General features: G+C 45.1%; 1 protein-coding gene across 10 annotated transcripts; it reads left to right on the top strand.

Moving 5' to 3' along the window:
- Nucleotides 1-6,673: 6,673 nt before the first annotated feature.
- On the top strand, nt 6,674-111,957 carry LOC147902337 (uncharacterized). Of its 10 annotated transcripts, none has more exons than XM_087374257.1 (15): nt 6,674-7,308; nt 8,437-8,667; nt 8,764-8,805; nt 9,012-9,103; nt 9,197-9,286; nt 9,537-9,583; nt 28,653-28,710; nt 29,841-29,954; nt 31,094-31,237; nt 31,505-31,622; nt 52,014-52,108; nt 75,927-76,052; nt 76,241-76,476; nt 110,930-111,164; nt 111,282-111,956. In XM_087374257.1, coding segments are annotated over exons 3-15 (1,419 nt in total). In that variant the 5' UTR covers nt 6,674-7,308; nt 8,437-8,667; nt 8,764-8,803; the 3' UTR covers nt 111,344-111,956. The 10 variants fall into 10 exon arrangements, with proteins under 10 accessions (XP_087230383.1, XP_087230382.1, XP_087230380.1 ...); XM_087374256.1 differs by having other exon boundaries at nt 8,437-8,638; XM_087374254.1 differs by having other exon boundaries at nt 8,437-8,777; nt 9,200-9,286; nt 111,282-111,957.
- The last annotated feature ends 32,222 nt before the right edge of the window (nt 111,958-144,179 follow it).

The following is a 144,179-nucleotide window of genomic DNA, read 5'->3' on the forward strand; positions in this document are numbered from 1 at the left end:
GAATATTTGAGTTCTAAATTGCGCTTGATTGGATAATGTGGCTCCTTGTATTGCCAATTGTACCTGATTGGATGGATTGGGCGGTACAAGCAATGGTAGATGTGGCCTTTGTTGATACATGGGTTGCAGAATGACCCTAGGATAACGACATTAAGATGTATCATGATTTCCCGAACAAACACAATGGGCACAATAGCATGTTGGCCTTGCCCTAAGATGAGGGCACTCCTTAGTGGGATGATTTCCATGGCATACCCTACACCATATGTTCTCTCATTGTGGAAATATATGGGGGTTGCTATGAGCCTCTATCTTCCATTGTTGGCTCAACTCATTTAATAGATTGGTGGCCAACTCTTCCATGTTTAGCACCTTGGGCATCATGCTTGTATCTTTAGTTGCTTCCGAGGTTGAATCCTTTGTCCTTTGGTACATATGAGAGGAAGCTAAGGATTTATCCTTTTTGGGCTTCTCCCTCGTGTTATCCCCTAGGCGTATCGTCATCTTGCTACATAGCTCGAATAAGGTGGGATTCATAGCAACAAATAGATGATCATGCACCTTAGCATCCCTTAGCCCTATAAGGAAGCATGGTAAGAGCTAAGCATCGCTGATACTCTCGTGGGGTTCACATCATGAGTTTAGATGTTTAAACTTAGTCTCCTTTTTCCTCACCTCATAAAGCGGGTTAATCGAGCTCCACTTGGGACCAGTGGGGGTGAACTGTACAATGAAATATTTATGCAATGTGTCCCAATTTATTTTCTCCTCGGGTTTTAAGGTCTGAACCATTGTCCATGCCATCAAGGCTTAAGCCAAAAACATTGGTCTTGTCTAGATCACCGATATCACCAAATGTCTCACAAATTCATTCAAATCTCTCAACATGGGAGACTAGGTCTCCTTCTCCTACAAACTTTGTGATTAGCTTGGAGATTGTAACAGTCTTGCTCCTCTAGGGGTTGGTGTCCCTTCTTGGAAAAGCTAGAGGTGGCGTTACGGCCCCCTTCCTAGTGCTTGCACTAGGATTCTCATAGCTTCATCCATAAGGACCGTTTGTGATACAGTGGGAGGTTGTGGAATAGTGGGCAATGTCCCATACTTTGGTGGTCCTGATGAAGGGTTCCATGGATTCGATGGCATGAGGTTGGGAGGGGAGAATCTAGGCCCACTACACATTTGCATTGTGACTTGGGTTTGGTTGGGCCTAACAGGATGGAATGGAGGTCCTCTAGGGAGTGGTATGTTCCATGTAGAGATAGGCCTATAAGGGGCAATAGTTGGGTAGGGAATATATCCCATGTTTTGTTGCCAAGGAGGAATCATAGGGGCTTCCGCGGTGGAGGATCTTAATTGTGGGCCTTCGAGGTTACCCCTTTGCCTCCTTTGTTCTAGCATTTGGGACCCTTGTGAGAATCTGAGTCTCACTTCATCCCTATAGGATTGTCTATCATCAAGGAATTGGTATGATGGGGGTTGATTTCTAGTAGGTATTGTGGGACTTGGTTCCCTAAGTATCGGTTATGAGAACGGTGGTTGGGCTGCCCTTTGAGGCTCTATTGTTGCCCTAGTTTGCCCAACAAATGGGTTGACCATTTTTGCGGGTGGGTCACTGAGCCCAAACCTTCCTAGCATGTTTACAGATGATGCATGTATTTGAGATGCTATGGAAGGAGTAGGTGATTGAGGGCGTACTGAACTAGAGTTTGGAGCTACAGGTGCTCTAAGGTTGGGATTTTCACCCATCTCTCCGTCAAAGCTCATTGAATCTTCAGAGCTGCACAACATGGTCCGTGCATTGAGTGGGCACTAAGTATTGAGGATCCTGACTGAATAGTTGTGAAACTAGGCACGTAGCTAGACAGGATGTTGTTTGAGGCACAATCTTTGTGCTCTAGGTCAATTCCTAGGATTCTTCTTGATCTCAAGTGCATGTGTTAGTATGCGCAGTTGATGCCCCAATTCTTGGTTGAGTCCACCTTGATGTGGGGTCAAGGGGCAGCAATCCCTTGTGGCTTCCCTATGGGGTTTATTTCAATGTAACTTGCAAGCATTTCCCGATGCTCGGGGTCCCTACTTTCAAGTGCTAGATTGCACTTATATCCCTAATTTTTTCTTCTTTTTTTTTTGTTTCTAGAGCTATGGTACCAACCCGGCGAGATAGAGCTAAGGCAACAACCGACGGGATAGAGCTAAGGCAACGACCCATGGGGATAGAGCTAAAGCAATGACCAGTGGGATAGAGCTAAGGCAATGACCCATGGGGATAGAGCTAAAGCAATGACCCATGGGGATAGAGCTAAAGCAACGAACCGATAAGATAGCACGAAGGCAATGACCAGCGGGATAGAGTTAAGGCAATGACCTGATGGGATAGCATTATGGCACTAGGTTAACACATGTTTGACCGGCGGGATAGCCAACTAATAGTAATTAATTAGGGCGATGGGTTAGGTACTGACATGTGTTAGTTCGACGGGATATCGTTATGGCATTGGGGGTCAATGCATGTCTGACTGACAGGATGAAGGCCTAAGGCGACGGGTCATGGGGATAGTGAGCTATGGTGCGATGAGTCATGGGGATAGGAACTTGCAGTTTCACCGACTGCTTTTTGATTATTTTGAAGTTTCTGTTCAAATTCATTTTGTGATAGGGGGTGCTAAACTACATAGTCTTCCTACGCAATGCAAAAAACAAGAAAGAAAAACAACATTTGAATGCAAAATGAGAGATTTCTTAAAGAGGTGACTGTCAACACTCAAAACCACTTCGATTTTCAGCATGATTCCTCATTCTTGGTTGTTTTTTGTGAGTTTTGACACCATACACTCCTTAGTAATCTTCAAACTATCTTTCTACCAACTCAAAACACTAGAAAACATAAAAAGCAAGCTTCAAATGATCCAAAATGCTTTCCCAAAATAAAATGACAGCTGCTTCTTTTCTCTTCCTAAACACACACTTCTCCACTCCACTAACAAAGCTCCATGTTAAGCTTGAAACAATGAGCAATGGGTAGATGACGAGAGAAGGCAAGTGATCTTGAAAGAATATCGATGGAGTCTCCACTCCAAGCTACTCCTTGTGAGAGTAATGCAAAGCACGAGCCGTCTGCAAGTGTCACTCAAGCAGCTCCCAGATTGTTGCAATGTGTTTCCATGAGAGAAAGAGGGAAAGGGGAGCAAGGACAAGAGAGGGAGAAGTGGAGGAGAATGAATGGGGATGGAGTGGTAGACACAAAGGCACTACAAAGGAAACAAGAGGATACCCAAAAACACTCTTGGGAGAGAAGAGGGAGCTTGTATACAAAACTTGTGCATCCAACAATGAAGACCAAAGTCAACCACTTGGCCTTTCATACATGTCACCTTTTGAAGGGAGGGCCAACCCTATTCCCTTAGGGAGTCATTTGGGCCTCAATATGTAGGAGAGTCTCTTCAGAATGAGGAGCCATGGATGGTTGTTGGCAAGAGAGGTAAAGCAAGGGTTTGGAAGGACACCAGAGATGCGCATGCAACTGCTTGGAAGGGTTTCATGTGCATAAATACGCCTTAGTATGATGGTGTACACGTTGAGGGTACATGCTGTCAAGCTATGGTGAATGTATGCTTTATCAAAAGGGCTGATGAGGATATGTTGCAGTCAAAGTCTAAGGCCAAGGCTGGTTTGGGCTCTTGGTTGCATGCATAAGGAAGGTAGTGCTGGCACTGATCATAGGGTAGAGGGGGTTGATATTCAAGCACGGTCTCAACAAGAAGTTAGCTCGAATGTATTCCCTATCATGCAATAGGAGGAGTGGGTTGATTTGAGTCCGCCAAAACTCGTAGGTGTCATAAGGAAGAGGGTAGAGGAAGCAAGAGTGCGTCAAATGAGGATATGCCTAACACGAACCCAAAAAAGAGGGTCCATGAAGAGAAGAGAGGTAGTGGGAAGGTGGTAAGCAAGGTGTAACAAGGTTGTCACAATGAGGAGCATCTCCAAACGCATTAAAGATGTTGCTAAAAGTGATGGGGTGGGTCATGAGAATAGATTCAATTACATCAAAGATGCTTGCTAAGCACTCTCTCAATAATCAAAAAGTCAATGTTGGGAATGGGTCGAGACTGGCTAGATCATCGTTGGTCTCGTGGAATGTTAGGTTATGCTGCCATCCAAGTAAACAGAGAGTGTGTTTTGAGGTAGTGATGAGGCTTTGTATGCCTTCAAGAAATCAAGTTTGGGATAGATGACCAGTTTTGGTTTAGATGGAAGAAAGGTGAGTTCGACATCTTTGTTAATTGCCCAAATAGAGGAAGGGGAGGTGCTGTCGTGTTGGTGCATAGATGCCTAAGGTCCTCGAAAATCTTCATAGATGAAGCAGGTAGCATGGTGGCAACGATTGTGGAGAAAGATAATTTTCACGTAAATGTGACTAGCGTGTATGTGCCTAATTCCTCACAGGATAAGGCGGATTGTTGGGACCTCTTGCATTCTAAGTTGACAGATGCCCATTGGGTATTAGCTGGAGATTGGAATTTTACAGAGTTAGAATTTGACAAATTGCATGCCAACAACTCTTTGTCCCTGGTAGAACACAACATATGGGATGATTTGGTGGTTAATAAGGATCTCGTGGACTGCATTGAGCTTGACAAGGAGGGCTTATCTGGGTTTACATGGTGTAACCATCGGACAGGTGAAGCCAGACTTGATCGCGTTTATTTCTCTAATGGTGGCTAGTGGGCAAGAGGCCTGTTCAAGGGCGAACGAGTGGTAAGCTCAGAGGTTCCCTACAAGCTCAACAAATGGTTGCTCCAATAAGTTATGCTATAGAATCAGAGAGTTATGGAGGATGGCAGGTGGAGCGATAGGATATCCATGTGTGAAGTGCGATGTGATAATAAGGACAATACACACTAGACTGAAAGATATGGATTGTGAGCACAGAGCTGAGGACGGCTATTTTGATGTTGGCTCAAATCAAAAAATCTATTATGATGGTGCTAGAGATTTCAAGGCGGATTGGTGTGGCCTTGAATTGATTGCCAACTTTCGTCTTAATCAAGGGGAGACAAATTTGAGGTAGGGTGATGGAGAGAGTGCCAGGATCCTGGCTCGTGAATTGTATCATGTATGTGAACTAGCCTTAAAAAATTTTCGACCAAGGTGGTTATACCTGTCTGGTAAGCGACGGGTCCCTGGTTCCTCAATTGAATAAGAAATGGTTTCTTAGAAGAGGAGTGGGCTGTTAGAAGAGGATCTTGCAAAGAGTTTGGAAATTGAATCTGTCGGGCAAGGCAGGGTTTCTCCAATGAAAGTCCTTGCAACAGTGGTTGCCAACCAAATCTCGATTTGCGCTTGTGTCACCAGGTCTGCCCTCTTTGTGGGATGACAATGGAAATGTTAAGACATCTTACTTGGAGTTGTGTGGTGTCGTGGGCCATATGGCGAAAGGTGGAAAGGACGGATCACGGTGTGGGGTTCATGAAGCATTTCATGCTACTCAGGAATTGGCGGATCATGCTACTTGGTGAGGTGATAGCCTTGCCATCTACCTTGGCTAGTGCCTGGCCGCTTGTTAGGATGGAGACCTTGCTAGCCATTTGGGAGACGCATAATTGATGCATCTTTAGCAACTGTGTGCAGACAGACGCCCTTGGGGTCAAGGCTAACCCGAGGGATTTTGGAGGCCTTATCGAAGATAGACTACCTGTACTGCGTGGTGGCTATTGTTGTTAGTATCTCTCCTTAGTATTCCTTTTGCTTTCAATGTTGATAGCCCATACTTTGGTGTTTTTTGTATGGTCTTATGTTAGGGCTTGATCAACCCATTACTAATATAATCGGCAAGTTTGGTTTATTAAAAAAAAGGTTAAACGTGTTGTGGTTAAATATGAATGAATCAGTGCGATTTCTTATTTGCTTTGATTTATTTGTATTTGACACGATGATTTTGAATGATTAGATGATTAGGAAAGATTCGTGGTAATGCATGGATTTGTCTTTATCAAAGTCTTGGAAGGTAGTAAATCTGGGAGGACAATAGGTATGTTCAAGTTCTAGGGAAGTGAAATCAATCTCACTATCAATATCATGGGTCAACCTCAGTATCATATAAGGATGCCTAAAAAATGGCTTGACCCAGTGGGCAAGGATGATTGTTCATTGTCCCATCAACTTATCTAGCCTGGTATTTTTCTCGTCAACGACTTTGAGTTGAGATCCATAACCCTACCATAATGTGTACACTTAGAGAACCCAACACATTTGAGCGATAGGTGAGATGGAGCAACAAATTCTAACCTATCACATCCAAACACAATCAATTATAAAGGGGGTTGAGAACGACAAACTTGTGCACATCAAAGATATTAGATGACGTCTATCGAGTGTCTGGGTTGTACAAATTATTATGGTGGACCAGCCATGGGTAAACTATTGTGATCATGATTATTTGTTATTGTGGAAGATCGCTTAATGAGAGTGGTAACAATAGCGGGGTCACTTGACCTCCGATAAGGTAAAAGGCCAAAACATGGATGATGTTGTTAAGCCAAATCCTAGGAGGTATAAATAGATTTGATGTGGCTATCTATTTTGCCCACTTGTTTGGAAGTGTGTTGGAAATCCGAATGTGTTGGAGGTATTGCAAAAGCATTAAAATTTCGAGAGGTTTTTATAAAAGGGTGAATTGCTGTGTGTCATGTTCTTCTCCACAACACACAAGTTCACAACACAAAAGCACCACCACAACCAGCATTGCCTGTTTGCCCCTCCACATGTCTTTGCCTGGCGATCGTTGCAATCCCCTCCAAGTTGATAACATGCCCAGCTCCTAATTTCCTCTCGCTTGCTTCCGATCCTTCCGCTCTTCCCACACTTTCAAAGCATCGCCTTGTGGATTATCATCACACAAGGTCCCCAATTGGTTACCCTTTCTCGAACGATTTGCCTGCGACTTTCACTGTGCGAACGAAGCATCAGACCAATTGCGGATTCGATCGCGCCTGCGGAGGATATTTTTAAGGCAACGTGCCAGACGTAAAGAATCTCAATGAGGACAGTAGAGGAAACAGGGCAGCAGGAGTTTTTCCATACAAAGAATGGGTTTTTGAAAAAGGGCGAGAACAAACAAATGCTGATTTCTATGGGTAAGAAGGTCAATAGCTAGACAAGGGAATCGGAACGCAGGGTGACTAGGAAAGAGAGTTGATAATGGCGGCTTAAGAAGGAATGAGGAGGGAGCAAGTCTCGTTGAGCAGATCGCAATGAGAGAACGGGAGCAAGTCTCGTTGAGCAGATCGCAATGAGAGAACGGGCAAGAAGGTACCCACGTACACTTGTGCGTGCTTTTGCCCTCGCGTTTCCTTAGTCTGTTCTAGCGCCGTATATGATATCAGATTCCTTCTTGTTTGCTCGTCTCACTGTCTCTACATCTCGTGTATTTGACGCCCGTTAAGGTACTTTATTCCAAATCATGGCATTTCAGCAGTAGCTTAGCCAGACCTACACTTTGTGAAACGTAATAAACCTCTGAAGACAGAGTTTAAAATTTCAATTCTAGATTTTGCATACATGGTGCACTCGTGAAATTCTCGTAGATTAGTGTCACTCTTTTATTCTTAATCCTTTTACGTGTCCTTAAATTAATTTATATCAGTGTTCCCCGTCGTACGGAAGATTCTGCTTTCTTTTTCTTGAGGTCTCTTATGCTCCAAACTCAAATTTCAACCAGAATAGGGCTTCGATTGTCTTTTTCAACGTCATGTGTGGGCGTGAGTGTGTGTGTGTGACATAATCTACACCAAGCATGGGGTCTCTTATGCTCGAACCTCAAGTTTCAAACCCAAAACAATTGTCTTTTTGAACAAAACCGAGTCTCACTTGTGCATGTGTGCGTCTGTGTGTTTCTTTGAAATAATCTACATCAACTGCGGCTCCCCCCTCCCCCTCCCCGTCCCCAACCCACAAACCTCTTTCCTAAATCAACATAATCCTTTGTTAAGGGCGATATCTAGGGTATAAACATTGGCAGATTAATGCTAAGTCCTGGGTGGTCATCCAGCATGGGTAGTTGGAAGCAAACAACTGCACTTTTCGTTTTGCTCTTATATGGTGAACTTGAGTTCATTCTGGATTCATCTAGATATATGTTGTCCTTTTAATGCCTTGCCTTCTATTGTCTGTTTACTAAGAAAACAGTAATCTAGACAAGTTTCAATTTTTCTTCAAGAATCACTGCATGTTATTGTGGGTACTGATGAGAACGTAAGCATAGCTTACTTATTTTCTTATCCTATTTAAGTGCCCTGCCCTGCGCCCTGTCTCCACTTCTCTTGCCGCTTCTTTTATTTCACGCCTTTGTTTTCAAAATGTATTATCAATTTGTAAGATACTAGTCTTATGAAGGTATATATATATGTGTGTGTGTGTTGTTATTGTGTGTTCCTGCAGACCCTTCTGTCAGTTTGATTGCTGGTGGTTAGTGCCATGCTCTGCCCATATTACACATTCTTGTCAGTTTGGCAAACACACCTCTCTTCCAGTGGGTGCCGAAAAAAGAAACATATCGCTATGCCAATGGAGATGTCTCAGTTTGTAGGAAGAGCTTTACTAGATTGGATTAAGAAAGGGATGCTCTTGAGGACAAGGGGAGGTGAGGAGCGGACAACTGATTTTTGCTCAGTGAGCACTTAGTTTGAGCAGCTCTCATTTTTACCCAGGCACCAGTATTTTCAATGTTACCTATCTGAATTGACATCGGAAGCTTTTGACATGCAGCCGGATTTGCTAAGGTCAAGGGCTAAAATCTTAGCTGCCAATGTATGCCTGTCTAACTCTTCATCTTTGGCAATGCTATCAGTTAGCCTGCAATATTTCTACTTGTTCGGCTGTGTGAAGAATAGCTTACATGGAGCGGGTCTTTTTCCCCTTGTAATATCACCTACAACAGTCTGGATTTTGCCCAAGTGCAAGTGCATTCAGACGCTGGTATTGTTAGACTGTAATGGGTGATCTGCTAAATCTAGGTTGCCTACAGCAGCTCATATACTAGGACGAGGGCAGATGACTGTGATGGAAAGACTTTTTGCCTCTGGCAGTGCAGTTGAATTTTCAGCAGGTAAAAACTATTTTCATTTCAAATGATCAACCAAAGCACGCTTTGCCTGCATCAGACTGCGTTATTTCACAGTCATGTTTGTGCTGCTTTTAGTAGAAGATGCTGCTCGTGAGAAGCAGATACTAAGGATGGTGCAAAGGGAACTCGCTGAAGCAGATGAGGCCAATCTTTTGGAGGAAGAAGGTCCAAATCTGTAGTATTCTTTTCTTTAGTTGCAATTGTAAGTTCGTGTATTGCATTATTCTTAATGGCAGATAGGTACGCCCCTTGCGACATTTTGTGGAAACTTTGCACTTTACAGAAAGAACCAGATCGATGATCATGCATGTGTGCTTGGCTTTTTCATCTTATTATTTGACAAAGCTTTTTTTAAAGTGGCTCTTTGGTACATCCTGACTAGTATATTTGTGACGTATACTTTTCTCTTTTGCAGACATGCATGTCTTTGATCGGGAGCCATTGGCAGACCGTTTGCTGCTGGTAATGCCTGTATAGAATGCTGAACTCTTTGGTGGTCTTCAGCCTCTTAGTTTCCCTTCAACACAAATTTCGAAGGGGTTATATTTGTGTGTGTTTCTTGTTTGTGTTGGTCTTGCGTATTATGTTTATGTGATGTTTTCTTGAGTTTATAGCTTTGCTATGCTTGTGTACTTCTAAATTGGTAGCTCCTCAGCTCCTCTGTTAGCCTGTTTTATGCAGGACACGTGTATACCTTGTTCATCTGTTAGCTATGTTTTTGCTTGTTTATGCATGGGCCATACAAATGGCAAAATGGATCCAGAGAGCAGGATCAACGAAAGGCATAACTTAATACAGCGATAATGAGAAATTGTACAAACCAAGGTTTGTGGTCCACAAGCCATGGTGCACCTAAGATGATGTTTGCTATTGGGTGACAATAAAGATATGCTTCTCTGCTATCCCATTAATGTGGAGCTCAACATCCTATGCTAGTGCTTTAGCACTGAGTGGTTGTGCAGGGTGCCCAAACAATACTGGAAAGTTTGAGCACCTTGGTTGACGGCTTATGGTCATCAAGCAAATCTTCTGAACTGACACCATTAAAAACAATAGTGACCTTGCGTTGTGCTACTTGTCCATAACACATGAGAACCTCTCCGGTTCGTTCACCTAGAGGGTCCCCCTTCTACTGAGTTTTTGCCACTTGTGGTATTGCTGGGATTGCTCCTGGGGCTGCGGCAATTCCTAACGGAAGGGAGGTGTTTGATGGCTGCATATGGGAACAATATCATAGCCTTGTGCACTGCAATGATAACAGTGATGCTTCTTGTTGTTCTTGTACTTCTTTATGTTGAGAAAATAGGCATCTCTATTTGATGCAGGCTTGCTATCTAGATGCTCAAGTATGTGCGGGTGTGTGGATTTGTATGTGTGAGAGCATACTTTTATACTATGGTCTACACCCACTGTTGGGCGCTGATGACGTCAGTGGGGATGTCATAGTAGCTAGTCCCTGCTATGCGTGATGGAGTTTATGGTTTTCAATCTTATGAGTGACTCTCGTGAGATTGAAACTGCACTATGTTGTGTTTTTAGAGGACGAGTTTGGGAATGTTCCTAGATTCATCTAGGTATATGCTTTTGCCGTATTAGCGGACATGCAAATTTTACATTGTGAAGTTTTCGTCCAAGTTGTGGCCTGCTGGTATTGCGATAATTCTTTCTACCTTAAATGATGCGTTGCCCTATCAGCTAGATTTAGATTTAGATGCTCGTTTGGGAGAGACCAAAATGAAATCGTTTAGACTTCACAAGCAGTTGTAGCTTGAATGAAGAGATTTGGACTGCTTTTTGATTAGCCTTCTCCTTCAGTGCTAGCCTTCATCATGGCTGAGCTTGCCCTTCACCTCCGGAGTGCCGACAGAAACTCAGTACGAAGACTTTGTATAAATGGATGCTCAAGTATGTGTGGGTGTGTGGGTTTGTATGTGTGAGAGCATACTTTTATACTATGGTCTATACCCACTGTTGGGCACTGATGACGTCAGTGGGGATGTCATAGTAGCTAGTCCCTGCTATGCATGATGGAGTTTATGGTTTTCAATCTTATGAGTGACTCTCGTGAGATTGAAACTGCACTATGTTGTGTTTTTAGAGGATGAGTTTGGGAATGTTCCTAGATTCATCTAGGTATATATCTCTATTTGATGCAGGCTTGCTATCTAGAGTGCTGTCGGTTTTTGAATCCCCTTGGCCTGATGTCTCCAAATACTTTCTGTTGAGGGGGCCTTTGGGTTTGCGATCCTTGCCCAAATTCCCCGGACGCTGAGAACTGGTGGCATATGTCTTCGGGTTGAAGCTTTGGACATACAATCAGATATCTGAATGGAGACCGTGAAGAGCCATATTGATCCCTGTCTGGTATTTGCACTGTAGCCATTGTTGGAAGTAATACGCGCATTGGTCGACGGACTCCATGGTTCCCTATGTCAGCTCAAAGAACAAGGCATGAAGATGCTCCATGTATGGTGGTGGAAAAAACGGGCTGGGAGTTCCTTGATGAACTCATCCATATCATATCTGCAATGGATAGCTCTTAGTAGTAATGCTTTGGTGTGGCACTTGTGCCTCCACGTGACGGCTGCCATTGTCAGTTCTGCTTTTCACTTTGCTTCTCTTTCTGCATGGGATGTTTTTCTTTGGCTTCCTGATCTGGTTGCTCTTATGTGGCATGGGCTTCTTGGAGCTGTAAGATTCTTTTGATAAGAGCCTCTGATTATTGGGTCTGCATCTGGATCTCCATTTGCATTGCTTGCATCATGGCTAGCAGTGAGTTTGGGTTAATGGGCGCTTGAGGATTAGGCCCCACCTGGGGGTGTGAACACCACCACCTCCTCATCTTGGTTGGAGCTTGGTTTTGGCATCTTTGCGTTCGTGGTGACCTTGCCAGAGCAGAGGTCATCACCATACAATTCTTGGTCCTCCTAAATCTGGAGATCTCCCATTGAGGCTGAAGGATGGAGGGTGGCATGCATACGGCTCATCATATCATGCACATAACTGTTGTACAGCAGAGACTGAGACCATACTAACTACTATCGTTATTCAAGTTGGCCATGGCTATCACCAATGAGTCAGTGAATAGAATTGAAGGCTTCCCTTGATGCAGGGCCTGAATAGAACGTATAGATCCTCAATGGAGAGGCTTGACTAATGATTGAAGAGGCTAGGGTTAGCTCATGATTGATCTTGGCTTTGGATGATGGCTGGAAACTGCTCCCATCTGAGCACTGAATATGGAGGCTGCAGGGCTCCTTGGTTAGGGATGAAGGCTGCTGAAATCTAGTGGCTGAGTTACTGACTACTGCTGGAAGAATGAGGCTTTGCCTTCCTTTTATAGGCGTCACCATTTTCACAGGCTGTAACTTTTATTTACTGAATCAGTCTGTCCACAAGGACAACCTAGTTTTGCGAGTGTACAGACTGTCTCTGGACAGTTGACTGGATTTAATCCTTGAAAGGCTCCTGCAGACCCCTGTTACTGTTCTGGGCCTGGGCCTGACCTCTTGCTGGGTAGCTGGTGTTCTGCCTTATGCTGGCTGACTGGCTGTATGACAGTGAGATCTGCCTTGTTTGCTGTTGCAGTATGTAAGGCTGCCCATGTGGCAGATCTTATCCATGGAGCTGCTTGTGTGGCTGTTTGGTTGGCCTATAGCTAGTGAGCCGTGTGACATAAGATAGTGGTCCTGGTGGTTGTGATTCTAACACCCCAGGTGGCTGCGATTAAAATGTAACGTTTAGATTTGTAAGATTGGATACATTCTAGTCTTATGAAGGTATATATTTGATCTTTCAGATTTGACTGCACCCTAAGGGTTTGGGCTCTTTACATGGGGGACGAACTGTCCTGCAATACACAATAGAGTTGGATCACCACAGGTCAACTTGGTAACACTGGCCAGGGATAACACCTGTTGAATTGATCGATTGGCTCATTTGGTATACTCCAAGCTGCCTATAGGTCCAAATCCTGGCTTTCATCGCTTCGATCTGCCCACTGCAATTTCACCTGGTTTAGGCAAGGAGCCTCGGGGTCGACTTGTGCGAGCTCCTGCATGTGCCCTTCATACAATCATCTCTAAGGTCCAAAATTGGTGCTCCATACTCTCATATGCTCGTGTTGCTGTGGGGACTATCTTGAAGAATTGATAGGAGACCACCTTGCTCGGACATGGGGTGCGCACATTCTTCGATGTAGGGGAGGATACATCTCTTCCTGTAGTTCCCGAATACCCAATCCGGGCATATGGCAACTTCGATGGCTGTCTCGTGTCAGCCCATTGAACAATCGCGATTCTTTTTTTTTTCCAGAGAAAAATACTTTCTATTAATGCTTGAAAAACCAACCATACAAATCAGCAATTCGAAAGGCGCAGATCATGGGAAATAAAGAGAAAATACTGGCTGTCAGAAGAAACCGGCCTTTTTCCACACAACCCAGCTCACTGCCTAGAGAATCTGTGGAATAGGGGCTAACAACCAGGGTGGATGACTATACATCCAGCGAAGATGTCTCTGTGTAAAAGCATAAATGATTCCTGCAGGCCAAGGTTTGGAGAAACAGTCCTGCCTTTCAGCGGTCATCCTAGATCCTGAAGTCCCACGCTCTTGAATGGCGCGCAAGGTGTAGCTGATACTCTGGAATAGGGGCTAACAACCAGGGTGGTTGTCGGGGGAACCTGACGGCCTCCCACCACAATCTTGTGGCGAGCAACCCAGATGTTCCAAGCAGTGATGCTGGACATCGTCTCTCATACACTATCCTCTGGCGATGCAAGGGCGTGGGCGGGAAGGAGGTGTCACATTTTGTGCCTCTATCCTGAAGACCCGGTGGCCTTGGATCCTATATGCCGGAGACTACAATCTCTGCATCTTGGCAACAATCCGGAGGGCACCCATCCAAATCCTTTGTGCTTTGAGGCAACCCCGAAGACAATGTGGGATTATCTCTAGACCTCTGTGTGCACAATGGAGGCATCTACCATCTACTCGCAGATGCTTAAGCCATGGGCCAATCGGCAAACCTCCATGTATCCCATCGACAAGGAGTAGGAGATCTTCTGTGACCTGCGGATGGGCCCAAAGTCAGGACTAGAAATGAGAGATAACCTCATGGGGAACCTGCTGCTTGACCAGATGCTGCTCTCTCAAGGAAGTCCAAGCTGTCGACTAATGTGTTGTGTACGAGAAGAAGGGCACCTCTTCAATCCTATCCAAGTGCCCCACTTGTACTGGCCAAAACTACTATCCCGTTTAATCTCTTGAAGAGGCCGGTCCTCCCATAACCAAAGATGCCACCATGCCCTCTCCTCCCTAGCCGAGCTTGGAACTGGGTCGATGGTCCAGTCCTTGCCCAATGCCCACTACCTTGATCCTCTGCCACTTGAGCAAGTCCATTGCCTCATCAACATCTGGGTCTCTTGCAGTCTTGGACTGAAGAAGGCCTCTAGGCCTCACCTTGTACAGTCTGGAGCAGAGATGCCCTAGATTTTAGCATGGTGATGCTTGCAATTGGAGCAAGCTAGGAACCTCCCAGAAGTACAGAGATCATCCATCCTTGTGTGTAATTATGTAGCTATGCTCCCTCTAGTGAGCTCTCACTCATTAAGCTCCATCTCTGGGTGTGCTCCTCCATTTTTGCAGGGGGTATTGGGCTGTTTTTGACATCATATGACTAAGCAACATTCTCCTATGACTTAAGCAAGATTCTCCATCCTCCACCATGGAGTCTGAATTTGCGCACAACTGTTTGATTTTTGCTATGAGCACCATCACCCCTCGGTCTGGATATTGTCTTAATGGGACATGATGTTGTCACTAAGAGGAGTTCCTTGGTTACCAGATTGGTAGAGGCTATGTCTAACTAGTCCCCCTTCCTTACTTGGTCAGCCTTCTTCGTCATACATTATTTAGCAAAATCCAGGCCTGTCGCAATAGAAGCACTTCCTATACTCCCTTTTGTTTTCTTGTTGTTACCATCATAAGCATCCCGATGGACCTAGCTTCTCAAATGTGAGGGGCCTCGTTTGTTCTCCAGCAGCGAGAGTCGTCACCAACCCTTTGTAGCTCTTTGGGAATTACTGACCAGAAACATGGCCAACTTGTTACTGTTCTCCTGTTAATGATACTTTGCATAAGATTTACACTACGTTAGTGTAGGACCTCTATAAATTATCATACCCAAATGATATCATTTAGTATATGGTTTGAAATGCATCTTTTGTGAGCTATTGCTGTGAGTTGGTCCCTGAGAATCTTTACCTTCACTAGGAACTTGTGGGTTGACTCTCTTTCATCCCTCTTCAAGTTGAATAGTTGGTTTTGAAGCGTTTTAGTCCTCCCTGTGTTCTTGGTCCGCCAGCTGGATGTGAGGTATTATTGAATCTACAGTTGTCCTCATGGATTCATCTAGGTATATGCTTTTGTTGTATTAGCGGACTTGCAAATTTCACCTTGTGAAGTTTTCATCCAAGTTGCAGCTTGCTGGTATTGCGATAATTCTTTCTATCTTAAATGGTGCGTTGCCCTATTAGCTAGATTTAGATGCTCGTTTGGGAGAGACTAAAATGAAATCGTTTAGACTTCACAAGCAGTTGTAGCTTGGATGAAGATATTTGGACTACTTTTTGATTAGCCTTCTCCTTTAGTGCTAGCCTTCGTCATGGCTGAGTTTGCCCTTCACCTCCGGAGTGCCGACAGAAACTTAGTACAAAGACTTTGTATAAATGGATGCTCAAGTATGTGTGGGTGTGTGGATTTGTATGTGTGAGAGCATATTTTTATACTATGGTCTACACCCACTGTTGGGCGCTGATGACGTCAGCAGGGATGTCATAGTAGCTAGTCCCTGTTATGCGTGATGGAGTTTATGGTTTTCAATCTTATAAGTGACTATCGTGAGATTGAAATTGCACTATGTTGTTTTTAGAAAGAAAGAAAGAAAGAAAGTCTATTAACGTCCACGGGAGACCAGAGGTCTATGGGACAATAGAGAAAACCATGCAGTACATCAGCTTAGGGAGGGCACATGGCAGCTCCCAAGGAGCGCAAAAGCAACTCCTTTCTTAAGTTCCACTCTTTCACCTGATTTGGGTCTACTGGAATTATGATCTTCCCTGAGGCGTCCAACACATCAACGGATTTGTCTCCGTGCCTTCCGTCATCTCCCAGGTCTCCCTGGCCACTAAATGGCTATGAAGCTTCACTTTCTAGATAGTTGGTTGCGTCCAGCTGTATAGTCTCTCCGAAGGTCGGAATGAGTGGGCTGGATCTGATGACTCGGTTAAGTCTGTTGACCTAATCTGCACTAACTGCAAAGCACACGAGCAATTCTGAATGCGAAAGCTCCTTCCTCCTCAGCAAGGACTTTACCCTTCAGTTTGAAGATGGTTTCTGGTCTTCAATCTCCTGGGCTTTGTGTCATGAGCAAGGCTATCCCTAGATGATAACCTTTGCCTCTGATACGATGTTAGAAAAGTAGAGATAGGTTGCTTGCTTAAGGCCAAGACTACTCCATAGAGGAAGATTCAACCCAAGATCACAAGAGAAAGCTCAAATACATGTGATTTACTTCAATGCGAGAGTGCGATTCAGATCTGAAAGAGTACTCACATGTATAGCCAAAACAGAAAGATATATATAGATGACCTACATATGCAGTAAAGTACCAAAACAAGGCTTTGTTTTGCTGCACCCTCTGTAGGAAACTCTTCTTCTCTGCCATGAGCCTTGGTGATAGGCTTCAGTAGCTAAACAAGGCTTTGTTTTGCTGCACCCTCTGTAGGAAACTCTTCTTCTCTGCCATGAGCCTTTGTGATAGGCTTCAGTAGCTGCTGAAGGCTGAGCCTTCTGCAAAAGTTCTGCTTCGTTGTTCTTTGTTGACAGACGCTTTCTCTGCAGATCCTAATACTCTCCTACTGAATGTAGGTCTGCAACATGTGCTGGCTGTCTGCTCCAACACGAACTGTTCCTGACCTCTTTGCTGCCCTGGAATGCAGCCCAAAGTGTGTGGTCCTTGAATGACTTTGGCCCCCTGCCTGGGGCCCTTTAAATAGGGGAAATCCCCAGCAAAATGGGCCGACTGGCCTTCTACAGACCAGCCAACCAGAACTGACAGGCTGGCCCTCCAGTCTGTGATGCAGCTCCTCTCTAGTCCATGGCCTGCACCAGCTTCTCTTTCTTGCTGCAGGTGCTGCGCACTGACAGCCCTTGTTTGCCCTTTGCTTCCCACAGTAGGCCCTGTGTGGTGCCCCTTTGGGCTGCCCCAAATGAGCCGTAATAGGGACTATGGTCTCCTGCCCATGTGGCAGCCATGTTGCTGCCCATATGGCAGTCTCACCCCTCCCCCTACAGGTTCATCTACCCCCAGGAGCTCTCCTCATTTGGGGGCTACAAGGTGGGGCATTGACCCTATTTCTCCAACAGTACTTCCAAATACAAGATGGAATCAGAATGGCTGAGGATCTATTTGAGGAGATTGCCCTGTTGGCAATGGTATTCTAATCCGGCGAGCAGACAAGGAAACACCATTGGACAGTTTGTGTCTTTTCAGAACGCTTCAACTGGGTTGTCATTTCGTCAGCAGCCCAATTTCGCAAAGTAGATTCTGTAGTTGACAGGAGCATGCATTGATTGCACCTGTCAACTCGGGACTGTCCTGAGTCACAGTTTCTATCACACATGATAGAATGAGAGGAAACAGAATAACTAAAGCATTCTGCCAAACATCAGCACTTCTGCCAGATGCATATCTTTGTGAGATTGCATTGAACACAGACCTATGCTTGTCTATAGCACAGCAAAGCTAAAACATCATGCAGATACATCAATTCCTTACAATCACCAGCTGAGAACACGACATCTAGTGTGGAAGATATGCAGAAGTGGAAGATATGCCATGGTACAACACCCCATCGTATGTCATTACAAGACATGTGCACACGCAAGAGGATAGAAAACACTTGCAGATCTGGGAGAGAGAACACTTAGATGTACAGGCCAATAGATCTCATAAATAGATGTAGAAATCCGTATGAAAAGGAGCTTCAAAAGTGTACCACCACCTGCAGCAAAACTCTGCTGAGGTATGTCACCTCCACGAGCCTTGTATGCTGCACCCTTCGTAGATATCTCCTCATAACTGCCGTGTGCCTCCTGTCAGGCTATAGTGGATTGAGTGAGCTCGCAGTCTGCGGACCCAGTCAATCTGCCAACCGACCAGAACAGGGCCAACTGGCCCTCCTGCAAATCCTCTCCACGGACTGCCAACTGTAATGAAGGGGAAAAAGAGGCCAATTTAGAGGCCCTTTAGGGGGAAAATGTGGAGGGACTATATAAGTCTCCATCCATCCCCTACTATGTACTTTTTGATGTGACATCTAATCCTATCTACTCTCCCTTCCTCCTTCCTGCCTATGCTCACTCACTCTCTCTCTTCCCTACTCCCTCTCAATCTCTCCCTCTCTTTCCTACCCCATTCTCTCTCTCCTACCCTTTCCTCTCCCTCTTCCCCTCTCTCTCTCTCTCCCTTCTGCTCCTCTATCCCCCTTTCTCCAAATCTGTCCCTACCTGTTCTCTACATTGGTATTAGAGCCCCGATCTCTGGCACCTTCACTTCCCCTTCATCCTTCATTCCAAATTCCAATACTACGCCGCCACCAACCGATAACACTCAGACAGGGCTGTAACAACGACCGACTTATGTGCAATAAAAGACTTGTGTGCTAAGCTAGCAAACGAGCAGCGCACACTCCAGTCGCACAAGGCCAGCAAGTTTCGACGCCAGCATCACCAAGGGGCTTCAGAATCATCAAGCTGTGGCAGGAGATAGCATTTGCCAAGCCATTGTACAACTGGGTCTCCCGAAAACAGCATCAAAATACATGCTTTCGTGAGCTCAAAAAGGGCTTCTTGTTCCCAAGACAGTACGCGACTGCCAAACATCTTGATTGTGAGCAGCCCGTCTGTTCAGGAGCTGCTTTGCAAGGGTCTACACAACGGTCTCGATCTGCAGCCCATGTAGAGAAGGGGTAGGGACAGATTTGGAGAAAGGGGGATAGAGGAGCAGAAGGGAGAGAGAGAGAGGGGAAGAGGGAGAGGAAAGGGTAGGAGAGAGAGAATGGGGTAGGAAAGAGAGGGAGAGATTGAGAGGGAGTAGGGAAGAGAGAGAAAGTGAGTGAGCGTAGGTAGGAAGGAGGAAGGGAGAGTAGATAGGATTAGATGTCACATCTAAAAGTACATAGTAGGGGATGGATGGAGGCTTATACAGTCCCTCCACATTTTCCCCCTAAAGGGCCTCTAACTTGGCCTCTTTTTCCCCTTCATTACAGCCATCCCTTCCGATAGAATTTTGCCCTCAAAATTTCATATGCGGGCTGTTAAATAGGTGCAGCAAACAGCAAATAATAATCAGCCCGGTAGGAGATAGGGGTTGTCTTGGACAATGCTCTCTGGCTGCCATGAGTTCTCATCCTAAGGGAGTCCTTGCCACTTGATAAGATACTCAGTGTAGACTTTGTTTCGGAGTACGTGATCCCTGAAACCCATGATGCGCTCCGGAACATAGAGTATGTGGCCCTCCTCATCCATAGGTGGTAGCTCAGGAAGGACTTGGACATGCTGTCTGACATGTGGCTTTAGCAAGGACACATGGAAAACATTATGAATCCTGGAGGTCCTAGGTAGCTCCAACTCATATGCCACCTCACCAACTTTAAGTGCACATAATCCCCTTCTTCAAAAGACAGATACCTCTTGCGTTCATCCGCATACTTCTCCTACTTGGCTTGGCATCCTGCATATTCTTTTTAGCGAATTGCAGAAGGGCATCCATACTCTCCAAGTCATTTCTTGCTTGCTGATTTTATACAGCCATGTCTGCAACTAAAGATGGCATTCCCACTGTGCATCCATACCTAGCTTCGAATGGGCTTATGCCAATAGAGATGTGCTTGGTACTGTTGTGACAAAATTCAGCAAGTGCCAACCACTTATCCCAAGACTTCTATGTGTCATGACAGAAATGCCTCAAATACTCCTCCAGCCATTTGTTCACCCTTTTTGACTAGCCATCCGTCTCAGGGTGGTAAGCAATGCTAGGTGTAAGAGAAGTACCCACCGCTGTAAATAATTCCTGCCAAAAGTGACCCATAAATTTTGCATCTCTGTCGCTGACAATCTCCTGAGGGAAACGATGATGCTTAAAAACATGCTCCACGAACTGCCAGGCAACCTGTGATACTGAATAACCGGTCTTAGTGGGTATGAAATGGGACTGCTTTGTCATTCTGTCAACCACCACAAAAATGCTATCCCATCCCCGCTCTGTGGAAGGCAACCTTGTGATGAAATCCATAGCAATGTGAGTCCATTTGCCTTTTGGAATAGGTAATGGCTGCAAGAGACCCGTGGGTAACCGGCTGTCCACTTTATTTTGCTGGCAGGGCAAACGTTCACTGACAAATTTAACTACATCCTGCCACAAGCCATCCTAGATAAAGCTTTGTTTGACCTTTTCATATGTCTTAGTAATACCCGCATGTCCTGCCATAGGAGATGAGTGCATTTCCTGTAAGAACAGCAGTCGGTACATTGAATTTGGCACCAAATAAATTCTGTTCTTGCACCACAACAGCCCATTATGCAGCTTAAATTCAGCATGCCCCTGGCTCGATGGCCTCTGTAACTCCACAAATATGGAAGCTGCCTTAGAATCCTGCATGTATTCTTCCTGAATACCATGAATCCACTCTTTATAGATGGTAGAAATGGCAGACAAATTGCAAGCCCACATACGGGATACGTTTTCTTTCCCTTTCTTGTACTCGATGTCAAAATCATAAGACTGAACCTTAGCCAGCCACCTGTTTTGCTTCATTGACAAGTTGGGCTGCGTAATTAAATACCTGAGTGTCCTATGATCTGTCTTAACCTTGATTTTGCTACCATACAAGTAGTGGTGCCATTTTTCGAAAGCATGGAGGATAGCCAACATTTCTTGATCATACACATGATAATCTAGTTCCTTGGCATCCAATTTCCTGCTTTCAAAAGCAATTACCCCGTGTTCTTGTCTTAGCACAGCCCCGAATCCTTTGCCACTGACATCTGCCTCCACAATGAAAGTACGTGAAAAATCAGGGCATAGCAACACAGGAGCATGAGTGAGGGCGAATTTCAGGTCTTTGAAGCTTTGCTGTGCATCTGTAGACCACATAAAAGCATCCTTCTTCAAAAGGTTTGTGAGAGGGGTTGCCCTTTTGGCAAACTTGCGAATAAAGCGCCTGTAGAAGGAAGCAAGACCTAGAAATCCCCTCAACTGAGTAGGGTTGCGTGGCTGCGGCAAATCCTCAATGCATTTCACCTTTGCAGGATCCACTCGATTGCCATCCTTGCTTACAATGTGACCAAGATACTCAACCTCTTGTGCCATAAAAGTGCATTTGTTGGCTTTAGCATAAAGTTGATGCAACCTCAAAATTTCCAGCACTTGCTTGACATGTCTGATGTGCTCCTGCTTATCCTTGCTGTAAATGAGGATGCCATCAAAAAATACCAGCACATATTTGAAAAGGAGAGGCTGCAAAATCTTGTTAATGAGTGCCTGGAAGGTAGCTGGTGCATTGGTCAAGCCAAAAGGCATCACCTTGAACTCATACAGTCCCCTCTCCGTGCGAAAGGCTGTCTTGTGCTCATCCCCAGTTTTCATTCTAATTGGATGATGCCAGACCTCAAATCAATCTTAGTGAAAAACTGAGCACCCTTGAGGTCATCCAATAGGTCATCTAGCCTGGGGATGGGAAACCTGTTTTTGATGGTGACCTTATTCAAGTCTTTGTAGTCAATGCACATACGGTAAGAACCATGCTTCTTTTTCACCAGGAGCACAGGGGATGCAAAAGGAGAAGTGCTATGAGTGACGAAACTCTTCTGAAGTAAGTCCCTCACTTGAGTTGCCACTTCTTCCCATTCTACCTTAGAGAGTCGGTATGGGGCCTTATTGATTGGCTTATTGCTAGGTTCTAGGACTATGGCATGATCTACATCTCTTCTCGGAGGCAATTGTGATGGGAAATCAGTAAACACATTTGCAAACTCTGAGAGCAATCTCTGCATATCACAATCATCAACACGGGGAGTGCCATCCTCTTTAGTTACTGACACATTTAATGCATATATGGCGCTGCCCCTCTTGAGCTCTCTGGCCAACTGCCTTGCTGAAATGACCTGCAATTTAGGAGCTGCATTACCATGGAATGTAACTGATCCATCTTGTGGACAAAGCTGAGTGTTAAGGCATTGAAATCCATGCTGATTTTGCCCAGTGATTGCAACCAATCACAGCCCAGGACAACATCTATTGGGCCCATCACCTGCAAATGTATAGTCATCAGAGAACTTAATCCTTGCATCTTGGCAACAAGATCTACTGATCATATGCTGTCCATTGGCCACTTCTACTCTGAGCCCATGGTCTATCTCAGTAGCAATCAGTGCCACCCTTTGTAAGGTCTTGCTGTTTTGTCTGCTCCACGTAGGGGTTTTATGGGAGATGCCCATCGTGCCTATGAGCATCAGTCTGCAAGACCATTGCATGTACCTCAGCTTGGGGATTATCTAGACATAGATGATGCATTTTCTGTGCCACATAGCACCTTCTTGCAGGATGTCAGGCCATCTTTTGGCTCTCAGCTTTCTGCATCTATGCAGGCTGAGCCGTCTCTTTTGGGCCGACCCGTTGGTGTGCATCAGGCTAGTGCTCCTTTCACTGCACTAGCGAGTATGCTTGGAGTTGGCTTGGGTTTATATGGCAGCCTACACCCTTGGGAGAGAGGTCAGTCCTCTTCTCAGCCCTTTGGTATGCCATCATTTCGGAGAGAGGCATTTGGCAGAGAGACCCAGCGTGAGTTCCTGCACCTATCGCTCCGCCAGCGAGCACAGATAGCCATACGCGAGGTTAGTCCTCTTCTCGGCCCTTTGGTATGCCATCATTCCGGAGAGATGCATTTGGCAAAGAAACCCAGCCTAGAGTTCATGCACCTATCGCTCCGCCAACGAGCACATATAGCCAAACGCAGCCAGTGCAACAGATGGCAGCAGCTTCTACGCAGCAGGGGGTTGGTGGTGGGCAGCAAGCCACTTTTGATGACATGTTGGTAGATTCTTTGCGTTCATACAGGGCCCTACCTGAGGCCATCAAACTTGAGATGCCCTTCTCCGATTATGTGAACCTCAAGTGTGATGATGCCCAGCCAACACTTTATACTATTTCCATGCATGCCCTGATGGGTGCCAAAAGTGTTGATACTATCAGATTAATAGGGATGATTAATGGCAGGATTGTGCATGTGTTGGTGGACAGCGGTAGCACCCACAGTTTTGTCAACAACAAGACCTTACAGAGGTTGGGATTGATTGCTACTGAGATAGACCATGGGCTGAGAGTAGAAGTGGCCAATGGACAGCATAGGATCAGTAGATCTTGTTGCCAAGATGCAAGGATTAAGTTCTCTAATGACTATACATATGCAGGTGATCTCTTGGCACTTGACATGGGCCCAATAGATGTTCTCTTGGGCTGTGATTGGTTGCAATCACTGGGCAAAATCAGCATGGATTTCAATGCCTTAACACTCAGCTTTGTCCACATGGATGGATCAGTTACATTGCATGGTATTGCAGCTCCTAAATTGCAGGTCATTTCAGCAAGGCAGTTGGCCAGAGAGCTCAAGAGGGGCAGCGCCATATATGCATTAAATGTGTCAGTAACTAAAGAGGATGGCACTCCCCCGTGTTGATGATTGTGATATGCAGAGATTGCTCTCAGAGTTTGCAGATATGTTTGCTGATTTGCCATCACAATTGCCTCCGAGAAGAGATGTAGATCATGCCATAGTACTGGAACCTGGCAGTAAGCCAATCAATAAGGCCCCATACTGACTCTCTAAGGTAGAACGGGAAGAAGTAGCAACTCAAGTGAGGGACTTCAGAAGAGTTTCATCACTCATAGCACTTCTCCTTTTGCATCCCCTGTGCTCTTGGTGAAAAAGAAGCACGGTTCTTACCTTATGTGCATTGACTACAGAGACTTGAATAAGGTCACCATCAAAAACAGGTTTCCCATCCCCAAGATAGATGACCTGTTGGATGAACTCAAGGGTGCTCAGTTTTTCACTAAGATTGATTTGAGGTCCGGCTATCATCCGATTAGAATGAAAACTGGGGATGAGCACAAGACAGCCTTTCGCACGGAGAGGGGACTGTATGAGTTCAAGGTGATGCCTTTTGGATTGACCAATGCATTAGGTACCTTCCAGGCACTCATGAACAAGATTTTGCAGCCTCTCCTTTTCAAATATGTGCTGGTATTTTTTGATGACATCCTCATTTACAGCAAGGATAAGCAGGAGCACATCAGCCATGTCAAGCAAGTGCTGGAAATTTTGAGGTTGCATCAGCTTTATGCTAAAGCCAGCAAATGCACTTTTATGGCACAAGAGGTTGAGTATCTTGGTCACATTGTGAGCAAGGATGGCATTCGAGTGGATCCTGCAAAGGTGAAATGCATTGAGGATTGGCCGCAGCCAAGCAATCCCACTCAGTTGAGGGGATTTCTAGGTCTTGCTTCCTTCTACAGGTGCTTTATTCGCAAGTTTGCCAAGAGGGCAGCCCCTCTGAGAGACCCTTTGAAGAAGGATGCTTTTATGTGGTCTACAGATACACAGCGTAGCTTTGAAGACCTGAAATTCGCCCTCCCTCATGGTATTGTGTTGGTATGTCCTGATTTTTCATGTACTTTCATTGTGGAGGCAGATGCCAGTGGCAAAGGATTAGGGGCTGTGCTAAGACAGGAACACGGGGTAATTGCTTTTGAAAGCAAGAAATTGGATGCCAAGGAACTAGAGTATCATGTGTATGATCAGGAAATGTTGGCTATCCTCCATGCTTTCGAAAAATGGCACCACTACCTGTATGGTAGCAAAATCAAGGTTAAGACAGATCATAGGACACTCAGGTATTTCCTTACGCAGCCCAACTTGTCAATGAAGCAGAAGAGGTGGCTGGCTAAGGTTCAGTCTTATGATTTCGACATCGAGTACAGGAAAGGGAAAGAAAACGTATCCCGTATGTGGGCTTGCAGTTTGTCTACCATTTCTACCATCTACCAGGAGTGGATTCATGGTATTCAGGAAGAATACATGCAGGATTCTAAGGCAGCTTCCATATTTGTGGAGTTACAGAGGCCATCGAGCCAAGGGCATGCTGAATTTACATCGAGCCAAGGGCATGCTGAATTTAAGCTGCATAATGGGCTGTTGTGGTGCAAGGACAAAATTTATTTGGTGCCAAATTCAAAGTACCGACTGCTGGTCTTACAGGAAATGCACTCATCTCCTATGGCAGGACATGCTGGTATTACTAAGACATATGAAAAGGTCAAACAGAGCTTTATCTGGGATGGCTTGTGGCGAGATGTAGTTAAATTTGTCAGTGAATGTTTGCCCTGCCAGCAAAATAAAGTGGACAGCCGGTTACCAGCCATTACCTATTCGAGAAGGCAAATGGACTCACATTGCTATGGATTACATCACAAGGCTGCCTTCCACAGAGCAGGGATGGGATAGCATTTTTGTGGTGGTTAACAAAATGACAAAGGAGGCCCATTTCATACCCACTAAGACCCGTTATTTAGCATCACAGGTTGCTTGGCAGTTCATCGAGCATGTTTTTAAGCATCATGGTTTCCCTCGGGAGATTGTGAGCGACAGAGATGCAAAATTTATGGGTCACTTTTGGCAGGAGTTATTTACAGCAGTGGGTACTTCTATCACACCTAGCACTGCTTACCACCCTGAGACGGATGGACAGTCAGAAAGGGTGAACAAATGGCTGGAGGAGTAATTGAGGCATTTCTGTCATGACACACATAAGTCTTGGGATAAGTGGTTGGCACTTGCTGAATTTTGTTACAATAGTACCAAGCACATCTCTATTGGCATGAGCCCGTTCGAGGCTATGTATGGATGCTTAGTGGGTATGCCATCTTTAGTTGCAGACATGGCTGTATAAAATCAGCAAGCAAGAAATGACTTGGAGAGTATGGATGCCCTGCTAGGCTCTTTGAGAGGAGCGACGGGCACTTCGATGAGATGTGGCTTTTATTGAGAGATCTGCCAGGTTCCTTATGGTTTGTAGACGAGCATGAGCGTAGTTACTGGCAACTGAGGCTAGATGAGCAGAGTACTCCTATCACCGTTAACGAGTCAGGTGGAAGCAGCATGGAGATAGGATGAGCAAGTAGTTTGACCATTTCTAGATGAACAGGGACATAGCTCCAGCATCTACACGATGATGAGGGCTAGTTGCAACCCCATACATCATTGGAGCTCTTGTGGACTTGACTCCTTCACATGCATACATAGACCACCATAGTGATACCAAGCTTCCGTCCTCTCCATGGGCTCAAACACTTTGTACTAGTGTTTTTATGTCCACGTGGTACTTGTCTTGGGTGGTGCAGGTGCTTGCCTCTGCCCATTCAGCTCATTGTATCTGGGTTTTTCAGTCTCATAGACCCTTCGGTCTTTCGAAGACTTTAGTAAACTTCCTTTCTATGGAGGCCAGGTCCTCCTCAAGGGTCTTTCTTTCTCTCTTTCTATGGAGGCTAGGTCCCACCTCAGGGGTCTCTCCTTGTCATCACATGTCTGGCTGGCATGCATGCCAGGGGGTCATCCTCCTACTGCCAAATCCTTGCTATGGCGTGTTGGACCTCCTCTTCTAGCAATGATAAAAAATACACACCCTCTTCTTAGGGAGTCCGCTCCAATTGAAGCACAATCGGGGAGTGCAAGCGTCCTCGGTTTGGTAGCACCTCCGTGGTCTCCTCCTTTGCTTGAAAGAGCTACTGGTAAAGGGATGTAGTCATCTCTCAGATATCTTGTTTGTTCGATTGCATTTGGTGGCTGGCCTCCCTCACCTCTCAACCACCAGAGTTGAGGCCCTGCCGACCTAGGGTTCATGTCTGAAAGAACAGTTGTAGGACAGTAGGCTGTCAACCCTGTTTCCAGTAGAACAAGGGCTGGTTCAGAGGTTCAGAAGGAGCACAATATGCTGATTCAGCATGGATGAGCACACTTAGTGATGTAGAAGAACCTGACAGTTTTGAGGATGCTCAAGACGATGAGCATTGGATGAGAGCCATGAAAGAGTTGGATTCAATAGCACAACATGGGATTTGGTGGATCTGCCCATTGACAAAAAGGCTATTGGGACTAATTGGGTATACAAACTTAAGAGGAAATTGGATTGTACATTGATGCATACGAGGCAAGGTTAGTCACCAAAGGATTATCCGCAGAAGGGGATAGATAATGATGAAACCTTTGCCCCCACTTATAGGGTGACCACTATCAGGTGTGTTGTTTCATTGGCTGCTCATCATGGCTGGAAACTGCATTAAATTGGATATCAAAGCAGCCTTTCTGAATGGGGACTTGCATGAGGAAGTCTATGTGAGTCAGCATATTGGTTTCAAGATGCTGAGGCAGGAATGCAAGTCGTGTAAGGCAATTTATGGGCTCAAAGAAGCTTCACATGCTTGGTATTGGAAGATTCATATGACACTCCCCAATGCAGAGAAAATTACAGAATTCAAGGAAGATCTTTGAGGGTCATTTGTAATGTCAGATTTCGGATTGTTGCATTATTATTTGGGAATACATTTATGGAGTCACAAGAGGGCATTGTCATGAAACAGTCTTAAGTATATACAAGGACTGTTACACAGATTCAACATGTAGAATTGTAAGCCAATTTCAATGTCTTTTGTACCAGGGCTTAAACTCCGTAAGTATGATGATGTTGAACGATCGGGCAATAAATTAGGACTCTGAGTGGATTGGGACAATATCCTTTGGTTATGATAAGGCTGTATATTACATACATACGCAAGACCTAGAACTCTCTGCCTTCTGCTTATAGCAGGATTGACTAAGGGTTGCCATCCTTGCGATGGAAGATGTTGTGCTTTGGTTTGTGTTCAGTATGGTTTTAGACCATAAGGTTGGTGGTGGCTTACTGCACTGCAGGGAGGTGGGTCTGCCAGCTCTTCCTTATGGAGTGAGGAGGCATTTTGTTTCATTGCCTGTGGAGCTTTAAGACATTGGAGGTCAATCTGAATTGTTAGTGTGGGATTAAGGAACGGTAACAATCTCAAATAGTTTTTAGTGTGGGACTTGGAAAAATAGAAACATTAGTGGAGATTTTCTAGGGATTGAATTGCTGGGTAGTAGTTTATGCACGTCTTCAGGAGCTATGACGGTGATCCTAGCGCACATATATGTATCTCTTGTCTATCAATAATAAAAGAACTGGCTTTTGAATATGTTATATTGTTTCTCACTCAGATTCACTTTCCCATGAGTTTCAATATAGATGTGAACAAATGTTTGCATGCATTATTTATTTGGCTCCTTGATTGCATGTTGTTTTGAAGAATCAGAAATACAATAAGAACTGAATCTCTTTGCAGGTTTCTTGCAACAGCTGTAAAAAGCCTATCAAGTCCAGCCAGTATATTGTGCACGCTGGTGAGTTTTTGCCTTTCATAGGTCAAACGCACAATGATTTGATTAGGAATCCCAAATATCTGTCCTGTATCAATTATACCCTAGTTCGTCATAGAAAGCAACCCTTTTCTTCTTCTTTTCCTTGCCTGAATGGGCTTGGTATCTTAAATCTTGTGCAATTTGTTGAAGTTGTAATGTGATCAAGCCAAGGGTTTCTATTTGTATGGTTCAGAATACCTTTTCCGTATCATATTCAAATTCTATCAATACCTGTTGCTTTGTCAGCAAGGGAGCCATGCCCCTTTCGATATGCGTGAAAAGTAAAAGACATTCATTTTAGCTCTGACTTGCGCTAGGTGTGGTCACTCAGTTTGGGGTAAATTCATGTGGCAACACTAGTTAAAATAGATTCTTTCACTTGGTTCACTGCAATAGATGTGCCCCATGCAATAATTTCAATAGTAGTCAAATAGAGTTAAAGTTTGAGAAGATCGTCAAAAGAATCAATGAACCTTTGAGCTTTCTGTTGAACTGTGTATGGCATACTATATTTTATGTTTCCTAACCAGAGGGATTTTATTTGACACTCTTCTGACGTGCTATCTGACTATTCCAAAAATTTGTTGCATGGGAGATCTCAATTATGGTGAAGATGGTGGCAGAGTTTCTTGGAAGTAGTGTTTCCACAAAGCTTTGACTTCTCTCCACACAAATAAGAGGGAGCTATAATGAATGTCTTGTGCTTCATTATCATATTCACTATGGACTTGCACCAATACAAAAGATTAGTACGTTGGTACACTGTATAGGAGAGGTAGAACTCATGTGCAAGTGATTGTAGGCCCTTATCACATGCCATAGGTGTCAGATGATCAGACAAATTTTGACAATAAGCATGCATATTTCAAGAGTATCTTGTGTTTTTTACATGCACTTTAATCTTAATGTGAAGAGAAAAATTGTTGAAGAGCCAGGATGATTATTAATGTTTATGTACAAAATGAGAAAGCTTCTATAATAAGACTGGCGATGCTTATTCACCTTAACATACTTAGGTCTTGTTTCTCTGCATTTGGGACACATTCATTATTTCAAGTCTGTCAAGATGGAATATTTTTGTTCGTCAACTTACGTGTGAAATCTCCTTGCAGAAAGATGCGGATCACTTTTGAATGTGGATGATGCTACCTTAGAACTTGATGGGGGTTCTGGCCACAGAAGGCCTCCTCGGAAGGCCCGGAAGAAACTGTTATCACCTCAAGACAGTATCCTGTGTCAAAATAGGTCCAGTAAGATTTAGAGCACCGAGAGAAGCTAAAGTATCTTGCTACCTTTGCTCAGCAGATCTCCTTAGAATACATTTTTTGGGGGAGGCCACAGTGAAACAATCAGAAGCAATAAAAAATGAGATGATGGGAATACAAACTGGTTTTGATCAGCCCTCTGGGTATGCTTGCCTATGAATAATCTGTCCTTTATTATCTTTATAGCTTAGAAACTGTCTGTATTCGTTTGCATTAATGCATGTTCAGTTGTGTGTATGAATATCTATGCATATATAAGAGCATGTGCCCTCTGTTTGGTGCTGATGGGGTTGGAAGGGATGCCGTATTGCTTGTCCGGATGTGTTGCGATGGAGTTGGTGGCTTGTACCCTTGCATGCAGATATCATAAGTCCAAACTCTTGGCTTTCTGGTCTGTTTCTACATGTTGATTTATGGCACCTTGTGGATTCATTGAGATAAAATTCAAATATTGTGCTTGGTCTAGCTTGTTTAAATGTAAAGCCTGAGTCTTTCTGTTCATTTGAACATGCTTTCCTGGGACCACCGATGCATTTTCTGCTGCCAATTTTGCAGCCATGCTCTTTATGTGTGCAATGTTTTGATTGAATCCACTCTTTATCTCTTAAAAGAAATCCACTAGTATGGCCTGTATGGCAGGTTATTCTCAGTCCTCTAAGGGAATCTGTGAGTTTCTATAGAAGGTTCATATCTACAAAATACAGTTCCATTTTAAGGCACAAATTTAGGTCCATGTTACAAGCGACTGGCTTTTGAAAATATCTTGCTGTTTGTGGGGCTGCCTGGAGCTTAACTTTGTTTCACATTTTTTGAGCCCTGGTAGGAGCTTGTGCTTGGGTATTGTCTGACGATTTGCTAACTAGACCTTCATCTTTGATTTGTTTTGACATGCTCCTCATGTAGGTTGAGGTTATCTGTTCATTTTGTTTGATAAATGCTCTGTAATTTGAATGTTTCTTTGGGGATACTCTGTATGGGTCATCTCCATAGAATCTGAATGGCGGCAGTAAAACTATCCTGCAAAAGGTGTGCATTTTTGAGATATTTCTCGAATATGATCCATCAGAGTGTTAATGTGAGAATCTCTTAGCTTCAAGCAGATCCCAATACCCTAAATGATACAGACAGATCACAGTCTCAAGAAGGTGATGATGTGACAACTGATTCGGCCATGGCTCCTGGAAACAATTTTGAGACGCAAACAGATGGGATTACTGGTTCTCGCACTAGCCAAACACCAAGAAGTATGGAAAACATGTTCCCACTTAAGCCGTGCCATTCTTTATTTCTCATGTGTTGGATCGCTCTAGATTCTTGATTTCGCAACACTCTACCCTCTCATATATTCTGTCAGGAGCTGTGGCCTGTGAATACTTTTCTAACAAACAGAAGACAGTAGAGGCTGGAGGCTAAAAAACATGGAAAATAAAGTTCGGGGAGGTAAAGAAAGGTACTTGCAAGTAATGGAGAATTATCATTTTGATCCTTGTTCTGTTGGTGGCTTCCTGCAGAGCTGGTGGTACGCATGCATGGAGATGGTTTGCCTGTTTCTGAAGAGTGTGATGGTGTTGGGCAAAGCAATGCTGGATATTCAGATATTCCTGCTTCTCCCTCGAAGCGAACCAAAATGTATGCATTACTTCTTGATTTTTAATATCTGATTTTGTGTTGATATGAGTGTCTATATAGGCTAGGAAAAGCTTTAACAAGCAGTTTTGTTTGCTTGATGAGTGCAAACTCATATCTTTTGTTTGGATGTTATATAGGTTTTCAGTCTATTTTATTCCATGTAATTGAAAGCTTGCCATTGCATTTTGTAAAATTTCAGATTGAAAATATTGTTTTCAGAGTGCTCAACTGCCTAAATACTTGGTTAGAAACACAGCTTTAAAATAAAGAACAACCAAATCTAGGTGTCCTTTCTTAGTGCACAAGCATGTGCCTTTGTTGGAGGAATCCTTTGGAAATGCTATGTTGCTCTTTGGATCTTCTGAACTTGAGAAATGTAAGACTTGTATAGTTTGTGTCCTGTTGTGCAATTGAATAAAAGCCCAATAAAAGGGAAAAAAGAGTGGTAGGGTAGACCTTAGGTCCTAAGATAGTACATCCATGATGTTATGTCATGGAGAGGGGTGGTAAAGGGCCACATGATGTGGCAAGCCTCCATATACGTCCATCATGCACTAAGAAGATGGTTGCCACAAAGCACCATGCTATTGGTCTATCTCATGTGGCCTTGCCACGTGTCACACAGACATTCACTCACCATCTCACTCACTCTAGGGCAGGCAATCAGATGCAATTATTGCATCTAGTGCATGTGTTTGGTGCATTTTGGGGTACACTGTGTTAGTGTGTCACATAGGATGGGGCTGACGCTTTGGCTTCTGTGAGAAGCCATTGGGAAGCTTCTCACTCCTTAGTGCGTTTTAATTGGGTACACGGTGTCAGTGTGCCACATAGGATGGGGCTGATGCCATTGGGAAGCTTCTCCCTCCTCACCTCCACTCCTCCACACCTCCTCAGTTGGTTTGGGGTTCATTGTGTGTATATTCCTACCTGGTGTGAAGGGCACGGCAGTCTAGCAGGCCTCCTGTTTTTGCTTTCTTTCATATCAGAGCCATCGTGCTAGGCCTATGAATCCCACCTTTGGGCAGTCTTCTAGCTGATGAGATCACACACAATCTGAGCCTGGGTATTGGAGGGCTCCCCTATAAGACTCAGGTCCAGAGGGAGAACCTTTGCAACGTGCAGAGAAGAATTCATTTGAGCCATCTTGAGGGATCCCCTATAAGCCTCAGATGAAGAGGGCGAACCTTTGCAACCTGTAGAGAAGAATTCATTTGAGCCATAGCTCCAATTTTCTGCATCAACGCAGAGAAGAGGATCTGTAAAAGAAGCAAAACCTTTGCGAGCTGAAATGGCAGGTCTTCAAAGAGGCTCTTTCTGCACAGAATCTCACAAAGCATTGGAACCAAACTCTCCTCCTTTTTCAGCCCGAACAGTCTTCACCTGCAGTCCAGATTCCTTTTCACCAAAGCACATAATTCCTTGAAATGAGAAAAGGCTTGGGCCAGAAAGTACACTCATATAAACCGGCTACAGTCATCCACAATTAGCATGAAATATAGGGTTCCGCCCATGGGAGGGGTCTGCATAGACCTACATAAATCAGTGTGAACCATCTCTAGTGGCTGTGAAGGCCACTTGGTAGCCTGCTCTGGAATGGACTCCCTATGCTGCTTCCGACGAATGCAGGAACTGCAATGTCCCTGCTTGGTGCCAACATCTGCCAAGCCATCCACCATCTGGTCCCCGGAAGCCCGCCACAGCGTATCCACATTCAAGTGGCCATAATGGAAATGCCACAAATCACCAAGCTGAGAACTCATACGAGAAGAGAGTGGTGAGAGATTGTAAGTGTTGTTATCCACTGCTCCTTCCGTGATTTCTCCGGATAGCAACTGAAACTCCACCCGCATGCTAGTCTTGCAAACCTCATGCACGTGTAAGAGAAGAGATTGCTGAGAGTTTGTAGATCTTGTATTCCACTACGTCCTAGCTTTCTCCCGGATAGGAAGTGAATGCTCATGAAACTACACCTGCATGCTAGTCTTGCAAACCTCATGCACTGACCAAAGATGGAAGGCAAGGGATGGGACATAAGGAATGCTTCTGCACTCTGCCATCATGAATGATCTCCGACCTGCTGTTTGCCTCCGAAGGTCTTGGAACGTACCTCGTGCCCTCTGTGGTGAGACAATTGCCTCCTTGTTCAAAGAAGATGAAGCTTTGGTGTCCATGATCTCCAAGTGCATAAAAGATGGAGTCTTCACCACTACAGCTGAGGAATCTAACCCTTTTCATGGCTCTTCTGAGGACATTTCCTCCGGTAGTGACCCTTCTGGCCACAATGGTTACACGTCCGATCTGGCCTTTAGGGCATCACGATTTGAGTTGGACTTCTTCTTGGAAGACTTTTGGGAAGACTTCGATTTGCCTTTCTTGTTGTTGTTTGTGTTCTGCGTTTTTGACTGCGGGGTGGTCAAAGCCTCAGAATCTCTGCCTCGGCCTCACCCTCGTGTGTATGTAGAGTGGCTCGTGGAAAATGGTGAAGAGCCGTACGATTGACACGTGTACGAGTGAGGGTGGCATCCCATAAATCATTCCTACCTCAAGAGGACCTTGGATATATTAGCCTCTTCAGCCCTCCATAGTCATCCCCTCCCAGGGGCTTTTTGGGAGGTTGTGGAGCATTTACGCGTGGCTATGAGGCGGGTTTGGGGACCTCGTACCCGACGCGATTCTCAAGCCACGTGGCGCTTGGTGCATGGCCCAACAGTGGTATCGGAGCCTATCCGGCACTGTCGCTTGCGGTTGTGACACGTGGTATGCGGCTGCTAGTGTGGGACTTGTGCATGATACGAAGCTGTCATGATTCATGGCGGGCATTAAGTGCGACCTCGCCATGGGGGTGTTTTGATCTACGGCACGGTTTTCATTGCAACATGAATTTGGCGGGCGGCTGTTGGCACCGGAGGCTGTCTGTCGGCTGTGTGGTGTTTAAGGCACTTTGGGCAGGTTTGCTTTAGTGACCCCGTGTGATTTATCCACGTGGCCTTGTTTGGTACCAATCTTTGATTTGGTCAGTACATTTGATGGTGCTCCGGGGTTCGTCCATAGCGGGTGTTGGATGTGGTGGCCTCACCGTCGTGTGTATGTAGAGTGTCTCGTGGAATATGGTGAAGGCCACGCTATTGACACATGTAAGGGGGGGGGTGGCATCCCATAAATCATTCCTACCTCAAGAGGACCTTGGATATATTAGCCTCTTCAACCCCCCGTAGTCATCCCGTTCCAGGGCTTTTTGGGAGGCTATGGAGCATTTACGCATGGCTATGAGGCGGGCTTGGGGACCCCGTACCCGACATGATTCTGGACCATGTGGCCCAATAGTAAGGATACCAAGTCTCCTAGTGGTGATCAAGGATGAATAGAAATCTCCGTACTGAGAGGATAGATGAGACTGCAAGGTGACGATATCGCCCTTCCAGCTTGAAGGAGGAGTGTGCATCTTGTTGATGGGCTCCCGCATTGTTGAACTCTTTGCAAGATTCAACCCATGCATCTGCATTTCCAAGGAGACTTTCTTCATGGGTGATATCGTGTTGTACAGAGAGGCCGAATGCTCCCAAATCCCTTTGGCCAATGTCATGTGTTTTACATGATACTTCATTTGAGACCTATTTTGGTAAGAAACCAGATGTGTCCCATTTTTGTGTTTGTGGGATTGATGACTATGCATACATTCCAAAGATGCAGAGGGAGAAGCTTGACTCCAATCCCTTAGAAGCTTGTTTTGTGGGGATAACTCGCTTTCAAAAGGCTAGAAGTAACACGACCTGGAGAGGAGAGAGCTGGTTGTTTGCAGAGATGTCATCTTTGAAGAGCATGTTCCAGGTTCCACTGCAAAAGAGTTAGCTGATTCTGAGGATCAGTCCCGAACTTTTGTTCTAGACACCTACCCTTAGCTAGGAGCAGAGGATGCTTCTAATATTGGAGATGAGCTGCCATAGAAGGAAGAGGCTTTGCATTTTTGTTTGGGGTACCAAAGTTGTTGGTCGATACACTTCCTGATCTCGGAGTGGTAGAGTATCCTTTCGAGTAGACCATGGAGGAGGGACCTCGAAGATTACTCAGAGTTCGTGACAAAGCCCAGTCAGGGGAGCTCTTATAGGTGAACTATGAGACAAGGAGCCTACCTAAATAAAAGATCTCTTGATAGAGTATCCTTTTGAGTAGACCATGGAGGAGGGACCTCGAAGATTACTCAGAGTTCGTGACAAAGCCCAGTCAGGGGAGCTCTTATAGGTGAACTATGAGACAAGGAGCCTACCTAATAAAAGATCTCTCAAGAGATTTAGAGGAAAGCCATGCAAGTTAGAAGCAATGGTTGCCAGGAGACTTGTCTGTGTGTCTATTTGCATTACCCTACTCCAATGTCTGTCAAAGCGCCCTCTCTCACCTCTCAAGTAAAAGCTGCTATGCTGCTGATGTGTGTGTAAAGAAGAATGGGAATTGGGGGTTGGGTTTGAGGCCGTTGAAATGGTCGGTTATCGGCTAAATGACTCTGGATCTACACCTTACAGATCGGGTAGTTTGTCCCGTCCAGTTCCCCTGACTCTCCAAAGTTAGGGATAGTGAAAGAAAGAAATCTGGGGGAGGAGGAAGGGAGAGCAGAGGCTGAAGAGGTCGACATCTCTGTTGCTAAACCACATAGCAAAGTCAAACAATCTCAATCTTCAATAGACCAGAACTCTAAACGCACCTGATTGAACCTGAGTCACCCTCCTTCTTGCAAGGGCTCCTCCAGTCATGGAAGTCGATTCCCAAGAGCTTCTGAATCAAGGTCGTCCTTCAGCAAGGTCCCTGCCTTTAGGCTCCCACACTTGTGAGCCTTCTATGTTAGGAATGACCCAACAGAGGGTACGCACAGCGGAAGACTGATAGAATAGCCTAGGAGCTCACACAGTGTGGTGTGGGGTGTGGAATCGCAACCTTCTTAACTTGTTGTGTACTTGTTGTGCAAGCCAGTAAATAGACAATGCTCAGAGACAAATATAGAAGCAACACTTTATATTTCCATCCGTCCACAAAGTAGGACAGAATACAATACCAAAAGGTTCTCCTACTAGATGTCAAGCACTTCTAGATCTCTGAGCCTGCGTGCTCCACCTCGAGTGTACGTAGATTTTCTGTCCAGAGTGTTCTTCTCCATCTTACTGCCTGTGAATCAGCCTAGGTGGGCAGCGCCTTGCTGAGCTAGGTCTGCAGCCTTCCAACTCCCTTGGTCCTCCAGGATAGCCTCCAAGTGTGCTGGTGTCTGCTGCTCCTAGTGCTCCTGCTTTTGCTACTTCAGAAGATATCAAATGAGGGCTTGGAGGCCCTCCTTATATAGGGCACAATGCCCTTGAACCAACTGACCTGGTAGGGGTCAGATCTGGCCGACCAGACTGCCCCTACCCACCCGACCTTGTGGTCTGTAAACCGACCAGTGGGCAGCCCATTGGCTCCCCCTTTCTGGCCCGCCTTGCCACGTGGCGACCCACCACTGGCATAAGCCTTTTTGCTGCCCTGTCGCGGCCTTATTATGCAGCTCCTGCCTGCCCAATAGAGGCGCCTCTCAGCCTCTGTCCTGGTCCCTTCCAGACCCTAGAATAGCCTCGACCAGGTCTGTTCGTGCTGATGCGGACAGCCGTACCACTGCTGACATCACCCGTACCTGTTGCTGACATCAGCACCATCTCTTCACAGCCCATAGCTTCTGGAAACCCTGCGCAATCTGGCCTGCTCCAGTTGTGGACAGTCATATGATGATTCCGCCGTGGCAACCCCCTCTCCAAGCTTTTCCCTCTGGGCATGTCTTGCCCTAGGTCTCCCTCCCCCATGCTCTCCTCATATGGGGGCTAACAGATGGGGAGGTGACCTTTCCAACACCCCGTCTCACCGACACATCTCGGCCCAATGCCAACATGTTGATGACGATGCTCCAGTTATTCCCTGGTCGTAGTCCTCTGGAACATTTCAGTGTCGAAATCTTTTCCTGGCTTTTCATCTAGTGGCTCTTGCTCCACTAGGTTTGGTTCTGCTTCCGCACAGCATCTTAGTACACAGGTCCATCTTTGGTAGCACCTCTTGGCATCACCTCCTTCAGTCACGTTACTGCCTTCGAACTCGAGCAATCCAGCCGTCACGATCTTCTAGTTGTCCCCCTCATTATGAGTGAACATCCTGGAGTCTTCCAAGCACCATGCTCTGAGGGTCTGTTTCAACCGGTCCGTCCTTTGGCAAGGTCCGCAACCAACCTGGAACATGAACTCTCACTGAGCTCTCAAGCAGTTACTCTTCTGGCTTCATTACTTCTTGTCCATCACCTTCTAGCAATCTGCGTTCGAGATTTGAAGAAGTGCCCACACTTCCCCTTTTGCCTTCGAAGAAGGTCAATTCCTTCCTATCTCGCATTACCTGAGACAAATGAAGAGCAGAGTCTCTCCACAGCATGTTATAAAGGCTCAACTGAAGAACATCAAGTACATACCAAAGCGTTGTACTGCATGTGTGCTTCCTCTGAAAGCAAACCATGCACTTCATCGAGGCACCTACCAATAGCCTGTGTAATCCTATATTGTCCCCTTCTGAAGTACAACATCCATTGGAACATGAGACCCGAGGGCACTTCATGGAATCCACCCTCGTGTCAGTGTCAAGAGCCACGCACTTGGAAGATACCAAGCACTCCATGCTGTTCATCACCTTCACAAAGGTCTCTGACTCCTCGTCAACCCAGATCTCAATGTCAGACATCCTCACTGTGGTTTCTCGGTCAACATATATGATCTTAGCAACACACGGAGATGTCACCAGGAACAAATCTTCGATTACCGCATTTGCTTTGGCCTTTGTATCACCCTCTGAATCTGAGTCGGACTCCTTCCTTTTGTTTTTCTGATCCACTGCCTTCTTTCTGCAGTCCTTCGCAAAATGTCCTAGCGTGTCACAATTGAAGCACTTCTTCTTTTGCTTCCTCTTGGAAGTGTCCTCGTCATCAGAGTCGTCTTTCTTGGACTTGCCACCGTTAGGCTTGCCCTTTCCTTTGCCAGCGTAATCCTTTGCTAGCAGCGCCTTGTCGTCTTTGTCGTTGTTGTAGAGCTTCTCCCTAGCTTCCTCCTACAGCAGTAATGGACTCAACTCCTCAAACGTCAGAGGTTTGGTCCTTTGTTCTGCTGTCACAGTTGTAACAAAGCTTTCGAAAATCTGAGGTAGACTCCTCCATACCATCAAGGCATAGCTTTTGAGCCACTAAATGACTCCGGATCTTCACCTTCCAGATCGGGTAGTTTGTCCCATCCAGTTTCCCTGACTCTCCAAAGTTAGGGATAGTGAAAGAAAGCTGGGCATGTCTTGTCCTAGGTCTCCCTCCCCATGCTCTCCTCATACGGGGGCTTACAGATGGGGAGGTGACCTTTCCAACACCTTCCGTGCAGCCCGTACACAATAGCTAGCTTCTCCGTACAGCCTATAGTAGGAGGCCCAAACATGTCACACAACACCAGCCTGTACACAAATGTATGTCATCTGTTCATAGCAGCTGACTGCAACCGTACAAGGTTACGTTAGTGTGGAATAGAGTGCGTGACCAGACCGTACCAACTGCAATTCTCGCATTTGTACATCCCGTACACCGGTACGGACTGTTACGTACAGTATCGTACGCCTGTACGGACTGTTCCGTACAGTCCTGTACGGTGTTCTGCCTGCTAGCTGCCCGTACTGGCAGTCCGTACCACAGCACTCTCTCCTTCGCTTTTGTATGCGATTCTCTAGCTTGCCAAGCTCTCTTTTTCGGTGCCTTTTTCCCACCCTTACATGAAAGTCCTGTCGCCTTTTACTTTCTCCAAGGCCTTCCAAGCCTTCCTTACCAAGAGGGGCTGCATGGGCTTGCCACGTGGCAGTCCATGCCTTGTGTTGCCCCCAAGGGCCTTCATTTGTCCCTAGGCCCCCTCTGGTGGGGCCATTTTGAAGCCCACCAATGACCAACTTATGCCCCCAAGGCACATATGCTAGGGATTCTAGCACATCAAGCAACCCTTGACTTCGCTTTGTGTTTTCCCAGGGTCCTGCCCACATGTAGGCAACATGCATGTGTCTGAAATCACGCTCTCGTGACAGATCACTACATGACAGTGATGAGGTTGCTCAACATGAGCATGTGCCTACCACAGTGGGTGCACCCACTGGTGGTGCAAAAGTCCCTACAACTCAGCCTCTCTCTCTTGCATCTCGGGATGCTCGTGCACAAATTCGTAGAATCATTATCCTCCAAGCTCCATGACACATTTGTTCAGTTGGGGCAGCAGATTGGTGAGCAGATCTCTCAGCATATTGGTCATCTGACAAGGGCAAGCAGCCTATGCCCCAACATGGGGATCAGTGGGACAACGAGGATGCATTCTCCGCACCACGTGGCGGTTTTATGGCAGATGCGCGATGCTCAGCGGGATTTCATCCCTTTAGTCAGTCTTAGTTTGAGAAGCTAGCTCCTCAGTATGGGGATTATCAAGGCATTGAGGACACTGCAATAGCGACTTTGTTATCGGACTTGAGGCCATCCTTCAGTCTACAGCTCTCTGCACCTTTGCAGATGGAGCAATCTATTTTGGGCCAACCCATTGGTGTGCATTTGATGAGTGCTCCTACGAGCACAATTAGCCCTTTCACCACACCAATCAGCATGCTTGGATTTGTTTTGGGTTCACTTGGAAATCCACAGCAGTGGGAGAGAGGTCAATCCTCCTCTCAGCCTTTTGGTATGCAGCCCTTGTAGTAGCAAGATGCACTTTGCGGGTATACACAGCCAGGGATTCATGCTCCCAATTTACCACCGATGAGTATTTACAGCCATACACAGCCCATGCATTAGAGTTTTGGGTCTACATCTCATCAAAGTGTTGACTATGGACAACAGCCCGGGATTGATGATATGGTATTTGAGGCATTGCTCTCTTACCGTGCTCGACTTGTGTCCATCCGCGAGGAGATGCCATTTCATCATTATGTGAACCTTAAGCTTGGGAGTGGCGAGAGCAGAAACTATGCAGCAAAAGATGTCAAGGATAAGCTTACGGTGCACAAGTTCAAGGGTGACACATGCACTCCAAATGATGTTGAAAGAGTGGTTCACGAAGCTGGACGATTACTAAGTCTGACGAGGATCGCATCATTTTTGTTCGCATGCATATGCAGGATGATGCTCACACGTGGTGGCCGTATATGTGGGATTGACCAACCACATGGAAGGGATTCAAAGAACTCAGGGTCATAGTCTTCGTATCCTTGCTCATATTAGAGCAGTACTTGGCTGAGTTCTATGCATTATCACATACTGGAATGGTCCAAGATTATCTGCAGTGTTTTTGAAGGCTTTCTTTGGTAGTGCAGGACATATAGGAAAAGGGCAAATTGTTGTGTTTTATACACAGACTACACCGTCCTCTGGCTGCAGATGTGAGGGCACATAACCCTCAGACCATTGAGCGAGCTGCCCAACTCGTAGAGGTCTTTGAGCCTACGTATGCTAGAAGATATAAGGATGCAATGGGCAGCACTCATGGGACTGCGTATGATTCTGAAAAGAAGCCTAAATGGGCTGATTGGCATGACAAGAAATCTGCAGAGCACCATTCCCCAGATTTCCTATTGTATCGGGCAGCAAGATGTCATATGCCAAGCCCTATAGATATCTTGATGCCAAGCCAGGGGGCAAGATAAATGGTGGAAATGAAAAATCAGAAATCAAACAGCATATAAGGGCAATTATGGACAGCAGGAAGAAGGCAAATTTATGCTTCAAGTGTGGTGAGAAGTGGATCCTTGAGCATCGAGATGTTTGCAAGATGCATGTAGCCAAACTCAGCATGATCATTGAGCTATCTGACGATGAGGAATTGATAGCTGCTACAGACTCCTTGGATGCCTCTCATGATGAGATGGAGGGAGCATATGAGCCAGAAGAAGCCCTAGACAATGGAGCCACGAAGGGTGCTGAGTTTACTTTTGGTGGTGTGCTACTGAGTCTAACATGCACGCTAGTACACATTTGACAGTCAGCCATCCCATGGTAGACGACACCGTATGCCTAGAGCCTCTTTTGTGAAGCATCATGTTGCCATGCCATTCCATGGACGGGATGATGCGAGTATGCTCCTATGGTGGCTGAGGAGATTTATTGGGATGCTCAGTCAACACTATATGCTATCTCCCGCTTGGAGTGTTGAGACTATTAGATTAATGGGTGAGATCAAGGACCATACAGTTCACATGCTTGTGGACAGCGGGAGCACTCATAGCTTCTTTAATACCAAGACCTTGTAGAAGGTGGGGCTGATTGCTATGAGATAGACCATGTTTTGAGAGTGGAAGTGGTCAATGGACAACATAGACCATGGTCTGAGAGTGGAAGTGGCCAGGGACCGAGGATCAGGCTCACTGATGACTATGATTTTGCAGAAGATTTTTGTGCACTGGACATGGGTCCGATTGAGGTTGTCTTGGGCTGCGATTGGATGAAATCTCTGGGAGAATTCAGCATGGATTTGATTGCCTTGACACTCCACCTTGCACATAGGGGTAAGCAAGTGGTATTGCAGGGCATGACAGCCCCGAAAATGCAGGTCATTTCAGCAATACAATTGGCCAGAGAGCTCAAGAACAGGAATGCCATCTATGCCTTGAAGAATGTGTTTGTAGCTCAGAAGGGAAGCATTCCCCATGCGGATGACTTGGATATGCAGATATTGTTCTCTGAATTTGTGTTGATATGCCATCCCAATTGCCTCCCAAGAGGGATGTGGATCATGCCATTGTTTTGGAGCTTGGTAGTAAGCCCATAAACAAAGCTCCATACTGTCTTTCCAAAGTTGAGCGGGAGGAAGTGGCAGTACAAGTGTGGGAATTGCTTGAGAAGAACAACATTTCTCATAGCACTTCTCCTTTTGCCTCCCCAATGCTTTTGGTTGTCATGACAAGAGAAATCACTAATCCGTGATAAGTAGACATTAAAACGTTATCATCTTTTATACGCCAATGGTGTAACATGTATGTGTATTTATGATGGACACCGACCGATTTGTTATGGTGGTGGATCATCTGAGTAGATAGGACTAGTCGAGCTGGAGCCGCTGCTTCAGACGGCATCGAATTTGTACATGTGATACTTATTCTATTAATAAAAATGTGCACACACGTGTCTAGGTCCTAGGGGCAATAGGAAGGGAAGGATGCATTAAGGTGCATTGAATGGTAGATGCATGGGGTCATAGGCTAAGGGTAGGTGTAAATGGGAAGATGGCACTTGAGTGATTTCAAGGGACATTAATGAAAGGGTATCACCCTTTCATTGTGAATCTCACGTAGCATTCTTCATTCACCTTGCATTCATCCACCATCTCTCCTTTGCATGTAGGTCGAAAATAGAAACAAGTACTCTCACGAGGGCACTCTTTTCCATTGGAGGGCCAATTGGCATTCAAATTCTGCATGCATTGCACACATTTGCATTCTTGAGAAGGCTGGTTCTTCACATTTGGTATCAGAGCAGCGACAATCCACGAAAGGGGCAGTAGGAGAAAAGGAAGAGTGTAGCGTGACACTGCAACGCAGCGCAGTAAAGGGTCTGCATGCATTGCACACATTTGCATTCTTGAGAAGGCTGGTTCTTCACATTTGGTATCAGAGCAGCGACAATCCACGAAAGGGACAGTAGGAGAAAAGGAAGAGTGTAGCGTGACACTGCAGCGCAGCGCAGCAAAGGGTCTGTATGGGAAGGACGCACGACAGTAAGTGACAAAGCTCTGCACTACAGGCCACATGCAAGAAGGTGCGAGAGGTAGAATGGCGGACGGAAGACACGCAGTGGCCTGAAGGCAGCATACGATGAGGCCATGCCTTGAATAGCGGAATTCTGGGGGTTTGGTAGCAGAGCTGGACCGAAAGGACGGAAGACTGTCCGCACGTTGTATTCCTGATTTCTTGAGTAGCGGAGCAAGGGCTACTGAATTTTGGAGTCTCAGAGGTAAGTGTTTTCTCTGATTTTTTGGGTCTTTGGATGAGGAATGGGGTGTCCTAATGGGGTGACTCCCCCCCGTGCGAATAGACCCTTAAAACCCATAAACTGTGGGGAAAAGAGACCCCCCGGTTCTCCCCAACGGAAAGCCAGATTGGAACAAGATTTTAAGGGGGTGATCCACCCATCAAGTACCCCCTATAACGGTATCTAGAGCTCCAATCCACTCAAAATAAGTAGCCCAAACGGAGCTCAACAGTTTACAGCAAAAATACAAGAAGAAAAGCTTAAAAGAGGAGGAAGAAGAGGTCATTTCAAGTGTTTTCTCGACACAAACGAAGCGGGAGTCAGCTAAGTACCACCAACTCTACAACACTTGACTTTTGCTGTAAAATAAACCCCTTTTCTGAAATTACAGCAAGTCATTTTCCCTCTTGTATTACTAAAAGGAAAGAATGGAAGGGGAAGGGATATTTAATAATGAACTTGTCCTTTTTTCTCCACTACCAGAAGGAGATAGGGAGAGAACACCATGACCTCCTCCTGAAGAGGATGATGTAGATGAGAGTTTTAGACATATTGAGTATGATAACCCATATAGAATTACCTTCATCTCTCCTTCAAGAATCTCTTGATAGGGATTTTTCCTTCAGAAATGAAGGGAGAAATGAGTTCATCCAAGAGCAAGGCGTTGAGTTTACGCCTTTAACTCAAAATCCCGTACACATGAATTATAATCCAAGTGCAAGAGGGAGAGAGGAGTCTCCCGTTGATAAGCTGGTTTCTCAGCTTATCCATATGATTGAACATTCCATTATGACAAAATCAGCGACTAAGAGAGTGCTGAATTTTGGGGATGACGATTTAAGTACCCCCTCAAAGAGAGCTAAATTCCAACCTTGAGAGAGAATAGAGTTCCCAAAGTATGATGGAGCAAGAGAGGCGGATAAAATCCTCAATTGGCTTCGCCATTTTGAGCTATATTTTGCCCATCAAGATAAGACCGACCATGAGAAGCTTGCTCTTGCCACACTGCATCTACAAAAGGATGCTTTAATGTGGTGGTTCTTATCACAAACAGGAAAAGAGCCTATTCTTCAATGGTCCAAATTTGCAGAGCAGCTTAAGGCTACTTTCATGCCTCCGAGGCATGAAGAAGAATTGATATTCCGTTAAAGGTTGAGACAATTCGATAATGAGAGTAACGTTGAATTTACAGCTAGGTTCTGGAAACTCTCTTTAGAGTTACTTGAGAAGAGTGAGAATGATAAAAGGAAGAAGTATTTAGCAACCCTAATTCCGAAAGTGAGGTATGAGGTTGAAATGTTCAACCCAACCACCATGAAAGACCTCATTAAATTGGCTGAGATTGTGGAGACAGAAGCCTTTCAACAAAGGAAAAGAGAAAGCTATTGTACAAAATGTTAACAACCAATCACGTCTTGGATGGATACCATTTCCTTTCATGACTGACGATGAGAAGAAAAAGCTAATTAAGGAGGGTAGCCCTAACCCCGAAAGTGAGGTATGAGGGTGAAATGTTCAGCCCAACCACCTTGAAAGACCTCACTAAATTTGCTGAGATTGCGGAGAGGAAATTGAATCCTTAGAAGCCTTTGAACAAAGGAAAAAAGAAAGCTATTGTACAAAATGTTAACAACCAATCATGTCCTGGATGGATACCATTTCCTTCCATGACTGATGATGAGAAGAAAAAGCTAATCAAGGAGGGTAAATGTTTCGGATGTAAGAAACATAAGACAGGGCATCCATGGTATAAATGTCCTACTCTGTTAGCCAAAATTGTCAAAACGAATTCTGTAAAAGGAAAAGGCAAAGCATCTAAGCAGGAGGGTGAGGCTTCTACCTCCTCATCCCAAGACTCTACGGTGAACATAGAACCAAGAGTAAATGCTATCCGTTGAGCCAACACGGGTGTATGGATGTGTGAACTGAATAGAGAGTAGGCATATTTATTGTAGAGTATGGACATAGAATAAATATTTTTCTCTCTATCTAGAGCGTCTGATAGGATGAATAGGGCTGAAATAGAAGAGTTGGAAAAAGAGAGTGATGATCTATAATCTCTATAGATTAAGAAGCTCTTCATCACAAAATCATCTATAGCCAAGGTCCACCTAGTTCAATTAAACATTTGGGTGAGAGAATCGTTTTAATACCGACCAGTTTGTTGAGAACATGTTTCAGCTTATTGAGCAGGTCACTGTAAAGAGATTTCAGCAGCTAAGTATTCAGAAGAGGATTCTGAGCATGAAGAGATACTGAAGAGGCACTATGGAGGTACTTCTGCATTTTGAATATTCAGCATAGAGAGGAACCAGAACTTGAAGATGAGATTTAAGTTTTGATTCAGAAGAGATCGTGTACTACCAAGAGAAGACTATTGCAGAGTATGAAGAGGAGATGCAAATGTAGAAGTAAAAGAGAAGCGTACGCAAAAGGGGACATTAATGAAAGGGTATCACTCTTTCATTGTGAATCTCACGTAGCATTCTTCATTCACCTTGCATTCATCCGCCATCTCTCACACACCTTGCATGTAGGTTGAAAATAAAAACAAGTACTCTCACGAGGGCGCTCTTCCCCATTGGAGGGCCAATTGGCATTCAAATTCTGTATGCATTGCACACATTTGCATTCTTGAGAAGGCTGGTTATTCACGCTGGTAGAGAAGAAAGATGGATCAATCCCTAGGATTGATGACCTGTTGGATGAACTCAAGGGTGCTCAGTTTTTCACAAACATAGATTTGAGGTTTGGCTACCATCAAATCAGGGTGAAAGAAGGAGATGAGAACAAGACGGCCTTCTGCACAGAACGGGGCTTGTAGTAATTCAAGGTGATGCCTTTTGGATTGAATACTGAACCGGTCACCTTTCAAGCGTTGATGAACAAGATATTGCAGCCTCTTCTTTTCAGATTTGTGTTGGATGATATCCTGATTTATAGCAATGATAGGTAGGAGCACCTTAAGCATGTGAAGTAGGTGCTGAAAATTTTGAGGATGCATCAGCTTTATGCAAAGGCTAGCAAATGCACTTTTATAGGAGAGGAGGTTGAGAACCTGGGGCATATGGTGAGTAGAGATGGCATTCAAGTGGATCCTGCAAAGGTGAAATGCATTAAAGATTGGCCACAATCACAAAATCCCACCCAATTGAGAGGATTTTTAGGTCTTGCTTCCTTCTACAAGCGCTTTATTCGCAAATTTGCCAAGAGGGCAGCTCATCTTACTGACCTCTTAAAGAATGATGCTTTTAGGTCGTCAAAGGAAGCACAAGGCAGTTTCGAAGATTTTGAAATTTGCTCCCACTTATGCACCTGTCTTGGCGTGCCCTGATTTTTTACATCCTTTCATTGTGGAGCCAGATGCCAGTGGCAAAGGATTGGGGGGCTGTTTTGAGGCAGGAACACGGGGTAATAGGTTTTGAAGCAGGAAGTTTGATGCCAAGGAACTCAATTCCCGTGTTTATGCCAAGGAACTCAATTCCCGTGTTTATGCTCATGAGATGTTGGCTATCTTGCATGCTTTCAAGAAATGGCACCACTATCTGTACGGGAGCAAAATTAAGGTGAAAACAAATCATAGGACACTTAGATTCTTCCTCACTCAGCCAAAATTTTCATATAAGCAAAAGGAGGTGGTTGGCTGCAGTTCAATCCTATGATTTGGACATTGAGTACAGAAAGGGAAAGGAAAATGTGGTTGTAGATGCTTTGTCTAGGATGTAGGGAGGAGTGGATTCATGGCATTCAGGAAGAGTATATGCAGAATTCTAAGGCAGCTCCCATATTTTCAGATTTGCAGAAGCCTTCTAGCCAGGGTCATTCGGAATTTAAATTGCATAATGGGCTGTTGTAGTGCAGCACATGATCAGTAGACTATGTTGCCAGGGTGCGAGGATCAGGCTCTCTGATGACTATGATTTTGCAGTAGAATTCAGGATGGACTTGCATGCCTTGACACTCTTCTTTGCACACGGGGGTAAGCAAGTGGTATTACAGAGCATGATAGCCCCGAAAATGCAGGTCATTTCAGCAAGACAGTTGGTTGAAGAGCACTGGATCATATCGCATGTGCATTGATTACAGGGATCTCAAGAAGGCCACTATCAAGAACACATTTCCAATCCACAGGATTGATGACTTGTTGGATGGACTCAAATGCTCAGTTTTTCACGAAGATAAAATCAGGGTGAAAGAAGGAGATGAGCACAAGACGGCCTTCCATACAGAACGGGGCTTGTATGAATTCAAGGTGATGCCTTTTGGATTGACTAATGCACCGGGCATCTTTTAGGCACTGATGAACAAGATTAGATGCGTGCTGGTTTTCTTTGATGATTTCCCTCATTTACAAATTACAGCAAGGATAGGTAGGAGCACATTAAGCATGTGAAGCAGGTGCTGCAAATTTTGAGCATGCATCAGCTTTATGCAAAGGCCAGCAAATGCACTTTTATGGAAGAGGAGGTTGAGTACCTGGTGCATATTATACGTATACATGGTATTTGGGTGGATCCTGCAAAGGTGAAAGCATTAAAGGTTGACCACAGCCACAAAACCTCACCCAATTGAGAAGACTTTTAGGCCTTGCTTCCTTCGACAGGCGCTTTATTTGTAAATTTGCCAAGGGGGCAGCTCCTCTTGCTGACCTCTTGAGGAAGGATGCTTTAATGTGGTCAAAGGAAGAAAACGCAGTTTTGAAGACCTGAAATTTGCTCTCACTCATGCACTTGCCTTGGTATGCCCTGATTTTTCACGTCCTTTCATTGTGGAGGTAGATGCCAGTGGCAAAAGGATCGGGGGCTGGTATAAGGCAAGAACACGGGGTAATAGCCTTTGAAAGCAGGAAGTTTGATGCCAAGGAACTCAATTACCACGTTTATGATTAGGAGATGTTGGCTATCTTGCATGCTTTCAAGAAATGGCACTACTATCTATACGGGAGCAAAGTTAAGGTGAAAATAGATCATAGGACACTCGATTCTTCTCTTCCTCACCCAGCCAAATTTGTCATATAAGCAAAAGAGGTGGTTGGCTACAGTTCAATCCTATGATTTTGACATTGTATAGTTAGGGGAAGGAAAATGTGGTTGCAAATGCGTTGTCCAAGATGTGGGCTTGCAATTTGTTTGCTATATCTACCATATATTAGGAGTGAATTCATGGCGTTCAGGAAAGAGTATATGCAGAATTCTACAGCAGCTCCCATATTTTCAGATTTGCAGAAGCCTTCTAGCTAGGGTCATTCGAAATTCAAATTGCATAATGGGCTGTTGTGGTGTTATGTAGTGCCAGAGTCACAATATAGACAGCTGGTTTTGCAAGAAATGCATTTCTTTCCCATGGCTGGACATACGGGTGTCACTAAGATATAAAAGAGAATTAAATTGAGCTTTATCTGGGAAGGCATGTGGCGGGATGTGGTTAAATACGTGGCTAAATGCTTGTCTTGCTAGCAGAAAAAAGTGGACAGCAAATTACCTACAGATCTCTTTCAGCCATTACCCATTCCAGAGGGAAAATGGACATCACAAGCTTGCCTTCTACTGGAGGGGACGGGACATCATCTATGTTGTGGTGGATAGAATGACAAAACAGTCCCACTTCATACCGACGAAGACCCGTTATTCAGCATCATAGGTTGCTTGACAAGTCATTGAGCATGTCTTCAATATGCGTCATGGATTTCCTAAAGAAATTTTTAGTGGCAAAGATGCAAAATTTGTGGGTCACCTTTGGCAGGAGTTATTTACAGTAGTGGGTACTTTGCTCACACCTAGCACTACATACCATCCTGAGACTGATGGACCTGAGACTGATGGACAATCTAAAAGGGTAAACAAATGGGTGGAGGAATACTTGAGGCACTTTTGTCATGGTACTCAGAAGTCTTGGGATAGATGGTTGGCATTTCTTGAATTTTGCTACAATAGTACCAAACACCTTTCTATTGGCATGAGCCCCGTTGAGGCAATGCATGGATGCAAGGTTGTAATGCCCACTTCAATTGCAGACATGGCTGTAAAAATCAGCAAGCACAGAATGATTTGGAAAGGATGGATGCTCTTCTGCAGTTGGCTAAAAGGAATATGTAGGATGCCGTAGAAGAAGTATGCGGATGAACATAGGAGATATTGGTCTTTCAAAGAGGGGGATTATGTGCACTTGCGTCTCCATAAGAATCGTTATGCCTCACTAAGAGTAAATACCAATAGAAAGCTTGCTCATAGATATTACAGTCCCTGCAAGATCATTCACAAGGTTGGAGAGGTAGCATATCAATTGGAGCTACCCAATACCTCCAAGATTCATGACATTTTCCATGTATCCTTGCTGAAACCACATGTGGGACAGCATGTGCATGTCCTATTTGAGTTGCCACCTATGGATGAGGAGGGTCATATCCTCTATGTTCCCAAGCGCATTGTGGGTTTCAGAGATTGAGTACTCCGCAACATGGTATACATTGAATCTTTTACTAGGCTGATCAGCATCACCTTGATGTCCTAGCACCCTTGCGTAGCAGGCGATACATGTAATTTTGAGGGCAAAAGTCTCCATCCACCACTCATTGTATACTTTTGATGTGACATCTAATCTTATCTACTCTTCCCTCCCTCCTCCTCCTTGCAGCCTACTCTCTCTCGCTCTCTCTCTCTCTCTCTCTCTCCCCTTTCCAGCTCTTCCTCTCTCCTACCCCCTTCTCCTCGCTTCTCTCCCTTCCTCTCCTCAATCCCCCTTTCTCAAATCTATCCCCTACCCCTTTTCTACATGAGACGAGGGTGTTGGATCCTGCAAAGTCTCCATTGATGTAGGAGCATATCAACAAGCTCCAAGAGCTTCAACAGGTGATTCTTCAGGCGGGGAAAGAGATATCCTCTAAGGATATGGCCATTACACTGATCTCTTAGTTGTCTTCTCAGTACTCTGCCTTATATTTGTCTTTGATTACTAGTGGCAGGATGAACACATTGACTTGGAAAGAATTGGTACCCATGGTACTCGATCAAGAGGAGAGATTTCAGAGTTCCTCCCACAGCGGTGGCTCAAAAGCCTTGGCAGCTCCATAGCAGGGAAAGAATCAAGGATGACATACCCCTACCTTCTATTCATCGTTGATTAATAGTGGTTGGATGAACATACTGACTTGGGAAGAATTGGTACCCATTGTGCTCAATTAGGAGGAGAGATTTCAGAGTTCCTCCCACGGCGGTGGATCAGGAGGAGAGATTTGAGAGTTCCTCCTATGGTGGTGGCTCAAGAGCCTTGGCATCTCCATAGCAGGGAAAGAATCAAGGATGATGGACCCCTGACACAAGAATAGATGTAGAGAAGGAAGCGCTAAAGGCGGAACGTTCATGCAATCATTGTGACGGCAACCGAAAGGCAGTCTGCAAGGCTTGGCATATAGGTATCTTTTATGTCATGACCACGTGATGTATGCGTTGGAGGTATAAGGCGCAAGAGAAAAGTTTGAAGCTTTCCGTAAAGCTTTAGGCTTGATACCTTATGGTTACTGATCTACTTTCTTGAACATGTTTACATTGCCACTATAGGGTGATATTATGAGTAGTGTGTTGTGAACACACCCTTGGGGCACTTTCCCTCCAGATAGGAGTTTTTGCCCCCTAGGGTTAGCTTCCTTTGTAGACGATATATTCCTCATTTTGCTCTTTCTTTGTAACACAACTCTTGCATCTCCACATTCCTCTTATCTCCATTCCCAACCATCCCATTGAAAGGGCATGCCCTTCCACAAGTCAACCATTCATAAGTCTAATGCTTAGGAAAGGTATTAATGATGAATCGTGACATCCCATCGGACTCAAAATAAGACTTTGGTGGAAATGATGTGTTGGAGTAAAGTGAATCACCGATTCACATCTAATGCTGAAAATACTTCTGCAAGATGTTAGGGTATTGTTGCATGTCCTTATTTGTCTGCCAGGTAGCGTCAAAGTTGTAAAGATCATGCCATTGAACAGGGGACCCAGCGTTCTGTTAGATGCTGTGTCTAGTTGCCATCTTCAATGCACAAGTTATGTTGGTCCTCATGAATTTTGCTGAGATTTAAGTAGGTGGAGGACAATTTACAAATTACTTACAGTACCTCCTTTATGGAGCTTGTCTGTATCTGCTGAAGCATCCAGTTTATTCTGTGTTTGAGTTTGGATAAATGACTTCACCTAATTCACAAGTGGATTTTGTATTAAGCCTGTGTAAATGTGCTGCTGTGTAAGGAGGATTGTCCATTTGAACCTTTAAGATTGGATTTTTAATCTTCTGTATTGAATTGTTGTACAGAGACAGAGCACATCTCTCTGTCTCTCGATTTTCCAATTGATTCAACAAGGTCTAACTTCCTTGTGCAGGAATTCTGCTCAATCATGTGTGACAGCAGACGATTTGGATGAAATTTGCGGAGTGAAATTGTCTGATTATACAAGTTGTCTACGGCCTCTAACTTGTGAGATTTTGCTTTACATTTTTCATTTTGTTCTTATAGTGAAGGTGATTATTGGAGATTGTTCGTTTCTTTCATGGTGGTATTGCATCATGGGAAGGATTTGGAAGTAATTCATGCGATTGGCAATGTAATAAACAATCTCTTCTAGTTTTTCCCCCCTATATTGATGGAGGTGGGCTCCAGAGCTCCTTGGGCATAATCAAGTAAAGCCAGTTTTTAGTAACTATAGGGGACTCATTATTCTGTCAAAGAATTGGTAACTCTTTTGGGCACTAATTGTGCTGTATCTTTAACAAATTGTCATCCTTTTAGGTATAAAATTGAGGTTACACAACCTTTTATGGTTTCTGAGACGTATCCGATCATTCTTCATAAACTTAGTGAAGTTGGCACTTCATCGAAGAGCTTCATTTCTATGAAAAGTTGTGCCCAATCATGAAGCAGCTCACACACAAGTTTCTCAGTCTCTTTGATTAGGGTATTGTGTATGTCTCTTGTTCAACCGTATTTGTTGGAATTTCTGTTCATGGCAGGTTTCAAAGCAGATTTGGAAAGATAACTCATGAAAATGTCATTGTCTCTCACTTATTTGAATCCTATTGTGTAAATAAAATAGTGATGGGTATGAGAATATAAATGTATTATTGGAGGCTAAAACTCTGCTGCATGCATCTACAGTGAGGTTCCAACTTTTAGCATTACTCTGTCTGTGTCCAAGTAAGGTCTGTGTTGCTGGTCTGATTGTGCATAAGTGGTGGTGTAGACATGTCATGAGCGTGTGTTGGAAGGTTAATATCTGTCAACAAATTCCAAATTCGTTACATGCATTAAATGTGAACTTTTGGAACTCAATAGCATTCATAGAAACACACAGACGAAACAACAATAAGGATCAAAGGTTCGTAACCGATGAATGGGTGTGAATGCCCCACCCCATCCCTTGCTGTTTGGAATCGCCAAATGATATAATTACTTTATCAATAAAAGTTTGAACTTTGCTGCTGAAGCCAATAGTCTATGGCAATTGCTCCTCTCACACATTTGAATTCCTGCAGGGTGAATCTTGTAGAGGCTCCTTTTTGCATGGCCTAGTCCCCAACATAGAACATGCCAAGACTCTCAAGAGGGCCCTCTTATATGTAGAAACCATTTTAGAATTGAAGGCTGCAATGGGTCCTAGCAAACTTTGGTTCACACCAAGGATCTCTACTTTGGTGGAGAAGATCAATTGCTCTCAATTGTCTTGCTTGAAGGGGCAATGCCTATAAAGGATGCTCCATTAGACTTGTCCTTTTTGAATACTAGATTGTTAAAATCTCACAAGTCTCATAATGGGTAGGAGGGTGCTCCGTTAGAATCATCCTTTATGAATGCAAGATTGTTGATATCTCCAACAACTCCTCACAAGTCAAGAAGGGACCCTTTGCTCTATCGACAAGCCAGTGCATTCATGGCAAGACCTCAAGTCTAAGTTCTAAATTCAGGGCTCCATCTAGACGACCATGCATGCAAAAAGCTTGCCTTAGCCAAAGCTTTGGCTGGCCCAATCGAGATACAAACACGCCTTTGATGAGCGGAGGCAGGGGACCAAATGGACTTCCCGAGAGTAGGCTGCCTCTCCTATGTGTTTGTGCTATAGAAAGCGTATGCTCTTGGAGCATGGAAATGTCTATTGTACCTTCTACTTACAACATTGGAGCCTTGGTGAAGGTCAATCTTTGCTGTTGTTGCTCGGCCCGAAAGGAGAAGCCATGCACCTTCAGCTCACGATGGTTAAGGTCATTGGGATAGGAGAAGCCACACACCTTCAGCTCACGATGGCCAAGGCCTAAAGTTTGTAGGAACTTGACACAAGAAGCCACATGCTTTGTAGGCGGCCTATAAAAGACAGTCCAAGGGTCAAGCTTTGATCGGCCTATAAAAGATAGTCCAAGCCTATCTTGATCACTTGGTCCCATGTGGGATTACATTGCTCATGATCAAAACTCAATTCAGATTGTACATCCTTCCAATGAGAAGCCTTTAAACGGGTGACCACTAAAGCCAAACTAACTCATGTCCTATGTGAATGTTTGGTTATGAATCATATCATAAAAAAAAGCGAGAATCCATCTTTTAAACTATTAGAGTCTAGAGAGGGTTCATCTATCCTTGGAGGTTTCTTGTTTGGCATTGGGTGCCAAGAAAAATTGGAATGAGCTAGTTTGTTTCATTATAGGCTTTGAGGAGCTCTAGGTGTGGGGTGCTATACCCTTATTCAGATCGAACCCTTATCCATTCAAAGATTTCTCAAAGATTTCTTTTCTCTACCACTAGAGATTCACATAATCCTTTTTGTCAAATCTCCCTCTATTGAGAACTCGAATTCCCATCGACTCTATTGGAAATGGAGGCTTCGACGCAGGGGACAAAGCTGAAGGGTACGCAAGAAGGGACGTTGAGTCTGATGCATGGGAATAAATGATAGCAGAAACATCTAATTGAGTTTGTTCCTTTCGTGGATCATGAAATCCAACTTCTTGGTGATTAGTAGTAGAACTCGAATTCCCATCGACTCTATTGGAAATGGAGGCTTCGACGCAGGGGACAAAGCCGAAGGGTACGCAAGAAGGGACATTGAGTCTGATGCAGGGGAATAAATGATAGCAGAAACATCTGATTGAGTTGTTCCTTTCGTGGATCATGAAATTCAACTTCTTGGTGATTAGTAGTAGAATGGAGGGTTACTCAGACGTTTTCGTTTATGCCGACGACATATTAACACGTTTGGACGAAGCTTGCTCCTCCTTTACCTCTGATTCTTTCTCGATTCCCATGAAATCTGATTCTAACCTTAGCCTTCCATTGGATTTCCCAAGGGGAGAGACAATGATACCTGGGATGTCAGGTGGGATTGGGGATTTCAAAATATTGTGATTCTATCCCAGGCATAGGGAGGCCTAGGCATTATCGATCCAGAGATGCAAAGCAGAGCCAGGTGGGGAAGCTCATTGGGAAGGGTTTGCCTCTAGTTGTTGAGCCTTGGAAGCTCTTACTACAGTAGGTTCTTTTAAACAACATTCCCCACATAGGAGGATAGTGGTAATAGTGCTTGGAATATTGTGATTCTATCCCAAGCATAGGGAGGCTTAGGCATTATTGATACAGAGATGCAAAGCAGATTAGCTCATTGTGAAGGGTTTGGCTCCAGGCGCTGAGCCTTGGAAGCTCTTGCTACATTAGGTTCTTTAAACAACATTCCCTGCACAAGAGGATAGTGGTAATAGTCTCATCGATGGAGACCCATCTCACAAGGAGAGTGTGGCAACATCCTCCTTCGGGCTAGCTCCGAAGGCAGAGATGAGTTCGAGCAACAATCCTTGATCTAGCACTCGGACACCTGCGGTTGGTCGTATTTTGGGGCAATGCACATACATTGGTCGGGCATAGTGCGACAATAGTCTAGCGTGATTCTTGGGGCCTTGAGTCGGCTCCACCAACAACTTGAGAAGAGGTTGAGAGCACTCATTCACTTGAGAGGAGCTAGTGGCAAGATTCAGAAGACCTTGGAGGCCATCTCGTAGGCATGGTGAGAGAAGCGTCTAAGAAGTCCCAGATGCCACAGACCCTCTGTGTTGGTTTAGCCAAATCTTCCCATGGGTCAAGTGTGTCACTCTAGATGGGGTCAAAGCAAGGTGACAAAGACTAATGGGATGATAGGGTCTTGGACTCAATGGAGTGGTAGAGGATTAGAGTAATAGGTTGTTTGGAGTGGCATGGACTATTGACCCCAAGCTACTTCGGTATTTGCAAGTTCACGCTTGTTGTCACCTTTGGTTATGTGAGGACAAACCCTTGCATGAGGTGTAGTAGGATCTAGGTGAGTGATTCTAGTAGAGGTTCTTTTCTTCTCCGATACTGCCCGCATTGGTAGATGACTTCAACTGGATGTATAGGCTTAGACCCTTTCATAGGAGCGGCATTGGCTTAAGCAGTAGGCACCTCAAGAGTTCTTTACTGAGCTTGTTCGTGCCTTTGGACTAGCCTTCGCCCGAGGAAGGTCTCTTATTTCTTTTGTTGGTAGTGCATGGTCACATGGAGGTTTGCTCATAAGATCATTGTTGGAGCAGATGAAGGTAGATGGAGTATGCCATTGCTGTGATGCTGGGAAACTTGAGCCGATATCTCATTGCTTATGGAGTTGTTCTGTGGCTCAGAGGATCTGACAACGCGCTCTTAGGATTATGGCCAACATGTGACGGGACTTTAATTGGGAAATGGCAGCTTTGCTTGCAAAGGGACGGCATGCTTTCTCCAATGAGATGGTCTCTCTAGCTTGCAAGATAGATGGACTGAGTGTCATCCACTTGGACATTCAAGACTCAGTTCCTTCCTCTTGATAGAGACGTGAGTTCTCTCCAAAGGGCAGAGCTTGGGAAACTGTTGCTTGGCCTAACCCGACCTGCTCACGTCGTAGCCTAAACATATTCCCAGTTGCAAGCTAACGGCCGCGACCTGTGCTATTCGCCTTGCCTCGCATCGTCCGTCACTGTCGCAATGCTTATGGGCCGCCCATCACCACGCCGTCGTCGGCGTCGCCTATCGCCACGTCTTGCCACCAACCTTAGCCAATCACACATTAATTAATTGTTAGGTTAGTGTAACCTTGGGTTAGTTTGGTTTGGGTTCGGTTAGCTGGTTCGTTAGGTTTAATTAACTTGGGTCAAGTTAGTTAGGTAAGGTTAGGCTAGGTTTGACAAAATATGAAGAGGGGAGAGGAGAAGAGTGGAGATGAGAAGAGAGGGCATAGCTAGAGAGCACGCCGCAAATGACTAACTGTACACTAGATTTAGTTGAAAAAATAGAATATATACAAACCCATTTAGGGTTAGGATTAGGGGATCTAACCCTTTCCTTTATAGCACTCTATAAGGTTAGTGCTATGCACATATGATCACGTGATGGTGCTATGCATACATGATTACATGATGTTGAGCGTGAACTCTCAACACCTTCCCTCAAGATCAACATCATGAAGTAGGCCTTCCCTTAAGATGATGATTCTGGGGAATCGAAGAAGGACTGAGCATTACATTCCATCACACCCCTTTAATGGGAATGTCCTTCCTCTGCGTCAAACCAAGAGCTAATCGGTGTTTCTCGAAAAGCTCTTTACCGAGTGGTTTGGTAAAGATGTCTACAACATTCTCTTTGCTATCACAATGGTGCAGTGTGATGTCACCAAGTAACACTCTTTCTCTGATGAAGTGCTTTCTGACATCAATGTGCTTTGTCCTGGAGTGATATACTGGATTTTTGGCCAATGCTTGAGCCGATTGATTATCACAGTATATTGTTGTTGGCTTTGACTCATCAAAGTAATCTGTTTCTGACAATAGTCTTTTGAGCCATATAGCCTCACATGCACCTGTAGTGAGTGCTCTATATTCTGCTTCAATCGAAGACAAAGAAGCAGGTGGTTGTTTGTTTGACAACCATGATATAGCACCTGTACATCTGGCCGTGTGATTGTCAGATATATAAGAGATCCGATGAGCTGCCTGTAGTATCTGTCATTGACTGTAGGCTTTTCTGAATCTTTAGTAAGTTTCAAACTTTGTTCCATGGGAGTGGCTGCAATCTTGCAATCTGCCATATGAAACTTCTTCAGGAGACTGTCAACATACTTGAGTTGACTCATGAATGTGCTATTTGAATCTCTCCAGAACTCAATTCCAAGACAATAGTGCATAAGTCCAAGATCTTTCATGTCGAACTCTGCAGATAAGTCTTGTTTCAGTTTTCTGATGAAGCTATCCTTGCTTCCTGTCACAATCAGATCATCTACGTACAAAAGTGCAATAGTAATGTCTTCCCCTTGAACTTTGTAGTAGAGAGTATGATCTGCATTGGACTTCATGTATCCCAGATCAGCAAAATACTTGTCGATTCTGCTGTACCAACTTCTGGGTGCTTGTTTTAAGCCGTAGAGACTTTTCTTGAGATGGCAAACCTTATTCTCCTTTCTTGATTCAACATAACGTGTTGGTTGTTGCATGTAGACTTCCTCGTCTAGGTAACCATTTAGAAATGCATTCTTGACATCGAGCTGATACACATTCCATTTACTGAGTGTTGCTAGTGATATCAAGAACCGTATGGAATCCATCTTTGTTACTGGAGCATAAGTCTCATCATAGTCTTGACCATATTGTTGTGCAAATACTTTTGCAACTAATCTGGCTTTGTATCTCTGAATACTGCCATTTGGATTGTACTTCACTTTGTATACCCATTTGTTTGCTATGGCCTTCTTTCCTGGTGGAAGGTCACATAATTCCCAAGTATTATTCTTATACAAAGCATCAATCTCTTCATTCATAGTAGTTTGCCATTCTGGCTTGTCTACTGCATCTTCGAAGTACACTGACTCTTCTGTAGCCATGATGGTAGTCATAAGAGCATAGTTGGTGGTTTCCACTTGAATTGCTTTGCCTTTCTGAGCGTATGTCAATTTGGCTGGAGGTCTGCTTTCCCTAGTAGACCGTCTGAGCTGCTGTGGCTCTGCTTGGGGTGTTGCTGGCAATTCTTGCTCTTCTTCATCAACCTGTTCTGTAGATGACTGTGAAGTCGATGCTTCTATCTCTTTCCTCATCAAAGATTACATCTCTGGAGATAATGACTTTGCGGTTCATGGGATCATACAATCTGTATGCTTTGCTTTCTTCACTGTAGCCAACCATGATGAATTTGCGTGACTTTGCATCCAATTTCTTGCGATGATTATCATGTATGTGAGCATATGCTATGCAACCAAATATGCGGAGATGCCCAATGTGTGGCTTTTGTCCAGTGAATGCTTCATAAGGAGTCATACCTTGTATCGGTTCGGTAGGAAGCCGATTAAGCAAGTAGGTTGCAGTGGCTATTGCTTCTGCCCAATATTGATTCGGAGGATGCTTTTCACTAAGCATTGCTCTAGCATTGTCTGCTAAAGTCCCATTCTTCCTTTCAACTCTTGCATTCTGCTAAGGAGTATCTGCACATGTGAATTGTCTTCGAATGCCATGATTTCTACAAAAGTTCATGAATGCTGAAGACATGTATTCACCTCTTTTATCTGATCTCATGACTTTGATCTTTATGCCTGTCTGGTTTTCTACCATGGCTTTGAATTCTTGAAATTTGAAAAACACTTCAGATTTCTCTTTCAGAAAGTAGACCCAACAATATCTGTTGTAGTCATCGATGAAAGTCAAGTAGTAAAGTGAACCATTGATGCTGCGGGTCTGGGCATAATCCCATACATGTGTATGTATCAAGTCAAGAATACCTCGTGCACGAGAGGTACTTCTGACAAAGTTGGTTCGCTTTTGTTTGCCGAAGCAGCATGCTTCGCAAACTTTTCCAAGAAACTGTAGCTTTCGAATCCCAATTGCCATATTCTAATTCCTGAGATCTAACAAGTACTTGAAGTTGACATGACCATATCTCTTGTGCCATTTTGCAGATAGTGGCATCTATTGCGGTTGAGCTGGCATGGCATGCTTATCTGGTACTGTAGCTAGCATTTTGTATAAGCGTCCTTACTTGACACCTTTTGCTACTAGCTGACATCTTTTGGATTTATCTCTGATAGTGCATTCATCACCGTCGAAGATGACTTTGTAATTGTGTTCCGTCATTTGACCTACTGACAAAAGGTTCTTGCTGAGCTTCGTAACATAGAGCACATCTTTGACTAATCCTTTTGTACCAGTGAAATTGTTCATAGGGATAACGCCTGTCCCTTGAACTGGATTCGGTGTATTGTCTTCTGTGTAGATGACATTTTTCTGACCTTCTAATGGTTTCATCTTTGTGAACCATTCCTAATGATTTATCATGTGAGATGATGCACCGCTGTCGATGTACCAAGGATCCTGTTCCACTTGGTCGACTTGATAGCTGTAATTCTCTTTGGGATTGAAATCGGTGTCTAGGTACACTGTATCAGTTTGATGCAATTTCTTGCTTGCAAGAAACACATTTCCATGTTCATTTGCAAAATGACAGTGACTAGAATGTCCACCATGATGATTTCCTGTCTCGGGAATTCCCTCGATTACTGCTGGATTGACCGCCTTGGTCGTACTGCTTCTTGCAGCAATCTCTTTCATAGTGTCCAAACTTGTGACAGTAGTGGCACTGAATGTTTGACACATTGGTGGATGCATTCCCACGTCCTTGGAATCTTCCTCTGTTGATGATGCTGATGTTGTTGAGGATGATGCTGATGCTGATGTTGATGTTGATGTTGACTTTGATTTTGTTGTTGATGATGACCACTTTTCTGATATGATCTACCTCTGCCTTTGCCTTTGCTTCTGCTTTTGTCTTAAGCTGTGAATGCTTGATCATTAGAATGACCTTTACGTGCTTGAATGGCCTGAATCCTGAGTTCTTCACCAAGTAGAACTGACTGAAGTTCTTCCAGTGTCGGAATTTGCTGTTGGATGGCAATTCTTTGGACTAGATTCTTGTATCCCTCTCCTAGTCCATTCAGAATGACTTGAACCATTACTGCGGGGTTGATAGTCTCTCTTGCTGTTGCAAGTTGATTGTTGAAGTCTTTTATGCGGAGTACATAAGCATGAACGGTTTCACTGCTGTTGCGGAAACTCTGGTTGATCTGGTTTCTCAGGGTGAGAATCCTGGATGTGTTCTTGGACTCGTAGAGAGCTGCGAACATATCCCATGCTTCTTTCGATGTCCTGACTGTGTTGAGCTGTCCTAGCATGACATCTTGCACATTCTGCTTGATCAGGTGATAGGCATACTTGTCTTTCTTATCCCATTCTGCCCGAGCTCGGGCAATGGTAGGATCGGCTACTGGTGCGAAAACTGTTTGTGTAGATGTAGATCCCGTTGTAGATCTCGTTGCTAGTGCTGTGACAATAGATGGAGTAGAGCTACTGGTGGCTGGATTGTCTAATGGTCTAGGTGTAGACCCATCGACATACTCCCATTTGTCTTGAAGCACAAGAATGGTATCCATTTGGTATTTCCATGTACCGTAATTGTCTAACTAAGCAGATGCCTCCAGATTGAGGTTGCTAGTCGAGAGGGTGCAAGAAATGTACTCAAAAGTGTCGTGAAAATCTCTGTATGAATCAACTGCAAATACTCTGTATCGTCGGTGAAGATAGAACTGCAATATATAAAATCTGATATGTATTACAAGGCTTGTGGCAATGATGCCGGGAATAGCCAAGAGGCTTTACAAGGCTGAAATGATGTGCACGATGCCGTGAGATAGCCGAATAGGCTTTACAATGGTGGCATGTGTGTGTGAAATCAAATGCTATCTGTCCACTGAAACAATCAGCAATGCCTTTGTACTCTGTGAAGTCTGCTCACTGAACTGATGAACGTAAGGTTTCAGGTAATGTAATGATGTGAAACCGTATGTGAGCGTATGGAATGACTTCGAGTAGGTACTAGTCGGGAATTTCGGGCATGGCTTAGATTGACAACTTGGTGAAATTCAAAGCGTCCCCTCTATGGCGATCTAGTCTACTCTGATCTAGATCTATACCAACCGTCGATTGATGAAAGAATAGCAAATAATTCATTATATTTTGTTCTTTTTAATTGCCGGGTCAAATGCGTCGATGTAGAGGCAAATGTGCGTGAAGGAAGTGGTTTTGTTGGCGAGGCTCAAATGTGAGTGTAACTTGTGCCGAAATGTGCGTGTGATGTGACGAGCGCGTAGAGCACGAAAAAACGAGCGACTTTCCTTTTTGGAGCACCCTCAAATTCTTCCTGGATCAAGATATGACTTGATCTAGGTGGAGGGGCAAAAGGAGTGCAAATGTGCTCAATGATGATGTGTCACTGTGGGTCACATGCAGTGATGATGTGGCACTATGCCTAGCAAGAGGTTTGCCAGTGAAGCCCTGTGTTGAGGTGGCAGAAGTGGTCACATGAAGTGACTGTGGAGCACTGTGTGTGCCTGCAGAGGTCAGAGCTGACTGGACAGCTGAGGTGACACAGATGATGGTGTTAGCAAGGTGACGTGGTAATGATGACGTGGCTCTGATACCATGACAAAATATGAAGAGGGGAGAGGAGAAGAGTGGAGATGAGGAGAGAGGGCACAGCTAAAGAGCACACCACAAATGACTAACTGTACACTAGATTTAGTTGAAAAAATAGAATATATAGAAACCCACTTAGGGTTAGGGGATCTAACCCTTTCCTTTATAGCACTCTTTAAGGTTAGTGCTATGCACATATGATCACGTAGGTCACCCTAACTAGTCAGGTCAGGTTAGGCTAAGTCATAGTCAGGTTAGGTTAGACTAACTACCTGTCCTAACTATCCTAGAGGTCTTTATGTCAGTGGACTAATTGTCTTAGGCGACTTAGGGATCCCAAACAAAAAGAGGCAAAAAGGCAAAATTTCCAGCCTCTTTTAGGGGCCTTTCACAGCCCCGTTTGGAGTAATTTAGGCTCCCTTTTGAAGCCTCCTCCTCGATCTTTCTCCGGATCTTCTCCCTCGGCCTTTTTCGTGGCTCTACACACTATAGCAGGTGCTCATTACAACAGGGTTTTGCTGTCTACTTCTTTGAGTCCACTTCATTTCCTTGCCTGCATTCGAGCTTCTCTCCCTAGTCACCATGGCACCCAAGCGTGTCCCTCGTGATACATTGCATGACAGTGATGAGGCTGCTCAGCATGAGCAATTGCCTTCCACAATGGGTGCATTCACTGGTGGTACAGAGACCCCTACAACTCAGCCTCTCTCCTGCTTCTCGAGAAGTGCAGGCAACGCAGACACAGTTTTTGGATGCCCTTGCTTCTATGCTCCAGGGTGCTTTCAAACAGATTGGACAGGAGTTCAGCCAGCACAGCTGACCACGGCCATGGCTATGCAGGATACAGCTCTTGCCCAGATGGGACAACAGATTGGTTAGCAACTCAGATCTGCCATTGCTATGCAGGATAAGGTAAACAGCCCGCACCCCAGCATGGGGATCAGTCAGATATCCATGATGAGTTTTCGGGCCCCCGCAAAGGGTTTATGGCTGATGCACGCCGTGCATATGAGCGCCCGTTTTCTAAACCCTTGCATGCACCTCAGCATGGAGATTATATTGATTTAGGTGATGCCTTTTCTATGCCGCAGAGCACTTTCTTGATGGATGCCAGGCTACCTTTCGGTTCACATTTTTCTGCTTCTACGCAAGTTGAGCCATCTATACTGGGCTGACCTACGGGCATGCATCTGTTCAGTACTACACCAGTGAGTATACCAGGATCTGATTTTGGGTTGCAAGGCAGCTGGGAGTGAGGTCAGTCCTCTTCTCAGGATTTTACTGCGCCATCTTTTCAGAGGGATGCCTTAGGGAGGCAGACTCAGCCAGGGCTGCATGCTTCTATGGCTCCGACAGTGAACACTTTTAGCCAAATGTAGCCTGTGCATTAGGGAGTTGGGGTTACTATGCAGCAGAATTCTGGAAATGGGCAGCAATTGACCACGGATGATATGCTTTTAGATGCCTTACGCTCTTACAGGCCTTTGCCTGAGGATGTGTGTGATGTGATGCCCGTTTCTCAGTATGTGAGCCTTAAGCGTGAGGATGCCCGATATTCTGGTGGGAAGAACAAGAACTACGCAGTTAAGGACGTGAAGAGAAGCTCTCACTCCATAAGTTTAAAGGGGACACTCGCACTCCCAATGAGTTGGAGGAGTGGCTCACGAAGTTGGAAGACTATTTGCGCTTCTACCCCAAGATTGATGGGAGCGCATCATCTTTGCAAGTATGCATATGCAGGACTATGCTCACATGTGGTGGCGGTATATGAGGGATTCACCTCAAAGGCCAACCACATGGAGGGCTTTTAAGGAATTGATGGTTACTACCTTCATATCCCCACTCATCTTGGATCAATATTTGGCTGAATTCTATGCATTGTCGCAGACTGGTACGGTCCAAGAGTATTTGCAACGTTTCTGGAGCCTTTCCTTGTTTGTACAGGACATATGTGAGAAAGAGAAGTTGCTGCGTTTCATCCATGGATTGAGTCCTTCCCTGGCTGCAGATGTGAAGGCACATAACCCTTAGACTATTGAGAGGGAAGCCCAGCTTGTAGAAGTATTTGCGCCAAAATATTCCAGCAAGTATAAGAATGTAATGGGTAGCATGCGTGGTGCTCCTTATGACGCTGAGAAGAAGCCTAAGTTGGGTGACTGGATGATAGGAAATCTGCAGCAGCACCCTTTCCATGGTTTCCTACTATTTCAAGGAGTAAGGTGCCCTATGCCAAGCCATATAGACCGTCATATGCCAAGCTAGGAGCCAAGCCTACTGCTGGAAATGAAAAATCAGCATTTCAGCAGTATACCAGGGCCATAATGGACAGTAGGAAGAAAGCAAACTTGTGCTTTAAGTGTGGAGAGAAATGGACCTTTGAGCATCGGGATGTGTGTAAGATGTGGAACACTGGTTCAGCCCTTATGCATTTGACCTTGGCTGGATCCACACGAATTCCATCCCTGCTCACAATATGACCAAGATACACCACCTCTTCTGCCATGAAAGTGCACTTGTTGGCTTTAGCATAAAGCTGATGCAACCTCATAAGTTCCAGCACTCACTTGACATGTCTAATGTGTTCCTGCTTATCCTTGCTATAAATGAGGATGTCATAAAAAAAACGAGCACACATTTGTAAAGAAGGGGCGGTAAAATCTTGGTCATGAGTGCCTGGAAGATCACAGCCCTGAACAGCGTCTATTTCATGAGTGCGGTGTAACATGAGTTTACAGATATGTCGGATTCCGATTCTATCTCGACTAATCCCTTCTGAACCTGATGTATTTGTGGGTATTTCGAGGAATAGGTACTGGCTGAGGGAAATTATGAGCGTTACGTTCATGCATTTCAACCAATCACAGCCTAGGACGACATCTATTGGGCCCATATCCAATGCCAAGAGATCACCTGCAAATTCATAATCATTAGAGAACTTGATTCTTGCATCTTGGCAAACATATCTGTTGATTCTATGCTGTCCATTTGCCACCTCTACTCTCAGCCCATCCTTTTCGTCCACAGGAGCATTACCACTAGCATCATAGTTACCAAGGAACAGGAATGTTCCAAAAATTTGGGTGTCGGTACGGGAACGTTTCGAGAAGGGGGAACGGGGAAACGGGAACCAGAACTCCACGTCTCCTTACACCTAGCACTGCTTACCATCCTGAGATGCATGGATAGTCAAAAAGGGTGAACAAATGGGTGGAGGAATACTTGAGGCACTTTTGTCATGATATACAGAAGTATTGGGATAAGTGGTTGGGTCTAGCTGAATTTTGTTACATTAGTACCAAACACCTTTCTATTGGCTTGAGCCCTTTTGTAGTGAGCCAATGTATGGATGCAAGGTTGGGATGCTGCCTTTTATTTTAGACATGGCTGTGAAAAATCAGCAAGCAAGAATTGACTTGGAAAGAATGGATGCCCTTCTGCAATTGGCTAAGAAGAATATGCAGGATGCTCAAGCTAAGTAGAACAAGTATGCAGATGAACGCAGGAGGTATCTTTCTTTTGAAGAAGGAGATTATGTGCATTTACGCCTCCACACGAACCGTTATGCCTCGTTGAAAGGCAACACCAACACGCAGCTCGCTCACAGGTATTACGGTCCCTACAAGATCATTTGCAAAGTGGGAGAGGTGGCTTATGAGTTGGAACTTCCCAGTACCTCCAAGATTCATAATGTTGTCCAGTGTCCTTGCTGAAGCCGCATGTAGGACAATATGTCCATGTTCTTCTTGAGCAACCACCTATGGATCCCCTATCTCCTACCGGGCTGATTAGTAGTTGCTGTATGTTGCACCTTTTCTTGGGACAGCCAGGATGTAAAGTTTTGAGGGAAAAATTCTATGGAAAGGGATGGCTGTAGTGAAGGGGGGGAAAAAGGCTAATTTAGAGGTCCTTTTTTTTTGGGCAAAGAAAGGAACCTTCTATTAATGCTTGAAAGACTTCATACAATATAACAGTCCCGAAGGTGCTGAGTATGGAAAAGAATCGGTGAAAGAAAAACCGGCTTGTTCCAGAGGAACCCAACTCACTGCCTAGGGGATCTCTGGTACAGGGCTAACAGCCAGGTGGGGGGACTATACAACCAGCTAATCCTTCACAGAGTGAATATCTAAAAAACTCCTGCAAGCGTAGAATCGAGTGCGCCTCGTGACAGTCGCCCTAGAGCTTGGGGTCCCATGCTCCCAGGTGGAGCAGAGGGTGTAGATGATATCTTGCCAGATGGTGACCATGTTAGCCGAGAGTGGAACCGGATGCTCACCCATCACCAGACTGCAGCGAGCAACCCAACTGCTCCATGCAGTAATACTGACTACTACCTCCCATACGCTATCCTCCTCCGGAGGAGGAGCGAGGCTATCAGGAGGGACCGCCTCATGGAGCTCTATTCCTTGAATGCTTTGACCGTGCATCCGGTAAGTTGGTCTCCATACGGGTCATAATTTTGAGGGCTCCCATCCAAATCCTCGATGCGCTACGACAGCTCTAGAGGCAATGAGGGATCGTCTCTAGAAAACCAGCAGAGCAACAATGACACTGCTCCTCCACCTGCATCTGCTCCAACCACGGGCCGATGGGCAAGCCTTCGTGGGCAGCTAGCCAGAAGAAGTAGGAGATCTTCTTTGGCCGCAAACTGGACCATAACCGCGTCCAAAACCTGGAATGGACATCCCAGGGCACTCTTTGGGCCCCCCCATGCCTCTCCCTCGAAGACTCCCTTCCTTCCAGTACAGCATGGACGCTCCGTTTCTCCCTCCCCTCCTATCACACGAGGTCAATCAGGTTATCCATGAGGATCTCTTACAGCTACACACATTCCGGACCTGGTTGAGACCGAGTGAACTCTCAGTGAAGCTTAGCTTCTACAGAGATCATTGCTTACATATCACAGAGGAGGGTTTTGTTGACCCACTAGGATACACATAGATCTACTTACCCCACTCACTGAGGATCTCTCTCGGGCAGTTCCGGGTCTCTTCACATAGACTTCGTATCGAAAGCGGCAGAGCAGAGCGCCTACTCCGGGAGAGACGCATATGCACATTATGTGACATGCAGGAGGTTGAGATTGAGGAGCACTTCATCTTCAGGTGTTGTGTTTACTATGAGATCCGAGGGCGTTTCTACTATCTCTTTAGAGATTGCTATGGGGTTTTGGCCCGTTTCCTCTCCTACCCAGACCAGAGGTGTTTGGCTGGCTTCATTCATGGGGTACTCAGACACTGCAAGAGGATACTTCGAGCACGGAGACAGAAGCATACTTCTTCCTTGGCTGATCCCTATCAGAGCTCTATCATGGAGTTTTTTCAGCCAGATCACATGGACTCCCACGAGGCGAGGCCTTGACATGACCGGGACCCAGAGCTAGTGACCCGATAGCTCAGACAAAGGGTTGACACGTAGATTACACTTGGGGACATCCCCTCCCTGTTTAGAGTCGGAGCTCGGCCGATAAGGGTTACTATAGCCCTTGTGCAGAGTTATAACCAAGAGGCGTGCCTGGGCCGCACCCGTGAGTGGCCGACAACACTCTATCGCTGATTTCATGCCTCCATTGCCTCATCCACCTTGATGTCCTATGATGATGATGATGAGATTGATATATAGTCGATCACCGACATGACTATGTTGTCCTTAGTACTTAGTTCTACCATTCTGCATTTTCTGCATTTTGCATTGGTGTGGATGCTTGTTTAGTAACTCCACCACCACAGCTCATCTGTACCAAGATTTTCACATTGTCATAGACCCATCGGCCTTTTGAAGACTTTAATAAACTTTCTTTCTGTCTCTCTCTCTCTCTCTCTCTCTCTCTCTCTTTTAAGGGTGGGGGTAACACCAAAGACATTATAGAATCAGAGGGAGGTAAAATTGTTACATAATATTTATCGCTTTGGGATAGGGTAGTTGGGTGTTCCAATTCGTGTCTCTCCATTATAGAATCAGAGGGAGGTAAAATTGTTACGTAATATTTATCGCTTTGGGATAGGGTAGTTGGGTGTTCCAATTCGTGTGTCTCACATAGAGCATAGTTGGGCACATAGCAGAAGGAGGTACAAACATGGAGTAGAACGTTGAAAGCCGTCACATCAACAACTATGAAATGAAAGTACAAAGTACAAAATAAAGGAGAACCCTAGGACAGTGTCCTAGTGGTACCACTAGTACTAGGTGTCATAAGACACTAAAAGTACTAGGTGACCTAAGTGCCAATAACTAAAGCTATATGGCACATACCAGGGCCCAGAAGGCATCAATACGATCAGGAGATGATGGCCTACAAACCCCCATCCATGGTATGGCCTGAAGTATTCTGGAAACATCTCAGAATACTTGGTATTTTTTGGTCATGGTGGCACATGTTCATCCCAAGGGATATAGCCACCTATGAATGTACAAGGTAGCTAGATCATGTAACAAAGGGAACCGAGTGTAAAGCCTGTCGAAAGACTTCAAACTTGGGACGAGGAAGTGCCTTTGTAAATAGATCTGCTATGTTGTCCTCTGTGGGAAGGTAGGACAACTCTATGTCTCTTGCTGACAACCGCTCTCGAACATAATGATAGTGAACCTCAATGTGCTTGGTACGTGCATGAAACACTGGATTATGTGCAATGGCCAAAGCACTCTGGCTGTCAGTGTAGACCATAGTGGAGGATGTCTAGCGGATACCAAGATCTACAAGTAACTCTCGAAGCCAGACACACTCTACTGTAGTGGTGAAGGGCTGCCTTGTACTCAGCTGGATGTGGCAACTGTTGGTTGCTTCTTGCTGAGCCAAGAGATACATGAACTGCCAAGAAAAAAACAGTTGCCGGTATGTGACACTCTGGTGTCGGAACAACCTGCCTAGTCACTATCTGTGTAAGTGAACCCTGATGGTGACCATAGAAGAGGGCTAAATCCTGAGTGCCTCTGAGATATTTGAAGACTCTCTCCACTGCCTGCCAATATTGTGTAAATTGGGCATGTGCATGAACTTGCTGAGCTGGGATACTGCATACTGTAAGTTAGGTTTGGTGTGGCACAAGTAAATGAGACATCCAACAGCCTGCTGGTAAAGAGTGATATCACATGGTGGGTTCCCATGAGGAGCTGAAAATTTGAAGCCAGGGTCCACTGGAGTAGAGATTGGCTTGCAATCCACTGGAGTAGAGATTGGCTTGCAATCCTCAAACTGAAAATGATCAAGGAGTTGTCCAATATACTTTCACTGTGACATCATAATAACCCCCTCAACATGAGCAAACTGAATGCCCCAAATAATAGTGCAGCTGTCCCATGTCTGACATTTCAAAAGCTTGCTGCAAATCAGCCTTGAAAGCTGCAATATGCTGAGTATCAGGGCGTGCCCGTGATCAGCATGCCATCCACATATAAAATCAGCACTAAAAAATCAGATCCACTCCCACGGACATAAAGAGTGGGTTCTGTTGGGCTATTCTGAAAACCAAGGGATAGTAAGTGTGCATGAATTTTAGCATACCATGTCTTGGGTGCCTGCTTCAAACCATAAAGGGCTTTTCTCAGCTGGCATACCTTGTTTTCAGAGCCAACAATCTCAAAACCAGGAGGTCATAAACTTCTTCTTGCAGATCCCCATGAACTTGCCAATGGTGATGGGCTGCAATGGCAATGACACATTTGATAGTAGTAATCCTGGAAGTGGGAGCAAAGGTGTCCTCAAAGTCAATGCCTTGTTGTTGGGCATACCCTTTTGCAACAAGACGGGCTTTGTGTCGATCTATTGTAACATGCAACGGTAATCTGATCGTGTAATTCACAGCAAGACCTTCTTTAAACCTTTAGCGAGGAATTAACGTTGTTTACCATAGAGAGAGAAAGGAAATGAGGGTAGAGAAAGAAAGAAAGAAAGTAAGAAAGAAAGTTTATTAAAGTCTTCGGGAGACCGTGAAGGTCTATGAGACTAAAGATAACTGATACAATGAGCATAACGGTGGCGGTCTCAAAACGGGCCAGCCAACCGTTTCAACAACAAAGAGGTTATGAAGGACTGTGTGTCTAGTCCTGATACAAAAATATGTGTCTACCTCCAGATGATACAAAAAAGAAGGGAGGGGCACCAAAAATGGGGCAGAGGGGGGAGATACAATATACATGTGCAGGTGGTGATCGTCAGAGACCAATCATAGAGGGGCCGTCAAATGGGAGGTCGGAAAAAACCCTGGGATAGATGATTGGCCTCTGACGTCACGCGGCCTAGTCGAGCTCGGTTGTCGGGGGCGGCGGGTGGCCCTGTGGATGAGGGCAACGGTAACCCCGGTGGGCAGAGAGCAGAGACAAGATGTCATGGACCTAGATGTGTGAGTCTGTCCGCTGGCGCAGCTGTCGTGGCTTTGGCTCTCGCTCACGTCCGCGTCGTTGGCTAGACTGAGAAGAGGTATCCTGTGACTGGAAGAAGTCAGTGATAGGCCGTTGGGTGTCCTCACGCTGTGTGCGCTGCTCGTGTCGCCGTGCTCGGAGAGAGGTATCTCGGTGGCGAGTCATCTCATGTAGGAAAGCGGCTAGGCATTGTTGATCTGGGAACTGCAGCATGTGTGGGAGGGAGCCGAATCCGTCGTGGAAGAGGCAGTGGTACCGGCCTCGAATGGCATAATAGATAGGACATCTGAAAGCAAAGTGCTCCTCCGACTCGATCTTTGCAAGTCGCAAAGTGGGCAAAGGCGGTCCTCTCGTGGGATACCCTTTGCGCGTCCACTCTCGATCCGTAATCGACAACCGATCGGGTCCTTGTACCCACTGAGGGCCCCCTCCCTCAATCAGGGGAGAATTTGCTTTATACATGGAGAGCTGAGAAATGCAAAGAACACTCTTCGAGAGAGCACGGAACGTGGTTTTGAAGAGCTCACTGTGCACATGTATAGCAGACCCAAAGACTTGAGAGGCAAGGCCAACCAATACCGAGACCTTAATGCTGTCCATGCTGACGATGTAGGACGCTTTTGCAAGGCAAGGAAGAGGCTTGTGCTGTCCATCGGAATGCAGATTTACTGCGTGAGTGAGAGAGTGAGAGCTAGGAGTGATAGATCCTATAAGAGAGCTGAGAGATGACTGAAATAAAGAGCTGAGAATGTGTAAAACTGTAAGAGATAACTGAAAAGAGCTGCTGAAACAGACCCCAAACCTTACTCCGTTCGCTGTCCCGACTCCCCATCTGATGCACTGTGTGAACACCTTCCTAGAGGGTTGAACTGATGCCAAAGGCTGAGGCTGGTCAGAGGGCCACTGGGGGTGAGTGTCAGGCTGTTCAGAGGGGGCTGAGGAGGAGCTGTAGGAGGCTGAAGTGCTGGGATAACTGAATGAGGAAAGAGGGCCTGGAGGCCCTCTATTTATAGGGCTTTTGGGGTTGGTTGGCTGGCCCCATAAATGGCAGCCCTAGGTCCCATAAATGCCAGCCCTAGGCCCCATAAAGGCCGCCGTAAATGCCAGCCCTAGGCCCCATAAATGCCAGCCCTAGGCCCCATTAAGGCAGCCCTAGGCCCCATAAATGGCAGCCTAGGGAGGGGTGCAGGGTAGCCTAAAAAGGCAGCCCTTCCCCTGCCATTCTCTTCACTTGTTCCAGCCCTGAGGGGGCCCAGAAGGGCTCCTATCCTAGGCTGGACCGAAACATATCCCTAAACCTAAGACGGAAACACTACCCTACAGTTCTCCAGTGGGTACTAGTGAACAAGGACTGATCTTCTGACTTGACCTAAGGCTGAGAGATTGACTTACGTAGCTTGTGCTTGACTTTCCCCGGACAAGGGCTCACAAAGGGGTCATAGCATACGACAAAATCTCCTAATAGGGAACTATTACACACTTGTCGATGTAGCCAGTGTGTCACTTTGCACCCAAGTGCAGGGGTGCATGTGACATCTGTGCTGCCATCAGATTTCCTTTTTAATTTGTAGACCCATCGGGTACCGATGGCATGCTTGCTAGGAGGTAGATCTACTAATTCCCATGTGTCATTTTTGGCAATAGATTGTAGCTCAGCTCTCATTGCATCCATCCACTCTTTGCTGTCAAAAGCATCTTTATGGCACAAAGGCTCTTCATTGCAAGCTGTAGCAAGGAGTGCAAACTCAAGAAAGTGACCATGCATCTGTCTATTCCCTGATCTTGTCCGGGCAGCAAGAGGTTTATCTTGTTTGCTGTCCCTCAATGTGTCAAGAAGCCATCTGGGAACTTGCCCTTGCTGTCTATTGACAGCTCTTTCTTCAATCACTGCATCATGAATATTGGGATCATTTTGTGCTGGAAGAGGAACCAGCAAATCAGCATGGGTTGCTGGCTGATCATTGCTTGTTGGAGGGCCTCTAGGAGGCTCATGTTGCTGGTCAAAGTCCCCCCCCGAGGGAAGAAGAGGTAACCAAGAGTCAAAGGCATCAAACATGTCAACTTCTGGCTTAGCTTTGCAGTCCACAAGAGGAGAAGCTGAATGTTCAGCAAATATTACATCTCTACTGACAATAATCTTCCCAGTATTTGGTTGGTACAACCGATACTCTCTGCTCTCCTGGATGTAACCAATAAATATGCATTTGATTGCCTTATCATCAAGCTTATGTCTCAGCTGAGATGGTACATGGACATATGCAAGAGACCCAAAAACTCTCATGTGGGAAAGTGAAGGCTTCCTGCCTTTCCATGCTTCATAAGATGTAACAGTCCTCAATGCCCTTGTAGGTGATCTATTCAGCACACACTTAGCACACATCACTGCATCAAGCCAAAATTTATTGGGCAAGGACTTGGCCTTAAGCATGCATCTAGCCATCTCCATAGTGGACGTGTTCTTTCTTTCAAGAACAGGATTATGCTGAGGAGTGTAAGGAGTAGTACATGAGTGAACAATTCCCTGTGAAGACAAAAATGCATCAAACTCGTTTGACATATTCTGCCCCCCTATTTGTGTTGAGGGTGACAGAAAAGCATGAGAACACTTCAGATTTGGCTTTTAAAGCATATACCCAGCAATATCTTGTGAAGTCATCAATTAGAGTCATGAAATATACCCATCAATATACCCAGCAATAAAGCATATACCTAGCAATATCTTGTGAAGCCATCAATTAGAGTTATGAAATATTTGTACCCACCAATGGCATTTTTTCTCATTGGGCCAAAGACATCACTGTGCACTAGCTGCAATTTCCTTTGTGAGAATTTTGGACAATCTTTTTGAAAAGGAAACCGATGCATCTTACCCAAAAGACAACCCTCACACACATGTTTGGAAACTGTGTGAGTTTGAGGTACATCATTTGCCATGCCCTGTGAATGTAACTTGGCAAGAGCTCTATAATTTAGATGATTCATTCTCTCATGCCAAAGATGAGTTTTAGCAAGGTGTGAATCTGAAATAGCATATAATTCAATAGAAAGTGCAGCTGAGTGATAATCAAGGTGATAAAGCCCCTTTTTTAAAGTGCCAGTGAGAACTATGTATCACGAAGATCATATACTAGGCATCTGTATCCATCAAAAATCACTCTGAAACCTGAAGTGGCAATTGCTGAAATTGAAATCAAGTTGACTTTTTCCAGGCACAAAAAGAACATTTGTCAAAGTGACAGGATGGCTTGAAATGGATGTGAGCTACACATCTCCAATTCCTTTTACAGCATAGGAAGTATTATTAGCACATGTGACAGTCCCCCCTCGAGGAGCATTAGCCAAGGAATGAAACAACTGTCTGCAAGAGATTACGTGCTTGGAAGCATCACTATCAAAATACCAAGACTGAGCATCATTAGCAGAAAAGGATGCATCAACTTTGGAGGGATCAAAAGAGCAATGGACAGGCCATGCCCAATCATCTTGGAGAGCATGTGCCTCATTGCGAACCTGGTAAAGAAAAGCTAGCTTATCCCAAGCATCCTTTGCTGTCCTGCATGACCGGATGTGTGGAATAATGATTCTCTTGCATGATAAGGCAATACATGAGTATGCATTTGCATCTCTGGAGTCCCATCTGATCTGATCTCGAGTAGTAGTAGTAGTAGTGACAGGAGTACTAGAGGAAGAAGAGTCAGGAAGATTCCCCCACGGAGGAGTGCGAGCAGTAGGGGCCAGCTACTTGAGCATTGGCTGGCCTCAAATCAATGCCTGAAACAATATTCCAAAAGTTTCTTGCAACTAGGATATGCTTCATAAGGCAGGACCACATAGGATAGTTGGTGCCATCCAACTTATCATCTTCACGGAGAACGCCAAATAAATCATTGTTGTTGCCAGCCATTGTAAAAAGCACAAGTAAAAGTGCACTGACCAAGTGATGCAAAAATAGCCTCAAGGCTTTCAACTACAAATGTGACCAAATGAGATCACTGCAAATAGAAGCTAAGGCAAAAACCCCACAATCTGAAAGGGCAAAATGGTCAAAAAGAGGGCAAATGTGGAAAAGCCCCAAATTAAGCTGCAACTTTGCAATGTGACCAAATGTCTTGCAATGTTCTGCAATTTCTTGTACATTTCATTGAAAACCACCAATTTCAGATCAAAGCAGGTAAATGTCACTGCTATTTGAGCAAATGTGGCAAAATAACCTGCAAATTTGAGAATATCCTGCAATCTGACTGCAATGTCTTGCAAAAATGCCAAAATAGACCAATCTGACTGCTAGAGATAGCAAATGTCAGATTCTCTCACTCAAATTGAGAGAAAAAGTACTTGCAAATCTGCCAAAGGCCTTGTCCTTTGCAAAATTGAAGCTCAATGTAAAAAGCCTCAATTTCTAAAGGGCAAATTGCAGCAAAAGAAGCCAAATTAAGGAAAAGGCGCCAAAAATTGCTGCAAATTGACAATTTGACGTCAAAGCACTCAAAAACCCCAATTTTGGAGATGAAATTGAGCCAAAAAATTGCAAATACTGCAAAAGCCCCCAAAACCTGGGAAGATGGACATGCACAAGTCAAGTGTGTTGACAAAACGTGCAAAGGTGACCAGGAGCTGAAAACTAGCGCTTTGGTGTCAATTGTACGGACAGATGCGTCAATCTTACGAACGTGTAGGAATGACGTGCGTGTATTGAAGCCTTGTAGGTACAAGCGTGTATAGACGACGATGGCTGTATGGATGATTTCGTACGTTGTACGGACAGATGGCACAACTTTGTACGAGAGGTGTCTGGTGTTGACGCAAGTTGTACGACGCTAACGCAGTCCACGTAGGCCTTTGTACGGGAGACTGTATGGATATGTACGTACACTTTGCTAACACTGAACGACACCTCCACGCTAGCTTTAGATGCAGGCAATGAAAGCAGCTTGCTCGGAAGCAAAAGGAAATACATAAACCTAGCTCTGATACCACTGTAGGCTCAAGGAAGCGGAAGGAGGTACAAACGTGGAGCAGAATGCTGAAAGCCGTCTAGTACTAGGTGTCATAAGACACTAAAAGTACTAGGTGACCTAAGTGCCAATAAGTAAAGCTACATGGCACATACTAGGGCCCAGAGGACATCAATACGACTGGGAGATGATGGCCTACAGGACAGAAATCACCTATTTCTTTGGCCAATCTGATCACATGGGCATTAAACTGATCTATGCCTAATCCATACTCAGTTTATTTTTGATCTCCTTTCTTGTGCCTCAGTTTATTTTTGAAACCAGCAATAGGTAGTATTTTCTAGTCCAATAAAAGGGTTGGGAAAAGGCACCTGGCGGATATTTTGAAGGGGAGGGGGGGGCAGTGTTGTCCTGATCATTGCTTATTTGCCAACCTGTTTTTGAATGCAGGCAAAGGGCATTCAGAGTCCTTGAAGCGTGCTGTTCGTGGACGAAGCAAGCCTTTTGATCTTCTTCTAAATGATTTCAGGCTCAAGAATGCTCTTGACTTAAAAAGCCAAGAGCAGGGTGCTCCAGGTTGAGATCATGGTTTCAATTTAAGCTTTGATTCTGTCATTTTGTTTTTGGTTTTTTCAAATTCCAGTGACTAAAAATGCTTTTTGTCCATTTTCTCTCGCAATGCTTGCTTACGTTTGTCTCATTTTTGCATTGGACTTCCAAGCATAGTCCGGTATAAACTGAACCTTTATTCTTTGTGGAGACAGAGATCCCAGTTCCATTAGCGACAAAGATCTATTACTTCAGGCATCATCATCAAATGCGTGCTGTGCTAGGTCATCTTTTCCATGAAGCACTGACAAGGGCAAGTTCCAGTTCTGGCACAAGTCCGGCTTCCACCAGTGAAGAGCAGGGTGCATCCTATGGGGTTTTACAAAACCTGCCTGCAGATAATACTGCACATGAATCTCAACAACGATCATTTTCTTCCAATCAAATGAAGGTTAGAAGTTCTTGTAGTCTGTGCTCCAGCTCAATAAAATCCCGTTCTTCTTTTAAAATAGCAGGATCTAATTAATTCAGTGAGGTTGCATTATTGAAGTTAGATCATTTAGGATTATTAAACTTCATTGTGTGCATGGAGGGATGTATTTATACAATGTGGCTTGCTGAAGTTCATGAAATCTCATAGGGAAATCTCATAGGTAGTCCCTGCTGTGTACAATAAAGGTGACAGAAAGTTTCTGTTATTTACATGATGTGTTTGTAGTACACATTTTCTCTAGCTGGTAAAATGTGTGAATAGTAGTGTTGTTTAATTTGCAAAGATTATCCTCCCTGAGTGGAAACTTGCACAACTTTGGCAAGCTCGTAGTCTCAAGAAAGCCAATCGAAATAGATACACACTTAGAAATTAAAGTAAAGCTGATAAAATCCCACTGCCAGCCCAGCTTGAGCTGAAAATTGGATTCTAACCTAACAGTCCAACTATAGATAAGCTGATCATTTCACTTGTACCATAGGACCATATGGAGAGGATCTCACCATATAAGTAGAGGAGAGACGGGCCATCCTACAGCAATGGGATGCCACTTGTAAGGAGGGAAAAGCGGACTAGTCCTAGATGGACACCTATTGACACTCTTGCATAGGGAGCCAGGGTCTATGCAACTCAGAGGGGGAGACCCTGACCTGCATTGTTTGGAACTGTAACGGAACCTTGTTGTTGGAGGTAGGAAACTTCTTAAAGTCATACATAGATTGTTTTCTACACAAAGGCACACCAGAGCCTAGGACATCTACTACTACCAATCTCTAGATATATGTTGGAGTCGGCCTATCTGTTAGCACTTAGCCCTATGGCCTTGTAGGCCAGGTAGGATTACTTGTGGTTGACTTTGGGGGCCTATATTGTACTTTCTCATGCAAGTACTTCGTGTACTGTCAGTTGTTGTTTGCTCCCTTGCATTCCATCTCCATTCCATTTCTCCCCGCACCCAACAGTGGTATTAGAGCAGCTTGTTCTGGATCCATCCTGCTCCCCTTACCTGGACCTTTTTCTTCAGCTCCAATCTACATTGGTGTCGTCTTGTTAAGCTTCAGCAGCTTGCATTTAGTCTCACGACTGCATCACCACTTATGTTCCATAGCCTGACGGGTCATTTGACTGCACTTCGTGAGGGCTGTTCTAAGCGCCTCCACTAGATCTACGATGTGCAGCTCCCTTAGGTCTTATTGCACCTCCCATGGTTTAGCACCGTACAATCATGTGTCATTTGTGCTGTCTTTGTTGTACAATTTACACATCGCAGTACAATTTGTACAACAAGGTGATTGAAAAGGAGAGGGTCGTACAGTTCGTACAACAACTGTTTGCAATAGCCGTACAGCCTACGCCATCATACATCTTTTACTCGCCCTGTCTGTACACGTGCGTATTGCATGTCATCCATACGTCTACTGTACAGGTGCAGAAGTCCATCGTACAATCTGCTGAGAATCTCGTCCATGTGGAAAATAAGTGAAAGTCCTTCTGAAGGCGGCCATCTCTCCAGACCATTGTAGATAATTAAGTCATAAAATGCCCATATCTATGAATGAGTGCCCATATGAGGTACTTCGGGTGTGTCTATCTACACAGACCCACAATATACCTCCCTCATCTAGATCACTGTCAAGCAATATGATTGAGTCATGCTGAAGTCAATGATTGATACATAATGGTTTGCAATCATGGCATTGAAGTCCCCAATAAGTACTTTCAAATGAGGCTCTGTATACAACGTTCAAACAGCAATCACATGACAGATTTAACTAAATGAAAATCTGTACGATCAATCATATAATCAAATTCAGCTATGTAAGTGTAGTTGACCACCTGATTGCCTTCGCCTCTCAAATCACAGATTTCTCAGCTTGTTCTCTAGCTTGTCCATCCCACTCCCGACATTGAACAAACTTCCTCACAGATATATCACCTATCAAAAGATCCCCAATCCTCGATTCCTTCCTCATAGAGCCAGAGACAACTGGGGACACGACGCTATCAGGACTAATAGAGAGACTTGTGCTCAAAATGACTCATGCATGAGGACCGCATTTATCTCTTCTTTACTGTGCGACCCATCAAGACTAAACATGGGAGTGACGGTGGCGCTCGTTAGAGGAGGATATACCCACTTGGAGACCCTAGGGGAAGAGAGGGGGGGCTCTAGATGGACCAATCAGCCTAGCACCAAGATTGCTCCATTTCTGAGGGTCTTTCTCGACGAAGCTAGCCTTTCTTAGAGCTAGAGCCTCCATCGGTCGCGATTATCTTTTCTATCCTTGGCTGACCTGCAGAGTTGGTCCTCCAAACGGCATACATGGTTCGAGCACTTAGATTGTCAGATGAGAGATTGGCCTGTTGATCGGGATCTTCCTCCCACTTCCATGATGTGTTTTGGATTTTTGGTCATCACCGGGATAGCCCTGTGTGCACTCTCCTGCAGTTAGTGCAGTTTATTTCTCTTTATTAACGTTCTCATCTTAGACATCAGCCTTGGGTGTGGATCCCTGCTTTAGTGGCCCGAGCCTTTAGGTTCTTGTATCTGGTTTTTTGGGAGTCTCATAGGTCCTTCAGTTTTTCAAAGATGTTAATAAACTTTATTTCTTTCTTGAATAAAACTTTCTTTCTATCTTTCTTTCTCTCCGGGGGTTGATGTACCTTCTGATCTTAGATGGCAAAAATGCTCTGAAGAGGATTGCAGCAGGGTGGCAAAACTGCTATGCTTTTGAGAATAGATGCCAGCAGACTGATATCATGTGATGTCATTTGAGAGCACTTCTTATTGATGCATTAGTGATACGAGTGTTGCTTTATGGTACAGAGGTATTGGGCAGTAGAATGATATTGAGAAAATCAGAAAACTTTTTTGAGGACAAATAGGAGTAAAGACTAGCACCCAATATTCTATTCTCTTGTTGGAAATTGGGCGTAGGACGATTGAGATATAAATTTACATTGTAAAGATCAAATGAGAGAGGTGAAAGGTTTAGCACCCCATTGTGAAGACCTTGGGATTGTTGAAATTTCTGATGCAGTCTGTTGGAACAAGTTTTGCAGCTTTGATTGGGGTGAGACAAAAGTCTGGATCGATATCCTGATGATCGCATAGGGTGCAGATGCGACCCTCTCTGGGTATACCCTCTGCTCGTCCACGCTCAATGCGAAGTTGGTGTGATGAGATGCGGAACTACCCGATAGATATCCTCAGGGAGTGGGGGAGGTGGATCCGTGTGTACCTTGGTGGATCAATAAATCCCTCTTCTGACATTTGCAGGAAATGGTCTCAAAAAACACTGAGCTTCATATGGGGCTCGTGGGCTGCCAACCAAGTCCTGAATGTGCGTAACTGTAAAAGATCCTTTGGGATGACACATCCTTCATGGAGTATGGACTTGCCTACTTGGAGGCTCCGAGATTGGCATTAGAGTCATCCAGATGACTAGCGGAGAGTGGGGTTTGTACAGCTTGGTACGTAGGTATCTCTAGATTGTCTGACAGTGAAGGAATTCAGAGGGACCCCTTTCCCCCCTTTCAGTACCACTTGGGGTCCCCGTCCTTGCAGATTCCACAAGAGTAGATCAATTGTATCATATTGTTTGGTTGGATCTACTCCAACTCTATACATCTACTAGGAGCTCCTAACCAAGATCTAGTTCTACCATGGTCATTTCTTGAGGGTATCAAAGGATGGAGTGATTACCACGCCCTAGTATCTAGAACACAAACGGATCTCACATGCACCGAGGATTGCCACCAGACAAGCTATGCACATTGGCAGAGGTGGAGAAAGAGGAGCACTTCATATGCATTTGCTGCACCTACTATGAGATTCAAGGATGGTACCATTGCCTCTTTAGGAGGGACACGGGTTCGGGCTGTTGGAGAGGTCACCTCCCCATCTGTAAGCCCCCAAATGAGGAGAGCATGGGGGAGGGAGACCTAGGGCAGAAGATGCCCAGAGAAGAAAGAGAGAGGGGGCTGCCACATGGGCAGCACCTCACAAGAGAAGAAGGCTGCAAAGGACGGAACCTGTGGAAGGAGCAGAAGGCGGGGACAGCAAGCCCTAGATCTGACCTGGCAGGGCGCAATGACATCAGCAGGTGATCCTGAAGCTGAACGGGAAGTACTGGCTGAAAATCTTGAAGCATTTGAGCAAGCAAGTGTACGGCACAGGACACGTGGCTGGGAAGAGGGCCTGGCAGAGGCACAGATATGGCAGGATGTGCAGGCCCAGATATGCAGCAGGAACTGTGGCTGTCAGTGGGCAGGAGGCAGGCTTTTTATAGGCTGGATACCTGCCTTGAATGGAGGGCCAGAAGACCCTGGAAGTTTGGGCCAAAAGCCCTGGGGGGTGTGCCCTTTTAGGGCTGGACCAGCCACAGACTGGTCGGCCAGTCTGTAACAGGCTGGTCGGTATTTTTACCAGCCCTTGGGGACCTATAAAAGGAGGTCCTTGAGGCCTCACTTCGCATCACTTGCAGCAGCAGGAACCAGCAGATTGGAGCAGCCAAGGAACCCTCTCTTGGGCCTATATATCAGGAGGTGAAGAAGGTGACAAGGAGCTGCAGACTGAGAGCTGGAAGAGCTGCCCACCTAGGCTGGTGCAAAGACAGCAAGGTGGAAGGGATCTGGACGGAAAGTCTACAGAAGCTCGAGGTGGAGCACGCGGACTCGAGTCTAGAGATAGCAAACAGATAGGAGAAGGACCTCGTGGTAAGATCAGAGGACCACACCATTGGTGGGACTCTGGATCTGTCTCTTTTGTATTGTGTCCATAGTTGCGGACGGAAATATATATTTTGGTGGTTTCTCTATCTGGTTGGTTCATTGTCTATTGATGAGTCTGCACACCTATTGTATGCACATAAGTAAAGAAGTTTGTGATTCCACACCCACACCGCACACTGTGTGAGCTCCTGGGCATTACTATAAGTCTTCCGCTGCGTGTACCCTCTGTTGGGTCTGCTCTAACACTGGCCACTCTCCCAGTTGATCTACTTCCATGACCAAGTTTGGATTGGCTTTTATTTGATGGAGATACGACCCATAGAGAAGGAGGTGACAGCACCACGGGAGATAGATTGAGCGCAACGGCATGTCATCGACTTTTATGCCTTTATATCTTCAAGTTAGACCCAAGACACATTGGGGTAGAGGAGGAGGAGATAGCTGACATGAGGGCAGCTTGGATCAGTGGGAAGAGACGGCGTAGAGCCAACAACAAAAAGACCACTGACTAGAGCACGGCATGGAGCTATCGACACAAAGACCACTAACCAAAGTAGAGGTCTGGCCCATCACCTCTTTACTCAGAGGGGACTGTTCGAGCTGATGTGACACCCTTGACATGCCCATTGTTACAGAGATCATGGAGACCACGTCCCCCATCACAGTGAGAGACGGCTCGATAAACGCAGATACGAGACATTTTCACATCACATTGGAGTGCCACCATGGCGCTTGGATACGTATTTAGAGCATTAGATTTTTATGGCTGAGTTTTTAGATTATCAGCTTAGCTTAGGACTTAGGAAGGACCTTAGCGAGCCCTTTGCTTCAGTCCAGAGTGGCTTTATGAGTTACTTTCTTGATTGTACATTGTCTCATAGGCCTGCGAGGCCTTTCGAAGACATTGATCCCCCCCCCTCCTCTCTCTCTCTGGCTTCACAACCAAAGAGCCCAGGCCCATGAGGGGTTGTGGGCTAAGCACATTGCACAGGGGCATGAGGTTTTTGTGAGAAAGAAGGAGAGCAAGAGTGAGCAAGAGAGAGTGAGCTGAACGTAGGTGACTCAATAGTGGACTGAATGAAGTGAAGTACAAAGAAGAGATGAGGGGTTTTGTCGAAGTGACAAAACCCTATCTAATCACTAACCGTAGTTAGGGATTAGACTGTGGTTAGGGGGGAAAACATCTAAGAGGAAAAAATGCCCCTAACCCACTTATTACATTACATTGGCCATTGCCTAGAATATAATAATAATTCTAACACCCCCCTGCAGTGCCAATGTGGTGTACAAGGTAGTGATCAATCACCAAAAGGAGATAAGTTTAGGGCACTGCGAAATGCCTCAAACTTCTCACGTGGAAGTGCTTTGGTGAAGATGTCCGCAACATTGTCATGTGTTGACACATAGATCATACTGATCTCCCCTGCATGCAACTTCTCTCTGACATAATGATAATGAACCTCAATGTGCTTCGTGCGAGCATGAAACACAAGATTCTTTGCTACTGCTATAGCTCTCTGACTATCAGTGAGAATTGGAGAAGGACCTTCCAATAAGAGACAAAGATCAGCGAACAAATGTCTCAGCCAAACACATTCAACTGTCGCTGTGAAAGCTGCCCTGTACACAGCTTCACATGAGGAAGTAGCCACTCTAGATTGCTTCTTGCTCAGCCAAGAAATGCAAGCTTTGCCCAAAAAGAAACAATTACCACTAGTGGACTGCTTGGTATCATAGTCTCCAGCCCAATCTGAATCACTATAAGCATGCATCTGCAAGTCACTCCCCCCGGGAAACATCAAGCCATAAGACTTTGTGCCTTGCAAATAACGGAAGATGCGTTTTACAGCCTGCCAATGTGTTGTCTTTGGGCTGTGCATATATCTGCTTACCTGAGATACTCCATATTGAATATCGGGCTGTGTATTGCACAAGTAGATGAGGCATCCAACAGCCAAGCTGTAAAGTGTGACATCCACTGATTCACCTGCTTCATACATAGTAAGCTTCAGCCCCGGCTCCATGGGAGTGGCTATAGGCTTACAATCATGCATGTTGAACCTATCCAAGAGCTTTAGCACATACTTGGATTGAGACATAACGATGCCACGCTTGTCTTGTATAAACAGGATCCCCAAATAAAAATTTAACATGCCCAAATCTATCATGTCAAATTTAGCTTTTAACTCAGCTTTAAAATTTGCAATTATTTCCTCATTTGACCCTGTGAGCAGCATGTCATCTACATAAAGAATGATGACCAAGATACCCCCCCCATCCTTCTTGATGTATCGGGTCCTTTCCGTGGGACTATTATGTAACCCCTTACTTGCTAGGAATGCTTCAATCTTGGCATACCATGCACGTGGGGCTTGTTTGAGCCCATATAAAGCTTTGTTAAGCTTGCAAACCTGAAGGGTATTGCCAGAAAGTTCAAATCCATGAGGTTGTTTGACATAAACCTCTTCGTGCAAGTCCCCATTAAGGAAAGCTGTTTTTATGTCCAACTGATGGACATTCGAAACAAAATTTCCAGCTATAGCAATAACCGACCTGATGGTGGTCGTCCGGGATGTAGGAGCAAAAGTCTCCTCATAATCTATGCCCTTCTTCTGTGCGTAGCCTTTGGCAACCAGCCTTGCCTTGTACCTGTCAATGGACCCATCTGGCTTCCTTTTCACCTTGAAAACCCACTTGGTACCAATGGCATGCTTACCTGGTGGTAAATCCACAACATCCCAAGTCTGATTTTTCTCAATGGACTGCAACTCATTGTGCATGGCATGCATCCAATGCACATTATCCTTTGCTTCTTCAAAAGAGTCAGGTTCTTCCTCATCAAGAAGAGTACCTGCATAAGGAGTCTCAACTAAAAGAGCCCCTCCTGCGTGCCTTACTGCACTACGAGTCCTGCCAGGCAATGGGGCCTCAAGCCTACTCTCCCTAAGAGTTTGTAGCAACCAATTTGGGACTGTTTTGGCTGCGTGTATCTCTTGAATTTCTTGCCTGACAACTTCATCCACACCCTGTGGATGTACAAAATGAACTTGTGGCTGAATCGGGGGCATGTGGATTAGAAGGAGGTTGCTGTATTTTCAGCATGAACCTCAGCTGGGGAACCAAATGCTATAGGAAGCATCCCCTCAAAAACATTATTTAAAGAAGCTGGAATTGTAAATTCTGCATGTGTATGTGCTGAATTTGCAGAAAATATAACATCTCTACTAACAAAAACCTTGCGAGAAGCAGGATTGTAGAGCCTTTGCTTTGTGCACTATACCCAAGCAAAAATGCATTTAAGTGCCTTATCTGACAACTTGTGTCGAAACTCCACAGGCACGTGGCCATATGCAACACAACCAAAAACTTTGAAGTGATCCACGGAAGGCTTTCTCCCATGCCATGCCTCATAGGGAGTGATTGTCTTCAAAGCCTTTGTGGGAGCCCGATTCAAAACATAGTTTGCACACATGAGGCCTTCGAGCCAAAACCTGTGAGGCAACTTTTTACTGGTAAGCATGCATCTATCCATCTCCATAAGAGTGCGATTCTTGCGCTCAGCTTTACCATTTTGCTGAGGTGTAAGACTTATTGTAAGCTGATGCGTGATGCCCATAGTTTTTTCCATACGTTACCATACACATACGTCATACGAGTACGGAAGTATGATTGGAGTATGGTTCAGCCCCTGAGGTTGGAACAAACGTGACCCTAATTTTACCCAAAAAATTTCAGAAAAATATAGATTGATCATTGATCATTGTACACATTAAATTGACATAGAGGTATTAAACTGAAACTTGAAACTTGTATTAATTTTAAAGTCATCACTCGTGAGTCGTGAATTGTGATTCATCATTCATGAACAACTCCAGCCTCCAGAGACCGGAGTCATCTGGATTCTAGATTTTGATACATCATACATAGTGTCCACTGTCAAATGATGGAATCATAGATCATAGATCAATAATCAATATTACACCAAAACATCATGATCAAAGGAAGTAGGTACTAGTAACTATACCAAAACATGAAGGCAAAACATCATAAAGAAAAGGCTGCCAGTGTGCCACAGCCCGGAAATAAAGCATGCGTGACAATTCACAACCAATGAGGCTCAAGCCTCAAGCTGCATCTTCATCCTCATCCTCATCATCATCTGCATCAATGCCCGCACCCTCCTCCTCATCCTCCTCCTCCTCCTCATCACTATCATCGTCATCTGCCTCGCCATGGAACTCCAAAAGACTAGAGCTGCTTGAAGCTGCAGCAACATCCATCGTTCGTGTAAGTGTAACAATAGGGGCTGCAATGTCTTCTCCCTCTATATCTGCTTGCCTCCCTAGCAGCCTATCATCATCCTTCTCCTTGTTGATCATTTCTAGGGTCACTTCTATCTTCTCAAATCCCCTTTCCTTGATTTTGGAAATGAGACGCAAATTAGTATGGATGTATACTAATTTCTTGGTATTCTTTGGAAGCAACCTATTCCTTCTTTTAGTATGGATAAGAGAGAATGTGCTCCAATTCCTCTCACAAGGAGAAGCACATGTGCCTTGCGAGAAAGAAAGAAAGAAAGAAAGTTTATTAAAGTCTTCGGAAGACCGATGGGTCTATGAGACTGTGAAAATCGTGATACAACGAGCTGTGGTAGTGGAGCTACTAAACGAGCATCCATACCAATGCAAAATGCAAAATGCAAAAAATGCAAAAATGCAGAATGGCAGTACTAAGTCCTAAGTACAACATAGTCATGTCGATGGTCGACTATATATCAATCTCAGCATCATCATCAATATCATCATCATCCCCAGCAACAACAAGATATCAAGATGGATGAGGCAGTGGAGGCATGAAGTCGGCAATAGAGTGCTGTAGGCCACTCAGAGGTGCGGTCCTTGCACGTCTCCTGGTCGTAGCTCTACGTCTAACCAGGGCTATTGTAACCCCCGTCGGTCGGGCTCCGGCTCTAAACAAGGAGGGGATGTCTCGAAGTGTGATCTGTGTGTCGACCCTCTGTCTGAGCTGTCGGGTCACGGGCTTCGGGTCACGGTCATGTCGAGGCCTCGTCTCGTTGAGGTCCATGTGATCTAGCTGAAAGAACTCCGTGATAGAGCTCTGAGAGGGATCAACCGAGGAAGAAGTTTGCTCTTGTCTTCGTGGTCGGAGTATCCTCTCGTGGTGTCTAAGTGCGTCATGAATGAAACCTGCCAAACACCGCTGGTCTGGGTAGGAGAGGAAACGGGCTAAAATCCCATAACTATCCTTGAAGAGGCAGTGGAAGCGTCCTCGGATCTCATAGTACACAGGATACCCCGGGATAGAGCTATCAATGGTAGCCTGCTACGCCTCGAGGTATAATCCCCATATTCCCTAACTTGGTACAGATATGTGATGACCTGAAATGCAGCATCTAGCTGTAAAGGGGGTGACCCAAACTCAGCCTAAATGATCTGGTGAGGAACGGATGACTTACCACGAATCATTCGTGATAACATGAGAACCTGTAGCCACTCCACACGGGCCCACTCTGTATCCGACAAGTCTGGCCCCTAGCAAGGGCTGTCATACATCCCCGCTGGGCGAGCCAAGGAGTCAAAAAGCAACCCCTTGGTGCATGGATCCTGAAAGTGTGAGCGGAAGCACTGCCTCTCTAGCCTAGCCAATGAGGCATACCCTCTACTCAAGCGTGCCTGCATCGCGGGTCTCATAGTGAAGCTCGGTCCGGAGAAGATAACCCCAAGATAAGTGTATGATGAAATTATCTCAACAGATGACCCCGCAAACGTGAACTGCTCCTGACGCATGATGGCTCGAGATGTATTGAAGATCATGACCTTGGTTTTACCCATGTTGACCTTCAAATCATGAGACTCATAAAAGGACTGTAGTGCGTCTAGGTGTCTCTGAAGCCCCTCTGCTGAGGAAGACGAGAGCCACGTCATCTGCTGAGGTAGATCTCTTGGTCATAACCCAAGTCCTGTAGGCGCCATATGAGGCAGGCTCTCTGGACCGTGTTAAATGCCTTGCGGAAATCCACAAGCAACAATAAACCCTCTGCTTCTGTGACGTCGCCTCCTCGATGATACATCTGAGCGTCAGAATTTGGTCTATGGTTCCATGATCACGCCGGAATTCGGCCTGTCCTGTTGCTCTAAGTACTCGACACTCTGCTAGTCTGCTAACCTCGGAGTCAAGTACTGATGCATAAATCTTGGACATGACATGTCCAATCATAATGGTCCTGTAGTTCTCCGGGCTCATGGGATCCCCTGCCTTGTGGATGGGTGAGATAGTGTTAATGGTCCAAGTGTGTGGAAATCCCAAACAAACCGCTTCATTAAAAAGCTTTGCTAAGATCGGGGCTAGGAGGTTAATCCCATATGCAGTGAACTCAGTGCATAGCCCCTCATGATCCTTCGCTCGACCATTATGAAGTTTCATTACGGCATCCTTTACCCCTCCACTAGTGAAGAGGGTGTAGGATGTGGGACGAGGCATGTGTGAGAGGTTCGGGACTGGCTGATTTGGGATGTCATAAAGTGTGCGTGCATAATCAAATCAGATTTGGGTGTCAGTGAGTGGCGGAGGGGACCGTCCTTCTAGAAATCTCTGCCAGAAGTCCTTAGAGTTGTTACTAAACAAAATGTTCAGTAGCTCCTTCTCGTTTCGACGAAAGAAGTCTAGTTTCTTCCTCCGTACCAACGTATCTGATGCGCTTGGAAGATTGTTTTTGGTTTCGAATCTGAGTTGACGGCGTAAGGCCTTGCACTCATCAGTGTACCAACTATTATAGGGTACGGTTCCAGGGGGTGGTGGGTGGGTGGAGCGGGTGGTGTGGGGAAAAGCAAGAATGGTAGCCTTGTGTAGTGAGGGGGTGACAAGGGCAGCACGATTCTCTAAAAGGGGTATGAAGTCAATATAATCGAGAAGTATGTATAGACGGCCAGAGTAAGAATGTGAGTGATCCCGATCAAAGCGTATATCGTGGTAGGTGGAAGACAAATAGGCATAGTGCTTTTCCACAAAGTTGGTGTAACATCTCCCTATCATGTGAATGAGGAGCTGATGCATCTGACACAGCCATACCTGAATCCCTTTTCTTTTCTTTAGCTATGCGCTTCTTGCATTCACCTATATAATGAACTGGCTTCTTGCAGTAGTGACATGCCCTGGCTTATCTGCATCACCTTTAGTCTTATAAGAGGGCTGTCCTGAATCAGCTTTATGCTGATGTGCAGGCTGATTGGCATGTTACTTTTGCTACCCTTTTCCTTTGGGTTGAACTTAGAAAGCTTGGCATGCTCGCTAGCCCGTGTTGCCATATTTCTTCGTGTCTGCTCCTCCTGCAACAGAAGTCCTACCAACTCGTGAAAATAGAGGATGGCTGCCCCTCCTCAATGACAAGTTGAGTGAGGTGTGGAAACCAAGATAAGACTTAGGAAGAGAATTCAGAGTGGTGGTAATCATCTCTGAATCTGGAATGACTTCATCAATATTCAGCAATTGCTCCCTCAAATCTTGAAGCTTTGTGAGGTGAGTATTCATGGAATCTCCCTCATCCATGTGCATGTGAGAAAGCTCTCTCTTGAGGAAGGAAACTCTGGCTTCATTTCTTGCTACAGACAAATTCTCTAACAAGCTGCCTTAGATGTCTTGCATGACCGAATGTGAGGAATAATGAATCTCTTGACAGAGAGAGAAATCATTGATAGAGCTTGTGCATCCCTAGAATCCCATCTTTTTTGTTCTGCTGTGGGAGCCCCTAGACCAGGAACTCCAACTACTGGTGTTGCATTTTGACCTCTACCTGTGCCTCCAGCTGTAGGAGTGACAGGTGTAGCCACTGTATCTGGCATTGCTTCATCTCCATTGACATAATCCCAGAGATGTCTGCCAACCAAGATGTTGCGAACCATAAAACTCCACAAGGAGTAGTTGGTGCCATCCAACTTATCCTCCTGTGTGAGGACTCCAAACAGCTCCTTGGGGTTGTTCTGAGCCAATTTTGCCCGATAAACTAAAAAATACAGCAAATTGAACAAGTAAAATCCCTTCCTGGGATGCAAAATGCACAAGTAAAATTTGCCAAAGAAAATCTACCCACAGTGACAAATACTGTCACAGCCTATCAAAGGCTCAAATTGCACCACAATGCTCTGCTAATTGCCCAAAAGTTTGCAAAAAATGGCAAAAGTCTGCAAGTTGACCCAGAACTGCTTGCAAACCTACAAAATGCGCTTTTAATTGCAAAATTGCAACCCAAATGCAAAAGCCCCAATTTCTTGTGGGAAATTGCATACAAAAGAGGGCAAATGGTCTCAAAGCCCCAAATGTTGCAAAATTTGCACTATGCTTGCAAAAGCCCCAAATTTCACTGCAAAATTGCAGTGTAAAAGCAAAAGCCCCAAATTCTCTGCAAGATCTAAGCCAAACAATGGCTATATGCAAATTGATCCTGCAAAGAAGACCCTGCAAAGGAAGTGTACAGACACCTGCAAATGCACGGAACTGTTAGTATGAAATTGACAGTACGGTTGACGTACGGATGTACGACATGTACATCAAATGTTGTACGGAATGTACGGCAAAGTATAGCGCTGGCGCAAAAATGTACGGCTAGCGTTGTACGGGATGGCGATGTACGTCGCACTGACAGCCACTGTACGGACACGCAAGTACTGAGAGTTGTACGGTTGGCAGAAGGCGATGCTGCAGTACGGAAGGCGATGCTGCGGGTGTACGGACCTGACAGCTTGTACGGACGGCAGCACTCTGCAGTAGGGGGTACGGGCGAGAGCAGGGCTGACGTGCAGCACGGACTGCTCACGGGAGCAGTTGTACGGAATGTGATGGGAGCTGCATGCTTGGGAGTTGTATGGACGGGAGCTGAGAGCAGATGCGAGAGCTGGGAGCAGGTGTGGGAAGAAACTCTGCTTTGATACCAAATGTGAGAAAGAAAGAGAAAAAGTGAGCAAGAGAGTGAGCTGAACGTAGGTCACTCAATAGTGGACTGAATGAAGTGAAGTACAAAGAAGAGATGAGGGGTTTTGTCTAAGTGACAAAACCTTATCTAATCACTAACCGTAGTTAGGGACTAGACTGTGGTTAGGGGGAAAAACCTCTAAGAGGGAAAAATGCCCCTAACCCACTTATTACACTACATTGGCCACTGCCTAGAATATAATAATAATTCTGACAGTTTTGGCTCCAATCTTGGTGCAGATATGCAACATGCAGTATGCCATGACTTCCCCATTGCTTGGAGTACCACGACCGTTGTGCCAATACACAAAGCAAGGGACCTCATGGACACGGGGAATTACCGCACCCTCATGATTGGCCATAACACTAGCCAAGGTCTATGGATTGGTACTAGAGAGAGAGATCAACTCTTACACTGAGGCACATGGATAGTGAGCCTTGGGACAGGTTGGTCACCGGAGGTAGCATTCCACTCTCGATCATATCTTCACCTATGGGCTGTCATTGAGGAGACGAGTTTGAGATCCAATCCACGCATGCTTTGTAGAATTTCAGAAGGCCTTTGACATAGTCCCATGAGCCTGCATGATTAGAGACTCCAAGAGATGCATATTCCAAGGGACATGATCTAGGGGGTGATGAGCCTATATGAGTCAGTCAGAGGGAGAGTCTAGGCCCTAGATTGGATCGAGAAAGAAAGAAAGAAAGATTTATTAACGTCCACGGAAACCTCGCGGGCCTATGGGACAAGGTGCACAGAAAAGCGAACTCATACAAGCCTCAATAGGCTGGAGCAAAGGGTATGCTAGGACCCTCGCTGAGTACTAATCTATGTCAATAGAATCATAATCATAATCATATCATATCAATCAATCTATCGCGGCGCTGAGACGAAACCGAAGCCTGGTACAGTGATGGCTCTCTGGGGGGCTGCAAAAATATATCGTATATGTGTCTGTTGAGCTGTCTCGCGTTGCGGTGGGGGGCGCGGTCTCCTCGCTCTCTAGACTCTCTGGGCTATGTCTAGAGTGATCCCTCAATGGGCTGGAGCAAAGGGTATGCTAGGACCCTTGCTGAGTACTAATCTATGTTAATAGAATCATAATCATAATCATATCATATCAATCAATCTATCCCGGCACTGAGACGAAACCGAAGCCTGGTACAGTGATGGCTCTCTGGTGGGCTGCGAAAATAGGAAAGCTGTGATAGGTCGGACCTCAATAGAGTGTACTCTGGGGGCTCTGTCACACATGTGGCCTTTGCGTCCCTCTCTCGGCGGTACTGTGCTGGTTGTGTTAGAACATGAAGTCAAGTGTGAGGGTGTCCTAGAGTCCTAGGGTGTCCTATAGTTGTGTGGGTGTGAATGTGTCTAGTATGTGAGCAATTAGTACCACCTCCTAGAGTTAGGTGAGTTAGGTATGTGAGGTGGAGGCTAGTGATCTCACCTGTGACGTCAGAAGATGAGGCTTCCCAGCCTATAAAATGGGCATTGTACTTCATGTTATCTATCAATCGCATCAAGTTGTTATGTGCCCCATATCTGTTTCCATCATGTGATTGCTCCCTGGTGCCTTCACATGGTATCAGAGCTAGCATGGAGATAGCTTCTCTCTACTTGGTCTCCATGAGCAAGAATCTCTACTTGTACCTCCTGAATCTGCCCGATTTTGTTCAACTCTCTCTTGCCTAAAGCTTGATATTGTTTCTATGGTGGAAAGGACGACCAGAAGCACATATGGCTTCCTAGTCATGCTACAAGAAACGGCGTTGTTTCTAAAACCTACGTAGAATTTCTCACTACGGGTTGGAGCAGGGGACTCTTTCTATTAAGGTGCCTTGCCTCTGCAACACGGGGTTGTTATTTCTAATCTCTTTTCGTCTAGCGAGGTGGCTCTATGTGATCGTGTGGTTATCCCAAAATGCTCAGCTGAAAAGGCATCGTCACATTTCGCCTTGGCTGATTTTCCATCAAGCTTTTCTATTCGTGCGGACTCCAGTAGCAGTCAATTGTTGCTACATTTGCACCGTGTTCAGCTTTGTTCGACATGCTTATTGATATTGTCACAGTTTTGATGCACTAGCTGTGACGAGGCCCATTCAGAAATCCAGTCGCACAACATATCTGTGACATTAGGGATGGGACGTGCATTTCTTCTTCTTCTTCAAAGAGTTCTGCTGATCAGAAATTGTTCACAAATCTACAGCGCTCAAAATCCCCGACAACAAACTATGTCGCTTCTGAATAGTCATCCCTGCTTTCACCGGCTTAGCTCTCCTCACAGGTAGCGTACTTGGTGAAGATGACGATGAACAGTTCAGACTTCTACTGAGCAACGATGCTGCACAATGAGTTGGCTGGTGCTATGTACTTGGTTGATACGATCATTGCTGTAGCTACTTCGCCTCCCACATCAATCTACAAGCCGCCTCTTATTGCTTACTGAAGACTATGGACCAACAGCTTTCGAAAATAAATTGGGGCTTTTCTTGTTTTCTCCTTTTTTGATCAAAATTGAAGAGGTAGAATTGCTCAATTCTAATTCCCCACAATTTGACATTGGTAACTCTCAATTTAGCATTTTGAGAGTCATGCTGTGATTTCTCCGCGCAGCTGCTCCTATGGGCTTCATCGACTTGTTCTTCGAGGGCATTCATGCCGGGATCTTCATTGACACTCGGATTCTGGATGTGCATACACCTGTATGCAGCAGTTGTGCGGAGGACATCTCTCATTTCGAGAGATCTTTTTCCTTCTTTGGGTATGTGGGTGCTCTGCCCTTGCATTATGCATAAAAAGAATGAAATAAATTGTAGTGTGTGTTGGTCAATAAAGGTTCTCCGCCTTGGATAGTCCTCCTAAAAAGATGTATTAGTTTTCCTGTTTATTTGTGTGTGGCTTCCTACCACTTCATGTTATGAAGCCATGGGGGGATGTATTGGAAGGAGTCCTTCAATTGATGAGTTCTCCATTGTTGAGCCTCTGAGCCATGCTTGGTAGAGCCTCTGAGCCTGTTGTGCCATGCTCTTAGTCTTTTGCATCCATGCATGTTGGGCCTCTGAGCCATGCTAGATGAGCCTCTGAGTCTGTTGTACCATGCTCACTAGCCTCTGAGCCATGCACACTTGCCTCTGAGATTGCATAGCCTTGGATGTTGTCATGGCTATGGCTTCTCTCCTCTATTCTCTCACCTTTCCTTCACGGGGGGGGGGGGGGGGGGGGGTGTTAGAACATGAAGTCAAGTGTGAGGGTGTCCTGGAGTCCTAGGGTGTCCTATAGTTGTGTGGGTGTGAATGTGTCTAGTAGGTGAGCAATTAGTACCACCTCCTAGAGTTAGGTGAGTTAGGTATGGGAGGTGGAGGCTAGTGATCTCACCTGTGATGTCAGAAGATGAGGCTTCCCAGCCTATAAAATAGGCTATGTACTTGCTGTGATAACACAAAAAATCTATCAACATCAGTTCGTGCCTCAGATCTTGTCTCTCACCCTCTCCCCATTTTTAACAGTTGGTATCAGAGCAGGTCTTCCCTGACTGAGCCTTGCCTCATCACGCACGATTTTCCTGCCATGTCTCTGCGATAACATTACCGCACGTCGCCATGTCTACGTTGCTGACCAGCAGGCCGTTCCAGTTCTGCCCGCTATCTTCCCTGAAGCTGCGCCATTCTGCCCGTCCTCCCTGGCAGTCTGCTCATGCCTCCCTCGCAATCTGCTCACGCATCCCTCGTAATCCTACCCATGCTGATGCTACCTCTTTCCTGCTAACTCCTCTACCCGCTACCTCTCTCCTCCGCTGGGCCACTCTTCTGACACTTTCCTGCTAACTTCCACTACCTCTCTCCTCCGCTGGGCCACTCTTCCGTCATCTCCACGTTGCTGTCAGATGGCCGCTTCAGTTCTGCTCTCCTCCTTCCGCCCCTGATCTGTGCAATCTCCAGCAGCAGTATTCTGCCCCGACGACCTGCGTCTGAAATGAGCCACCATCGTGGAAGAATTCCAGCACGTTTTTGGCCTCCAAATGGTGATTTTTGCTGCTACTGTCGCCATATGAAGCTGCCCGTTTTTGCTGATTAATCGACCCTATTTTGGAGGAGGGTGCTTCAGGGAACAAAAACGAACTGATTCCAGCTTGTTTTTCTTACTGTTCAAGCTGTCATCAGCTCCAAAATCGCCGCCACATTTGGAAGGGATTCAGACCGACCTTGAAGCCTAGCACTTCTGCTCCATGACGACCTGAAGAGCGGCTTGTTCCAGCCCATTTCTGAGCCCAAAACCCTAAATTGCGCTTGTCAAGAATTTTGCCTCATTTTGGGTGAATTTGTTGGGGCTTTTATGGTCTGAAGCTTCCCTAGTATTGCTAGAACACTATGCTCTAGGAAATTTTGAAAAGCCCCAATTTTCTGCAAACCCTAATTTTGCAGCAACCCTAACCCAAAAAAATTAGGGCTTTTCTGTCCTATGTCTTCCTTTGGCATAATTAAAGCTTCTACCATGTAAAATTTGGGCCTTTTTTTGCAAAATTTGAGTAAACATTGTAAGGGATTTAGACACTGGCTGTAATAACAGCTAAGACCTTCCCACCAATGGATAGCATAAAAAAACTCCTCGTTCATCGAGAAATTCTCAGGGAGCAATTTCCCAACTTGGCAGACAAAACTCAGGCTTCTTCTTATGCAAGAAGGCATCTGGAATATCACCAATGGCAAGGAGCCAAAACCCCAAAGTGATGATGCTAGAATCAGTTGGTGGGAGAACCAAAATGATAAAGCAATGGCTATCATTGGCCTAGCTTTAGTTGACAACCTTATCCACCATGTGGATTTTGATAAGACTGCAAATGACGTTTGGGAAAAATTAGAGAATTTGTTTGGAAATAAGATCAATAATTCCAAAGTATTTCTCAAACAAAAACTCTTCAAGCTCAAGATGAAGGAAACTGAAACCCCTAATGAACACTTGAGCAATCTTGGGTCAATTCTCCAACAATTATCTGCCATCCAAGCCATTGTTGAAGATGATGATCAAGTTGCTGTACTTCTCTCAAGTATTGAAGACATTTCCAAGTACAATGAGATCCTTGTTGTCCTAAGAGTCAGCCGCAATATGAGCTTTAAGGATATGGTAGCTCATCTCATTAATGAGGACCGTAGGCTTACAGAGAAAGCAGAATCTTCCTTTGAATCTGGCAAAGCATTCTTTCTCAAGAATAAGCCCAAGAAGAAAGGAAAACCTCTTAAATGTAATTATTGTCAGAAGCTTGGCCATCCAGAGGATCGTTGCTTCAAGAAGATGGCAAAGGTACAAGCCAAAGAACATGCCAATCTGGTTGCGGAGCAGAGCGAGGACGAAGACGATGAAGCTACACCTTCTGGACCTGAAGAACAAGCCTGCACTGCTACTGTTTCTGGTCTATCCCTCCATGAGGTGATAGATGAAGAGTGGGCTTTCTAGAGTCATGTGTGTTAGGTACTCTGCCTTGGGTAGTCCCCCTAAAATGATGTAATAATTTGTCATTTTGTGTGCCTTGTCCTATAAAAGGCTCCACTTATTTCCATGTACCCAGTTAGGAGACAGGGTGGTTGTTATGTCTTTTCTTTATCAGGCCTGGCCGAGTTCCAGGATGTTGGTGTACTCCCTAGACCTATGAGTTGGTCGTGCATCCATGCTCAGATTTGAGTCTCTGATCACGTTGACACCTAAGCCATGAGAGTGCTTGGTTCAACCTCTGAATTATGCTCAGCTGTTAGCCTCTGAGATTGCCTGGGATGCACAGTCTGGATGATGTCATAGTTTCTCACCCTAGCTCCGAAGGGGGGTTTGTTGGAATCGGAGTCCTAGTGTGTGTGGTCCTAGAGTCCTAGGAGTGTCCTATAGTTGTGTGAGTGTGAAGAGTCTTGAGGCAACCTCATCTATGAGGTGTCTGTGTGGGAAGATAAGGCTTGCTCAGCCTATAAAAGAGGCTATGTACTTGCTGTGATAACACAAAAAATCTATCAACATGAGTTCGTGCCTCAGATCTTGTCTGTCACCCTCTCCGCATTTTTAACACTTGGTATCAAGTTGCTCATCCAGACTGCTCTCATATCGGCTAGCTCCTCTACCTCCACTCCACTGTGTTCGGGGGCTGACTCAAATGTATAGAAGTCTGTGATGTGCCGCTGTGTCCGATCATCCTCTATGTCTTGTAGTGGTCTGACCACCCCTTGCTGCTCTCTGATCTGTCATAGAAGCACCTCTGTATCGCCACATCTCCATCAGATAGAGTTCGATATAGACCTGGTCATGGAAATGGATCAGTCGTGACAGAGGACCGAAGCCATTCCCCTCTAGGTAGAGGCAGTGGTAGGCTGTAGTGTCCTCGAATCTCGTAGTAGGCTGGGCAAACACAAAGAAAATGCTCCTCTGTCTCAACCGCCCCCAGCATACATAGCGTGCAGATCCGTTGCTCTCTAGGTATACCCGTTGCTCTCCTTGCCTCAATCCTCAGTTGATGGGATAAAACCCGCATCTGACCAATGGCAATCCTTAGTGCATGAGATACTCCTCTATCCTCGAGATACTTGGGTCTAATAATGAATCCCTTCTCTGATACTCTCAGGAAGTGATCGCGATAGAACTGGGTCTTGGTGGGGAGTTCCTGGTTCTCTCTCCAAGTTCGTGATGTGTGAAGCTCGAGGATGTCTAACCATATAATACGGTTGATCTCATCTCGCAGGATCGACTGAGGAGGTGCATCCATGCTATACTGAAAGGGGGGAAGCCTATCCATCTGGATACCGTGCCTAGCAAGCCATGTAGGTATGCGTGCATACCATGTGTCTGCCCCGCTCTCTGCGAGTCGTCTGGATGACTCTAGGGCCAACCTCGGAAGTCTCCAATGGGGTAAGTCCCACACCGTGTGGATGAAAGTCACTGTCTGAAAGATGGCATCAACCTGGAGAGGTGTCATGGCGAACTCTGCTTGTACTATCTCTTGTGGAACTAAGGGCTTACATCGGATCATCTTGGATCCCATCGTCACCTGTACTCGCTCGAAGCTCCTCCAATCTGTCCTCGGAAGATCGGACCCCCAGAAAGGTGCTGCATACATGACAGTCGGCCACACTAGTGTGTCGAAAAGCCAACCCTTCGTCGGTGGATCCTGGAAGTGCACCTAGAAACACTGCCGCTCTAGTCTAGCCAAAGCACTACGTCCTCGTGTGAGCCATGCTTGGGCTGCATGCTTCATCGTGAAGATAGGTCCTGTGAAGACTACTCCCAAATGTGTGTATGACTGCACTATCTCCACTGGTTCACCACGAGAGGTGAAAGTGAGTCGGTGAGTCACTGCTCGTGAGGTGTTGAAGATCATAACCTTAGTTTTCCCAAGGTTGACCGTCAGATCTCTCTCTCTGCAAAACACCTCTAATGCCTCCAGATCTCTCTCCAGCCCCTCCGCTGAAGAGGATATAAGGACTATATCATCAGCATATAACAATATCTGTATGAGGAGATCCCCCATCAATGAGCCCTCGCCACCTAGGCGATCTATGAAAGATGTGATCTCATCAATGTAGAGTCCAAAGAGAGTCGGTGAGAGAGGGCAGCCCTGCTTCACCCCAATGGTGCTTTCGACCCAATCCGATAGACTGCCTAGGGCACGGACCCTACCTTTGATTGACTCATATAAGCTCATCACACCCCAAATCAGCATCTCTGGTATCTGCATCTCATGTAGTCTCCTGATCATGTAGGATCGTGGAACAGTGTCGAAGGCCTTTCAAAAGTCTACGAAGCATGTGTAGACACTCTGATGTCTGGACCTCGCCTCCTCAATGATAGCCCTTAGAGTGAAAATATGGTCTAGAGTAGAGTGCTGCCTCTTGAATCCTGCCTGCCCTAGTGCTCGCTGCCCTTTTGCCTCTGTATGATTGTTGATCTCTCTCTCTCTAGTACCGATCCATAGATCTTGGCCAGTGTGTGGTCAATCACGAGGGTGCGATAGTTCTCGGTGTCCATGAGGTCTCCTGCTTTGTGTATCGGTACGATAGTAGTGGTGCTCCATGCTGGTGGGAAGGCGTGACAAACTGCAAGGTTAAACATATGTGCAAGAATTGGTGCTAGGACCTCTTGCCCATGTGCGAAGTGCTCTCTATCTGAAGGCCTTCATGATCCTGTGCTTTCCGGTTGTGGAGCCGGCGAAGTGCAGCCCGACATCGAGGCAGCTCTCTAGGCCAGGAAGGATGCAAAGAGCAGCCACCATGGTGGAGCAAGTTGCGGCAGCCACAGTGAGGGTTGTTTTTTCAAGACACTGTTGGAAGTCCAAAGAGTAAGCTACAAGACCCTGCAACAAGATTATGATAGGGCTGTACACGAGCTTTCCGTGGCTTTCGACAGTTTTGAAAAGCAGTCCATCGTCCTGAGAGATTTCCAAACTAGAGTGGAAGTCTTGGAAACGGCCTATGTTGATGTTTTTGAGCAATTTAAGTGACTTCAAAAGATGGTGAGGGATTTAGATGGATGAAGTTGTTGCACAGAGTGAGTAAACAGTGGAGGAGATGAAGGAGAACATCCGCAGCTAGGCCTGGGCATAGAGGACATGTCTGGCGGTGTCTACCTCGGGACATCATATAAGGAGCACGCATAAGTGTGCCACACGCCCAGATCAGTGATGAGGATGGGTGGCTTCCCCTCCGAGAGGAATCCCCACCCAGTGGTTGGGTCGCATTTGCGCAATGATTTGATGATCTCATCCATCCTATGTGTGAGGAAGGCTTGCCTCTTGTGGCGCGTCAACCGTTGAAAGATCCCGTGTGCCTCTTGTGACGTCAATTGACTCAGGGCTCGCTCCCGTGTGAGGTGGGCTCGCATCTCTCTGCACTCATCATCAAACTAGGGGTTTTGAGGCATCTTCCCATCTCGTACCCGTGAAGATCAGGTCGTAGGAAAGGAGCTGAGGTGTGGGCGAGGTCTAGATCAGCCTCCAATAAGGCCGGAAGCTTTCTGGCTAAGTGACACACATACAGTGGATGCAGGGCACGGTCAAAGTGGATTTGGGTATGGGTAGTGGTAGGGACTCTCCCTGTGCTTGGTGTAGTAGCAAGAACATCGAAGGCTATATATGAGTGGTCGTCTGCAAGTTGGGGGGGGTATGGTGAGGTCATGTATCCATGAGACAAAAGCCAGTGGGCCCAGTAAGTAGTCCACTATGCTAGTCCCGCCTCCATGTGGGAAGCATGTGAATCCCTCAGATGATGGCCAACTCTGAAGGCCATTCTAGGTGAGGTCGTGGACAGCTCCCAACTTAAGCAGGTGTCGCCCGTATGCTGTCACATGTGAAGTATCTGTAGAGAGTCTCTGAATCCCAAGTTCTACTGCATCTAACTCTGGCATCATGTGGGGATCTCTCTCATATGTGAAGTCAAGTAAGCCCACTTGCTTGTCACTTGTCCTTGCATTGAAATCCCCTAGAAGGAGGGTGTCTCCCTGTTTGGAGAAGTTTATGATATCCTCATGTATCGTCTCATAAGGGCCGTGCCCCTCTGTAGTGACATCATGGGCATATGATGATGTGTCATGTGTGGGGGGAAATAGCATACCGCAATGAAGATAGGTCGGGCATCTAGTGGCTGCACTCGTATCCACATGTGACGTGCATGTTCCTCTCTCAGTACCACATAATGAGTGGTCTCAAGTGTGTTTTGAAAAGGACAGCTCCAGAGCCTCGTACCCCACAATCTCTCCTCATTTCTTTCCTATGAGTAGAGTCCTAGTGTACCCTGTCACTGTGGGCAGCCCTCTCTCTGGGCTCTCATGTGTCTCAGTGTAGAAGATGACGTCTCTGCTTGTGTATGTCTCCGAGAAGCCACCTGGGTCGGACCAAAGTGTGCCATTACAGTTCCATACAGCCATACTCGGCTTGTTTTGTGCACTCTTCTCCCGGCTCTGGCACCATTATAGTTCACCCTCTTCCTTCTCCCCTTCTCCCTTGTCACCTCTGTCGACTCTTTCTCGAATAATCACTCACTTTGCCATCTTTGTAGGCAGCCCATTTCCCTGCCTCTCTTGCTGCCATAACCCGTATCATCCCTTCTTTCCTGCTGCAACAGCGTGAGATCGTCATCCAAAAATACATCCAAAAATACTATGGTCCCTTTCAGGGTTGCCCTCATGCTCATGAGAGTGGACCTGTCCATAGCTGTTCGTAGTTTCATTACAAGTGGTCTTGTTGGAGCTTCAGCTTTACCATGGGTGTCGACGGCACTAAAGTGTCAAAAAGCCAGCCTTTCGTCATTGGATTTTGAAAGTGCGCCTGGAAGCACTTTCTCTCTAGTCAGGCCAAAGCACACTTCCCATGTGTGAGTCGTGCCTGGGCTGCTTGAGTCAGTGTGAAGATGGGTTTTGTGAAGACAGCTCGCAGGTATGTGTAGGATTGCACTATCTGCACTGGCTCACCTCGGTAGATGAAGCTGTGTTAGTGAAGCACTGCGTGCAAGGTGTTTAAGATCATAACCTTGGTTTTCGCAATGTTGACTGTTAGGTCTCTCTCTCTCTCTCTCTGAGACATACATAGGCAGAGACATCATCTTCTACATTGAGACACATGAGAGCCCAGAGAGAGGGCTGCCCATAGTGATAGGGTACATTTGGGAGTTTGTTCATAGGAGAGAAATGAGGAGAGAGAGTGGAGTATAAGGCTCTGGAGGTGTAGCTGTCCTTTTCAAAACACACTTGAGACCACTCATATCTGTGGTACGGAGAGAGGAACATGCACGTCACATGTGGATACGAGTGCAGCTACTAGATGCCCGACCGATCTTCATTGCAGTATGCTATTTCCCTCCACATACGTCATCATATGCCCATGATGTCACTACAGAGGGGCACAGTCCTCATGAGACGATACATGATGATATCATAGACTTCTCCAGACAGGGAGACACCCTCCTTCTGGGGGATTTCAATGCAAGGACGAGGGATAGGCAGGTGGGCTTACTTGACTTCACATATGAGAGAGACCCCCGCATGATGCTAGAGTTAGATGCAACAGAACTTGGGATTCGGAGACTTTATGCAGATACTTCACATGTGACAGCGTACGGGCGACACCTACTTGAATTGGGAGCTGTCCACGACCTCATCATCTACAATGGCCTTCAGAGCTGGCCATCATTTGAGGGATTCACATGCTTCCCACATGGAGGCGGGACTAGCACAGTGGACTACTTACTGGGCCCATTGGCTTTTGTCTCATGGATGCATGACCTCACCATACCCCCCCCCCCCCCCCCCCAACACTTGCAAACGACCACTCATATCTGGCCTTTGATGTTCTTGCTACTACACTAAGCACAGGGAGAGCCCCTACCGCTACCCGTACCCAGATCCACTTTGACCGTGCGCTGCATCCATTGTGTGTGTGTCACTTAGCCAGAGAGCTTCCAGCCTTATTGGAGGCTGATTTAGACCTCGCGCCATTTTTGCCATATAAAGTAAAAAACACAGCAAACTGAACAAGTAAAATCCCTTCCTGTGATGCAAAGTGCACAACCAAAGTCTGCCAAAGCAAATCTGCCCACAGTGACAAATGTTGTCACAGCCTATCAAAGGCTTGAAATGCACCACAGTGCTCTACAAATGCCCAAAAAAATCTGCAAAAAATGATTAAAGTCTGCAAATTGACTCACACTGAGTCCAGAACTGCTTGCAAACCTCCCAAATGGTCTTTCAACTACCAAATTGCATGTGAATGCCAAAAGCCCCAAATTCTTCAGGGAAATTGCATCCAAAAGAGGACAAATTACCTAAAACCCCCAAAAATGCCTGAAATTGCAGTTCACAACCAAAAGCCCCAATTTTTGGGATGAAATTGCAAGCGAAAGAGGGCAAATTGACTGAAAGTCCCAAAATTTCAATTTGTCTGTCAGGCCCAAATGTGCTCAACACCTGCTACATGAAAATGCCTTCTTCAACCCATAGCCAAACAATGGCTAGGTGCAACAAATCTGTAGACCAAATGTGATCTGCAGGTCGTACGGATGGGAGCTGCAGATACTTGTACGGACTGAACTGTCAGTCCGTGCAGACTGAGAGATTGTATGGTGCCTGCACAATAGTATGGAATCCGTTCCAGTGTACGGAGACTGGTATGGACAGAATGTGGCGCTGCTGTACGAAAATCCATACACAGTACAGGTGGCGGCGCTTGGCTGTGCGTGCAGGTACGGACGGTGTTGTAGGGCCGGAACCCTATAGGAGTAGGGCGAGCAGTACGGAAGCTGTGCTGTATGACGGAACTGCAGCAGTACGGCGGGATCGTACGGCTTGTACGGACACTAAGCTCTGACGGGAGCTGTACGGACAAAATGCATTGCACGTGCGGGCTGGTGAGCAGGAAGCTGGGAGCAGAGAGCTAGGTGAGGTGCCGGAGCTTGGGCAGGAGGAGCTGGTCCAAGAGCTTATCTTGCTTTGATACCAAATGTGAACAAAATGAGAGCAAGAGTGAGCAAGAGAGTGAGTTGAACGTAAGTCTTCTGAATAGTGGACTGAAATGAAGTAAGTACAAAAGAGAAGTGAGGGGTTTTGTCTAAGTGACAAAACCCTATCTTATCCACTAACCGTAGTTAGGGATTAGATTGTTGTTGGGGGGAAAAACCTCAAAGAGGAAAAAGTGCCCCTAACCCACTTATTACATTACATTGGCCAGTGCCTAGAATATGATAATAATTCTAACACAAGTAAGCCCGGAATCTCTCTTGCTAAGTGACTCACATATACTAGGTTGAGGGCATGGTCAAAGTGGGTTTGGACATGAGCGGGCATGGAAAGAGCTCCCCCTATGGCTGGCATAATAGCAGAGATATGGAAGATCATGTATGAGTGGCTAGCTCCGAGTTTTTTTTTTGGGGGGGGGGGGGGTACAGTGAAGGACTTATATCCATGAGGCAAAGGATAAAGGGCTCAGTAGGTAGTCCACTGTACTGTCCCACCGCGATGTGGGAAGCAAGTGAGTCCCCCAGATGATGACCATCTTTGGAGACCATTATAGATGATCAGGTCATGGACTTCCCCCGACTCAAGTAGAAGTCGCCCGTATCTTGTCACATGTGGGAAATCTGCGTAGTGTCTCAATATGTCGGCTCTGTTGCATCTAGCTACGTGATATTGAGACACTCCGCAAGAGTGAGAGAGAGAAAGATGTATTAACGTCTACGAGAGGCCTCGCGGGCTATGAGACAAAAGTAAATCATACAAGCTGCTATGGATTGAAGCAAAGGGCTCACTAAGGCCCTTGCTGAAAACTGAAGTGCTAAACTAGTAGCGAAATAGCAAAGTAACGAAAAAGAAAAATAGTATGAGGTGCTCAGAGCTAATGCTTCTTTGTCTTGACTTCCCCCATCGGGCATAGTCTACAGATCCTTTGCTCTCTGGGTATGCTTGCAACTCTCCTTGCCTCAATCCTCAGCTGATGTGATGAGACTTGCAATTGTCCAATGGTGATCCTGAGGCATGTGAGACTCTCCTATCCTCGAGATATTGAAGTCCGAGGACGAGACCATACTCCGAGGCCCTTAGGAAGTGGTCATGGTAGAACTAGATCTTGGTGGGGAACTTCTAGTCTCCCCCCAAGCCCGAGACAGCATGGTGCAAATCCTCTGCTCTTTGGGTATGCGCTTAACTCTCCTTGCCTCAATCCTCAGCTGATATAACAAGATTCGCAACTGATCCTCAATGCATGTGAGACTCTCCTATCCTCAAGGTATTGAGGTCTGATGACGAGACCATGCTCCGAGACCTTCAGGAAGTGGTCATGGTAGACCTGGATCTTAGTGGGGAACTCCTCTCCCCCCCAACCCTTGATGTATGGAGCTAGAGGAGGTCCAATCGAATGATACGGTTGATCTCATCTCGTGGGATCATCTCGGGTGATGCATCCATGCTGTATTGAAGGGGGGAAGTCTGTCCATCTGAATGCCGTGGCTACCAAACCATGTGGATACCTGTGCGTACCATGCCGTATCAACACCGCTTTCCACCAGTTGCGTGGAAGATCCGAAGACTCCAATGCTAGACTCGGTAATCTCCACTGGGGTAAGGTCCAAACTTTGTAGAGGAATGTCACTCTCTGAAAGATGGCATCAACTTGGAGAGGGCTCATGACGAACTCTGCGTGTATAATCTGATGGGGGACCGAGGGCTTACTCCGAATCATCTTGGATCCCATAGTCACGTGTAGCCTCTCAAATCTCTTTCACTCTGTCGCTGAAATGTCACTCCCCCAGAAAGGTGTTGCATACATGGCAATTGTTCTCACCAGGGTGTCAAAAAGGCAACCCTTCGTCGGAGGGTCCTAGAAGTGTGCCTAGAAGCACCGCTTCTCTAGTCGGCGGGTCAGAGCACCTTGCCCTCGTGTGATTCGTGCTGTAGCTGCATGGGTCATCTGACAATTGGTGAGTGAACACTGCACTATCTCCACTGGCCCCCCTCGGTACGTGAAACTATGGTGATAGGACCTCGCAAGGTGTTGAAGATCATAACCTTGGTCCCTCCAAGGTTAATTGTTAAGTCTCTCTCTGTGCAGAATATCTTCAGAGCCTCTAGATGTTTCTGCAATCTCTTTGCTGATGATGATATGAGGACTATGTCATCTCGACGAGAGTTGTTGAGAGGGGGCAGCCTTGCTTCACTCTGATAGTGCTCTCAACCCAATCCGATAGATCTCTTGGGACACTCTCTCCCCCTCAGACGGACTCATATAGGCTCATCACCCCCCAAATTATAATCTCTGGGAGTTGCAACTCCTGCGCTTGATCAAGCGAGAACGTGGGACAATATCAATTGCCTTACAAAAGTGTACAAAGCAAGTGTAGACTTTTTGGTGCCTCGACGTCGCGTCCTCAATGATAGCCCTTAAGGTGAACATGTGGTCCACACAAACACACACACACACACACACACACACACAGAGAACGTGGGACAGTATCAATTGGCTTACGAAAGTGTACAAAGCAAGTGTAGACTTCGCGTCCTCAATGATAGCCCTCAAGGTGAAGATGTGGTCCACAGAGAGAGAGAGAGAGAGAGAGAGAGAGAGAGAGAGAGAGAGAGGCTGAAGGAAAGGGCATGTTAGGACCCTTGCTGAGTACTAATCTATGCTAACAAAGTCATAATCATGAATATAAATAGTCAACTGCAACTGCATAGTGGGCCAGATCAATCTATCTAGTATCAGGAACAAACTGAAAAACAAGTCAGTATCGGCACTGGGACTAAGAACATAATCAGAAACTGAAGCCTGGTACAGTGATGGCTCTCTGGTGGACTGCGAAGATGTCTTGTATCTGTGTCTGTTGTGCTGTCTTGCGCTACGGAGGGGGACACTGTCTCCTCGCTCTGTGGACTCTCTATGCTATGTCTAGAGTGACCACTTGTCTTTGTCGGTCCCCCCTGATGAAAGGTGTGATAGGTCGGACCTCAATAGAGTGTACTTTAGGGACTCTGTGTCACGCATGTGGTCTCTTCGCTCCTCTCTGGGTGGTACTGTGCCGGCTGCTCATCCAGACTACTCTCATGTTGGCTACCTCCTCTTCCTCCACTCCACTCCACTGTGTCCTGGGGTTGACTCAAATGTATAGAAGTCTGTGACGCGTCGCTGTGCCCAGTCATCCTCTATATCCTATGGTGGTCCGGCCATCCCCTGTTGCTCTTTGATCTATCGCAGAAGTGTCTCCCTGTACCGACGCATCTCCATCAGATAAAGCCCGATATAGACCTGGTCATGGAAATGGATCAGTTGTGACAAAGGGCCGAAACCACTCTCCTCCCAGTAGAGACAGTGGTAGCGCCCCCGGATCTGGTAGTAGGCTGGGCAAACACAAAGAAAATGCTAGCGTATAACTCTCTCTCTCTCTCTCTCTCTCTCTCTCTGTCTCTGTCTGTCTGTCTCTCTCTCTCAGGCCCGATCTTCACGATGCGCCTGGCCATGCAGGTCAGGATCAGCCGGGGCTACGCCGTTGTTGCCAGGTTGGAGCGACAGTGCTACCACTCCCACTTCCAGGACCCGCGGACCAAGTCTCTCCTTTTTGATTCTTTGGTCCGCCCAGCAGGCATGTACGGTAGCCCGTGGTGGGGAGCTGACCTTCAGACTCAGAGTGGGCTTGAGTCGAGCGCCTACAGATACTGATGTTTGCTCGGATGATCCACAGCAAACCATCGGTACCACACCAGATCATTCTAGCAGAGTTCGGCGCCTCACCCCTACAGCTTGATGCGGCTTTCCAGGCTATCACTTATCTCCACAGAGTCAGGGATTTCAGCTCCTCCGCCGACGGTTGCCTCCGCCTACCTTGGCTAGCTATCCTCCTCTATGGCCTTATCCGTTGATGGGGACCAGCGATGCTGGTATAGTCGTCTTTCCAGTTGGTTCACCCGATTGGGCCTCGACTTAGACCGGTTGCCTCCTTTTCAGTACAGCCTTGATGCTCCACCATCTCCCCTCTCCCCCACTGACCAGGAGGTCAACCCGCTCATTCGAGCGGATCTGCTCCAGCTCCACACCTGGCGGACATGGTTTCTTCACTCCGAGCTTCCTGTGAAGCTCGACTTCTACGGCCGACAGTGCCTCCAGATCTCACAGGAGGGCTTCATCACACCTCTGGGTTACACACAGCTTCATCTACCACATGCGCTCTAGATCTCCCTCGGTCAGTTTAGGGTTTCGTCGCACCGATTACGGATCGAAAGCGGATGCGCAAAGGATATCCCACGAGAGGGCCGCCTTTGCCCACTTTGCGACTTGCAGGAGATCGAGTCGGAGGAGCACTTTGCTTTCAGATGTCCTATCTATTATGCCATTCGAGGCCGGTACCACTGTCTCTTCCGCGACGGATTCGGCCCCCTCCCACACATGCTATAGTTCCTGGATCAGCGATGCCTAGCCGCTTTCTTACATGAGATGACTCGCCACCGAGATACCTCTCTCTGAGCACGGCGACACGCGCAGCACACACAGCGTGAGAACACCTAGCGGCCCATCACTGATTTCTTCCAGTCACAGGATACCTCTCCTTAGTCTAGTTGGTGACGCGGACGTGAGTGAGAGCCAGAGCCATGACAGTTGCGCCAGCAGACAGACTCACACATCGGGTCCATGACATCTCGTCTCTGCTCTCCGCCCGTCCCACTGGGGTTACCGTTGCCCTCATCCACAGGGCCACCCGCCGCCCCCGACGACCGAGCTCGACTAGGCCGCGTGACGTCAGAGGCCAATCATCTATCGCAGGGTTTTTTCCGGCCTCCCATTTGACGGCCCCTCTATGATTGGTCTCTGACGATCACCACCTGCACATATATATTGTATCTCCCCCCTCTGTCCCATTTTTGGTGCCTCCCCCTTCTTTTTTGTATCATCTAGAGGTAGACACATATTTTTTGTATCAGGACTAGACACACACCGTCCTTCATAACCTCTTTTTTGTAGAAATGGTTGGCTGGCCCGTTTTGAGACCGCCACCGTTATGCTCATTGTATCAGTTATCTTTAGTCTCATAGACCTTCACGGTCTCCCGAAGACTTTAATAAACTTTCTTTCTTTCTCTAATTGTAGGCACACTAACACCAGGAACTGGAAAATTCAAAATGTCTTGTTTGATGCATATGTAGTACAGACAATATTATATGGAGTGGAAGTATGGGGAGGCAGTATTTCAGCCTCTACATGGAATGATATTGAGAAAATGCAAAAGGCTTTCTTACGGCGACACCTTGGTGTCAAACCCACTACTCCATACTCAGTACTTTTGTTGGAAATGGGAAGGAGGTCGATTGAATTTCATGCACTGATCAGAGTTATGCAATACCTAATAGAGGTGCAGGAAATGCAACCTGATAGGTTGCCTCATAAAGCATGGAATGCCAACACAAAGCTTCAAAAGAACCACAAAAGTAAGATCATCTGTACAAGATGGGCAACCGACATAAGAAAATGGTTCAGCAGATGGAAAGTGGAAGCATATTCGACCATGCCGCTTGAAAAGGTCACCATGCAAGAGTTTCAACTGTCTTTACTGAGCACTTTGCAAACTCATTGGGTGACAAGTGAAAAGAGGGTAAAGCTGGAATATTACCAAGACAACATAAATCCCACATGTTGGTCTACATACATGTCCATAGAGACTCATGCTCAGCCTTATATTAGCACACCTATCCCCCTTCTATATCGCAGACATAGCTAGGTTTCGTACTCACACATTTGCAATTGAGAAGGGAGCTTGGATGCATCAGCCCAAACATGCTAGAGTCTGTACCCTTTGTGACATGCAGATAGTTGAGACGGAGGCACATGTGGCTCTACAGTGCCCCCGATATGCATATATCAGGGAGGACTACCAGCAGATACTGGAGGACTCTGCTTAGCTGACATGAGTTCTCTCTATTGCCTCTCCGGTAGCATTGGGATCTTTTGTCACTCGTCTTTTTACCTGGCGTCAGGAACTCATAGACTCCTGACCCCTCTCCTTGAGGAGACTCTATTTTACATTGTATTGAGACGGGTCCCATGGGTCATTTTTGGTCCCCCGAGGATGTTAATAGACTCTACTTCTACTTCTACTGTAATGGTACCCTTTGGTCCGACCTAGGTGGCTTCTCAGAGACATACAGAGGCAGAGACATCATCTTCCACACTGAGACACATGAGAGCCTAGAAAGAGGGCTGCCCACAGTGACAGGGACTCTGATGTGTCTCTGTATAAAAGACTATGTCACGAACTGTGTAGGATTCCGAGAAGCTCCTTGGTTCTGAGTACCATTGCAGTTCCAAATGGTACAGGATAGGGCCTGTAAATTGTAAGTAGTTGTCCATCTCGAATCACCGCCCACTTCCCATCCTTGCGGGCCTGATCTCGTTGCTGTAGCAGAGTGTGCCTCTCCTCAATCTGTAGGGGGGTGAGATCCTCATCCATGGAGATCGATGAAGAGTAGCTTTGGAGCACAGGTGTGGTAAGGGCCAGATGAAGCAATGAAGGGTGGCTGGCTTAGGGGCAATGGTGTCAGTAATGAGGTGTACTCAGTTGAGGCACCATAAGCTGTCCCTAATGATGGTGCTGCTGTAAGGCCTGACCCCTCCATGGATGGGGTGGATAGTGAGAAAGAAGCTGCTGTCAACGATGGTGATGGTGATGTGAGGGTCGAGGATGGAGCTGATGTGGAGGTGGAAGTTGATGTAGGGGCTGATGTGGAGATTGCTTGCGTGGAAGCCCTGGTGGCTGCCTTTTGTGTGGCAGTGCTGTCCACCTATAGGCAATTCCGATTGCTGCGTTTGTTGACATCCTTAAGCGTGAGTTGTTGCCTTTGTTGTTTATCCTCTTTTTTGTTGTTGGGTCTCTCTCTTTCCTTATCTCCTTTGGCTCCCTTCGCCATTTCGGGGGTGGACTGAAGTGAGCTCCTTTTTTTAAATCCCAGTGGCAACACTTAAGTCCCAGGAGTGTACCACAGGTTTGTGGCTGCCCACAGTAGGGAGTGCCCACAGTAGCAGCCAGTGGGCAGGGGTCCTTGAGTCCAAGAAACCAGGGCTACACCCCCCTGCAGCAGCCCAGCCTAGTCGAGGGCCAGGAGGCCTAGTTGAGGCCCAAGAAAACAGGGCGATTTTCCCTGCAGCAGCCCATCAGTATTGTCGAAGGCCTTAGGCTGTCCTGCCACCACCGGCTTGGTTTCTTGGAGGCGCAGAAGTAGCCGGGGTACGGGACAGGTGTGTGCTGCTGGGGGTGGGCTAGGAGGTGCAGATGGCGAGGCAAAGGCTGAAGGAGCAGTGAGCTGTGGCAGGGGAGCAGAGCGGGGGGCTGGCAGAGCAGTATTTTCTAGCTATGTTGGTGGGGATAATATTGTGGTTAGTGCCTGCTATTTGTGCTGAATTTGGTTTTCAACCTTTTGGGTGACTGCCATGAGGTTAGAATGGCACCATTTGTTTCATTTTTAGAGGAGTTTGGGCATGTTCTTGGACTAATTTAAAGTTTTATAGGTTCTTCTTCTGTCTCCTTATCTCTAAAAGGATGGCCAAGCATCGTTGATGTTTTATGAATGAAAGCATGTTGCTAATCCCTCCAGGAAGAGACCATCCAGTGGGGGAGGCATCTGAAGATCCAATGGCACTCAGTTCCACCTTTTGTAAGTCACGTATGAGAATAACTTCATTTGGAGGGATAATCCCTACATTGTCTCAATCCTCAATACTATATGCAACTAAACCTTGAGCTGAGCGATGCAATTTGCAACACATATAACAAGTGTATTGACGATCTCCAGGCCTTTAAATCAAACCATCTTGTAGAGAAATTTATCCTTGAAACTGATAATCTGGTCCCTCTCTTGCAAGAGAGCCGAAACTGAATAAAATTTCCTTGATAGGCGCATGGTCAAGGGCATCCAGCTGTATGAATAGAATAACATTCATAAAAGATGAGACTCATGTGGATTGCGCGAATGACAATTTGTGCTGATAGTCAATGATACTGAGATGATTTCCATAGGTCACTGGTTTCATGTAATAATAATGTGGTTATGTGACATAAGTTGTGTCCTCTGAAGGGACAAGCTTATAGTTTAATTAATTCATTGCAGACATCTCAAATTTACAGCGATTAGTAATTATAAAAGGTTATATGAAGGTGACTTGATTTCTTTGTGATGATACTCAAGTTTCATCTTCCCTGCCATCAGACTGTGAAGCACAATGACGGCAATCCTCCCTCACTATCCGGATTATCTACCAAACCAGCACAGCTGCCACTGCACGATATGGGGATTACGAGTCCTCAACCACTGACTCCAAGGACTTTCAATCAGCAGCAAGACAGTAAAGTTGGAATTGTGTCTTCACCAGTAGACATTGCACAGCCAGGTGTTTTGAGAAGCAGAGTTATGCAAGCGTCACAATTGTTGGGAATCAGTTCAGGTAAAGCATTTGTTCCTCCCTTTCTTATTTGACTTGCACGAGTTTTAAAAGCATCAAAATCTAGCTTGGAAAGCTCTTCCCTCCTCCCTCATCTTTCATGTCATGAGCTATCTACAGGAGAAGTATATATCAACTCTCTGCAAGTGCAGCGCCACAAACACACGCACATATATACCTGATTCAAAGTGGTATTCATGGAGAATGGCCAAGTGTTACATGTAATCAAGAAATGACTGCTTTATGATTGGTCCTTTAAACGGCACTCTCAGAGTTTCTCATGTGTAGCAGCTACCCAAAGCTATTGCTTTTAATGTACACTGTAGAGAGCAGTTAAAGACCTACAATAACGGAAAATCAGGCTAGGAGAAATGTTTGTTAACATATGCTGGCATTTTTGGTGAGAAAGCGTATCATGTCAACATAAATTACATGATTACAGTGCCACCAAGTGGCATCCATATTCTGAGAAACGTCTTTAAAAGACCGTGTGGAGGTCTTAATTTATGTTAAGGAATCATAAGCAATTTCTTACACAGGAAGGTTCACAGTCAAGTATCTTGCAAGGATTTTCTTGGCCTTGGGCCTTTGCCCTATGGTAATGCTGCAAGTAAAGGGGTCATAAGTTCCGCTGTATTTTTCTTCCAGATTAAAATGGTACTCAAAGTACTGTGTTTGAACTTGTATCGATAATTGATAAAGACCTAAAGTTGGTTACTCGCTCCTTTTCTGTTTCATTACAAATTTTCAGAGTTCTGTATGGCATGTGTATCTTTTTAACGATCTTTTTCCCTTCACCATCCTCATCATCTTAAGAAAAATACGACCAACGGAACTGTAAATTGTCTGGGGACTTTTGGTTTGATATCACACAGATTTTGCAATGACGACTATGCAGGCAGCAAGCCTTGTTTTCCTAGAGCCATTCTAATCACACTTGGACTGATCAGGGAATTGGGATGGCAATGAGTAATGAGAAAAGGAGGAAACATAACAACCAAGGGCAGGCTTATTTCAGCAAACTTTACTCCCATCTATTCCACATCTGTCAATTCAGGCAGGGCATCCAGAAGATGTGTCGATAGGCACCATTCATAACATGGTCACACATCTAATGACCTGGTGACTGCTTTGGAGAAGGCAGCCCCTTTTGGTGCAGTCATGTGTTCTCCCTGCAATCTCTCCCTTAAGTTGAGTTCCCTGGTCCTTTTACGTTTCAATTTTCATACAAGCTTTCAGACTTCTGAATAGCATCTGTATCTGACAGTTTTGTGGGATTTTTTTTCCTGCCCCCCTGGTCTCTTCTTAAGAAAAGGTGTAATTGTAATTTTTGTTAATATCACAGATAATGTCTGCTGTCGGCAGTAATTTAGTGTATTATGAAGAGTATGTCTATGATGCAGCCAATCACTCCAAGAGCCTTTCATTCTTTGACTTACGGTCAACAATGCTAGGGAATTTCAGATTAAAGCCAGAGATGGGGGCCATTTAGAGCCCCTGAATGGGAGACCTTTCAGCTCATAGATATTTTTTGGAGGAGGATTTGGTTCATGGTGGCGGGATTTCTGTAAGTAAGTGGAGGAGCACTTCTGGAGCTGGCCCTTCTTGCCCTCAGTGCTTCTCTATTGCTGAGTCTATTCAGCATTAGGGAATGCAGACACACCAGAATCATTTTGAGGCCTAGGCTGGGATTGCAGGACTTGTGGGCAGGTTTTGTTTCTCCACTTTCTTCATCACATGGGGCTCAGTGGCCTGGTTCTCTTTGGCAGCCCCTTAGGAGAAACAGATCTGGCAGCATCTTGTAGAGCTCTATCGACTTGACACCATTCCTGCCTCTCAGTACAGGCCTCCAGCACATTTGGAGATCTAGAAGTACAGAGGCAAGAAATGGCACCCGAGTCCACCCAGCCGTTACTTTGGCTAGTGTCTGCATAGATATTGTACACGCTTTGATGGCCATTTGGTCTAGGATGCAGGGGACTTTGATGTCTGCTTTGACGTTTTTTCTTAGAGAATGGAGAGGCAGCCTTTGTTCTCTGAGTCTATTACTAGCTTGATGTGGCACTTTCAGTCATAGTCTTGGTTTCTTTCAGGATTTGCTTATCCTTAGACTCTTTCAGTGATCCTTTACCACTATACCTCATCCTATGCATGAGGGCAATAAGGAGGGAAAAAAAAAGTAAACAAAGAACAAGGGCTGGCTAATTTCCGCAAACTATGTACTCCGTCTCTTCCACATCTATGTCCTTCCATGCAGGGATGGCCAGGAGACATGGGCCAATGGGCTGCATTCATCACATTTGCTGACCAAGCCAATCCGTCGAAGAAGCCCTGCTCCCCCTTTGTTGTATCTTTCAAGGACGTGCCTCAACTTGGGCCTTTGGCCTGTATTTATGCTGCAATCCAAGACTGTACCAAGTAATCCCTGAAATTTCTTTTGAGTTACTGGCTGCTTTTATGTTTCATGACAGGCTTTCAGAGTCTGAATTGGATCTGTATCTTAAAGTTTTGTGAGATCTTATTACTCCCATTTTGTCATCAGCTTAAGAAAAGATTTGATTGACATGCTATGTTCAAAATCAGAGATTATGTAATCTGGTGTCCTGTGGTAATTCAGCTGCATGAAGTAAATTTAGCCACACAATGCAGGCAAGAAAACCTCTTGTTCCTACAGTCCTACTCGGGCTAACTAGGGAATGGCGATGGCAATGTGTAAGGAGAAAAGGAAAGAAAAACAAGAACCAAGGGAAGGTACACTTCAGCAAACTTTCCTCCATCTCCTCCATGTCTTTCAGGCAGGGATGACCAGGAGCCCTGGGTCCATGTGCATCATTTGTAACAATAGCTGAACCCTGGCACGTATGGTGTAACATTAACAGCCTCCTCCCTCTCCCTATGGATGAATTCCTTCCTCTTTCTCTACCTCTACCTCCACATCAAAAGTACCTTCAACCATATCAGCGTTTTTTGTTTCAACATATTGAAGCCCAATTGCATGAACCCTCACAAAAAACTACATGGTACCTTTTTCTATACAGCGAGCTCAAGAAAAACAGAATCCCTGCACAATCAAAATCAAAGACGCAAATGTCCTTCCCAAGGGCCAATACTGCGTCACTCAATAAAGTGGAGGAGCGCCTTATTTCAATAAGAACATCATTCGCACAAATCAGGCAGTTGACTTACGAAGGGCAACTTGGACTTCATGGGAGTGTAGTGAATGTGTTCGCCGATGTCGATAGGGCCCAGCAAGTGCTTTCTCGCTTCTTGTCCAACACTGCGACAGTCACGGTAGCAATCAAGCGGCACATGAAATACACACAACTACATTAGTGGTTTGGTGCACCCGATGCTGACGATGCGTGCAATGCATGAAATGCTGGACACGCCCCTTTATTTGAAAAACAATGTGAGTGAACCAGACATGGTTGGAGCATATGCGAAATGGTATGGGCTTCATGCCCATGGCTACAAGTGACCTATCTTTGTGGAGCTTTGCAGGTGCACACTCATTTGCTTCCTGCTTGCTTGCTATGAAAATAGCAAATAAATTACGCAAAGATGAGTCTCTCTCGCAATGGTTCAGCCAAAAAAGAAATATTTTGAACCATGCTCAAGAATACATGTTCTTCAAAGTGCAAATATGAGGTGTATTCTGAACATCTGAGAGGGACAGCATGTACAAGACTCAGTAAACGGTGCACATACAAAGAGAAGTCTAAACCTATGTAGACATAAATTAGGGTTTTCACACCCGTAGATAGTGCCACATGGTATGACAAGAAATAGTGATGTCCAATTACAAAGACAAGCTTTTCTATCTCAACTTAATTCATGTAACCAATACTTTCTAGCCCAAGCTTTATGTGTTAGCCTTTAGAAAATCGAGTCCCCAAAAAGAGTCCATTGAGCTGGGAAGCCCCCAATATATGCCAATTTGTATTGCAATAAACTTACCTTTGGGGAGGCTGCCCCTCTTCGTCCTTATTGCATTGCTCTCTCTTGTCCAATTGCTCGTGGAGTGTCCAGTCTCTTCAAATCCTCCCCACCCACAAATAGAAGACTAAAGGTACTGTCACGTCTGACATTAGACAGAGATTTTACAACTCTGATGGGCCGGCCTATGGACTTGGAGCACAATGTTAGAATTACTAGTCTCTAGCAAGTTATAGCTTGTAGCTACTTAGTGCTACCTATATGACATGTATAACATTTTGTTATGATTCATGAACTTTTGATGATCATGATTGAACAATGAAATTTGATTCACAGACCACCTTCTATATTTCCAAGGAGGCATGAAAGTTTAAAGTTTGAACTTGAAAGTTGAATCTTGATTTTAAAGTGAGTGAGTGAGTGAGTGTGTGTGTGTGTGTGTGTGTGTGTGAGAGAGAGAGAGAGAGAGAGAGAGAGAGAGAGAGAGGCTTCGTGGGCCTATGAGACAAATTACAAGCCAATAAGTAACTCATACAAGCCATCGAGGGTTGAAGCAAAGGGTTCACTAAGACCCTTGCTACAACAAAATAATAGAGAAGTACGAAGTGCTCAGAGCTAGCACTCCTAGTACATGCTCAGGTTCTGTATATCTAGGTAACCTAGTGGCTCTCTAATGAGATGTGAAGAGCTCTCGTATCTGTGTTTGTCGAGTTGTCTCTTGATGTGGGGGAGGGCATGGTCTTCTTGATCTCTGGATCCGGTGGGTTATGTCAAGGGTGATTCCTCGTCTCTGGCTGTCACCTCTGAGGAGGGTTGAGATAGACCGAACCTCTATCGTGCGTGCTCTGGTCCCTCTCCATGTCGCACGTGGAGTGTGTGTCCCTCGTCTGGTAGCAATGTGGTGGACACTTGCACTGCTAATCCATGATGCTTTCATCTTATCAAGCTCCTCCCTCAGCCTCACCAGCAACAATTGACTCAGATGCATAGAAGTCTATAACAAATGTATGTGATTTGTCGCTCTGTTCCTACTACTCTCTGGTCTGTCACATCAATGTGTCTCTCCGTCATCACATTTGAGAGAGAGAGAGAGAGAGAGAGAGAGAGAGTTTTAAAGAAAGAAAGTTTATTGAAGTCTTCGAAAGACCAATGGGTCTATGAGACTGTGAGAATCCTGATACAACGAGCTGTGGTAGTGGAGCTACTAAACGAGCGTCCATACCAATGCAAAATGCAAAATTCCAAAAATGCAGAATAGCAGTACTAAGTCCTAAGTACAACATAGTGATCTCGGTGGTCGACTATATATCAATCTCAACATCATCATCAATATCATCATCATCCCCAGCAACAACAAGATATCAGGACAGATGAGGCAGTGGAGGCATGAAGTCGGCAATAGAGTACTGTCGGCCACTCAGAGGTGTGGTCCTGGCACGTCTCTTGGTCGCCAAGGAGTCAAAAACCAACCCCTTGGTGCGTGGATCCTGAAAGTGTGAGCGGAAGCACTGCCTCTCTAGCCTAGCCAATGAGGCATACCCTCTACTCAAGCGTGCCTGCATCGCGGGTCTCATAGTGAAGCTCGGTCCGGAGAAGATAACCCCAAGATAAGTGTATGATGAAACTATCTCAACAGATGACCCCGCAAATGTGAACTGCTCTTGACGCATGATGGCTCGAGATGTATCGAAGATCATGACCTTGGTTTTACCCAGGTTGACCTTCAAATCATGAGGCTCACGAAAGGACTGTAGTGTGTCTAGGTGTCTCTGAAGCCCCTCTGCTGAGGAAGACAAGAGAGCCACGTCATTTGCATAGAGCAAAATCTAGATCAACGTGCCTGCAAGAGAGCAACCTACACCCCCTGTGTCTGCACCACTGTCTCAAGCTCGTCAATGTAGAGGCCAAACAAGGTAGGCGACAAAGGGCACCCTTGTTTGACCCCGATGGTACTCATGATCTCGTCTGTCCACTCGGATCCTACCCAAACTCTGCTAGAAACTCTCTCGTAAATTTCCATGAGAGCCCAAATGATCTCCTGGTCATAACCCAAGTCCTGTAGGCACCGTATGAGGTAGGCTCTCAGGACCGTGTCAAATGCCTTGCAAAAATCCACAAAGCAACAATAAACCCTCTGCTTCCGTGATCTCGCCTCCTCGATGATACATCTGAGCGTCAGAATGTGGTCCATGGTTCCATGATCACGCCGAAATCCGGCCTGTCCTGCTGCTCTAATTCCTCGACACTCTGCAAGTCTGCTAACCTCGGACTCAAGTACTGATGCATAAATCTTGGACATGACATGTCCAATCATAATGGTCCTGTAGTTCTTTGGGCTCATGGGATCCCCTGCCTTGTGGATGGGTGAGATAGTGTTAATGGTCCAAGTGTGTGGAAATCCCAAACAAACCGCTTCATTAAAAAGATTTGCTAAGATCGGGGCTAGGAGGTTAATCCCATATGGAATGAACTCAGTACATAGTCCCTCATGATCCTTCGCTCGGCCATTATGAAGTTTCATTACAGCATCCTTTATCGCTCCTCTAGTGAAGAGGGTGCAGGATGTGGGACGAGGCATGTGTGAGAGGCTAGGGACTGGCTGATTTGGGATGTCATAAAGTGTGCGTGCATAATCAAATCAGATTTGGGTAACAGTGAGTGGCGGAGGGGACCGTCCTTCTAGAAATCTCCGCCAAAAGTCCTTAGAGTTGTTACTAAACAAAATGTTCAGTAGCTCCTCGTGTCGACAAACGAAGTCTAGTTTCTTCCTTCATACTAGTCTATGGTATTCACGTAGCGTATCTGGTGCACTCGAAAGACTGTTTTTGGTTTCGAATCTGAGTTGATGGCGTAAGGCCTTACACTCATCATCGTACCAACTATTACAAGGTACGGTTCCAGGGGGTGGTGGGCGGGTGGAGCGGGTGGTGTGGGGAAAGGCGTAAATGGCAGCCTCGTGTAGTGAGCGGGAGACAAGGGTAACACGATCCTCTAAAAGGGGTATGAAGTCAATATAAGCAAGAAGTATGTACAGACGACCAGAGTAAGAAGGTGAGTGATCCCAATCAAAGCGTATATTGTGGTAGGTGGAGTAAGCACTGAGTGGGGTGGAAGGTGCTGTGCAAAGGGAGGTGGAGATGCGAAAGAAAAGGTATGTGTGATCAACCCCTGGGGGGAGAGGTGCTACAGTGAAGTCAGTAATGTGAGATGTGAAGACAGGGGATCCCATGATGTAATCAACAACATTGGAGCCCCCCCCATGTGGGAAGCATGTGAAACCAGCTGAAGTGGGCCATCTGTCAAGACCATTATAGATAATGAGATCATGTATTCTGCCCAGGTCTAATAGGGCCTACCCTTAGGATGAAAGTGGCCTCGCCTGTCAGTCGAAACCCGTAGCATACCTGCCTCCTCAAGGTCAACATCTGCCAGTAGAGTGGAAGCATCTCTGAAATCAAGAAGTGGTACCTGACCCTTGTCCTCGCGTTGAAGTCCCCCACTAGAAGGACTTCTCCGTGGCTAGAAAAGTCAATGATGGACTCATAAAGGGCAGCAAATGGGGATGTCTCATCATCACCTCGAATATCTCTGGCAAAGTGGGAGGTCTCCCGAGGGAAGTAGCAAACTGCGACAAACAGATCCTGGCTATCTATGTGTCGTATTCGAATCCAAAGAAATTTGGAATGTGTATCTCTGTGCTCTACTGAAATGATCCCCCAAAGTGTGGATCTGAAAAGGACTGCAACTCTACCTGAACCTCGAACTCCTCCTGTACCCCTCGTCTCATCTCTATAGGCAGACTCCCATGTATATCCACTGACTATTGGGAGAGGGCGCTCTGGACTCTGATGTGTCTCTGTATAGAAGACTATGTCATGGCCTGTATAGGATTCTGAGAAGTTCCCTTGTTCTGACCATAAGGTACCATTACAGTTCCAAATGGTGCAGGACAGGGTCTCGGATATCTGAGTCTCATAGGCCCCGCTTCCCTCTGTAGGGGAGGGGGCAGGTGTCCTACGGGGGCCCGTAAGAAGTCATCCCTCTCGTACCACTGCCCACTTCCCCTCCTTTCGGGCATGATCCCGCTGCTACAGCAAAGAGCGCCTCTTCTCAACCTGTAGAGGTGTGGGGTCCTCATCCATACAGATCGCTGGCTGATCTCAAAGGACTGACCTGTGTCGTAGAGCTGAAAGTCGTGCCTGAGTGTCATGAAATCATATGATCAGGGGTTGCTCTCAGTTGGGATCTCTCCCCACCCGCCATGCCCTCTCTATCCTGTGCTCAGGCACACCCAGGGTAGCGGTCATGAACGCAGTCGCATCTACCATCGGTGTAGCCTCAGTGTGTGGGATCCCACGTACTCTGATGTTGAGAGCCTTACTGGCTGTCTGCTGTTGCTCCATGAGGGTAGCCGAAATGGTGACCATTGCGGGCTCCCATTTGGCCACGTCAACCCATCTGGAAGTCTCCTCAATAGCAGATTGCATGCTCGCAATCTATGCCTCGACCATCGGGGTACTCCCTGGGATAGTGTGTATGGCTGTAACCTGTCGGAGCTGCATGATATCCTGTCTGAGTCCCTGAATGAGACCCGCCTGCTCCCGAATGGCCCTAGCCTGCTCCTATATGATGCGGCTTTGATCCTGGTTGAAGTGGACCTGCTCCCGTGCGAAGCGAGCCAGCTCCATCTCACGCTCACAAAAATTATGTATCTTCGTGAGTAGGGTCTCATGGGCCTCTGGTGTGTCAGTCCACCCATGTCCATGTTGAAACTGTGGTGACTGTGGCATGAAAGAGTGGGACTGAGTCCGAAAACTGGACGATGGCTGAGTGAGGAACGAAGATGACAGTGGAATGGGTGAGGCAGTCCCAACGGGGTGTGGGAGGATGGGGTGACTGAGAGGGAGAGGGGAGAGTGAAGCGCAATGCGGCACAGTGTATGACACCTCGGAAGTAGGTGTCATAAGCTGTGTGAGAGCTGTAACAGGAGAAGAGGGAAAGGGAACAACAACCGGCGCCATGGGCATGAGTATGTCACTGATCCTAGATGTAGATGGAGCTGAGACTAGAACCAGAGCTGGGCCTGAAGCGGGGACTGAAGTTGAAGTAGAGATAGAGATAGAGGGAGCTGAGGTTGGAGCTGAAAACGAAACTAACACTGTAGCGGGAGTTGAGGTTGAGGTTGAGGTAGAGATAGATGCTGAAGAAGCTGAGGCAGGTCCTAACTTTGCCTTGTTGTTTACCCCGAGTCCACTTCGGTTGTAACGTGTGTTCACATCCTCCAAATTCAGTTGTGTCGTTTGCTTTTTTTTGTTGTTGTTATTTTCGTCTTTCTTGGCTTTGTCCCCCATTCTCTTGGGGTGCGGGTGCAGATCGTAGTGGTAATGTTCAGCCGGGAGTGGGAGCACCAGTTCCCCCCCCATAATGGGAGGCACGTCCAGTGCGAGGTGGTGGAGAGGTAGTGTGGAAGCCTGAAGTGGAGAGGCAGCCAAGAGGTGGAGAAGGAGGAGAGGCTAGGTTTTTTTTTTTTTTTTTTCCACCACGGAAAGGAGACCCACAAAAAAAAAAAAAAAGGGAAGGAGGGAGGGAGGTGGGTAGTGGCTGAGTGAAGGGGTAGCGGGGAGCGAAAGGGGGGGGGGGGTGTGGTTAGCTGCAGCAACGCCCAGGGAGGGCTGAGCGGGGGGTGGCGGGGGGGGGGGTAGCGGAGGGCTGAGCCAGGGGGTAGCAGAGGGTAGCGGGGGCTTAGCGGGGGGGCTGAGCGAGAGTGGCGGAGGGGTAGCAGAGGGCTGAGCGGGGGGGGGTAGCAGAGGGTAGCGGAGGGCTGAGCGACGGGTAGCGGGGGGGCTGAGCGGGGGGTAGCGGAGGGCTGAGCGGGGGTAGCGGGGGGTAGCGGGAGGGCTGAGCGAGGGTAGCGGAGGGTAGTGGAGGGCTGAGCGAGGGGTAGCGGGGGGGCTGAGCGAGGGCTGAGCAGGGGGGCTGAGAGCGAGGGGCTAGAGCTAGAGCGGGGGGCTGAGTAGAGGGGTAGTGGGGGGTAGCGGAGGGCTGAGCCGGGGGTAGCGGGGGGCGGTAGCGGAGGGCTGAGCGGGGGGGTAGCGGAGGGTAGCAGGGGCTTAGTGGGGGGGCTGAGCGAGGGTGGCAGAGGGGTAGCGGAGAGGGGCAGTAGAGAGGAGAGATGTATTAACATCCGCGTGAGGCCTATGGGACAAAGTGCACACAAAAATATAGACTCATGCAAGCCTCAGTGGGCTAGAGAAAAGGGCGCGCTAGAGCGCTTGCTGAGTACTAATCTATACTAGTAAAATCATAATGATCATAATCAATCAAGTATAAATTGAATCAAGTTAGCTGATACAATGATGACTTTCTGGTGAGATGTGAAAATATATTGTATCTGCATCTGTTGAGTTGTCTCGTGTTGTGGCAGGGGATGCGGTCTCCTCGATCTCTGAACTCTTTGGGCTGTCTAGAGTGACCTCTTGTCTTTGTCAACCCCCCCTCGCAAAAGCTGTGATAGGTCAGATCTCAATAGAGTGTGCTCTAGGCACACTCTGTCTCGCGTGTGGTCTCTGTGCCCCTCTCTCGATGGCATTGTGTCGGCTCTCTCAGCTGATCCAAGCTGCCCTCATATCAGCTAGCTCCTCCTCCTCTACTCCGCTATGTCTTGGAGCTGACTCAAATGTGTAAAAGTCAGTGTCGCGATGCTTCGTCCGGTCAACCTCTTTGTCCAGTCAACCTCTATGTCTTGTGGTCTAGTCGCCTCCTACTGCTCTTTGATTTGTTGGAGTAGTGTCTTCCTGTGTCAGCACATCTCGATCAGATAGAGCCCAATGCAGACTTGGTCATGGAAATGGATCAATCGTGATAGTGGGACGAAGCCACTCCCCCCCAGGGAAAGACATTGGTAGCGCCCTCGAATCTCATAGTAGGCTAGGCAAGTACAAAGAAAATGCTCCTATGTCTCAACCACCCCTACCATTATCCACAGCATGCAGATCCTTTGCTTTTAGGATATACTTGTAGTTTTCCCTGCCTTAATCCTCAGTTGGTGGGACGAAACCCGCATCTGTCCAATGCCAATCCTTAGTGCATGTGAGACACCTAGGTTCTTAAGGTACTGGGGTCTGATGATGAATCCCTCCTCTGATACTCTCAAGAAGTGGTCACGGTAGAATTGGATCGGGAGCTCTTGGTCCCCCGCTCAAGTCCGAGATGTAGGGAACTGGAGGAAATCTAACCGTTGTTGAGGATTCATCTCAACATCATGTTCGATATGTTCATAGCACTAACCCAAAAGAGTGCTAAAAAGGAAAGGATTGGAAACCCTAACCCTAACCCTAAAGGGGTTTGTATATATACTTTATTTTCAACTAAATCTAGTGTATAGTTAGTCATTTGTGGTATGCTCTCCAGATGTGCCCTCTCTTCTCATCTCCACTTTGCTCCTCTCCTCTCTCCATATTTGTTCATGGTATCAGAGCTCCCTTGCCTTGCATTGAGGCATTGTGATTGTTGTGAGTGTGAGATTGAGAGCGATTAAAAGGTCTCACTTCCATAGAGTGATAGAAAAATTGTTGTTCGTGTGAGAAAGATTAGTTGAATCAATTCCATGAGAGAGAGATCTAAATCTCTGTTTTCTGTAACGGAAAAACTCCAGCTATGTGTGAGAGAGAGAGATAGGAGAGAATTATTAGACTCCTTTGAGAGGAGTTAGAGCCCCTAACTCATAGCTTGGAACCGATCAACACAAAGCAATGTGCAAACAAAGGTAACCAACAAGTAGCCGGCTCTATCAAGGCTCTGCAAGCATTGGACTCCCAACAGCGAAGGCAGCTGCATCAACATCCTCCAACGGCCTACATGACCCAATGAGGCTACAGCAAAGCCTAACAACAACTAATCGACTACTAATGCATTTCATAGAGGCGACAACTCCGAGGTGACCCTTAATGCCAACGTAAAACCAAGGCGATGCTATCAACACCACACGAAGCAGCTTGGATTCTGCAATAGCACTCAAGGCAACATCTCCTAGCACCATCATCCAATGATGTAGGCTACTCCAACAACAAACTAGTCGTGATGCTCCAACTCGGCCCAACTCCATCGATAACGTTGCTCCAGCCTCAATGAGAAGTAACATAGCCAATGGAATGACTCTACTTCAATGGCTTGAAATGCTTCTTCAAACGCTTCAACAAGCTCTAAGCACTCATCGCAATAGCTTCATCAATAGTGTAACCATGCCTTCCACAGCCCTCCACATCAAGCCAACAAACGTATTAGCCTCCATTGACCTAACGTTGGACCGAAGCACTGCAACAAAGCCAGCCACACAGGCGGATGCAACGATCGACGACTACACACAGAGGTGATCCTTCAATGACTTGCAGCTACGCGCTCGATAGTTGGTCTAGATCTAGATTAGAGTTGATTAGATCATCCTTAAAGGAGAAAACTCCAGAGCAGCTAATCGAAGCCATGCCCAAAAATTTTCAAATAGTTCCTACTCAGAGCCAGTCCCCATGCTCACATGCGGTTTCACATCACCACATGTCCTGAAACCTGACCTTCCACAGTTCAGTGAGTAGACTTTAGAGTTTTCAGAGACATTGGTTGGTTGATAAGTGGGTAGATTGCACATCATTTCCTTTTGCACTTACATGACTTCATTGTAAGGCCTATTTGGCTATTTTCTTAGCCTTTGTGCACATCATTTGAGCCTTGTAAATCCTTCTGTCTATTCTCGACATCATTTGTCATCACAAGTTTTGTAATAGATTGCCTATATATTACAGTTATATCATCACCAGCAGTTCATATTACACTTTGACAGACAATGTTTTGTAGTTGATTCAGACAGTGTTTTCACAGGCACTTTGAGTACTATCTTCACCATGTCTACCACTAGCAACCTTAATTTGGAGGAATCTACTAAGTTAGATGACTCAAACTATGGCACATCAAAATACCGAATGGATATCATTCTTGTACTTCGAGACAAGTGGAAGTATGTCGATAGGTCTACACCTCGACCATCTAACAGTCTAGCATCAACTCCCACCATTGGCGTAGCATAAGCAGAAGATTCTACACTTGCATCAACAGTGTCCACTTCTCCACTAGATCCTTCCATTACCTGAGCATAGACAAAATGGGACAAGAAAGACAAATATGCATATCATTAACTAAACAGAATGTCTAGATGTCATGCTTGGACAACTCAACATAATGAAGACATCCAAAGAAGCATGGGATATGTTCGTAGCTCTTTACAAGTCCAAGGACACATCTCACACTGAGAAATCAGATCAACTAGAGTTTCAGTAGCAACAATGAAACTGGTCATGCTTACGTACTCAAAATCAAGGATAACAACAATCAACAACAATCAGCTGATGCTGTTGATGTTGATTTTGTTGATAATGACCATTCTTTGAGATGCTCTACATTTGCCTCTGCCTCTGCCTCTTCCTAAAGCTATAAATGCTTGATCATTAAAATGACTTGTGCGTGCGTGAATGGCCCGAGTCCAGAGTTCTTCACTAAGTAACAATGACTATAGCTCTTCCAGTGTTGGAGTTTGGAGTTGAATGCACTACTCTAGACTAGATTCTCGTATCGCTCTCCTAGTCCCATTCAGGATGACTTGAACCATCTCTACGGGATATGGACAAGGATAACAACAATCAACTCCGCAGTATGGCACAAGAGATCTGCACATATCAATTTCCAAAGCTTGATGTAGCTAAGAAATTAGAATATGGCAATTGGAATTTGAAAAGTAAAGTTTCCTGGAAAAGTTTGCGAGGCATTCGGTAAACAGAAAAGAACCAATTTTGGTAGAAGCACCTCTCAAGCAAGAGTTATTCTTGATTTGATACATACATATGTATGGGATTATACATAGACTCGCCACATCAATGGTTCACTTTACTACTTGACTTTCATCGACGACTACAATAGATATTGTTGGGTCTATTTTTCAGATTTTCAAGAATTCAAAGCCATGGTTCAGAACCAAACATGCAAAAAGATCAAAGTCATGAGATCAGACAGAGGTGGTGAATACATGTCTTTAGCATTCATAAAATTTCGTAGACGTAATGGCATTCAAAGACAGTTCACATGTGCAGATACTCCTCAACAAATTACAATAGCTGAAAGGAGGAACATCACTTTAGGAGACAATGCTAGAGTAATGCTCAGTGAGAAGAATCTTTCAAATCAGTATTGGGTAGAAGCAATTGCCATTGCAAACTACTTGCTTAATCGACTTCCAGGCGAACCGATTTAGGGTATGACACCTTGAGGCATTCACTGGATACAAGCCACACATTGGGCATCTCTGCATATTTGGTTGCATAGCATATATGTCCACATACATGATGATAATTGCAGAAAGTTGGATGAAGTCACACAAATGCATCATGGTTGGCTACAGTGAAGAAGGCGAAGCATACAAGTTGTATGATCCCATCAACTGAAAGGTCATTATCTCCAGAGATGTCATATTTGATGAAGAATTCGAATGGAAAACATCAAATGCACATGAGATAGACACATCGATTACTCAGTCACCTGTTGATGAAGAAGAGTAAGAATTGCCAGAGACATCTTGAGAAGAGCAGTAACTCAGATGATCTACCAGAGAAAGCAGACCACTAGTTAGATTGACATATGCTCAGAAAGAAAAAGCGATTCAGATTGAAACAATCAATTATGCTCTTATGACTACCATCATGGCCACAGAAGAGCCAATGTAATTTGAAGATGCAGTTGACACATTAGAAAAGAAGGGAACTCATTTTGTGGCCCTTTAAGAAATTCGCTATTTACCTATTTTTGTTATATCCAAAATATGGAAAATGCCATAAGATACAGATACGTACTGCAAAAAAGCCAGTCTAGTACCCAGTCTTCACATTGAATGCAAATATAAGATCCTCTATTTAATATGCAAAATTTGATGATTCTGACATCGACTGGCCAACTGGCCAAATCACATTTTACTATAAATCTTCTGTTTTGGGCATTTTTGTCCTTTTTTGGGCTTTCGAGTGTCGATTTTTGGTATCTCCGAGGTCGAGACTTGGGGGTTTTGGCCTGCTTCAAATGCGTCGATGATGTCAGAAACATCAAATTTTGCACAGAAAAACATCTTTGAAGATCACGTATGTCGAACCTAATAAAATAGAGATTTCGAATATGACTTCTTTTATCTTTTTATGTGCTTTTTGGTATTTTTCCAACGTTACATTGGCCCTCTACTGATTGGTTGAGAGCCTGTTTTTCTAAACCTTGAAAGGCCCCAAAATGAGCTCCCTTTTTTCCTAACGAGCTTGAATGGCAAACTACTATGAATGAAGAAATGGAAGCTTTGCATAAAAACAATAGTTGGGAATTATGCGACCTTCCACCAGGAAAGAAGGCCATAGCAAACAAATGGATTTACAAAGTGAAGTACAATCCAGATGGAAGTATAGAAAGATACAAATCTAGATTAGTTGCAAAAAGGTTTGCACATCGATATGGTCAAGATTATGATGAGACTTGTGCTCTAGTAGCAAAGATGGATTCCATACAATTTTTGATATCACTACCGACATTCAATAGATGGAATGTGTACTAGTAGCTAGATGTCAAGAATGCTTTCTCAATGGTTACCTAGACGAGGAAGTCTACATGCAACAATCAGCAGGTTATGTTGAACCAAGAAAAGAGCATCAGGTTTGCCATCTCAAGAAAAGTCTCTCTATGAAAGCAAGCACCTAGAAGTTGGTATAGCAGAATTGACAAGTATTTTGCTAATCTAGGATACATGAAGTCCAATGCAGATCATACTCTCTACTACAAAGTTCAAGGGTAAGACATCACTATTGCACTTTTGTATGTAGATGTTGTGAGAGGAAGCAATGATAGCTTCATCAAGAATTTGAAACAAGAATTATTTGGCAATCTAGAGTTCATCATGAAAGATCTTGGACTTATGCACTATTGTCTTGGAATTGAGTTTTGGAGAGACTGAGACAGCACCTTCATGAGCCAATATAAATATGTGAACAATGTCCTAAAGAAGTTTCATATAGAAGATTGCAAGATTGCAGCCACTCCCATGGAACAGAGTTTGAAACTTACAAAAGATCTAGAAAAGCTTGCAGTCAATGACAAGTACTACTAGCAGCTCATCGGATCATTTATACATTTGACTATGACGAGGCTAGATATTTGTTATGCAGTACGCTCACTAGTAAAGTCTATGACAAATCGAAAACAATCTCAATGGAATGCAGCCAAGAGAGTCAATGCATGAGAAATGGTCTCTCTTCTTGGTTTCACTTGTTGCGTGATTCACTAAGTATTAAGTGTGAATAATAACTCGGTATCCTCCCATCATCACACGGTTCTTTCTTGTTAGCTAGCTCCAACCTCTGAGTGTTAATTGTTGGCACCCGTTCTACACCCAAGCACCCATAACTTATGATTGCGAGAGAGCATCTTCACGAATCACAGTACCTAGTTGGGAACTAACCTGAGCGTTCTGAGTGAATAGAAGCGTCAACATTTTGGTGATCCTGTTGGGGAAGGTCAAGTGTATTGCAAGTTGACAAGCTATCAGTGTAGGAAATTTAGAGGACCGAGTCGGTAAGCTTAGTGTTCATGGAGAAAAGGAGAGATTTCATGATTCACCATGTGATGAAGCAAAACAGTTGCTAGGAATCGTGGGTTACTAGAAGTTCATTCAAGTAACTCCAAGGTAGTGGCATCAACTGCTAGGGTCCTTGAAAATCAGGGTGTGGGAACTGTCACGACATGATTTTGTAGTTTAGATTGTATTAGGCTAGCATGATCAAATGTATTAATTAGAAGGTAGGCTAGGTAGGTTTAAAAGGCTAAATGCCATATGGATAATGTATTGGATATATTAATTGATATGAATAAATGGTGCACTCACACATGTAGGTCCTAGGATAGGAATGGGTAGGAATGCATGGGTGCATTAATTAATGGTAGGCATAAAAGAGTCATAGGCTAAGAGTAGAATAATGGGGTATGCCCAAGGGATGGATCCCAAGAGGCATGAGAGGTTGTGACCTCTCGTATGCATGGAGTGTATGTATGAGGCATTATGCATTCATATGTGGTGTGGATTGCATGAGCATTCTAGTAGTTGGTCATACAAAAGGCACACTCACGTGGGCACTCCTTCCACCCCATTTGGAGGGCCAATGCTTCTTAATTATTGCATCATTCTTTCATATATGTGCATCCTCCAACCGGTACGTGACAAGTGGTATCAGAGCAGTGATTCTCTAACTGTGTGGAGCTGCCATGTTGTACCATGCCGACATCACCGTGACATTGTCGAGGACACAAAGAGAGAACAAGAATCAAGAAATCACCAGGGAGCATTTTCTTTCTGTCTCTCTCAAAGTTGAATTTTTACAATAAAGAAACAAGAATCTCGCACATATTGATGTTTAGAAAAGGGGGGAGGGGCGACACCAGACTTTGATTTTTATTAATAGGGGGACTGGGGGTAAAGGAGGGAGGTGCCGCACACCTCTTTAATTAGGGAGGGGCTTGTAAAAGGATGAATTTATAACGAAGCTCCTCCCCATCGTCACGTGATCCCCCGTCGTGCTTTGTTGCGTGGCGCGTCGAGATGCATGTCGAGATCTACACCACCCAACATACATGGGCGTTCAGTCCCAGTTTGTCCTCCCTCTTTAATTAGGGGGGGGGGGCAATCAATTTTTGTGTAATAAGGGAGGGAGCCTTGTAGGCTTGTAATGTGGCCTCCTGCTTAGTCTGTGCCGAAATTCGTGCGGCTGCCATTGACCTGGAGTCCTGTCCCATGCGCCGCCTTAGCCATGTCAGCCCCCTTAGCCACCTCTATAGTCGACCCTATGTACTGGGTGGTGCGTGTTGCAATTGGCACCGCAAATTACGGTGGAAAACATGTGTGGTGCTGCCTTTGAATTCTGCCACCTGCAGCCACCAGCCATCGCCATCAGCTAGCCACCTCTGCCCTTTGCCCCATTCAGCTGCCATCGGTATTTGAGGCCATTTGTCCCTCCCTTTCATTTCAAACCCCTCTCCCCTCGTATTTCATTAGTTAGTTACCCCTTTCCCTTAGTTCCCTCCCTTTCTCTAAGTACCCCTTCCTTCCTCCCTCTCCTTAGTTAGTCCCCTCTCCTTAGTTAGTCCCCTCCCCTTAGTTCCTCATTCCCCTCTAAGTTTCTCTAAGACCCTCTAGTTCCTCATTTTACCCCTTTCTCTTGCAATTTTTTTAAATTAAAAAAAAAGTTTAGGAAATAAAATAAAAAAAACATTAAAAAAGAAGAAGAGATAAGATAAAATATAGAAAGGGAGATAATAAGAGGAAAATAAGGAATAAAAAAAATGAGTTAGACATATATGAAGTAGATTGACGAAGCGTGGTCGCTTTGCAAAAGAAAAGGGAGAAAAAAAAAAGGCAATATAATACTACTATTAAAAAAGTTACAAATCAAAGTGGTGGTAGATGAAAGAGATTACATCAGTGGAAGCATGAGGGTATGGCTAGGGATGCACATGGTGATGACAAGGGCCAAAGTATTGATCTACTTAAATTCAAGATGAGCATTTAGGACAAGGAATAAATTAATAATGCATTTGCATGTAGGATAATGAAGTAATAAATGCATTTGCATGTAGGATCATACGTAAAAATAGGAAAAAAAAAACTCAAGAATTGAGCATGTGCACAACTAGTACTTTGGAAATGTACACAATGGTATCATATAGAGACACTCGATAAGGATTCTTTGGAAGGCATCCATGGTGTCAAGAGTCTTGAAGTTAGAAAACTAGAGATGGTTAAGTTCTTCTCTTAGGTTGGGTTGATGAGCCAAGGTAGCACTTGGGCTCTTCCCAGGCAAGAGGGTGCTATACATGGCCATAGGTGGTGGATATGTAAGTGCTTAGTAAGGTATGGTGACATTAGGTTTGGTGACCTTGGAGAGATCTCAAGTAATTGGTAAGTCATGGACGCATGACTATGGTTGGATCCACAATTAGACCTGGTGGTCTAGAATGAGTACTCAAGCAAGATCTAGTGATCTTGATCGTGTAAGTTAGGCCTATCTTGTAAGTTTTAGGTCTGATCAACCTAAAACTAATGGTTCCAAAGTGGTCACTTGGAACTTGGACCAATGCATGCATATGAGAGAGATAGATTAGGAAATAGTATCTTATTAGAATAGAAAAGTAGAACAGAAATGGATTCTTACTAACCCTAATGGATAAAGTCGAATTAGTCTTTGTAGGAATGTCCAAAGAAAAGGAGTACATGGACAACAGAACATGAAAGATAAGTATTGTGTCTTTCTTACTGATTTGTTCGGAAATTTGATTTAAAGGAACATACTAATGTTGGACTTGTTGGCAGGAGTATCAAACACGAAGATGAAAGATTGAAGTTGTTGTATGGAATCTTATACAGGAACCTAATGAGTGCTAAAGATCACGAAGATAAAGGAGAGTACCTAATAGATGAGGGCATCTATGCCCCAAGCAAGAGGGCATGTCATGACACGATTTTGTAGTCTAGATTGTATTAGGTTAGCATGATCAAACGTATTAATTAGAAGGTAGACTAGGTAGGTTTAAATGGCTAAATGCCATATGGATAATGTATTGGATATATTAATTGATATGGAATAAATGGTGCACTCACAAATGTAGGTCCTAGGATAGGAATGGGTAGGAATGCATGGGTGCATTAATAAATGGTAGGCATAAAAGAGTCATAGGCTAAGGGTAGAATAATGGGGTATGCCCAAGGGATGGATCCCAAGAGGCATAAGAGGTTGTGACCTCTCGTATGCATGGAGTGTATGTATGAGGCATTATGCATTCATATGTGGTGTGGATTGCATGAGCATTCTAGTAGTTGCTCATACAAAAATTACACTCACGTGGGCACTCCTTCCACCCCATTTGGAGGGCCAATGCTTCTCAATTCTTGCATCATTCTTTCATATATGAGCATCCTCCAATTGGTACATGATAGGAACACAGAAAGTACTCAGATCATTCTTTGATTACTTTTTGATTTAAGCAATGGATGACACCTCTCTCGGAGAGAAGAAGAAGATAAGTGGCTAGACGTAAAAAATATCTAAACTAGAGGGAGTGGCTACATCGAACTATGTGAGGCGTAGCAATCTCAAACCCAAAGTTCAATGCTCAAAGTAGGCTAGCAAAGGCAACTGTCCAATAGGAGATATGAGCACGAGAAGAGAGACTCGGCTATGCTACCCTAGGGGTGGAAGTTGACTACTATGCAAGGCCAAAAGGTTAGAACAATGGTGTCACATCGAGGCATTCCAAATATTGGTGGGTGAAGGCTCGTCGTGCCAAATGGAATCCAATCACTCATCCACAGAGAGTTTAGATTTTGAATGGATGGCCATTTCCTTGATCGAACAACAAAATGAAGGCGAAGACCAACTTAGAGAGTGACGAGAATGTCTTCAACCTTACTCAACTAGTGTACTTGAAAGAGTACATCTAGAAAGGTGTGAAGCCAGAAGAGCGGCTACGGTAGGTGGACAAAAAATCCATCATCATAAAGACAGTCATGATTTCGTTGGAGAGAGAGCACCATAGATCAAAGGTTGATGAAGAGAAACTAAGGCAGTTTGCTCGAGTTCCTTTCACAACATACATAGAACTTACTCGTTTGATAGGTATACGTTTGGTTGTATCCTTAAAGCCTGAGGACAATACCAACCAAGTCAGAGGCTTACAACGACCTCACAATCAGGAAGGTGATGGGTGGGGAGCAAGTGAGTCAGTTATTCTGAGCAGTAGACCCACATACTTGGGTTTTGGGGTAGAGAAGTTTAAATCTAGCTCCAATATTAAGGTAAAGTTCCAAAATTTTAAAGGCACAGATGATGAAGATACTTACAATCACTTGACAGAGTTTCTTGCGTGTCTGCCATATCAATAGTGCAATAGCAGATGAAGAGTATATGGACTCTTTTCCATGTACCTTAGTAAAAAATGCTCAAAGGTGGTTCAAATAGTTTCCAATTGGGTATTTTCGCTATTGGTATGCCATGTTAGAAGCCTTCTTGTGTTATTCGACAGAAATTAATGAAGAAGACGTGAGAGCAAAGTTGTGAGTGAGATAAAGCTGAATAAAGGTGAGTCCATCCGAGACTTTGTGCTTAGGATGGGAGCTCTTATTAATTAGTTGAGTACAGTTTTGGATGAGAAGTCTATGCAAGCTTGGTTAATCACAGGTTGTACCTAGGTTGATTTGCATAAGCCAGAATTAGTCAATTAGACCAGAACCTATGAGGACCTGCTAAACCAAGCTGTTGCTTTGGGAAAACATGAGGATTTGAAAAACAAAGTGAAGAAGAAAGATGCTAAGAGTGACACTGAGGAGACTCCAGTCAAGAAGGATAAGCTAAAAGTCGAGCCAAAGAAGGCCTTAAAAGAATTGGACATCCGAGGTAAACCAAGTAATAATGAGAAGTGGTGTAACAAGTGTTCTAGAGGTGGACATGTGGAAGAGGAATGCAAGACTAAGTATTGTAATACCTATACCAAGTTTGCCTACGATGACTCAGACTGTTAGTTTAATGGCAAAAATAGACAAGTGTCTGCAAACTAGGTCACAGCTGCTGATAACCGAGCACCGAGCGGCAAACCTATGGGTATCAAGTAGAAGGACAAAGGTAAGAATGGTAAAAAGAAGAGTGATTCATCTAAAATTAAGTGTTTCTATTGTGGAGAAAATCCAATCTGGGTGGAACACTTAAAATTCTTAAAGAATAACATGGAAAGGAAAGAGGTAGATCTAGAATGCTGAGCAGTTGTAGCTAAATTGCCAAAAACAGTTGATGCTCAAGTAATTACTCGATCAAAATGGGTAGTGACAACAATCGAAGACACTGGCACTTTGGGTAGGGGCATCAATTGGAAGGCACAGATGGATTTGGTAGCAAAGATTGCAAGAGAGTTGAAAGGAAAAGAGCCAACAATTGAAATACTTGAGCAGTTTTAGCACTCTATTACCGAGCAAGGAGAATCCTTGTTATCTAGCTCTAAAGAAGCATAATCCATTATGCATAGGAAACTAGCACAGAGCTAGCCCGAGCATGGGAAGTGTTCAAGAATATGGAAGTCAGTCTAACTTTTGTTGAGCTGATGCAAATAGCTCCATATTGACATGAATTCTTTGCTCAGCAGATCAAGGAATCCACCGAGCAACCCAAGGAAGCGCAAACCTTAGCCACCATGCCTGTGATTGATACACCAGTTGTGGACAAAGAAGTTCCAGTAATCATTATCAAGATTAAGAAGCAGACTATACCAAGTGAAATAGTGGATGGAGGATCATGAGTGAACATCATTTCTAAAGACATTTCCCAAAGACTGAAGTTTAAGTCATATAAACCATCACCATTCTAAGTGCCTATGGTGGCAGATCAACGGTCAATTGATCCTAAGGGTATGCTACAAGATGTAGTCATCTCGATAGGCAACATTTATTATACAATTAGTGTTATTGTGATCGCTATGGAGCAGTATGCCTACCCAATTTTATTGGGGAGACCTTGGCTAAAAAGTGCAAAAGTACTCCATGATAGGGGTACAAAGGAGATGCCTATAAAGACAAAAGGTCAAGATGTGTGTATACTGACTAAGCCTCAGAAGGTTATGAGTTGTCGAAAACCCAAGAATCTAGAAGTTAAAGGTCCATTTCCACAAGACGTTGAATCTCGATTAATGGAGTTGCATATCCTTCCTGTGGGTGAGATAGACATTTTTCAAGTAGCTGCTGACATCAAGCAAAAATTGTGCAATGAACATATTCCCGAACAAAAGGATCTTTTTTTGAGCAATTTTAAAGAGGACATTGAGGGAGAAAGAGAGATTGTTGAAATACGAGTAACAATTATGCATCTCAGAAGTGAATAGTCAGTTTTCAGAACCTATATAAGAGTTTAATCTGGGAACACAAGAGCTCCTAGCCATGGTAATGGTAAGTGCCAACTTGTCTACTGAGCAACTTAGACTGACACATATATGGATTTGTTAGGTATAAGGATGTGTTTGCTTGGAGTTACAGAGATTTGAGAGGAGTTCCTCTTGAACTATGTTAGCACAAGATACCTTTAGTCCTAGATGCTAAGCCAATCTAGTAGCAAAGGTATAGGATGGATTCCAATTATGCCAAGCGAGTCAAGTCTGAATTGGATTAAAATTTACAAGCTAGATTTATATATGCCATAGACCGAAGTGATTGGATTTTTCCTATTGTAGTTGTGCCTAAGAAAAATGGCAAACTCTGAGTCTATGTGGATTATGGGAAATTAAATGCTTAGATAGTTCCAGATCCATTTCCCATAACTTTTACTGTGATGGGATTTTAGCTTAGGTTGCAGGCCATGAGATGCAGTCATTTATGGATGGCTATAGTGGGTATAATCAAATTACTGTGGCTTTTGAAGATCAATCAAAGATTGCTTTTGATATAGAGTGGGGTGCTTATGATACCAAAGTGATGCCGTTTGGATTGAGGAATGCCCCATCCACTTTTCAAAAGTTTATGGTGGAAAACTTCAAAGATTACCTCACTGAATTCATTGCAATTTACTTAGATGATTTTTGCATGTATTCCTCGGATATAGATGACTTGGGATATCTTGAGAAGGTTTTTCAGAGATGTAGGAAGGCGGGTATCTCTTTGAACACTTCTAAGAGTGTGTTCTATGTTTGAGTTGGTATTCTACTTGGTCATGTTATTTCTAAGGATGGAATCAGAACTAAGCCAGGTAAATCAAAAAAATCTAGCGGATGCCTAATCCTAAAAAATTAACTCAATTACGTTCTTTTGTGGGTTTTATCAGTTTCTATCGTAGGTTTATCAAGGACTTTGCTAAGATTGCAGCTCCCTTGTATGAATTGACAAAAAAGAATACTAAATTTGAGTGGAATGTCGAGTTGACCATAGTTTACAATGATATGAAAAACCGAGGAATGGCTACTCCAATTCTCAGACAACCAAGCTAGGATATCATTTCCCATGTGCATGTGGATGCATATGGTTATGTATTGGGTATTATTTTAGCATAGCCGGATGCTTATGGTTATGTATTGGGTATTATTTTAGCATAGCCGGATGATTGGTTGGACTATCTAGTATATTATGCTAGTAGGTTACTTACACATATAGAATCAAACTATGGCACCACTGAGCGAGAAGCTCTAGGAATGGTTTTCAGTGCGTAGAATTTAAGGCATTATTTACTCAAGAATCCTTTTGTGTTCTATGTGGATCATCAAGCCCTACTTTATCTCATCAACAAAATTGTCATTCAAGGATGGCTTGTTTGTTAGATGCTCCTGTTGTTGTAGGAGTTCAACTTCAAGATTATTCATAAACTGGGTAAGACCCATGTGGGTGCTGATTGCCTGTCCAGGTTAACCAGTACCCAAGAAAACTCAAGGAATTGACATGGAATTTCTAGATGGTGATGTGTTTGCAATTGATTATTGTGAGAATGAGTATGCTGAGTTGGTCAATTACTTGTCTCAAGGCACATTCCTTGATGTGTCAACACACTGGATGTTTATTGGCTAAACAATCGATGCCTTTGCAACCCACCAGGCCTTGGGACGCCTTTCAACATTGGGGTTTGGATTTCGTTGGACCCTTTAAACCCATAAAGTTCACTCAAAACAAGTATATACTCATTGCAACTGATTATGCTACAAAGTGGATATAAGCTAAGGCACTCCACAATAATTCGACTTGAAGCACAACTAAATTTGTCTATGAAAATATTATATGCTGGTATGGATGTCCTCTCCAACCTCTCAGTGATCAAGGTGCACATTTTCTCGATGATGTGAGGCAGGTACTTAAAAAGGAATTCAAAATCATGCACACAGTTTCCACTACTTATTATACTCATGGTAATGGTGAAGCCAAGTCAACTAACTAAACCTTGAACTTCATCCTCACAAAGACAATACAATTTGCTCAAGGTGAATGGGACATCATGTTATACTCTGCTTTGTGGGCTTACAAAATGGCCTATAAGGTAACTACCAACCTCACACCTTTTTGTATGGATTTGGCCTGGAAGTAGTTATTCCCTTAGAATTTTTGGTTCCGAGCCTTCAAGTAGCTTTCAAGCATCATTTGGGTAAGCCAGAACCAATCAAAGGACTATTGGATCAACTAAGCCACCTGGATGAGATACGTTTCCAAGCTGCTTGGTCACAAACACAGGCAAAGAGACCAGAAGGGTCGTGGCCCAAACACTGTTATTACTACATTCTAGTAAGGAGATCCATACCAACCGGGCTGTACAAATAGACTGTAATTTTAATATAACAGTGTAGATCTGAATTTTGATTGAGGTCGTAGATAAGGAGGTGTAGACCAAACAGATTGTAGATGTCAATATCATTTTGTCAAATGAAGGACTTCCAATTGCTATTGTTGCAACAAAAGTTTTGTGGCATGTTCCAAGTAGGGAGGAGATGCACCGCTACTGGGTTTATCAAAAGTAGCCATAGGAGATGAGGTGTTTACCACACCGTCCATGCACCAAGACATTTTGGAGCCCATCCAACTAATTATATTTGTCTACGATAAGGCCATCAAAGACTTCAACCATTTTGTGGAAGAGCACGCTAAGCGATAGCACAACATATTCAAAGCTGAGCACATGTTGATTCTCGCATGAGTTTGGCAGATACCTAAGCCTACCATGGTTGAATTACCTGTCTACTATGGCAAGCTTTTATGGGAGCTTGAGCAACTAATCAATAGCCATGTAATGAAAGCACGATCCATGCTTGATAACATACACTACTTGTGTAAGGAACCAGGGATTAATTGGTAGGAATGCGTCAGCTAGGTGCAGTGGTACCACACCAATTTTGAAACACTCGACATTGAATTCCCATCTCAGGACCTAGTTGTAGAAGCTCTGGATTGGCTAGCCAAACCCGAACAGCCACAAGTACACATCTCCAATGTCTATCATTGGCCACCAAGCGATCACCATTTTGAACCACCACCTACGAATCAAGCCAGGCCTTCTCAACCACCCATCTATGCTCAACCATACAATTAATGAAGGCATCACTGATCCCATAGATTCAATCCGTGAGCATCCGCATTTGAGCAATGACTAGTCCCTACCAATCCATGAGGACATAGGCAAGGATAGTCGAGGTGATATGTTGACCCTGCGTCAAGCCAACTAGTTCGCGGTCACCAAGCGTCCAGCATAGATAGCGGGAGCGATAGTGGAGCACCGTTTTGTAGCAATGGTGCAGATGAATAGACCTATAGGAAAATAGGAGGGAGTGCACCAAGCGCGTGCTAAAATGGAAGGTAGTTCTTAGGTAGAAACTAAGTTGTAACAATCAGGGAAGATAAAGTAGTGTGCTAGATTCTCTTCCTCTGACTTGAGTTGATAGGTCAAGGAGTGTTCATTGCAAGTCGAGGCGTCTTGGTTGTACAAAGTGATTTTGATTCAATTTCACTAAGTGTTAAGTGTCGATAATAACTCGGTATTCTCCTGTCATCACACGGCTCTTTCTCATTAGCTAGGCCCGACCTTCAAGTGTTAATTGTTGGCACCTATTCTACACCCAAGCATCCCTACCTTACGATTGTAAGAGCAAGCATCTTCATGAAGCACATCACAAGGTTGTGAACTAGCCCGAGCGTTTTGAGCTAGTGAAGTGAGTGAATAGAAGCATCAACAAAGGCATCCAAGGTTGCATGGATACTATGACAGTGATGACTATGTAGGAGATCATGCAACTAGGAGATCCATACAAGGATATGCATTTTTCCTTGGTAAAGGTGCTATATCATGGTTATCAAATAAACAACCAATAATTTCTTTGTCTTCAACTCAAGCAGAATATAGGGCACTCACAACAGGTGCATGTGAGGCTATATGGCTTAGAAGACTATTGTCAAAATAGATTACTTTGATTAATCAAAGCCAACAACAATATACTGTGATAATTAATTGGCTAAAGCATTAGCCAAGAATCAAGTATACCACTCTCGGACAAAGCACATTGATGTTAGAGAGCACTTCATAATAGAAAGAGTGTTACTTGGTGACATCACATTGCAACATTATGACAGCAAACAAGATGTTGCAGACATCTTTACCAAACCACTTGGTAAAGATCTTTCTAAGAAACACTGATAAGCTCTTGGTTTGACGTAGAGGAAGGAATTTCCCATTAAAGGGGTGTGATGGAATGTAATGCACATTCCATTTTTGATTCCATACAATCATCATCTTGAGGGAAGGCCTACTTCATGATGGTGATCTTGAGGGAAGGTGTTGAGGATTCATCTCAACATCATGTTCGATATGTGCATAGCACTAACCGACAAGAGTGCTAAAAGGAAAGGATTGGGAACCCGAATCCTCACCCTAAAGGGGTTTGTATATATATATATATATATAAATTCTTTATTTTCAACTAAATCTAGTGTATAGTTAGTCATTTGTGGTGTCTCTCTAGCTGTGCACCACTCATCTCCTCTCCTCTTTCCATATTTGTTCAACCATATGATACGGTTGATCTCATCTTGTGGGATCAACTCAGGAGGTGCATCCATGCTGTACTAAAAGAGGGGAGTCAATTCATCTAGATACCGTTCTTGGAAAGCCATGTGGATATACGTGCATACCATGCATCTTCTCCGCTCTTTGTTAGTCATCTCTGTTAGTCATCTAGATGACTCTAGGGCCAGCCTAAGAAGTTTGGAGTGAGGTAAGTCCTAGACTCTATGGATGAATGCCACTATCTGAAAGATGGCATCAATATGGAGGGTGTCATGGTGAACTTTGCCTATACTATCTCATGTGGGACTGAGGGTATATACCAAATCAACTTGGACCCCATAATCACCTGTAGTAGCTGCTCAAGTTTCTCCAAACTGTCTTAGGGAGATTGCATCCCAAAAAGGGTGCTTCATACAAGATATTCAACCGCACTAGCATATTAAAAAGCCAGCCCTTTGTTGGTGGATATTGGAAGTGTGCTTGGAAGCACTATTTCTCTAGCCAAGCTAAAGCACTCTTCCTCCATGTGAGTCATTCCTGGGCTGCATGGGTCATCGTGAAAAGGGGTCCTATGAAGATTGCCCCCAAATATGTGTAGGAATGCACTATATCCATTGGCTCATCAGTCACGATAGGTGAAGCTGAGTCGATGGATCACTACATGTGAGGTGTTGGAAGACCACAACCTTGGTCTTCCCAAGGTTGACTATCAGGTCTCTCTCTCTACAAAACACCTCTAGGGCCTCCAGATGTTGCTTCACTCCTTTCGTTGAGGATGATATAAGGACTATGTCATCAACGTATAGTAGTATCTGTATCATGAGGTCAATGAGTAGAGATCCCTCACCTCCTAGGAGGTCTATGAGGGATGTGATCTCATCGATGTAAAGCCTTAAGAGAGTCAGTGAGAGGGGGAAACCTTGCTTCACCCCGATCATGCTCTTGACCCAATCCAAAAGACCACCTGGGGAATGAACTCTTCCTCTGACTGACTCATATAGGATCATCACACAACAAATCACACCCCAAATCAGTGTCTCTAGAATTTGCATCTCTTGTAGTCTCTTGATCATGCGAGATATTGGGATCGTGTCCAATGCCTTCCAAAAGTCTACGAAACATGTGTAGAGTTTTTGTGTGTGGACCTTGTCTCCTCAATGATAGACCTCATAGTGAAGATGTGATCTAGAGTAGAGTGATGTCTCCTTAATCCTTCCTGCCCTAGTGTCTGCTACCCTTGTGCCTCTGTATGACTGCTAATCTACTTCTCTAGTACCAATCCATAAATATTTGCCAATCATGAGGGTGCAGTAGTTCTCAATATCCATGGGGTCTTTTGCTTTGTTTATTGATAAAATAGTGGTGGTGCTCTAGGTCGGTGGGAAGCTATGGCATATAGCATGGTTGAACATCTATTCTAAAACTAGGGCTAGGACCTCCTGCTCATGTGCAAAATGCTCAATCTGTAGGCCCTCATGATCTTGTGCTTTCGATGTAGCCGGCTAGGACCTCCTGCCATCTGCAAAATGCTCAATCTATAGGCCCTCATGATCGTGTGCTTTCTATGTAGCTGATGGAGTCCAACCCACACATTTTGTGTGGTGAATAAGTGACATGTAGTGGGCCTCAGCATAGAGGACATGTCCGGTGGTGCCTGCATTGGAACATCATATAAGGAGCATGCATAAGTGTGACAATCCAAATCATTGATGGGAATCGGTGGATTCCCTTTTGAAAGAAGCCCCCATCCAGTGGTTGGGTCTCCTCCTCGAAAAGCTCTGATGATTTCATCCATCTTGTGTATGAGGAAGATCCATCTCTTGTGATGTGTCAACCGTTAGAAGATATGTTGTGCCTCGGATGACATAAACTGACCCAAGGATTTCTCCTGTGTGAGGTGGGATGGCACCTCTATACACTCTTCATCAAACCAGGGGTTTTGAGACATCTTCCCATCTCAAAACCGTGTGGATTGGGTTGTAGGAACGGATCTGGCAATGACATCCTGTACTACTAAGGCAAGGGTGTCTGAGGCATGGGCAAGGTCTATATTATCTCCCATTAGGGTTGAAAGCTCTCTGGCTAAGTGACTCACATATACTAGGTCAAGGGCACGGTCAAAGTGGATCTGGGTGCAAGCAAGCATGGTAGGAACTCTCTTTGCAAGACTGGCATAGCAATAGAGATGCAGAAGGCTAGATATGAGTGGTTAGCTTCGATTGGGGGAGGGGGTAGTGCAAGGTCATGTATCTATGAAGAAAGAGCCAATGGGTGTAGTAGATAGTCCATTGTGCTTCTCCCACCACATGTGGGAACAAGTAAACCCCCCAAATGATGGTCATCTCTGAAGGCCATTGTAGATGAGATCATGGACTGCTTCCAATTCAAGTAAAAATTTCCCGTATGCTATCATATGTAAGCCATCTGCAAAATGTCTCAGGATCTCGAGCTCTATTGCATCTAGCTTCAAAACCATGTGGGGGCCTCTCATGTATCCAAAGTCTAGTAGCCCCACTTGTCATCTCCTGTCCTTGCATTAAATTCTCCAAGAGGAGGGTGTCTCTCTGTCTAGGGAACTCTACAATGTCATCATGTATCATCTCAAATGGGTTGTGTCCCTCTGTGATGACCTCATGGGCATATGATCCCCTGTCTGGGGGGAAGTAGCACACTGCAATGAAGATTGGTCAGGCATCTAGCAGTAGCTAAATTCGTATCCACATATGATGTGCATGCACCTCTCTCCATACTATAGATATGAGTGGTCTCAAGTGTGTTTTGAAAAGGACAACGACATCTCCTCAACTCTCTCCTATGAGTTGATTCCTAGGTATATCCTAGAGAGAGAGAGAGAGAGAGAGAGAGAGTTGTGGTTGGTAACATTGAGTACAATCATCCTATTTCTCTATGTTATTTGATTTGTAGATACTTCCATGTTGTCACAAACAAGTTGTTTAAAGAGAGCACTTGATTGTAAGCGCAACCACTACATGGTGGACTCCTTAGGATACTAAGGTATACATTCCTCTTTTGTTTTCTTTACAAGCTATTTATACATGGTCAAACATCATGAAATATCAAGAGGTATGATAAATAAAAATGAGAGAAATGAACTAGAGATTTGAAGCTAGCCTCGATGTTTATACATTTATAAATATTAGTATCAGGTTCAAACTTTGAATTAAATATGCTAAAAAATATGATCTCAAGTCCTCTGAATTGCATACAATGTGAGATCAAATTAGCCCATGGCAAATATGAGGCAACTTGTACTCAAAGGAATTTTTCTTTTAGATCAAAAAGTTGTGTGTCTAGTATGGATAGCTCACCAAATAGAAAAACTAGAGGGGAGAAAGTACCGTGCCATTTGGATGAGTACTCAAAAAATCAATGACTAGCACATGAAGGCATGCTTGAATACGATGAAATTTCCAAGATGCAAGTCACTAATATTGAAACTTGTAGAAGAAGTTAGAGGAAATAAAATAATTCAATGTTGATGCAATCTAGACTATGATCCTCTATGGAGGAGGGGAAAATGGACAAATGGGAAATAGAAATGCAGATCCAAATGGGAACTCACCTAGCTAAGTTGTAGGAAGAAATGGTACATATGGTAGATGCCAAGATGAGCCATCATGCCTTACTAATAAAGGTGTTGGAAACTCAAGTCGCAAATCTCAAAGCATAAAATAAAATACTAAAGACATGCACTCAACTTAAGGATAGATTCAACCAAGTTTTAAGGAGGAGATGAACGTGCCCAAAATGGAGAATGAGAAACTCAAGAAAGATATGGCTGCCCTATAGGACACCATATTAGGGAAGAATGATGAATTATTCCAATAAATAAACAAAGGAAGGAAGAAATTAGGGAACGGAAAGAGGTAGTTTGGAAACACATATCAGCCCCAAAAAATGAATTGAATTTTGATGCCGTAGAGGAGGAGAAGAGAAGGAATAGTAAAGCATTAAATATACTCATTAGAGGTCTAGTATGGGGGGACATTTTGCTATAGATGCCAAATATTTGATCACTAAGATGGGGGTCAATCTCACGTTGGAGGTAGCCTGGAGAGTGGGCAAGGCCAATGCACTGACAAGGCCTATTGTGGTGAAATTATGGATTGCGACAAATAGGTCCATCTTCATGAGTACAAGGGAACATTTGAAGGGGGTTAGGACATATCTGGATGATGAACTCATACTTTTGCAACAAGAGCATTGAAGAGAGGGGATGGTTTGAATGATGGTAGTGAGGCAGGAGGGAGAGTGGGCTACATATAGAGATGGCAAAGTAGTCATACAAGAGAAGGAAAAAAGGGAAGAGAGAGATGCAGGTAGCACATGATGGTGCTAAGCCTACGAGATAAGGACATAAGGATAGATTCAGTATGACTATTTAGAATTGTAATGGCACCCTTTGAACTGATCCAAGATTTTTCTCAGAGACCTACATAGATAAAGATGTCATCTTGTACATCGAGACACATGAGTGCCCAAAGAGAGGACTACTCATTTTGATAGGTACATTTTAGGAGTCGGCTTAGAGGAAGGAGCCAAGGAGGGATGCTAGGACACAAGGTTCTAGTGGTGTCACTTTCCTTTTCCAATCATGCTTGATACCACTCATATCCATGATGCGGAAGAAGGAGCATGCATGACACATGTGGACATGAATTCAGCTACTTGGTGCACATCCTATTTTCATTGTTGTGTGCTATTTCCCCCAAGGTACATCATGTTATGTGCATGAGGTTAGTATAGAGCGTTAAAGCCAATATGAGATGATACATAATGATACTACAAAGCTCACTACGTAGGGGGAGGCCCTCCTTCTAGGTGACTTCAATGCATGGATGGGGACAAATAGGTTGGTCTACTTGATTTCAAACCAGACCCCCTCAGAGTACTACAGATGTACCCTACTAGCTTGGGATAGTGAGGCACTCAGAGGATGCACTACAAGTAACACGCTATGGATGGCACTTATTAGAGGTGGAAGCTATACACAATTGGATCATCTATAATGGTCTTCAAAGATGACCATCTTCTAGAGGGCTCACGTGTTTCCCGTATGGAGGGGGACAAGTATAGCTGACTACTTGATGGGATCCCAAGCCTTTGTGTCATGTGTATATGACCTCAACTATTCCTCTCCCCTCATTTGGCTCCAACCACTCCTATTAGACCATGCTAGAAAGTCTATGCTTGCTTTGTAGACTTCAAAAGGCCTTTGACACAATTCAATGAGCCCCTATGATTAGGAAACTTCAGAAGATATAGATCCCAAGAGTTGTGATTTGGAGGGTGGTATGAGCCTAGATGATTAGTCAGAGGGAGAATAAGCGCTCAATGAGGTTTGTTAAATTGGATAGAGAACATGGTTGGAGGGAAGAAAGTATGCCCCTTCTCCTCTCTTTGGGCTCTACATCAATGAGATCATGACCTTCGTTGTTTG

The sequence above is a fragment of the Dipteris shenzhenensis genome, chromosome 4, assembly GCF_047967505.1.
Source record: "Dipteris shenzhenensis isolate YYH24624 ecotype China chromosome 4, Dip_SZ_1.0, whole genome shotgun sequence".
NCBI classification, from domain to species: domain Eukaryota; kingdom Viridiplantae; phylum Streptophyta; class Polypodiopsida; order Gleicheniales; family Dipteridaceae; genus Dipteris; species Dipteris shenzhenensis.

Coding starts and splice junctions, on each gene's coding strand:
- LOC147902337 (XM_087374251.1), top strand. CDS start 8,758: ATGCAGCCGGATTTGCTAAG. Junction 9,104..9,196: donor TGCAGTTGAATTTTCAGCAG/GTAAAAACTATT, acceptor TGCTGCTTTTAG/TAGAAGATGCTGCTCGTGAG. Junction 52,109..75,926: donor TTGTCTACGGCCTCTAACTT/GTGAGATTTTGC, acceptor TTTTGAATGCAG/GCAAAGGGCATTCAGAGTCC.